Source organism: Oncorhynchus kisutch, linkage group LG7, assembly GCF_002021735.2.
Source record: "Oncorhynchus kisutch isolate 150728-3 linkage group LG7, Okis_V2, whole genome shotgun sequence".
In the NCBI taxonomy this organism is placed as follows: Eukaryota; Metazoa; Chordata; class Actinopteri; order Salmoniformes; family Salmonidae; genus Oncorhynchus; species Oncorhynchus kisutch.
In genome coordinates, this window is record NC_034180.2 from 15066438 (window position 1) to 15210616 (window position 144179).

Consider the following 144179-nt stretch of genomic DNA (forward strand, 5'->3'; position numbering starts at 1 on the left):
TCAATAATACAATAGAAAAAGTCTACAAACAGTGTGTGCAATTGAGGTAGGATAACGGAGGTAAGGCAATAAATAGGCCATAATGGTGAAATAATTACAATATAGCAATTAAACATTGGAGTGATAGATGTGCAGAAGATGAGTGTACAAATAGAGATACTGGAATGCAAAGGAGCAAAATAAAATAAAAATGATAACAGAATGGGGATGAGGTAGTTGGATGGGCTACTTATAGGTGGGCTATGTACAGGTGCAGTGATCTATGAGCTGCTCTGACAGCTGGTGCTTACAGCTAGTGAGGGAGATATGAGTCTCCAGCTTCAGAGATTTTTGTAGTTCAGAGGCAGCCAAAGGAAGAATTGGCTTTGGGGGTGACCAGTGAGATATACCTGCTGGAGCGCGTGCTACGGGTGGGTGCCGATATGGTGACCAGTGAGCTGAGATAAGGTGGGGCTTTACCTAGCAGAGACTTGTAGATGACCTGGAGCCAGTGGGTTTGGCGACGAGTATGAAGCGAGGGCCAGCCAACGAGAGTATACAGGTCGCAGTGGTGGGTGGTATATGGGGCTTTGGTGACAAAACGGATGGCACTGTGATAGACGGCATCCAATTTGTTGAGTAGAGTGATGGAGGCTATTTTGTAAATGACATCGCCGAAGTCAAGGATCGGTAGGATGGTCAGTTTAACGAAGGCATGAGTGAAGGATGTTTTGTTGCGAAATAGGAAGCCGATTCTAGTTTTAATTTTGGATTGGAGATGTTTAATGTGAGTCTGGAAGGAGAGTTAACAGTCTAACCAGACACCTAGGTATTTGTAGTTGTCCACATATTCTAAGCCAGAACCATCCAGAGTAGTGATGCTGGACGGGCAGGCAGGTGCGGGCAGTGATCGGTTGAATAACATGCATTTAGTTTTACTTGCATTTAAGAACAGTTGGAGGCCACGGAAGGAATGTTGTAATGGCATTGAAGCTCATCTGGAGGTGAGTTAACACAGTGTCCAACGAAGGGCCAGAGTCTGCGTAGAGGTGGATCAAAGAATCACCAGCAGCGAGAGGGACATCATTGATGTATACAGAGAAGAGAATCGGCCCGAGAATTGAACCCTGTGGCACCCCCATAGAGACTGCCAGAGGTCCGGGCAACAGGCCTTCCGATTTGACATACTGAACTCTATCGGAGAAGTAGTTGGTGAACCAAGCGAGGCATTCATTTGAGAAACCAAGGCTGTTGAGTCTGCCAATAAGAATGTTGTGATTGACAGAGTCAAAAGCCTTGGCCAGGTCAATGAATATGGCTGCGCAGTAATGTCTCTTATCGATGGTAGTTATGATATCGTTTAGGACCTTGAGCGTGGCTGAGGTGCCGTCTGCAGGATTGTAGCCAGAGTGTCCAGTGCTATTGCCGGTCTGAAGGAATCAGTACATAAGGTTCAATCCTACAGAGGAAACAGCAGCTGGATTTTACAGGAGAGCTATATTTCCAGGTGTACTAGGGGCAATAGACTATTCCCAACCCTAGAGGCGAGAATGGAGAACTATTCTGTAATTGGAGAGCTTACTGCTCAATCAACTTGCAGGCAATCTGGCATCGTAGCTAGATGGCCAGGATCCACCTATGACAGCAGAATCTTTGACAATAGTCGTTTGTGTGCAAGGGGGGCATATAAAGGCCACCTACTAGCTGACACAACACAATCTCACACTCAATCAGTGCAAATATGTACAAGAAGTATTTCAGCAGATTTTGTGATTTTTTTTCTTCTGTGGCTTAAATCAAGTGAAAATACTCATTTGTGTGTGATTTAATTCGTAGGAAAAGACTATGTTTTTGTGCAACTTCATTCATAGCACAACATTTATTAAATGGTGACAAACTTCAGAACAATCTTTTAAAACGTATTAAAGCAATGCATGATGGGCAATGGTGCTCTACACTTCCTTTTTTTCGTGTCCCACATTTATTTATATAAAAAGCAAACGTGAGAAGAACCCAATATTGTTAATCAACCAGGTTGTCACCGAAATAATTTTTATATAATAGGGGCCTTACCTTGTTTTTAAAAATGTATTAATGCCAGTACTGTTTTCTATGCTTGTTTTCACTTATACTTGGGAATACTGGTGCACTTTTTCATGTAGGCAACAGTAGGCCTTCATAACGCATTTCATATTTTGTGTACATTACACCATTTCTTTCATAATGCATTTTATACAAGGCTATGTTGAATTTTATGAGGGCTGCCAGATTGAAGAAAAAATACAGATTTTTTTTGTGGTATTGATGAAGGAATTTGATTGGGGAATGGGGATATGTTTTTATGATGGGAAATTATAATACACACACACACATACACTTACACACATATACACATACACTTTGTTTGTACTCATGTTATAGCCAACTCTTCACTTTTCTTAAAATGCTTTTTAATAAAACATCTGTATGCAGTTGTCATGTTTCAATAATGATTAACATGGCTAAATAGTCGTACATCTCTTTGATTTAGCTTTTGGTATATTTGGTCTATTTTTATACATATTCTGTATTCCACTGAATAAATAAATAATAAACACACTACTGTAAATAAATGGACACTACCTGTTATAAAATAGAAATTGCTCTCCGTAAATAAATGGTGAGTAATGCTCAGTCTGAAGCCATTCGGCTATGGGTTTCACAGCCCTATAATAATGATACCAGTTATATCACCTTAAAAGGGTTTATTTACAACCTATGGGATATAAAATGTTTGGAATAGTGGTATAGGAGATCCTGAAATGAATGAATTACCCTAACCCTAAGCTATGTTCAATGTCAGCAGCAATTTCCAGTGAAAAATGCTCAGTCTGAAAGCCATTCGGCTATGGGTTTCACAGCCATATAACAATGATACAGGTTATATCACCTTACATTTTTTTATTTACAACCTGTGAGGTATAACATTTTGGGCAAGTGGTATAGGAGAGTCTGACATATAACCCCTAACTTTAGTTCAGTCTTCGCCAATGAGATCCAAGAGGGTGCCTAGCTTCGTCCTTCATGAATGGGAAAGGCCTTGATTCTAGGTCATAGAAAATCCTACATTCATCTCATTAGATCAGAAGAGGATGGATCAACAGTGATTCATGTTACTGGTTTGCATCCTAAAAAAAAGGATAGTTGTGTTTTGCTGCATAACACATTATTTGTCCACCCAAGTGATGTGGATCATTGTCAAGTTATTAGATATATAAGCTTCAGTAACAAAATAACATGATGGTTGTAATAACACTCTAAACAGGTAGTTTGTAAATGTGTAGAATGTGTGTTTTGGGTCCACACTGGTAAGTTAACTTATGCAAATTGACAGTCACAGAGGATTTTCTTCTGAATAACTAACTGGTCAGGGCATAGCACTTTCCATTCAGCTTCAGGCAACTTTGATGTAAGGCTTGATCACACCTGTAGTGACCACCTCTATCCGTCACGCCCATTGTTGCTTATCCATTTTTCACTAGATATATCAATCTAATTAAACCCAACACAATGTTGAAAAACAGAATGCAACTAGATCACATAATTAGACGTGAGCTGGACGTGAACACAACTAGATCACATAATTAGACGTGAGCTGGACGTGACTCAGGGACTCTAACCAGGGATCATACGTGGCAAAGTGAGCTCTAACAGCCGTGGTCATGAAAGCCTAGTAGGCCTCTGGGCAGAGGCATTAGGCCTACAATGCTGGCATATGCCTTGTTACAATAGCCTTAGTAAACTCAGCAAAAAAAGAAACGTCCTCTCACTGTCAACTATGTTTATTTTCAGCAAACTTAACATGTGTAAATATTTGTATGAACATAACAAGAATCAACAACTGAGACACAAACTGAACAAGTTCCAGACATGTGACTAACACAAATTGAAAAATCTGTTCCTGAACAAAGAAGTGGTCAAAATCAATAGTAACAGTCAGTATCTGGTGTGGCCACCAGCTGTATTAAGTACTGCAGTGCATCTCCTCCTCGTGGACTTTACCAGATTTGCCAGTTCTTGCTGGGAGATGTTACCCCACTCTTCCACCAAGGCACCTGCAAGTTCCTGGACATTCCTGGGGGGGATTGGCCCTAGCCCTCACCCTTTGATCCAACAGTTCCCAGACGTGCTCAATGGGATTGAGATCCAGGCTCTTTGCTGGACATGGCAGCAATGGCAGAACACTGACATTCCTGTCTTGTAGGAACCCACGCACAGAACGAGCAGCTTGGCTGGTGCCATTGTCATGCTGGAGGGTCATGTCAGGGATGAGCCTGCAGGAAGGGTACCACATGAGGGAGGAGGATGTCTTCCCTGTAACACACAGCATTGAGATTGCCTGCAATGACAAAAAGCTCTGTCCGCTGATGCTGTGCCACACCGTCCCAGACCATGAACGTCAACACCTCCAAATCAAATCCGCTCCAGAGTACAGGTCTTGGTGTAACGCTCATTCCTTCGAAGATAAACGCAAATCTGACCATCACCCCTGGTGAGACAAAACCACGACTCGTCAGTGAAGAGCACTTTTTGCCAGTCCTGTCTATAGTCACAAATTGAGTGTGAAATTTTGTTGTGAGAGAGAATACACCATCCGTTAGAGGTCTCATAGAGTTTTTGTAGTGTGGAAACAAAGATTCCCTTGCACGAATGGAGAAGATGGCCAAGTGTAATATGCTTCCAATGCAAATGGAAATGCTGTGAGAACCTTTGATTAAGAACCATTTTGTGACCTAAGGTGTATATATAATGTAAAATCAGTAACATAAAAAGCAATATTATATTTTGATGACATTCATAATTAGGCTTTCTGTATTCAAATTAGGGCTACATTCATGTTAGTTTTGACGTCCATTATAGTCATTGATGTTTATCAGTTATTTATGCTTACTATTGGTGGTTCGAGTTATCCATCGTAATCATAGGGGATAAGGAGAGGGGCAAACTGCTGAGGAATAATCTTGAATATCTTCTGTGAGAGAGGATCAATTCCCTTAAACGGAGGCATTCTTTTAGGCTTTCAAATTTACTGTTAATTTTTACAGCACGCCTTCATCTGATTGTGTGTCGCACAAAACAGCCCAGGTGTCTTCCTTCTTTTTGACAGTTGTGTTGTCTGTACATGACTTAATTCCTTTTTTTTTTTCCTAAACGAAGAAATGTGAACTTCTTTGACGTGCCATGATCAGGTGGCAAGCGAACAAATAATAAATGGCTAAATAACGTTAAGTAATGACAATAATAAATGATCTTATGCCAACTAGCTTGGTTTATAAACTAACTAGCATGCCCAGCTACAGCAGCTAACGTTAGATAACCAACAAAGTGTCTGTCTAGTACTGGCAAGTAACAGATTTTATTTCAAATTAGCCAACCCATGTGAACCTTTCTTTGCAACAGTGCTACATCGTTATTGTCTTTATCAAGGAACAGCCGCTTTCTTGTCTAATTTGTTAAATAGGCTAGCTACTTTGTTTCAACTCATGAAATACCTCATATATTGGTGTAACATGTCACTAATCATAATTTAAAACCGTTAATCATAGATTTACTGATCCAGATTTAATATTAAGTGATTCAAAACATCTCTAATGAATTATAAACCTAGATTACAAATCCTCAAACAGGCAACGCATCAATACAGGACAAAGATCGAGTCGTACTATACACCGGCTCTGACGCTCGTCGGATGTGGCAGGGCCTGCAAACCATTACAGGCTACAAAGGGATGCACAGCCCGAGAGCTGCCCAGTGACACAAGCCCACCAGACGAGCTAAACTACTTCAATGCTCGCCTCGAGGCAAATAATACTGAAACATGCATGAGAGCACCAGCTGTACCGGAAGACTGTTTAATCATGCAGCCGATGTGAGTAAGACATTTAGACAGGTCAACATTCAAGGCCGCAGGGCAAGACGGATTACCAGGATGTGTACTGCGAGCATGCGCTGACCAACTAGCAATCGTCTTCACTGACATATTCAACCTCTCCCTGAGTCTGTAATACCAACATGTTTTAAGCAGACCACCATTGTGCCTGTGGCCAAGAACACTAAGGTAACCTGCCTAAATGACTACAGACCCGTAGCATGTAGTAGTCATGAAGTGCTTTGAAAGGCTGGTCATGGCTCACATCAACACCATTGTCCCAGAAACCCTAGACCCACTCCAATTTGCATACCGCCCCAACAGAGCCACATATGAAACAATCTCTATTGCACTCCACATTGCCCTTTCCCACCTGGACAAAAGGAACACCTACGTCAGAATGCTATTCATTGACTACAGGTCAGCGTTCAACACCATAGTGCCCTCAAAGCTCATCACTAAGCTAAGGACCCTGCGACTAAACACCTCTGCAACTGGATCCTGGACTTCCTGACGGGCCGCACCCAGGTGGTAAGTGTAGGTAACAACACATCTGCCACGCTGATCCTCAACACGGGGCCCCTCGGGTGCATGCTTAGTCCTTTCCTGTACTCCCTGTTCACCCATGACTGCATGGCCAAGCACGACTCCAACACCATCATTACATTTGCAGATGACAAACAGCTGTAGGTCTGATCACCTACAACAATGAGACTACCTATAAGGAGGAGGTCAAAGACCTGGCAGTGTGGTGCCAGGATAACAAACTCCCTCAATGTGATTTAGACAAAGGAAATGATTGTGGACAACAGGAAAAGGAGGACCGAGCACACCCCCATTCTCATCGATGGGGCTGTAGTGGAGCAGGTTGAGAGCTTCAAGTTCATTGGTGTCCACATCACCAACGAACTATCATGGTCCCTACACACCATGACAGTCTTGAAGAGGGCACGACATGCCTATTCCCCCTCAAGAGACTAAAAAGATTTGGCATGGGTCCTCAGATCCTCAAAAAGTTCTACACCTGCACCATCGAGATCATGGTTGTATCACCGCCTGGTATGGCAACTGCACGGCCTACCGACCGCAAAGCACTTACAGAGGGTAGTGCGTACGGCCCAGTACATCGCTGGGGCCATTCTTCCTGCCATCCAGGACCTTTATACAAGGCAGTGTCAGAGGAAAGCCCTAAAAATTGCAAAGACTCCAGCCTTCAGAACTGTTCTCTCTGCTACCGCACGGCAAGTGGTACCGGAGCGCCAAGTCTAGGTCCAAAAGTCTTCTTAACAGCCTCTACCAATTTTTACGCTGCTGCATTTTTTACTTCAGTTTATTTTTGTAAATACTTTAACACATTTTGTTTACCTGCATTGTTGGTTAATTAAGGGCTTGTAAAGTAAGCATTTCGTTGAATAACGTTGAATTCGGCGCATGTGACAATTTGATTTGTTTGAAAAGGCATGGATTTCTTTGGGGTGCATTACGGCCACACAAAGGGGATACCGCCGGAGAATTTGAGTCATTATCAAGTGATTGTCAAATTGTGAATGAGGGACTTATAAAGTGTGTACAGCCTGCTCAAAAAAACAAAGCAGAGCCTTTCAAGCAACTTTTTTCAAATCATCATTAGTCGCATCATGCAGCCTTACAATTTATAAAAAAAATGTGGTACCTCTCCCAGACCTATTATTTGACCATGCTGGTCATTTATGAACATTTGAACATCTTGGCCATGTCCTGTTATAATCTCCACCCAGCACAGCCAGAAGAGGACTGGCCACCCCTCATAGCCTGGTTCCTCTCTAGGTTTCTTCCTAGGTTTTGGCCTTTCTAGGGAGATTTTCCTAGCCAACGTGCTTGCTTGCTGTTTGGGGTTTTAGGCTGGGTTTCTGTACAGCACTTTGAGATATCAGCTGATGTACGAAGGGCTATATAAATACATTTGATTTGATCTGATAATGTGGCAAGGAGCATTGCAAGAGACCCAGGGGGTACTTTGTGTTTGTAAATTTGTGCAGGATTTCTTCGCACCCCTCGGGCTTACACAAAAATACAATGCTGTTGCGTTTACCGTGAATGCGTTTACCGTGAATGCATTCTTACCGTGAACATTGTCTTTACATTTCATTTACGCTGTATGCTGAGCTTCCGCAACGCAGATTGAATACAGCCCTCTGTAGGTATTGACAATGACAATACATTTAAGCGTTGGACAGGTTTTTCTCATGGCTCAAATTTTAATATGGTCATTTAGGTAGAAAGTAGAAACTTTTAACACGCATGAGGGAATTGAACCTACAACCTTAGTGTGTAGAGAAGGGGATTTGGAATCACGCTCGTGATTCGGTTGCAATCCCTGCCGGAGAGTTGTTGGGAAGGGCCCATAAGTAAGCATTTCACTTGTTGTTTACAAAGCATATAACAAATACAAATTGATTAGAGTTAAAAAACCAAAATGTCTCCCTTTGAGACTTGGTCTTCTTGGACTTGGTTAAAACGTTGGGTTGGAGAGCGGGAGACCCGGGTTCGATTCCCACTAGTTACAGCATTTACGAACCAACTGAGCCACCATCAACACCACCATGATTTCCCTGTCTGCTTTGACACAGCCACGAGACAAGTGTGCTGGGCGGACACAGGTATGAATCCCCTGCCTCCTCTAGGAGCTTGGTGTGTAAAGAACCACACTTAAAGGGGTGTGAAGGCCTATAACTACAACCAGCTTACTCCCCCCAAATCCTCACTTTCATCATAAGGGAAAAATGCTAAACAGTTGCTATGTCTCTGTGATACAAGTCTCTCTCTGTATCCTACCGTTTTTAGGTTTTTCTATTCTCATTATAAAGTTGAGCTATACCTATACTGTAATAATGACTATTTTATGATACTAAAATGGTATGCTATTAAATGTATGGTAAGCTATTCAAAAAATGTGCCACTGTCACTTTTCGGTACCGTAAGAAGTAACAACTTGTTCTGGAGCAGTCAAAGAGGTGGTACGCATAATTTTGCATGCGCACAAACAAACAACTCTTGACTTGTGTTTGACTTTGCACACAAGGTCAGAACAGCATATTGACTGCATGACAACTCATGTTGTATGAAGAACTTTATGTAGATTCAACTTCCAGGTTGTCTTTTTTTGCAGCCGTGCGGCGCATCTCAAATCAAATTTTATTTGTAACACACACAAGGTTAGCAGATGTTAATGCGAGTGTAGCGAAATGCTTGTGCTTCTAGTTCCGACAATGCTGTAATAACCAACGAGTAATCTAACCTAACAATTCAACAACTACCTTATACACACAAATCAAATCAAATGTATTTGTCACATACACATACAAGTGTAAAGGGATAAAGAATATGTACATAAAGATATGACTGAGTGATGGTACAGAACGGCAAAGGCAAGATGCAGTAGATGGTATCGAGTACAGTAGATACATATGAGAAGAGTAATGTAGGGTATGTAAACATTAAGTGGCATTGTTTAAAGTGGCTATAATCGCTATCATCCAGAAGGTGAGGTCAGTACAGGTACATCAAAGCAGGGACCGAGAGACCGAAGCCGTTTTTCAATCTCAAGGCCATCAGACTGTTAAACAGCCACCACTAACATTGAGTGGCTGCTGCCAACATACTGACTCAACTCCAGCCACTTTAATAATGGAAAATTGATGTGGTCAGCTTTTCCGAAAGGAGGGCGGGGGAGGGCCTTATATGTGTCGCAGAAGTTAGAATAACAATGATCCAGGGTTTTACCAGTCCTGGTTGCACAATCGATATGCTGATAGAATTTAGGGAGTCTTGTTTTCAGATTAGCCTTGTTAAAATCCCAAGCTACAATGAATGCAGCCTCAGGATATGTGGTTTTCAGTTTACATTGTCAAATAAAGTTCGTTCAGGGCCATCACATCGATGGCACGTCTGCTTGGCGGGGAATATAATCGAAGAGAATTCTCTTGGTAGATAATGTGGTCGACATTTGGTTGTGAGGAATTCTAAGTCATGTGAACAGAAGGACTTGAGTTCCTGTATGTTGTTATGATCACACCACGTCTCGTTAATCATAAGGCATACCCCCCCCCCCCCCTCTTACCAGAAAGATGCTTGTTTCTGTCGGTGCGATGCGTGAAGAAACCAGCTGGCTGTACCGACTCCGGTAGTGTGTCTCGAGTGAGCCATGTTTCCGTAAAGCAAAGAACGTTAGTCTCTGATGTCTCTCTGAAGTTTGCTATATGAAGTGGTAACAAGACACCTCCTTAGACGTCTGTTCAGCGTGCCTGCTGAAAAAGCCAATCTGGAATGCCGTCAATATTACCCTTAACCTTCACGTGGGAGTGATAGCAATAGCCTCCACTGTCACCAGTGGTTTTGGTGGAAATAAATCAGATGAACTCTCCAACTTGAATTGGACTGTATGGCTTATGTGAGAGAGAAATGATGTATTCACCTTATTTGTTGGCTATGTGACAATTATTTACTTAACGAACAGTAAGATATTTCTGTCCTGCTAATGCTGTGGTTTATGGTCTCCACTCTAGCACCTGCTGTTGAGGACATGGGTTCTACTAGAGATAGCTTGAAGCTGACAATTGATATGTTGGTGATAAAAACCTAAAAGCTAACATTTTATAGATGTGGTGTGCGTGTGTGACTCGAGATAGAGAGCCTGGAAGAGTTAAGAACAATGCCGCATCTTCTCATCTTCCGGGCATCTGGGAAACTAAGTAACAGACCATCCTGTGTAGAAAACCAAGGTGGCTTATGGGAAGGTTAGAAGTGACTGACTACGCAATCTTGGTATCAGCTATATAAAAACTGCATCTTCTATTAAAAGGCTAGACTCTCAGCCTAAAGGTCTCATTATTGTAATAATGAATTGATATTAAATAAAGATTGTTTGAAGAAATGACCAAGATCAAGTCCCTCTCAGTACTGAATTTCCACATGCGGGTCATGTAGGATAAAAGCAGTTAGCCTGAAACGCTATTTTCTTTTGCAGATTTAGCTTGTGTGAAAGCAGGGAGCCTCAATACAGTGCATTCGGAAAGTATTCAGACCCCTTCCCCTTATTCTGAAATTGATTAAAAAAATGCTCAATCTACAGACAATACCTCAATGACAAAGCGAAAACAGGTTTAGAAACATTTGGAAAAAAAACAAACAAACATTAATACCTTATTTACATAAGTATTCAGATCCTTTGCTATGAGACTAGAAATTGAGCTCAGGTGCATCGTGTTTCCATTGATCACCCTTGTGATGTTTCTACAACATGATTGGAGTCCACCTGTGGTAAATTCAATTGATTGGACATGATTTGGAAAGGCACACACCTGTCTATAAAGGTCCCACAGTTGACAGTGCATGTCAGAGCAAAAACCAAGCCATGAGGTCAAAGGAATTGTCTGTAGAAATCCGAGACAGGATTGTGTGGGCGAAGGTTCACATTCCAACAGGACAACGCAGGAGTGGCTTTGGAATAAGTCTCTCTGAATGTCCTTGAGTGGCACAGCCAGAGCACAAACTTGAACCCGATGGAACTTCTCTGGAGAGACCTGAACATAGCTGTGCAGCAACGCTCCCCATCCAACCTGACAGAGCTTGAGAGGATCTGCAGAGAATGGGAGACTCCCCAAATACAGGTGTGCCAAGCTTGTAGCATCATACCCAAGGCTGTAATCACTGCCAAAGGTGCTTCAAAAAAGTACTGAGTAAAAGGTCTGAATACTTATGTAAATGTAATATTCCAGTTTTGTGCAAACATTTCTAAAAAACAGTTTTTGCTTTGTCATTATGGGGTGTTGTGTAGATTTGAGGGGGAAAACATTACTTAATCCATTTTAGAATAAGGTTTGTAACATAATACAATGTGCACTGGGGGGGCCATACTTCATTTTGATGTTACGTATCAGAGCGGACACCTTCAACAAACAAAAGACGCCAAATGACTGAGGCTGTACAAAGAGCCTTAGCATAGAACCTGTTAACTAGCAAGTTCCTCAAGTAGAAGGCAACTGCTGCCAAATCACTGTACTAAAGGCCCAGGTGATGAAATGTGACCGGTCTTCGCCGCGACATCAAAGCCATAGAAACCTAGTGGCCGACTGAGCTCAGTCTTGCATTATATGATTGGACAAAGCCATTGATCACGTGGTACCATTCATTCCTATATGAAGACACAATAGAGCATTGAAACAAAATGCAGTCAGTTAAGATGGTGTCTCATGGAGACATGCGCAGTTTGAACAACTCCAGGAAATTAGGTTGCAGGCTAGCTGTGTTGCCCCATCTCATTGAGTAACTCAAGTTGAAAGCTGACCGGGGTACTCCAGGCTGCCATTAGCAACTAAATTATCCTCTGTGTGCGCATTATTTTGATAATCGATTCAAGGACATACAGCTGGTGTACTAGCTTAAATTATTCGTACCATTATTGCCCTTGATTTTTTGGGGGGATTTTTTTACACTGATTGACCACAAAGATTTTCATTCTCACTCATTTTCAATGAGATGGGGCAGTCATTCTCCCCTGGTATTTACGGATGTCAAAAATAACAAGTTTGGAAAGTAATGTTTGTTCTGTGGCTGATGATAGCCGAGTGTGGTGTAGTTGTCAAGGATGTTCACTGTCCTGTGACTTAATGTAGTTATCTGATGCAGGGAGACTAATGATAGGGGATCGTTTTATGGTGCTATTTCGGGCGAGTCTTGAAGTGCTTTCCTCTGTGAGAACCCTTCTGTCATAGACTTCTACAGAGGCGTCGAATGGACTCTTGCGACAAAGCAAGGATTTCACCAACCACCACAAATACATTTCCAGACGTCAACTGTGACCTCCCTCCCCCGCAAATAAAGTTTTGTAAATTTATTTACCTCTTACCTTTCTATATAAAATAAAACTAGATCTTTGAGCCACAAGTCCAGTTATATCTATCCATGTGTATTGAATGAACACACAGCAATGCAGTATTTGGGTATTCTGTGCACTAATAATTTTGTATTTCACCACATTTGTCAAATATTTGTTCTTCCAGTTTTTTTATCCTTTATATTTCCTAAGATGTAATTCCTGACTTTTTTATCGCTGATTCCATCTCCAAGGGTAATTTCAGCACAGAATCTGATAGCACTTCCAATTTCATATGAACACAAACCAACGTTTCTTCCCCCCCAATGTATTTCATACATTCTCATTCCAACAACACTCATGCGACAAATGCATTTCTTTCTCAAAAACAAAAAATAACTAGTCCACTTCATTCCAACCGTCCCAAATCCAAAAAAAAAAAAATTAAACTCAAAGGCTTAGTCCTAGTTGTTGGACTAAAATAAAATAAGGACAAGGTCTTGGACCAATATCCATGTAATAGTTTGTGTGGTACTTCTTTTTCACAGACTGTTGGGGGTTAAAGGCAGAGGTCAAGGGGTCAGGCAGGCCAGGTCATCTGCCGACCTTGCCCAGGCGGTGGTCTGTCTTCGGGTCTGCAATTACGGCCTGGACGGCTACGATGGCCTCATTGATCCGGGTCTGCAGGTCACGTAGCTCCTCGATGTGGAGTAGACGTAGGATCTGAGCCGCTTCGTTCAGGGTGGCGTCTGCAGAGAAAGGAGGCACACACCGTTAGAGGCCATATTACAGAGGAAGAGATTATGCTCAGTCGGTGATCAGCGGAGGACTTGAAAATGAGCCGGAGCTGAGAGGATCACCAAAACTAAAAAGAGGCATTTCAGTTTCAGTGCATTTTTCTTAAATAAATTATATAGCCTATCAATGTGTAGGCATACTGTGTAATAAAATCAATAATTGTGTACTAAAAACATGAATGTATTTTTGCAGAGCACACAACGATGCCGACAACCATCCATTGAGATCAGTGGACTAAGGGCTGCACCGAAAAAAACTCATGAATACCAACTAGGATGGATCCCAAGGCAAATGTGGCTTCTTCATCAACATCTTTATGTTTTAGTTAATAATAAAACATACTCGTCAGCTTTGATCCATGTCTGTGCCTGAAGGACGCAAAGTTATTTGTTTGTCAGACGAATCATTGGATCAACAGTGCACAACAGTGCAAAAAGAGAACACACATGGTTAATGTTCTGAAAAACATATGGCATGGCTCCCGAGTGGCGCAGCGGTCTCAGTGCAATTGGCATTTACTACAGTCCCTGGTTCGAATCCAGGGTGTATCACAGCCGGCCGTGATAGGGAGTCCCATAGGGCGGCTCACAATTGGCCACGCGTCGTCCGAGTTTGGCTGTCATTGTAAATAAGAGTTTGTTCTTAACTGACTTGCCTAGTTACAGTGCCTATTCATCCCCCTTGGCGTTTTTTCTATTTTGTTGCATTACAACCTGTAATTTAAATGGATTTTTATTTGAATTTCATGTAATGGACATACACAAAATAGTCCAAATTGGTGAAGTGAAATAAAAACTTGTTCCAAAAAATGATAGAAAAAAATGAAAAGTGGTGCATGCATATGTATTCACCCCCCCCCTTTTATGAAGCCCTTAAATAAGCTCTGGTGCAACAAATTACCTTCAGAAGTCACAATTAATTAAAGTCCACCTGTGAGCAATCTAAGTGTCACATGATCTGTCTCATGATCTCAGTATATGTGTATATATATACACACACACACCTGTTCTGAAAAGCCCCAGAGTCTGCAACACCACCAAGCATGCGGCACCACCAAGCAAGCGGCACCATGAAGACCAAGGAACTCTCCAAACAGGTCACGGACAAAGTTGTGGAGAAGTACAGATCAGGGTTGGGTTATAAAAAAATATCAGAAACTTTGAACATCCCACGGAGCACCATTAAATCCATTATTTAAAAAATGGAAAGAATTCGGCACCACAACAAACCTGCCAAGAGAGGGCTGCCCACCAACTCACAGACCAGGCAAGGAGGGCATGAACTCTTTTGGGATAGGGGGCAGCATTTTCACTGTTGGATGAATAGCGTGCCCAGAGTGAACTGCCTCCTACTCTTTCCCAGATGCTAATATATGCATATTATTATTAGCATTGGATAGAAAACTCTGACGTTTCTAAAACTGTTTGAATGATGTCTGAGTATAAAAGAACTCATATGACAGGCGAAAACCTGAGAAAAATCCAACCAGGAAGTGGGACATTGAGGTTTGAAGTTTTTCAAAGCTTGGCCTACCGAATACACAGTGGGATATGGACAAATATGCACTTCCTACAGCTTCCACTAGATGTCAACAGTCTTTAGAAACTTGAATGAGGATTCTACTATAAAGGAGGGGCTCATGAGACCTGTTTGAGTCACTGGTCTGGCATTGTGCCTTGGTCTCATGACGCGCGCTCCCGACAGAGTTAACTCTCGTTCCAGTGCTTTTCTTCAGACATAGGAATTCTCCGGTTGGAACATTGATGTTTTATGTTAAAAACATCCTAACGGTTGATTCCATACATCAGGACTGTAATGGAACTTTGAGTTTTTGTCTGGACGAAGTGCCTGCGCCTCATGAAGATGGATTACTGGGCTGAACACGCTAACAACAAGTGGCCATTTGGACATAAATTATGGACTTTATGGAACAAATCAGTCATTTATTGACGAACTAGGATTCCTGAGAGTGCCTTCTGATGAAGATCAAAGGTAAGTGAATACTTATGGTGTTATTTCTAACTTCTGTTGAGTCAAATGGCGGATATTTCACTGGCTATTTTGGGCTCTGAGCGCCGTTCTCAGATTATGCTTTTTCCGTAAAGTTTTTGAAATCTGACACAGCGGTTGGAGAAGTCTAACTTTAATTCTGTGAATAACAGTTGTATCTTTAATCAATATTATGATGAGTATTTCTGCAAAATCACCAGATGTTTTGGAATCAAAACATAACTGCACGTAACGCGCCAATGTAAAATGAGATTTTTGGATATAAATATGCACATTATCGAACAAAACATACATGCATTGTGTAACATGATGTCCCATCAGTGTCATCTGATGAAGATGAAAAAATCACATTGTAGGATTTTTAATGAATTTATTTGCAAATTATGGTGGAAAATAAGTATTTGGTCAATAACAAAAGTTTCTCAATACTTTGTCTTCACACACTGTTGCTGGTATTTTGGCCCATTCCTCCATGCAGATCTCTAGAGCAGTGATGTTTTGGGGCTGTTGCTGGGCAACACGGACTTTCAACTCCCTCCAAAGATTTTCTATGGGGTTGAGATCTGGAGACTGGCTAGGCCACTCCAGGACCTTGAAATGCTTCTTACGAAGTGGCGGATGGTCTCCTGAGGGATCTCCTCCCAGACCTGGACTAATGCATCTCCTGGACAGTCTGTGGTGCAATGGAGCGAGACATTATGTCCCAGATGTGCTCAATTGGATTCAGGTCTGGGGAACGGGCGGGCCAGTCCATAGCAGCAATGCCTTCCTCTTGCAGGAACTGCTGACACACTCCAGCCACATGAGGTCTAGCATTGTCTTGCATTAGGAGGAACCCAGGGCCAACCGCACCAGCATAAGGTCTCACAAGGGATCTGAGGATCTCCACTCGGTACCTAATGGCAGTCAGGCTACCTCTGGCGAGCACATGGAGGGCTTTGCGGCCCCCCAAAGAAATGCCACCCCACACCATGACTGACCCACCGCCAAACCGGTCATGCTGGAGGATGTTGCAGGCAGCAGAACGTTCTCCACGGCGTCTCCAGACTCTGTCACGTCTGTCACATGTGCTCAGTGTGAACCTGCTTTCATCTGTGAAGAGCACAGGGCGCCAGTGGCGAATTTGCCAATCTTGGTGTTCTCTGGCAAATGCCAAACATCCTGCACAGTGTTGGGCTGTAAGCACAACCCCCACATGTGGATGTCAGGCACTCATACCACCCTCATGGAGTCTGTTTCTGACCGTTTGAGCAGACACATGCACATTTGTGGCCTGCTGGAGGTCATTTTGCAGGGCTCTGGCAGTGCTCCTCCTGCTCCTCCTTGCACAAAGGCAGAGGTAGCGGTCCTGCTGCTGGGTTGTTGCCCTCCTACGGCCTCCTCCACGTCTCCTGATATACTGGCCTGTCTCCTGGTAGCACCTCCATGCTCTGGACACTACGCTGACAGACACAGCAAACCTTCTTGCCACAGCTCGCATTGATGTGCCATCCTGGATGAGCTGCACTACCTGAGCCACTTGTGTGGGTTGTAGACTCCGTCTCATGCTACCACTAGAGTGAAAGCACCGCCAGCATTCAAAAGTGACCAAAACATCAGCCAGGAAGCATAGGAACTGAGAAGTGGTCTGTGGTCAGCACCTGCAGAACCACTCCTTTATTGGGTGTCTTGCTAATTGCCTATAATTTCCACCTGTTGTCTATTCCATTTGCACAACAGTATGTGAAATTTGTCAGTGTTGCTTCCTAAGTGTGATTGACTTGGAGTTACATTGTGTTTAAGTGTTCCCTTTATTTTTTGGAGCAGTGTATTTGTTTCATCTGACCATATGGCATTCTCCCAATCTTCTTCTGGATCATCCAAATGCTCTCTAGCAAACTTCAGACAGACCTGGACATGTACTGGCTTAAGCAGGGGGACACGTCTGGCACTGCATGATTTGAGTCCCTGGCGGCATAGTGTGTTACTGATAGGCTTTGTGTAGGCTTTGTTACTTTGGTCCCAGCTCTCTGCAGGTCATTCACTAGGGCCCCCCGTGTGGTTCTGGGATTTTTGCTCGCCGTTCTTGTGATCATTTTGACCCCACGGGGTGAGATCTTGCGTGGAGCCCCAGATCGAGGGAGATTATCAGTGGTCTTGTATGTATTCCATTTCCTAATAATTGCTCCCACAGTTGATTTCTTCAAACCAAGCTGCTTACCTATTGCAGATTCAGTCTTCACGGCCTGGTGCAGGTCTACAATTTTGTTTCTGGTGTCCTTTGACAGCTCTTTGGTCTTGGCCATAGTGGAGTTTGGAGTGTGACTGTATGAGGTTGTGGACAGGTGTCTTTTATACTGATAACAAGATCAAACAGGTGCCATTAATACAGGTAATGAGTGGAGGACAGAGGAGCCTCTTAAAGAAGAAGTTACAGGTCTGTGAGAGCCAGAAATCTTGCTTGTTTGTAGGTGACCAAATACTTATTTTCCACCATAATTTGCAAATAAATTCATTAAAAATCCTATGTGATTTTCTGGATTTTTTCTCTCATTTTGTCTGTCATATTTGAAGTGTACCTATGATGAAAATTACAGGCCCCTCATCTTTTTAAGTGGGAGAACTTGCACAATTGGTGGCTGATAAAATGCTTTTTTGCCCCACTGTATATCTCTGCTTTTTGTGACTCCCATCTTTGGCTGGAAAAATGGCTGTGTTTTTTTGACTTGGCTGTGTTGTGCTTTCACTGTAAAGCATTTTTTGAAATAGGACACGGTGGGTAGATTAACAAGATGTTTATCTTTCATTTGCTGTATTGGACTTGTGTGTGAAAGTTACATATTTCCCCAAAATATATTTGAATTTCGCACACTGCCTTTTCAGCGGAATGTTGTCGAGGGGTTCCGCTAGCGGAACTTCTGCCCTCGAAAGGTTAATCAGAGAGTTAACAAAGAACCCAAAGATGAGCTGCAAAGCTCCACAGTGGAGATTGGAGTATTTGTCTATAGGACCACTTTAAGCCATACACTCCACAGAGCTGGGCTTTTATGGAAGAGTGGCCAGGAAAAAAGCCATTGCTTAAAACCTCTTAAGCTTAGGGGGGCGCTATTTCATTTTTGGATAAAAAGACGTTCCCGTTTTAAGCGCAATATTTTGTCACAAAAAGATGCTCGACTATGCATGGAATTGATAGCTTTGGAAAGAAGACACACTGACGTTTCCAGAACTGCGAAGATTTTCACCAAGATGTTTCTGCAACCAGGAAATGAACAGGATTTCTGAGGCTCCGATTTGCATCATCTCCTTATATGGCTGTGAATGCGACAGGAATGAGCCTACCCTTTCTATCGTTTCCCCAAGGGGTCTGGAGCATTGTGACGTATTTGCAGGCATATCATTGGAAAATTGACCATAAGAGACTACATTTTCCAAGTGTCCGCACCGTGTCCTGCGTGGAAATTGGTGCGCAAAACTCAGCTGCTGGTATTTTTCCATGGGATTCTGAGAAAAACCATGCTTCCACGAACGGCATATCAATGAAGAGATATGTGAAAAAACACCTTGAGGATTGATTCAAACAACGTTTGCCATGTTTCGGTCGATATTATGGAGTTAATTCGGAAAAAAGTTCGACGTTTTGGTGACTGAATTTTCGGTTAGTTTCGGTAGCCAAATGTGTAGTAACAAAACGGAGCGGTTTGTCCTACACAAAGAATCTTTCAGGAAAAACTGGACATCTGCTATGTAACTGAGAGTCTCCTCATTGAAACATCTGAAGTTCTTCAAAGGTAAATTATTTTATTTGATTCCTTTGCTGTTTTTTGTGAAAATGTTATTTGCTAAATGCTATGCTAAATGCTAAGCTAGCCATCAACACTCTTACACAAATGATTGATTTTCTATGGTTCAAAAGCATATTTTGAAAATCTGAGATGACAGTGTTGTTAAGAAAAGGCTAAGCTTGAGAGCAGGCATATTTATTTCATTTCATTTGCGATTTTTATAAATTGTTAACGTTGCGTTATGGTAATGAGCCTGAGGGTGTAGTCACGCTCCCGGATCCGGTATCGGTAGTTCAGAGAGGTTAAGGGGAAACATTTAAATGTCTTAGAATGGCCTAGTCAAGGCCCAACCTCATTCCAATTGAGAATCTGTGGTATGACCTACAGATTGCTGTACACCAGCGGAACCCATCCAACTTGAAGAAGCTGGAGCAGTTTTGCCTTGAAGAATGGGCAACAATCCCAGTAGCTAGATGTGCCAAACTTATAGAGACATACCAAGAGACTTGCAGCTGTGATTGCTGCAAAAGGTGGATCTACAAAGTATTGACTTTTGGGGGGGGGGGGGGGGGGTTGAAAGTGGTAGGCATGTTGTCTAAATCAAAGGATACAAACCCCCCCCCCAATTTTTTTAAAATTTATTTTAATTCCAGGTTGTAAGACAACAAAACAGGAAAAATGCCAAGGGGGGTGAATACTTTCGCAGCCACTGTAAATAATGGTTCAATAAAATAAATCGCTTTAGCCGACATGTTGCGGTTCATCTAATGAAGGATTGACGCGATCTATAAGCCCAGGACGATAGTAAAACGGGAAATAAGATACACTACAAGGGAACACACAAAAAAACATAGAAAATGATTGCAGGTCGGAGGGCCATCAAGCGGAACAGACCAATGAAGCACGGTTAACAAGAAGTTAAGCTTTATTTTTATGTTATACACTTTGATTTTATGAAAGTTAAATATTTAAAATACTGTAGCTTGATGTTGGCCAGGTGGGACGTCCATAAGAAGTTAATAAGCAGTGCAGATCACCTCCTATTATCCTTCTCAGAGTTAAGAATTGTGTGTTAAATTATTTGTGACATTGTAGCATTTAAAGCATATTGAAGATAGAAGCAATAGGATTTGAAGCAAAAGCTTACCCGCGTGGTGAACTATTTCAGCAACGTTACGTGCTGCTCGACAACAAGCATGGTCTTGATAAATCAATTAGATTTTTAACTGAATATCTGTTTGGTTATTGGTTAGACTACAATGAGGGTGTGGAAATGTTAGGATAATTTTAGTCTTAGTACTGTAACCTACTCCCGACCAATCACGTTGTACAGCACCATTTTCCCTGAATGTTTCATTTTTCTTGGAATGGAAACACCATAATATTAAGCAACATTGCTTAAAATAAATCCCATATACTTGGTTCTTACAAAAAAGGTTTCAAATTCTCTAGTATAGCCAATATTAGACTGTCAAATGCTTCTCAAAGAAGCCCTCTGGTGGTCAAACTAGCACTAACTAGCATTAATGCAACAATGGCTGACACTTAAATAACGTGCCACTGAATTCTGCGGCAGCCCGCAAGGTGTACTGCAACTTTTACAGGAAGAACCACTGTAGTCTCCACAATGACACGTTCCATGCCTTGTTTCCTTTGCGCAGATGTGTCTCCAACAGATCTGGAACAGATCTTGACACAATGTGATGGCCATACCCACCCAAGCAATCCTACAGAGTATTACATCAACAGTACAGTCAAGATAAATGCCATGTCTATCATATCAATAGGACAGAATGTTTGGAAACAATTTAGATTATTATAATTGCCTTGGGCACAAGAACATGGGAGAATTAAGTGTTTAAAATGTAATTTAGTCAAGTCCATTTATGAGGAAATTAAGGATGACAAGGCACATGGTTTAAAAATGAGTTTGTGTGTATTACTTCAAAAACTCGACTGTGAGCACTCACCTCCGGTATCAAAGCCGAGGATGTGCTTGTCCAAGGCCACAGGGAGACCCTTGAGGAGACGAGGCAAAAACAGGAAGAAATACATCACGGCAATTAAAAGAAAATCCGGACACATTAAGTGCCAATATACTGTATGTGCGGCCACTTAAAATACCATAGCCACCTAGACAACTCCAACACCACTCAACACAGGCCTTACCTAATCATACTATGGGGCCGTATGTATTAAGCATCTCAGAGTAGGAGTGCTGATGTAGGATCAGGTCCACGTTCGATCCTATTCATTGTGATTCAAAAAGCTAAATTTATCCTGAATTAGTACTCAGATGCTTGATACATACGGGCCCTGAGCAGTAACGTGCTGAGAGTTCCAATGTATTATCATGTCAGATTGGGATCAAATTACATTTGTTTTCTTTCAAATACACTCTGCGCTTAATTGAGCTTTCCCAGTGCAAAACCTGTCCATCTGGCACACCAGGCAGGCTCAATTCAACGTAAATGAAAAAAAAAATACTGTTTGGACCCAGGTATGAAATATTGCGGGTACTCTTTAGAATCACATTTTGATGAAGCCTAAATGTGTAGGTGGATCTCAGTCAGTCAAAGACTCAATCTTCAAAAGTAAATCACCTCTTTAGACTGGCTGGCCTTGGCTATGGCTTCTGGAGTCAGCCTCTCTTGGATAAGGATCCTTATAGCCTGTTAGACAAGGGAAATGACCACACCATTGTTATCAAATCTGACATCAGCACAGGTTCGTCATTTATACCCTGTTGATAAGAAATTAGTAAAGTGCCGATCTGAACTGGCTCAGATATTTTGGGTGAGTAACCAGGCCCTCGCACTACAGCTAGGCTTGGCTCAGTAGTGTGAAATGGATATTAGTACGTCGGATATGGGTCTCGGTTGCCGCGGGTTCTCACCTTCAGCATGACCAGGTAGTCGTCGTGACGCTGGATCTTCAGCAGGCTAGCCAGGCCTAAGACACCAGCCTTAAAGTCTGGGTTGCTGCCTTGAGGAGCACACACACTTATTGTCAACACAACATGGAGGCTGTTGACTCAGTTACATTCATGAAGTCAGCTGGAGTCACAACTGTCCCCGTTGGTGCGATTCTGTGTATGTGCGTAATATACAGTATATCACAAAAGTGAGTACACCCCTCACAGTTTTGTAAATATTTGAGTATATCTTTTCATGTGACAACACTGAAGAAATGACACTTTCCTACAATGTAAAGTAGTGAGTGTACAGCTTGTATAAGTGTACATTTGCTGTCCCCTCAAAATAACTCAACACACAGCCATTAATGTCTAAACCGCTGGCAACAAAAGTGAGTACACCCCTAAGTAAAAATGTCCAAATTGGGGCCCAAAGTGTCAATATTTTGTATGGCCACCATAATTTTCCAGCACTGCCTTAACCCTCTTGGGCATTTGTGTACATTTGCAAATACTGTGTCCAATCATCATGTGTCAAGAATGCAACAAAGATGCAGAATCATCTGGCCAAGTGCATACAGTTCCCTCAGCGCTCACAACAAGCAACCTCTGACAAAAGTCCCTCTACCTCTATTCGAGGTGAAAATGATGAATCAGACACCTTATCGATAGCAACAGCTCATGGTCCTCCTGGATCAGATTTAGTTTTTTGACTCAATGGAGGGACGAAGTCAGAAATGCTGATGAATGTCTTTCTCGAGCTGAGTATGCAACTGGTTCACCTCTGATGCTCACAGGCAATGTGTATTGGAAGAGATCTGAATGTTTTTCGTCCAGCTTACACCTCTCCAACCAGACATGCTTTATCTACTTATTTGCTGGATGCAGAGTTCAAGTGAAGGTCAAGCAAATCATAGAGAAAGCAGACTGTATTGCAATCATTCTGATGGGTGGTGACGGTCCTCATGAGAGCCAGTTTCCTCATAATTTGAGAGCCAGTTTCCTCATAACCTTAATGTCTTAAAGTAATGATGGACTGTCGTTTCCATTTGCTTATTTGAGATGTTCAAGCCATAATATGGACTTGGTATTTTACAAAATATGGCTATCTTCTGTATACCACCCCTACAACTGTTTGGCTCAAACGCATTAAGGAAAGAAATTCCACAAATATACTTTTAACAAGGCACACCTGTTAATTTAAATGGATTCCAGGTGACAACCCCATGAAGCTGGTTGAGAGAATGCCAAGAGTATGCAAAGCTGTCATCAAGGCAAAGGGTGGCTACTTTCAACACTCAAATATAACATTTTGATTTTAAAAAAAAATGGTTACTACATGATTCCATGTGTTATTTCATAGTTTTGATGTCTTCACTATTATTCTACAATGTAGAAAATAGAACGAGTAGGTGTGTCCAAACTTTTGACTGGTACCACACACACACAACTGTTCAAAGGTTTGAGGTCACTTAGAAATGTCCTTGTTTCTGAAAGAAAAGCTAATTTTTTGTCCATTAAAATAACAACATTGACCAGAAACACAGTGTAGTGTAGACATTGTTAATGTTGTAAATTACTATTGTACAACATAAAAAATGGAATGGAATATTTACATAGGCCAATTATCAGCAACCATCACTCCTGTGTTCCAATGGCACATTGTGTTAGCTAATCCAAGTTTATTATTTTAAAGGGCTAATTGATCATTAGAAAACCCTTTTGCAATTATGTTAGCACAATTGAAAACTGTTCTGATTAAAGAAGCAATACAACTGCATTTACAGACCAGTTGAGTATCTGGAGCATCAGCATTTGTGAGTTCGATTACAGGCTCAAAATGGCCAGAAACAAGTAATTTTCTTCTGAAACTCAGTCTATTCTCGTTCGGAGAAATGAAGGCTATTCCATGCAAGAAATTGCCAAGAAACTGAAGATCTCATACAACGCTGTGTACTACTGCCTTCACAGAACAGCACAAACTGTCTCTAACCAGAATAGAAAGAGTGGGAAGCCCTGATGCACAACAGAGCAAGAGGACAAGTACATTAGAGTGTCTAATAAGTCTGGTGGTCTGGCCCAGATACGGTTGAGCTAACCCACTTTAGTACTACGTTTTTCACTGGTTTCTATAGAATAAAACGATTCTATCACAGAACATCAGGGACAGAGAAAGGAGTAAAGAGGAAGGAGTGGTTATGCTCACTGTCCAGATGGATGAGGGGATCCGAGGGTTTCGCTGCCTCGGTGGCTGTGGCTGGCGGGCAATTCTTGTACTTCTCAACTGGGGAGCCAGTAGGACACACAACATCCAGACAGTGACCACTTAGTCCATGCCCCCCAATAACTACATACTACCACCATCAAACTGTTTTTACAACAAAGACTTGCTTTAGTAGTGTATAAGCACATATATTTAACATTCCTGAACGATGACAATACAGTGTATGGCAAGAGAGGGTGGAACCACAACTAGATTATCCCTTATGGCAGAGCAGCCCAAGATGCCACTGTTAAGACAATGATGCCATCTAGTGGCTAAAGGACGCATGACCACCACCACCCCCACAACAATACTATACAGTACAGCCCTCAAACTCAACTCCGGACCGCGAAGCCAGTTCCACTGCTTAAAAAAAGAAAAAGTCGGGACTGATTTAGACCTGGCACACCAGGTGGGTGCAATTAATTATCAGGTAGAACAGAAAACTAGCAGGCTCCGGATCTCATTGGGTAAGAGTTGAGTTCCCCTGCTACACGGCATCTCCAAGTAAAGGTTGGTTGAAAATATACTGTATTGTCATCTTCAATGGACTACAATAGTTAAACTAGTAATATGCCACAACAAGTAGCCCAAGTACAAACAATGGGCACCGAATCATATGGCCACATTTTTTTGAATAAAGCAAAAGAGAGAAAATACTGTACCATTGTCACCATATTCCAACCGAACGGCTAGACCCAGCAACCAGTCCACTGACTCCTGTCTCTCTTCGACAGTGAATGGGCAATTCACATCTTGAAGATACTGCATAGGAAACAGAGTCAGGCTCATGTTCCGTAGGGAGAAAACTTGCCCCAGTGTGCCCTCCTGAATAGGTGTACCGTGTATACCAGGTGCCTGAGATCATAGCTGTGATACACGCTTCTTCAGCGGTTCACATCCATCGGAATGTTGCTGTTACTAGCTGTTCTGTTTTTCAGAGCACTTGGGGCCAGGGGTTTATTCATCAGCGCACACAGTAGAAAACATTTTGCACTGGAAAAACTAAAACAAGCGCTGACGGGTTGTGTCACAGTAGTCTTTCCTCGTCCCATCCTCCCCTTACCGCTCTCTCAAAAATGGCAGTTGGAACGAGGATTCGAGGACAGAGGGCGCTTTCTGGTCAGGGAACAGGGATGGTAACTTCACAACCCCAATGGAGGTTCTTCAATGAAGAAGAGTGTATCACAGCTATGGAGACCAGTGATGAGGGTGGTAAATCAGCTTACTATGAGCATTTAAGCATTTTTAGGACTACTGACTGATCTTGGGGCACGTTGAACAGGACACGTTTTGGAATGTTCAGATAGATGTAGGCTAACGTAGGACAAACATGCCTCTCCAACATTTAGAAGAACTAATTAAGTCTATTCATGGAATTTCGATCTGCAGCATTCGACAACTGAACTGGCTTGATTGTTTTGCTCATGATGTAAACAAGTTAGGGAAGGGGTTGAGAGAACACATTGATAATTGATATGGTGATAAAGTGGGAAAAGAGCCCCACCATGGTTCAGTAAGGAGAAAATGTTATAACACATGGAGATACTACATAAACTTCTCCAATAAGAAAGGACACAGATACATTGCAAAATGTATTGCTACAGTGCACCCTACTGAACACACTCCATGTCGTGTTACTTTGATGTAATATGAACAACACTTTTTCTGACCCATGGGTTGATTCCAGTATAGTAACTGTAACTAGCCTTGCTGCTCACCTGCTCAAAGGACTTGGGCCATCCCGAGCTGGGGATATTCCTCAGGTTGCCCCGGTCTTCAATTTTGTAGTGTCTGATTTTCTGGTCCTCCAGCCACACAATGAAATTCCTGAACTCTGTCTCATCTGTGCAAAACAGAATATTAGCTAAATCAGTGACACATAGCTAGATTCACTCTGCAAAGCTAACTGACCTGCATAAATGTGCCAGTGGTAGTAGGTTTTCCTTTAATATGAAATTATAGTTTGTATATACAACCGGCTGAAATTCACATACGACTAGTCACAATACAAAGAAACAAGGCATAGATACTGTACCAATTTCCGATGCCACCCCTAACCTAGTTAGGTTCTCGGCCTCCACTGCCTGTTTGGCACTGTTAGTAAGCTCCCAAAAAGCTAGTTAATTAGCTAACGTTACCTGAGCTAATGCACACAAGTACAAAACCTGACCACCTAACACGAATCACGTTAATAATTTTTAATGACATAAACGCAGCCAATATAAACAAAGCCTAAATACATATTACAGGCGTGGCTGTATTGAAATGTTTTAGACAGAGTAAGAGCTTGTTAGTCAAAATGTAACGTTAGATGCTAACTAACATATTTGAGCATGGCCATGGCTAGCTCTGAACATGTACGTCATTCATTAGCAGATAACTCGTTTGTCGTGGTTTTATAGCTACCTTTACAGTCAAACCCAGAGGGGTTATGGTAATCCAAAGCTGTAAGTTTTCTTCGAAACATGTTGACAAGCTGTTCTAGCTAGCTTTATAACTAACCTTAGAGAAACTTTTAGCCCGAAAGCGAGACAACTCTTCTAATGTGGCTAAACCTGCAGACTTCTTCTTCTGTGGGGTTTAACGGCGGTTGGCATCAAGTGTTTATGGTGCATTACCGCCACCAACTGTACAGGGGTCGAACAATAAAGAAAAGGCGGTGGGGTTGCTTAATCCACACAAACTAAAACATATTCCATAGCGCCACGGGCTCCCGGGCATGAGATGGTGGTACTGCTTGTGCCAGTAGCTCAAGTAAATCCTTTGCCGTAAAATGGAAACGCTCTGCTGCATCCTGGCCCAGGTATCCTGGAAGGATATTGACCTCATTCTGTCAGGTGAGGATGCCTGGTTGTTCTTTAACATAGCTTTCAAAGACCTTAGAAAGGCAGGGTAGATATAGGTCTGTAGCAGTTTGGGTCTAGAGTGTCTATCACTTTGAAGAGGGGGATGACCTTTGATCTTTGGGGATCTCAGACGATATGAAGGAGAGGTTGAATAGGCTAGTAATAGTGGTTTCAACAATTCCGGCAGATAATTTTAGAAAGAGAGGGACCAGATTGTCTAGCCCGGCTGATTTTCCAGATTTTGCAGCTCTTTCAGAACATCAGCTATCTGGATTTGGGTGAAGGAGAAATGAGGGAGGCTTGGGCAAGTTGCTGTGGGGGGTGCAGGGCTGGTGACTGGGGTAGGGGTAGCCAGGTGGAAAGCATGGCCAGCCATAGAAAAATGCTTATTGAAATTCTCTATCGTGGATTTATCGGTGGTGACAGTGTTTCCTAGCCTTGGTGCAGTGGGCAGCTGGGAGGAGGTGCTCTTATTCTCCATGGACTTTACAGTGTCCCAAAACCTTTTGGAATTGGTGCCACAGGATGCACATTTCTGCTAGCCTTTGCTTTCCTAACTGCCTGTGTATATTGGCTCCTAACTTCTCTGAAAAGTTGTATATCCCGGGGTCTATTCAATGCTAATGCAGTGCGCCACAGGATGTTTTTGTGCTGGTAGTCAGGTCTGGAGTGAACCAAGGGTTATATCTTTTCCTGGTTCTACATTTTTTGAATGGGGCATGCTTATTTAAAATGGTGAGGAAAGCACTTTTAACAGATCACCGACCATTCCGAAATCCACGGTACCTTTTCCGCTATGCAATCTGGTTTTCAGAGCTGGTCGTGGGTGCACCTCAGCCACGCTCAAGGTCCTAAACGATATCATAACCGCCATCGATAAGAGACAATACTGTGCAGCTGTATTCATCGACCTGGCCAAGGCTTCCGACATTCATACATTATATTGTCCAATAATAGAATCAGTGGTTCAATAGTTGAAATGACCATTATTCCCAGATCCCGGACTGTAGCTTTAAACTTAAGCTGCTGTCCTGTTCAAAATGGAACTTGGTGTCATTCACTGATATTGTTAATGTAGGCCTACTGCAAAATTCACCTGAGCTCTGTAGACTGGTCTTCCCTGGCTGTCTGACACTGCTGGGAGCCCTGTCACCATTTGATCCTGCTAAGACATGATGAGCATAGTGTTGTGTACTGACTGCACTAGAAGGCTGCATTCTTGCGGGATCATTGCTACGTGGTCAGATTTTTTTATGTGGCTGGGAGTGGGCGGTCAGACAGACGACTTTGGGATGACATTTTTGGGGGGGTTCGACAGATTATTTGGAAATGGTCCTCTTTCCGCTTTGTGTGCGTTAGTCAACCTATTGTATTAAAAACTATTTTTTTTGCATCATTCAAAGAGTCACTTCACTGCTTCTACTTCAGTAGCCTACCTCTCCTAGTTGGGCGTGAGAGTTCAAGTGTGACTAGTATGTGTGGTCTCATTGAAATAGAGTTGAAAGAACCGACACTGGAGTAGAGAAGCAGGTATGGAGAGTGAACATTTAATATAGCACAGACATGGAACAGGACAGGAACAGTATCAGAACCGGGTAACAAAACAACAAATTACAATTCATGCTGATGCTGGGAACAGAGCTGGGGAACAGACAGATATAGGGGAGGTAATAGCACAGGTCATTGAGTCCAGGTGAGTCCAATGAATTGCTGATGCGCGCGATGATTGAAGCAGGTGTGCGTAATGATGGTGGCAGGTGTGCTTAGGGCAGGGCAGCCTGGAGAGCGGGGACGAGAGTAGAATGCCTACATGGGCAGAGAATCAAGTGGCAGTTAACTTGAATATGATATTAACTTAAATATGATTACCCTGTTGTTTACTATAGTGTCTGTAAATAAATATTGATAATGGAAAAAAGTGCGCTCAACCAATGTGAGTCGAAGTGCAATCAACAAATGTAATCATTAAAAGAAAAAGGCACAACGTGCACATAGGTTAGGCTACTATGGTGAGAGAGTTTTGCGCCTTTAATTTTCATTAAATATTGATTACCCATTTATTTGTCTCTGCTTGTAAATCCTCCTCCTAAAAGGAAGGCGATAGCCTATAGGCCTATGCAAAACTTAGCAAGTGTTGCTGTCTTCATTCTTGCTGCTTCCAGTTCAGTAGCCATACCCGTGATCAGGTGTGAGTGTGGTCTCAATTAAATAGAGTAGGCTATAGCCTAGGCATGGGCGGAGAAGCCCGGGGCAGTTATTGTTCCAAGGAAATGTACTTCCTAAATAGGCCTGTGATGAGGCTATATCAGCCAAAGCCAAAACTAGTGGTAGAGCAGAAGCTGTCAAACTTCGGTTTCAGGAAAGGTGGTACAAAGAATTCCAGTGGCTCCACTATAGTCCCAGTATCAAAGGAATCATGTGCTTTTCCTGCACAAAAGCTTTTAAAAGCAATAAATCACCTCTTGCAAAAAATGCAGATCCTGCATTTGTGCACTCAGGATTTTGAAACTGGAAAAAGGCACTGGATAAGTTTTCTTCACATGCATGCAGCCATGCACACAAGGTTGCCATTACCACTCGCTGTCAGCAATCAAAGTCCGTGGATACCCAACGTTCTACAGTAAGGGCTATAAAGCAGATTGAAGCAAAGTCTTGATTTAGGAAAGTAGTGGTTTCTGTCCGTCTTCTAGCGTTTCAGGAATCATCTCTCAGGGGCCATGAAGCTACCGAAGGTAATCTGTACCAGCCACTGAAAGTTAGAGCTGAAGATGATCCTGTACTCACTACATGGCTGAAAGGCAGTCATGATTATATAAACTCATAAATCCCAAATTAAATCCGGAGTTTATTGGCCAACAGCATTGTGAGAGACATCACAAAGATAATCCACAATCTGCCACTGCTCCAGTATTCCATAATTATTGATGAGGGGGAACAGAACAAGAGTCATTCAGTATCCGTTATGTGGATCAAAATCTGGTTTCTCTTGAGGACTTTGTAGGTTTTTATTTAGTCTCCCTATCAACTGGAGAGAACATGTCAGAAGTTGCCACAAATGTGCTACTCCACTTGAACTTACCTCTTTCAGGTCTGAGTGCACAAACATAAGATGGTGCGGCAAACATGTCTGGGGAAATCAAAGGAACACAGGCTAGGGTGAGAGCAGTGCAGCCACTGGCTCTGTATGTGCATTGTGGCCCTCTAGTCACTCAGGCTGCCTGCACATCTTCCTCTGTGACATGTGATGCACTGAAGTGGCTCCACAAGCTCGGCTGCCTGTACAACCAGTCAGGCAAATACAAAACAACATTCAAGGAAATAGTGTGGGTCATTCACAAGCCTAAAGCCCCTGTGTCCAACAAGGTAGACTGTTAGGACTCCAGCACTGAGGTCTGTGTTGGGTCGATACAAGTCTGTGCTGCTCAGCCTGGAGGAAATGAGCACATCTGATTAATCCGACACAGCAACAACAGCAAGAGGGTTGCTGGATAGGTTTGAGAAGGGGATCACAGTCCTATGGCTCCTTGCAGCCTTTGAGGTAATGGAAGAGTTGGAATGCCTCAATCGCACCTTACAAAAACAAACAGAAAAGTTGATGGGATGCTTGCTGCAGTGGACTGTGTTAAGACTACAATGAAGGCAAAGAGATCAGAGGTGTAATTTCAACAGATCTACAGCAGAGTGACAGAGTTGATTGCCAATATAAAAATCCAGTTTATTCAGATGCCCCACATCTGTAATCCACCAAAGAGCTTCACTGGCAATGCTGCTTCATACTCACCCACATCCCCAGAAGATTTCTACAGGGCTAAGTTATTCAATGTGGTCGACATAGTTGATGTGCAGCCATTGGAGAGGTTCAAACAGGGTGGCCTGGAAACTCTGGCTAAGCTGGAGGAAGTTCTTCTCTCTGGGGAGATGGATGCTGCAGTGGTGGACCAGTATCCAGAGTTGAACAGGAGATCACTTGAGGTGCAGCTGGCCATATTCAAGATGCAATACCAGTACAAAACAAGTACAGAAGCTGCATCTGTTCTCAGGAATCAGCTGCATGAAGTCTGCAGTGTATTTGACCAGGCAGAAGCCCTCATACTAATGGTTGACCCTGCATCCTCTTCAGTAGTCTAAGGCTGAAGACCTGGCTCAGAAGTGCATTGGTGCAAAGCAGTTTGAACCATGTGGCAGTCTGTCACATTCATTGGGACATACTGGATGAACTAGATGTGGAGAAAGTCTGCCAGCTGTTTGTCTTTGCAAATGACCACTGGAAACATGTGTTTTGAGCTTTTGATTAGATTGAAAAGATAGAAGTAAGAACAGACAGGGTGAATACCTAACCCTGAGTTTTATTCTTCAGTGGGACAATACACACATTTCAATGCCAAAGACACCAGAATGGCTTTCCAAGAGATGTCGAGTGTTCCTAAGGGGTCCAGTCCTAAAACAAGGTTTGAATAATCCTGCCAAGTAATGGTTCCCGACCAAATTTACTGAGCTTGAGCAATTCTGACAAAAACGAAATATGTTTGCCTAAGAGTTGCACAGAATGATTTACAGCTATAATTGCAGCCAAAGGTTCTGCCAACACTTTTTAAAATGTTTTTATTTAACCAGGCAAGTCAGTGGCCTACACTGGCCATTGCAAATTATCAGGAAACACCTGATGGGGGTGGAGACAAGCACAAAGACAGGTGAAACAGATCAGGGTGTGACAAGGGAGTCATCTGTTGATGATTGTCTGACAAAATGTGCACAAATGGTCCGTCTCTTGACGGACAAACCCATCTGAAAGTAGTTGACTTGAGTTGTGCTTTTGAAGAAACAGAAACAGACAATGATGTATGTGTTCACGTGTCTTAATGTGGCCATAGCCTAAGGATATTTTCTTCTTTGTTATCACTAGTATTACACTTATATTATCTGTGTATAGTCCAGCTATATGATTAAGGGAATGTTTGGAATGAATGTAAGCCCAAATATCTGACTTTGATTAAATGATTATATCTTGAAAATATAGTATGACTTATTGAGACGAATGCTGCCTCTCAGTCAACAACATTCTCCTTCATATAGTATCTATTGACTGTGTATTGGATATAGATAACATGTCCTGAGAAAATTACCCAGTATGCAATGGAAATAAACCACTGGAGTCATAGCCTTAACTTAAGCATGCACAGTATATTTGACTGACTGTTGTGTGTATATTTTTTTTATTTTTTTATTTTTTATTTTACCTTTATTTAACCAGGTAGGCAAGTTGAGAACAAGTTCTCATTTACAATTGCGACCTGGCCAAGATAAAGCAAAGCAGTTCGACAGATAAAACGACACAGAGTTACACATGGAGTAAAAACAAACATACAGTCAATAATGAAGTATAAACAAGTCTATATACAATGTGAGCAAATGAGGTGAGAAGGGAGGTAAAGGCAAAAAAGGCCATGATGGCAAAGTAAATACAATATAGCAAGTAAAATACTGGAATGGTAGTTTTGCAATGGAAGAATGTGCAAAGTAGAAAAAAAATAAAAAAAAATAATGGGGTGCAAAGGAGCAAAATAAATAAATAAATAAAAATTAAATACAGTTGGGAAAGAGGTAGTTGTTTGGGCTAAATTATAGGTGTGCTATGTACAGGTGCAGTAATCTGTGAGCTGCTCTGACAGTTGGTGCTTAAAGCTAGTGAGGGAGATAAGTGTTTCCAGTTTCAGAGATTTTTGTAGTTCGTTCCAGTCATTGGCAGCAGAGAACTGGAAGGAGAGGCGGCCAAAGAAAGAATTGGTTTTGGGGGTGACTAGAGAGATATACCTGCTGGAGCGTGTGCTACAGGTGGGAGATGCTATGGTGACCAGCGAGCTGAGATAAGGGGGGACTTTACCTAGCAGGGTCTTGTAGATTACATGGAGCCAGTGGGTTTGGCGACGAGTATGAAGCGAGGGCCAGCCAACGAGAGCGTACAGGTCGCAATGGTGGGTAGTATATGGGGCTTTGGTGATAAAACGGATTGCACTGTGATAGACTGCATCCAATTTGTTGAGTAGGGTATTGGAGGCTATTTTGTAAATGACATCGCCAAAGTCGAGGATTGGTAGGATGGTCAGTTTTACAAGGGTATGTTTGGCAGCATGAGTGAAGGATGCTTTGTTGCGAAATAGGAAGCCAATTCTAGATTTAACTTTGGATTGGAGATGTTTGATATGGGTCTGGAAGGAGAGTTTACAGTCTAACCAGACACCTAAGTATTTGTAGTTGTCCACGTATTCTAAGTCAGAGCCGTCCAGAGTAGTGATGTTGGACAGGCGGGTAGGTGCAGGTAGCGATCGGTTGAAGAGCATGCATTTAGTTTTACTTGTATTTAAGAGCAATTGGAGGCCACGGAAGGAGAGTTGTATGGCATTGAAGCTTGCCTGGAGGGTTGTTAACACAGTGTCCAAAGAAGGGCCGGAAATATACAGAATGGTGTCGTCTGCGTAGAGGTGGATCAGGGACTCACCAGCAGCAAGAGCGACCTCATTGATGTATACAGAGAAGAGAGTCGGTCCAAGAATTGAACCCTGTGGCACCCCCATAGAGACTGCCAGAGGTCCGGACAGCAGACCCTCCGATTTGACACACTGAACTCTATCAGAGAAGTAGTTGGTGAACCAGGCGAGGCAATCATTTGAGAAACCAAGGCTGTCGAGTCTGCCGATGAGGATATATGATATATGATATATGATTTCCTTGAGCTGCTGTACACCCTCTCTTCTCTCTTCCCCTAGTCTACTGATGTGCTTCCATGACTTCAACAGATTTGTTGATGATACACCCAGTAACATTGTTAATAAGTGTGAGTGTGTGTAAAGATGAAATTTAAACAGGATATCTGTCAGCATCCCACCCAGCCACACACAGATTCCAGCCCCCCCCCCCCCTTCAAAACAGGGTCACACAACCTTTGCCCTGTGCCCCTTAAAATGTCCTTTTGGAACGTACAGTATGAGTAAAGGTGATCCGTGACGAAAATAATTGCTTTCGGATCTTGTGTTGCTTTCAGGCCTTTATGTTCACTTTGCCTTACTACTGAGCTAGTAGGAAATTAACTATGTGAAAAAGTTGTTCTTTGTTGTCCCTCTGGCAGCCAGGCAGTCAGTATCCCTTTTGGATAAAGCTTGCTAGGAGAACTAAAGGGATTAATCACAAAGGGCATCACTTACAAGAGTATCACACTGCCGTCTGCCACCAGATCCTGTGTTTTCCAGACTGTCATGCCCTGATCTGTTTAATCTGTTCTTGTGCTCGTCTCCAGGAGTCCCCCTCCAGGTGTCGCCCATCTTCCCAATTTTTCCCCTGTGTATTTACACCTGTGTTCTCTGTCTGTTTGTTGCCAGTTCGTCTTGTTTGTTCAAGCTTACCCGCGTTTTTCCGGTCAGCTCCTATCGTTTCCCAGCCTCTCTTTGCTAGTCCTCCCAGTTTTGACCTTTGCCTGTCTTGACCCTGTACCCGCCTGCTTGACCTCTCTGCCTGACCCGGAGCCTGCCTGCCATCCTGTACCTTTGCTCCACCTCTGGATTACTGAACCCTGCCTGTCCCTGACCCTGAGTCCACCTGCAATCCTGTACCTTTGCCGTACCCTGGATTTTCGACCCCTAACTACCTTGACCTGTCTTTGCCTGCCCCTGTTGCTACAATAAACAGTGTTACTTCGACCGCCTGCATCTGGGTCTTACCTTGATTCCTGATATAGACCAGCAGCTCAGGCCCTTCCAGGTTCTCTCAATCCAACCGGAGGAGACAATCCGGCATCGGAACGGCAGGTTTTGGATGTCAAAACCTGAGCTCATTACACAGATAAAGGACAGCGGAAATCTAATGAAGAAGAAGAAAGAAAAAGGGGGGGAAACATGGATAAATTTGTATTCCCTGGAGTCAGTGAGAGGAAATGCAGTAGGTGTTCCTCCTTCCATCTCTTTGTCTAGACATCCAGACCTTGACGAAGTCCCATCCCAGCTCGACGCAGGAGAAATTAAAGGGTACTTTGTTCATCATAAATTAGACATCTGTGTCTGTTGATGGACAGCTTTGAGATGTTATTCTTTCCATTAATTCATAGGGAGATCTCCAATGACTCTCTCTTTTTGGCTTGCAGACTGGAAAATGGCAAGGCTCTACACTTTTTCTTTCTCAGCCTTTACAGCACGGGCCAAGAGAGACGCAAAATGCCATGTTTATTAATGTGCAGGAATAAAAATGTATCAAACATTTTGACTTAAGTTCCAAATGGCCTAATAAGTCAAATGGAAAATTCTTCCAGATACTGAAATACTTGATTCCGTAAGATATACTGTATTTAATAAATCACAGCAATCACACAAGAGCAAAGAACCAAGAGGTCTGCTAAAACTAGACAGATGACATCGCAAAACATGACATCGTCACCTTTCTCACTCCTTTCCCACTAGATTAGAGTCATAACCCTCTGAGCAGCGAGTAAATCCGAAACTCCTATGGAGAGGGCAGGGCTGTGTAAAATGTAATATCTTTATTTGAACCACGTGTCGCAAAATCACAAATTCAAGGTAACAGGTTGGACTGTAGGGAGGAGTTGTAAAAAAGAAGATCTTAAATACCTAGCATTGCTTTCATTGGCATGTGGTATAACCAGTTATTCATGACTTACTTCATAGATTGAGTAAACCGATTCCTTTAGCAATAACAGGCACGGAGGTCAGATGGGAGCAAGCACTTTGTGACATCGGCTGATGTAAAAAGGGCTTTATAAATACATTTGATTGATTGATTGAAGTGGATAAATACTCAAAGGCACAGGGGAGCAATATTGCAACTTCTCAACTAAATACAGCGTCTTCCAATAGTGATAATTTTTTAAATAAAACTCCATGTATTTGATTGTAATGGTGTACATCTCTGCGAAACATGTTGGTATCCATTTGATCCAGTTTTGGGTTCAAATAATATTTCAAATACTATTTCACATACATTTCAAAGTAAGTATTCAGATATGTTTTATTTGAAAAGACAAGTAGTTGAATATTGGAAGGTATTTGGAAATACACTTGGAAAGTATTGACATGTATTTGAAAATTATCAAATACACTGGCTGTGTCTGAATACCCATACTAGTGTACTACATACTTAAACTGCATACTATTTAGCACGTACCGTTTAGTAAAAAGTATGCCACGGCCGCAACGCACTGGCTGAGAAGGTGGGGCGGGGCCAAATGAGGGCGGATTTTTTTCAATAGACGTATCGCATTTCAAGCCTGATAATAGCTTATTTCCAATTTTATTAATTTCTCTAAACTCTGAATAAAATAGGAATGGAGTTATAGGCCTACTCAGGCTATCACATTCAACCTATATCGTAGCCCATATCGCCCATCTTTCCAATTTAAAAAAGACTGAAGACTGGTTCCATTTCAACATATTTAGTAGTGAAACCAAAGTGCTGTAACATATATAAATTAAATCAAATAGCCTAGTGCACACACCAAAACTCTTCAGATGTTCAAATGAAAAGACTATTGCACAGAAAAATGTGGACAGTCGGGTGCATCGCAAATTCTGAACCGCTGGACAGCAACATATTAAACTAAAACACTGATCATTGGGAATGAGATAAGAATGACTGCAAAGACTTGACCCATAAATTAAATAATAAAATCGGTAAACTAGTCTACAAAACTAAAACAATCCATATGTTGAAATCAAAAGGCCAGATTAACATGACATCAATAACGCAGCCACATCCAGAGTCCCCGGTTCCCACACATTCAGAAATAAGAAACCCTTAAGAAATAAGAAACCCTTTTGAATATGAAAACAGAAATCTACAAAAAATATATAATTTGAACACCACCGCAGAAACTTCGCTATTCTGTATCTGCCCAATTAAGAAGTCTAGTTTTGTTATTTGGCTACTTGAAGGGAACGAGAGCCTATCATTCGCAACCCACCTCTTCTAATGCATTGTGGAAAAGTGTGCATCCAATTCTACTAGATGAAGAGACAAAATTAGTATAACATCCTGGCATTTAAACAATACTTGATTTTCGAAATGTCGCATAATATTAAACCATTTCTTTTCACATACTCAAACGGCCTACAATTTAGGACTCAGGAATGGATATTCGGACACAGTCAGTGACTCAAATATACTCCGATGCATTTAACCCAGGTATTTGAAAATAGTATTTGAAAGTACTTTCAAATTAGTAGGCAATTTTTTGGAAAATACCTTCAAATACTTGCAAAAGAAGTAGTTGATTCAGGCCACATTATTAGAAAATACTCAAATACACAGATTTTTTATTTTATTTGAATCCAGGTCTGATTTGATCATCTGTAAGCTGAATTTCCAAGTAAAGAACACATAAACATATGCTCCAATAGCCTACCAACCTAATGCACTGGTTAATAACGTCCTGATGCTGTTCTGATATCGTTGCCTGCTACATTGTATCTGGTATGGGTAAGGTTGAAGTGAAATGTGCTGTCATTTGTTGTCATTTGTTGAAAAAAACTTGCCCAAAATTCCAAGGTATTCCAAAAAATCCTGGTTAGAAGATTCCTGGAATCAGGAGAGAACAAGAAGGACATCTGGTATCCTCCAACCAGGATTTCTGGAAAACCTGGGAATTTGGGGAAATGTTGCAGATTTTTGCAACCCTACTGACGTAATAAAGGGGCTATAGCCCATTTGGTCCTACTGTACTGTGATGTAAGGCAGCGTTTCCCTCTGGTTGAGGTAAATTCCTACTTGGTTGTGGCTTAAGGCTGGGAGCTTTGAGTTAGGAACATTCATTCATCTGGAAGTATCACAGACATTTACGGACGGCGCAGAAAACGCTTTGGAACCCGTCAGTATAAGGTACTGAAGCTTTAAAATAATATCCACACAGGCAAACTTTGGATTCACTGGGCCAAAGGCATTACAGGGTATAAAGACCAGAACACACATACAAGGAGATAGAAAAGGGCACGGTAATATCAAAACAATCACAAAATGTGTGAATTCATCTCATAGAAAACAGTAGAACAATAGAAAACAGCTAGAGAAAATCAAGAAATTGATTTCTCATTCCTGGTTTTTAAGGTTAACTACTTAAGGTTAACCTCAGACCTTGACTGTGGGTCTTGCTCCATGGCAGGGAAACACTTTGCAGCAAAGGGGTACGTGGGATGTCAAGGAGACCTTATGGCCGGTATTGGTGAATGAACTACTGTACTCCGAGCCCCATGCCTGGAGTGAGTAATAAGGAGACGGAGACTCCAATAACCGTATACAAATCCTGCAGTAGTACAAATTCGTTGTGAAAACACTTCTCCAAATGCTGGGCAAGCTAAACATCACTCAGTCTGCTGCTGCACAGTCTACAGTATATCCTATGTTTTTTCAAGCAGTTCATCAGGTCTCACAACACCAGAGGGCCAGGAATGACACGCGGAGGAAAAAACACAACACTTTTCTGTCATTGTCGTCATCTCCTAGTTCTCTTTCATTCCCATGTTTCACGAGTCGATATAAAGTCATTCTAACCTCATTCTCTGGACTGATCATTTTGCTTTCAAAAGCAGTTGTCAAATAAAACTGAGACTAAATGGCTCCGGAGCGTACAAACCCCAACCCCTCTCTTCTTTCTCACTTTCCTCCCTCCCTTCCTCTCCCTCTCTCGTGTTCCAGCTTGAGAGCCTAGGGGATGCTGTCCCGTTGGCTCACATCTGTTCGTACAGCAGCATTCCATTGAAAATGGTGAGAGGCTCTACGGAGTGGGCCAGCTTGCCCATGACGAGGTCAATGCAGACCGTGTCTCCAACCTGGAGGGGAAGGATGATGTTGAACACGGCCAGGGAGCCGGGGTTGATCTTGGCCTCAGCCACTGGCTTGTTCTCCAGGCCCTCTGGCTGGTATCCCCCGGAGTCTACCCGGGCCATTCCGTAGTTGGACTTGGACAGCACCGCCTCGATCTTCTCGTTCTTGTGGCCCGTCAGGATGGCGCTGAAGAAGTAGCGTCCATCAATGGGCGCTGTGAAGATGCCTGGGGAACACAGAAACAGAGAGGAAAGAGTTAGCTTAGCATACTCCACTGATGTTGAAGGCAATAACAGTTGCCTGTTCAGGCTTATAACTTGGTTTGAAAGTTAGCACATTCTACATGAACTAAAACAATGGTGTAACTAACTAGCTAATTACTGTACATTGTGAGTAGAAGGTTAATGTTTACGGTCAGTGCCGTTTCAGAATAGGGAGGACGATTTTTCTTATTTCTATTACAGCATATTTGATGACTGTCATTCATATTTCAATGTAACTTTGATAGGTTTAGGCTACTACGTGATACTCGAATTTGCCCTATATCCATCATGAGGTTACTACAACCTAGCCTACAAATGAATGTTTATAAAGTAGGTGCACAGGTCGAGAGACAAATTGAAATAATCAAGGTGAAAGACAGTGACACATTTAATACCACCTTGCACACACGTGCCGGCATCCAGCTGATCTGGGGTGTAATCATTAGTCCAAACAGTTGCAAAACGGGAAGTTTTTGCAACTAATACGAGAGTTTCTGCTGGACAAATTCAGGTATATCCCTCCCCATTCCGTTTGCTTCCATTTAAGACTTTTTGCAACAGAATCGGTGGAATGAATACACCCCTGATCACCTGCACACACAGTTCACTTTCATAGCAGCCACATACAGCATAATCACTTTGCTTGTTGTATAATACCTTCTCGCATCTACCCGCTCTCCTCCTCTCACCTTTGCATTTTGCTTGTTGACCTCAGTGTGCAACACAACAACTGTCTGTGACCAGGTGCAAAAACCTCTCCAAGCCAAACCTTCATACCATAACTGCTACAGAGCCTACATCGTTGTCAGCAAACTAGAACTAACACGTTAGTGAACGCACAATCCAATCCATGTGTACATTCATGCAGTACAGTGTGCAGCAAGAAGTTTAGCAGTTACACCGGCGATCCCAGGTGGCAATACATTTAGAAAACCTAAAGCTGACTTTGACTTTGAAGAGTTGCAGTATTGGATAGCCTTAGCTAGCTAGCTAGTATACAGTGGGGAGAACAAGTATTTGATACACTGCCGATTTTACAGGTTTTCCTACTTACAAAGCATATGGAGGTCGGGGGTACTTTTCTGCAAAGGGGACAGGACGACTGCACCGTATTGAGGGGAGGATGGATGGGGCCATGTATCGCGAGATCTTGGCCAACAACATCATTCCCTCAGTAAGAGCATTGAAGATGGGTCGTGGCTGGGTCTTCCAGCATGACAACGACCCGAAACACACAGCCAGGGCAAGTAAGGAGTGGCTCCGTAAAAAGCATCTCAAGGAGTGGCCTAGCCAGTCTCCAGACCTGAACCCAATAGAAAATCTGAAAGTCTGTATTGCCCAGCGACAGCCCCGAAATCTGAAGGATCTGGAGGTCTGTATGGAGGAGTGGGCCAAAATCCGTGCTGCAGTGTGTGCAAACCTGGTCAAGAACTACAGGAAACGTATGATCTCTGTAATTGCAAACAAACGTTTCTGTACCAAATATTAAGTTCTGCTTTTCTGATTAATCAAATACTTATGTCATGCAATAAAATGCTAATTAATTACTAAAAAAACCATACAATGTGATTTTCTGGATTTTTATTTTACATTACGTCTCTCATAGTTGAAGTGTACCTATGATAAAAATTACAGACCTCTACATGCTTTGTAAGTGGGAAAACCTGCAAAATCGGCAGTGTATCAAATACTTGTTCTCCCCGCTGTACATAGCATTCCCCTCTGTTTGAGTCAGTTTGTTGAGTAGACTAAATTAGCTGTATTAGCTAAGTAAGTGAAAGGTAAGCCAAGAGGAAGAAAAAAATACAACGATCTGCTGCTTTTCCTTAACTTTTGAAGAAATTAATTTGTTCAAAACTGTTCAACTATTCTCTTTCTCTCTCTTTGAGAGAAACCACCGAAGCGCGGCTCGACACCATTAGAGCGAGACCAGCTGCGCTTGGCCCGCGACTGGAAAATGCTAGCTGACATTGGCCGACAACTTGTGTTTCCTCCGGAGATCGCAACCACCACCCTAAGACCTGACATGGTGCTCTGGTCCCGTTCGCTCAAGAAGGTCTTCATCATTGAGCTCACAGTACCCTGGGAGGACTCAGTAGATGAGGCTTATGAGCGAAAGCATCTGCGCTATGCCGATCTAGCTGACGAAGCACGGCATCATGGCTGGAACACAGAAGTCCGACCAGTGGAGGTGGGCTGCAGAGGTTTTGTGGCAACATCTACAACCAGACTGCTTAGAGACCTTGGAATTAAGGGCCAGAGCCAGCGTTCGGCAATCAAAGCTGTATCGGAGGCGGCAGAAGGCAGCAGTCAGTGGCTCTGGATGAAGAGGAAAGACCCCAGCTGGGCCCCGAAGTGAGAGGGCCAGGAGGTATGCAGTCAACAATGCTTGACTCAGGGAGGAGGACGCCCCTGCCATGCATAGTCCCATGGGATGTTGGCTATCATCAACAAGGCAACTCCTATGACTAATTGGGAATGGGACGCAAGCGTAGGATTGATCACCCTGTCGCTGGCCGCCTTTGGGGAGGGTGTATAGTGTGAAAGGCCGAAACAGGAACCAAAGGTACACTTACTGACGATGCGCTCCCCAAATTTCACCAGGCTCACTGTTCATTAACTCTTGGAAGTGCTTGCACAAAGGATAGTAACATCTCATCCTGTGTTCTTGGAATCTGAATTTGAGTCAACTACTCACAACACTGCAGTGCTAGCTAGATATAGCTTATGCTTTCAGTACTAGATTAATTATTTGATCCTTTAATTGGATGGATAACATGTCAGTTTATGCTGCAAAAGCTCTGATAGGTTGGAGGATGTCCTCTGGAAGTTGTCATAATTACTGTGTAAGTCTATGAAATTGGGTGAAAACCATGAGCCTCCTAGGTTTTGTATTGAAGTCAATGTTCCCAGAGGAGGACAGAAAACAGCTGTCCTCCGTCTACACCATGGTGCTTGCCTAGAGGGCTACTGTAGACCATTGTAAAACAGTGTTTAAATCAGTTATTTGGTGACGTGAATATATTTAGTATAGTTTTATCTAAAAATAATAACTTTTTTTAATGTTTCACTATTTTAATGTTTAACCTTCCTCCTCTGAGGAATCTCCACTGCTTCACATGCAGATTGAACTCACAGTATACATTGGCATCAGTAGTACGCACTGATCATGTTTGTGTATACTTATTCAACCTCAAAAAACAACAATGCCTTTCTATTAAAAAGCAAGTAAAAATACACCTTTCTCTCGACAACATTCCGCTGAAAAAGTAGCGCGTGAAATTATTTTATTTTTTTCTGAAATATGTAACTTTCACACATTAAACAAGTCCAATAGAGCAAATGAAAGATAAACATCTTGTTAATCTACCCATCGTGTCCGATTTCAAAAATGCTTTACAGCTAAAGCACAACATATGATTATGTTAGGTCATAGCCAAGTCGAAAAAACACACATCCATTTTTCCAGCCAAAGATAGGAGTCACAAAAAGCTGAAATATAGATACAATTAATCACTAACCTTTGATGATCTTCATCGGATGACACTCATAGGACATCATGTTACACAATGCATGTATGTTTTGTTCGATAATGTGCATATTTATATCCAAAAATCTCAGTTTACATTGGTGCCTTATGTGCAGTAATGTTTTGATTCCAAAACATCCAGTGATTTTGCAGAAATACTCATAATAAACATTGATATAAGATACAAGTGTTATTCACAGAATTAAAGTTAGACTTCTCCTTAATGTGTGTCAGATTTCCCAAAAAACTTTACAGAAAAAGCATAATCTGAGAACGGCGCTCAGAACCCAAAACAGCCAGAGGAATATCCACCATTTTGGAATCAACAAAGTTAGAAACAACACCATAAATATTCACTTACCTTTGATGATCTTCATCAGAAGGCATTCCCAGGAATCCCAGTTCGACAATAAATTACTAAAGTTCCATAATTTCTGTCCAAATAGCCACTTATTGTTAGTGTGTTCAGCCCAGTAATCCATCTTCATGAGGCGCAGGCACTTCATCCAGACAAAAACTCGACATTTTCCATTACAGTCCTTTAGAAACATGTCAAACGATGTACGGAATCAATCTTTAGGATGTTTTTAACATAAACATCAATAATGTTCCAACCGGAGAATTCCTTTGTCTTCAGAAATGCACTGGAACGAGAGGTAACTCTGTTGGGAGCGCGCGTCATGAGCCCAAGGCACTATGCCAGACCACTGATTCAGAGGTCTCATGAGCCCCTCCTTTATAGTAAAATCCTCATTTAAGTTTCTAAACACGGTTGACATCTAGTGGAAGCCGTAGGAAGTGCAACTTTATCCATATCTCAATGTGTATTCGGTAGGCCAAGCTTTGAAAAACTACAAACCTCAGATGTCCCACTTCCTGGTTGGATTTTTCTCAGGTTTTCGCCTGCCATTTGAGTTCTGTTATATTCACAGACATCATTCAAAAAGTGAAAATGCTGCCCCCTATCCCAAAAAAGGTTAAGGAACAGCGGGGATTGTGAAGTAACACAAACATAGGCACAGACACAAGCATACAAACACATGATAACATACACACTATACAAACATGTAGACATGGATTTTGCATTGTACAGTGCCTTGCGAAAGTATTCGGCCCCCTTGAACTTTGCGACCTTTTGCCACATTTCAGGCTTCAAACATAAAGATATATAACTGTATTTTTTTGTGAAGAATCAACAACAAGTGGGACACAATCATGAAGTGGAACGACATTTATTGGATATTTCAAACATTTTTAACAAATCAAAAACTGAAAGATTGGGCGTGCAAAATTATTCAGCCCCTTTACTTTCAGTGCAGCAAACTCTCTTCAGAAGTCCAGTGAGGATCTCTGAATGATCCAATGTTGACCTAAATGACTAATGATGATAAATACAATGATAAATACAATCCACCTGCAACAATGCAAAACGTTATGTTTGGTGTAAAAGCAACACACCATCCCCACTGTCAAACATGGTGGTGGCAGCATCATGGTTTGGGCCTGCTTTTCTTCAGCAGGGACGGGGAAGATGGTTAAAATTGATGGAAAGATGGATGGAGCCAAATACAGGACCATTCTGGAAGAAAACCTGATGGAGTCTGCAAAAGACCTGAGACTGGGACAGAGATTTGTCTTCCAACAAGACAATGATCCAAAACATAAAGCAAAATCTACAATGGAATGGTTCAAAAATCAACATATCCAGGTGTTAGAATGGCCAAGTCAAAGTCCAGACCTGAATCCAATCGAGAATCTGTGGAAAGAACTGAAAACTGCTGTTCACAAATGCTCTCCATCCAACCTCACTGAGCTCGAGCTGTTTTGCAAGGAGGAATGGGAAAAAATTTCAGTCTCTCGATGTGCAAAACTGATAGAGACATACCCCAAGCGACTTACAGCTGTAATCGCAGCAAAAGGTGGCGCTACAAAGTATTAACTTAAGGGAGCTGAATAATTTTGCACGCCCAATTTTTCAGTTTTTGATTTGTTAAAAAAGTTTGAAATATCCAATAAATGTCGTTCCACTTCATGATTGTGTCCCACTTGTTGTTGATTCTTCACAAAAAAATACAGTTTTATATCTTTATGTTTGAAGACTGAAATGTGGCAAAAGGTCGCAAAGTTCAAGGGGGCCGAATACTTTCGCAAGGCACTGTAGATATGTGGTAGTGTAGTATGGGCCTGAGGGCACACACTTAGTGTGTTGTGTATTCTGTAATGAATGTTATGTAAAGTTTTACTGCCTTCATTTTGCCGGACCCCAGGAAGAGTAACCTTGGCAGCAGCTAATGGGGATAAAAAATAAATACAAATACAAATTCAGTACCTGTCCGCGGGTCATAGAACTCTCCCTCGTTGACAAAGATCTTGTCGAAGATGATGGTGCCAGCGTTAAGCACGGGGTAGGTGAGAGCTGCTGAGAAGGAGAGCTTGGGCACGTTGGCATCAGCACCTGGCATACCTGCGGGCAAAATCACATCAAGTCTCAGAAAAAAACCCAGCAGGAACACTTTTCATTGTTCTGACATGAGGAAATCTATTTTCACAGTTCATTACAGACATAATGGCAAGGTAAATAAAGTGTAGGGAACATAGTGAGAAAGATGTTTTCCTGTAATAGGCTAATCTTCTGTAGATCAGACGCAGCTATACTGCCTTTGTGATGGGAATGCTACAGAATGCTACATTTTAGTAAATACTTTAACACTTTTTTTTTCTTAAAACTGCATAAACATTTCACTGTAAAATACCTGTTGTATTTGGCGCATGTGACAAATAACATTTTATTTTGATGTAATGGGGTGAAACACACATCACTGTTGAGGGCATTGGCACATTGTAACAGTAGGACTCAAATGCAATGATAAAACAAACATGAACATACCTTGTTCACCTTTGAGACCTGGAATGAAGAAGACAGGAAGAGATGAGTTCAGTAGTTGGACCAATTCAAACTGTTCAACCATGTTTGTTTTTAAGTATTCATTACTATTTTTATTATTTTTTCTTTCTGTAACGTGTGTTGTGACTTTGCACTTGAAACAAATTGTGATTTGATGTCAAACATCAACATATAGCAAAACAACACTTCCTGAAGCATTAACACGTATTATAAAGGGTTTATATGGTTCCTGTTACCTGGTTGTCCTCTGGGCCCGTTCTCTCCCTGCCTGCCCACAGGTCCGTCCCTACCTTGAGACCCCTTGGGGCCGGGCAAGCCTGGGAACCCTCTTTCCCCAGAGGGACCTGGAGGACCAGGCAGGCCTGGGGTGGTGGGAGGCAATGACAACAAAATTAATACATGTAACTTTCTTAATTTACATATATTTAACTGAAATAATCAGTGTTGACCCAAAGACTGCCTGTTATTGGACACAGGACATAGAACCAATTCCAGACTGTGTTAACAATACAGTGGAGGAGTTTTCTCATTCAAATATATAATTGAATTCCACCCACATAAACAGAGGACTCATCTTTGTATCTGTGCCATTCAGTGTTCATTTTGGCAACAATAACTATGATGAAAAATACTTGTTAGAGGTAGCCTAAATAGTCATTATTTTATAGAAAAAAATGTGACTAAAATTGCTGTGACTAAAACTAGACTAGAGTTTAAGTCCACTTATAGTTTTAGTTATTAACAAAATATTAAATGACAAAAATGTGATTAAACCAAAATTCACACTGGTGGCATTTTAAAATAGTCAAGTGTCTTCTTTTGTGTTTTAAAAAAAGCATAAAGTTTATATTGGTGATTTACTGCCACATGCAGTGCTGGATCCTGAACCAAATATTGTGTGTCATTCATTTATTTTGACTACTAAATGGCAGTGATATTTTTGTGTTGTTGCTTAAAGCCATTTTACAAACCATAGGCAACACAATTTGAAGAAGAAGAATACATCGCTCCCGATCAATAGGAATCCCCACCCAGTTTACTACTTCAAATGGTGGAAGCCCTTAACCCCATACACCAGAAGAAATTGACCTTTATGGATAGGGCCAAATTGAAATGTTTCCAACAGAATAATTATAAAAAGCATATGCATGACCAAGGTAGCAATTAAAGAGAACACTTTAGAGACTATGGGGAAATGAGATTGATTCCAAAAATTACACTGTTGTTTGTATGTGAATTTTACATTTACTATACTTTTCACAGCATTTGTCAATAACAAAATCTGAAAATACTCTGGATACACTTAGTAACATAATAAGAATATTAATTGACATTTTGGAGTAGGTGCAATATAAGAAAAAAAATATTACAAGGGTTTGAAAGAGAGGTCTAACTGGTGTCTCCAAGTGGCCACACATAGCGGAATCTAATCAGACCTACATACTTAGGTTCAGTATTCATCCTCTGTAAAACTTCAAACAGGTCCTCCTCTGATGAAGAGTAAGAGAGGTCGGACCAATTTGCAGCAAAGTATGTGTCCATTTTAATATGAAAAAACTGAACACTACAAAATACAAAATAACAACGTGAAACAAACAAAAGAGTCCTGTGTTGCACAAACACTGAAAATATCCACCCACAAAACACAATAGAACACAGGCTACCTAAATATGGTTCTCAATCAGGGACAACGATTGACAGCTGCCTCTGATTGAGAACCATACCAGGCCAAACACAGAAATAGAAAATCATAGAAAAACTAACATAGACAACCCAGCCAACTCACGCCCTGACCATACCAAAGACAAAACCAAAGACAAAACAAAGGAACTAAGGTCAGAACGTGACAGGTAGTTCCATTCTACGCAGCCAAAAGCTTTTTCTGCATCTAATGAAGCCTCCACTACAGGTTCTTGGTCATTATTTTTGGATTCGGGGTAAACGTCTTGTTAACAAACTATAGTTTTGGCAAGTCGGTTAGGACATATACTTCGTGCATGACACAAGTCATTTTTCCAACAATTGTTTACATACAGATTATTTCACTTATAATTCACTGTATCACAATTCCAGTGGGTCAGAAGTTTACATACACTTAGTTGACTGTGCCTTCAAACAGCTTGGAAAATTTCTGAAAATCATGTCATGGCTTTATCAGCTTCTGATAGGCTAATTGACATAATTTGAGTCAATTGGAGGTGTACCTGTGGATGTCTTTCAAGGTCTACTCTGGACCCTGATCTCTCTTTTGAAGAACATATCAAGACCATTTCAAGGACAGCTTTTTTCCATCTACGTAACATTGCAAAAATCTGAAACTTTCTGTCCAAAAATGATGCAGAAAAAATTAATCCATGCTTTTGTCACTTCTAGGTTAGACTACTGCAATGCTCTACTTTCCGGCTACCCGGATAAAGCACTAAATAAACTTCAGTTGGTGCTAAATACGGCTGCTAGAATCCTGACTAGAACCAAAATATGTGATCATATTACGCCAGTGCTATCCTCTCTACACTGGCTTCCTGTCAAAGCAAGGGCTGATTTCAAGGTTTTACTGCTAACCTACAAAGCATACATGGGCTTGCTCCTACCTATCTCTCGGATTTGGTCCTGCCGTACATACCTACACGTATGTCACAAGACGCAGGCCTCCTAATTGTCCCTAGAATTTCTAAGCAAACAGCTGGAGGCAGGGCTTTCTCCTATAGAGCTCCATTTTTGTGGAACGGTCTGCCTACCCATGTCAGAGACGCAAACTCGGTCTCAACCTTTAAGTCTTCACTGAAGACTCATCTCTTCAGTGGGTCATATGATTGAGTGTAGTCTGGCCCAGGAGTGGGAAGGTGAACGGAAAGGCTCTGGAGCAACGAACCGCCCTTGCTGTCTCTGCCTGGCCGGTTCCCCTCTTTCCACTGGGATTCTCTGCCTCTAACCCTATTACAGGGGCTGAGTCACTGGCTTACTGGGGCTCTCTCATGCCGTCCCTGGAAGGGGTGCGTCACCTGAGTGGGTTGATTCACTGATGTGGTCATCCTGTCTGGGTTGGCGCCCTCCCTTGGGTTGTGCCATGGCGGAGATCTTTGTGGGCTATACTCAGCCTTGTCTCAGGATGGTAAGTTGGTGGTTGAAGATATCCCTCTAGTGGTGTGGGGGCTGTGCTTTGGAAAAGTGGGTGGGGTTATATCCTTCCTGTCTGGGGGTGTCCTCGGATGGGGCCACAGTGTCTCCTGACCCCTCCTGTCTCAGCCTCCAGTATTTATGCTGCAGTAGTTTATGTGTCGGGGGGCTAGGGTCAGTTTGTTATATCTGGAGTACTTCTCCTGTCCTATTCGGTGTCCTGTGTGAATCTAAGTGTGCGTTCTCTAATTCTCTCCTTCTCTCTTTCTTTCTCTCTCTCGGAGGACCTGAGCCCTAGGACCATGCCCCAGGACTACCTGACATGATGACTCCTTGCTGTCCCCAGTCCACCTGGCCGTGCTGCTGCTCCAGTTTCAACTGTTCTGCCTTATTATTATTCGACCATGCTGGTCATTTATGAACATTTGAACATGGTAAAGTAAAAGTATACAGAAAAAAATGTAACTTCCTGGATTAGTGTGGCTATAGCTAGAGTCACAGCCTAAACTTAGCGAGCTGGCTAAATAGCACAGCCAACATTAGCTTTGATCCAATGTTACCTCACCAGTCATTATCAAGCTAGCCATCTAGCCAGCCAGATGTGCCAGCCAGTCGATCCTATAAGTCATTTTGCTGTATCCTCATGTCCTAACAGGTCACTATCAACTAGATCTATATCTACTACAAGTTCAAAGACAGTAAATCATGATGTAGTAGGAGTGAACAAGTCAGGGAGTTCTTTCCTCGTGTATGTTTCAGCCATCTTCACAGAGTCAAATATGCGCTCACCATTCTTGGTTTCGATCCACAAAGTCGCCGGGTAGCGCAGGCTGCATGCCAAGCCAGCCTGCTGCAGGAGCCTCATCTGTGGGGAGAAAGCCCTCCTCCTCTGATGTAGTATGGGAGAAATATCCCGGAAAAACGATAGGGGTAGGTTCAGAATTTTGGGAATCCATTTCTGTAGAAAGGAGATGGCGTCTCTTCCCTCCACAACCCCCAGGGAACCTGGAAATCTCAAATTCAAGCGCTTTTGGACATTTTCGTGAATATCAAATTTCTCCTCGAGTTTAGAATCTTCCAATTTCTTGTACTTTGGCTCCATATCCTCGCGGACGTCCAGGATGGCAGCCTAGTGGTCAGAATGGTATTTTTCTAACTTTGTCACTCGGCCCTTTGTGACTTTCTGGTCTTCATGGAGTTTCTCGACCAGCATATCAATTTTGATGAGGTGTTCAGAAAGCGTCTCTTGGATTTTTGTTATACCTTTGTCAATCTCCATTCTGAATCATGCTGGTGATTCTTCCGAGCTAGCATCCGCCGAGGCCCAAGAAGGGCTGTCAGAGGAGGGCACTATTACATGCCTCGTCTGAGTCTCTGCAAGATTGGCATTTTTTGTTTTGGTGATAAGAGATGTTTTACTTCCAACTCACTTGTTAGAGCTTTGCCATTGCCGGAAGTCTATAAGGTGCTGTTTTGAGCTCTCCTACCTTTGCCATTGATTAACTGAAGCAACATACTCATAGTTTTTTGTTTGCGTCCCCACCGTCACAGAATTTTTGTTGTTTAAGCAATCCAAAAACATTCCCATTATAAATCCCAATCTGGGTCAAGTGGGCATAATTTGAACACTTGTTCTATAAAATATGATCTTACAAACATTGTAATTTTGGCACGCATAGAATGGAGTCATAAGTGCATTCAAGTGCGGGTTCCACGGCTAATTATCTTCACAATCTGACAAAAATTGTGGTCAGGACAACCCAGGGTATAATGTATGTCATCTTTGTAACAGTAGCTCAAACATAGCGATCATAGATGTTGACACTGTAAATTACATGACTTTTAAAATATAGAAATATGAAGTGCCCATTTGGACTCACGGGTGTGTGGTTTGCTTGTATGACATCAAAGCGGTACTTATAATAATTCTCAACGTCTCATCTTTCAGAAAACATCAACTTGATTTACAGCATTTCCCCTCACTCAGAGAACCTGAGCTCTGACGTCATGTATAGTAATGTTAGTGTAAATTTAGGTGATTATCAATGATACAAATCTGCCATTTTCAACCCTTATACGGGATTACAGGGGGTGTGAGTGGATAGGGCTACTGGCAATGTCCATGCTAAAATTAATTATATCCATCTAAAGTCCTCTATATATTTCTATGTTCCCACCAGACACAGAATAATTAAATTATTTTAACACTAAGACCTAAGACTTATGCGACCCGAGAAGCTTCAAGGAGAGTTATGAAAGACTGCATAACACTAACAGACATACACATACTAATAGCAGGCCACCATTGAATAACATGTGTGAGACTCACATATTACAAACATTTGTTTAAATGACTGGATTATTAATGTTTTTGTAATCATCTTTGTTGGCGTTTGATAGGTCTCTGTGTGTATTGTAGCTAGCATCGATTTGTATGTTGACACTTTGTTGCAAATGTGTCAATTTAAACTTTACAGACCATTGTTCATTGTGTTCGTATATCCACTGGTTGTGCTGTGTCTCATATACTTGTCTAGTATAGACAGGACAAGGTTAGCCTGGCGTTTTTAAGACACATTATGGTTTTTGTACAGTTCTACCAAAAGCAATGTACCATTCAAACCTCTAACCAACTGCACCAACTGCACACAAAGCAAAACATGTGTGAGTGAGGATAGGTTTCATTAACATATCACTATATTGAATCAGTATGAACTCAACAAATTCTCAAACATTGTCAATGTAAATCATGTCTAAATGAACATGCTCTGTATGTCCAAACCATGCACTGTTTAGTTTCTGAAGTTATCTACATTGGATCAAGGGAAAGGCAACCCCAGTCCTGCTAATACACCTGGCTCCAATAATTAAATTATCATGGTCTTCAGTTTAGATTGCAATTAGTTTATTCAGGTGTGTTAGCTATAGGGCTGGGGGGAAAGTGTGTCACCAATCAGGCACCTGAGGACTGGAGTTGCTCATCCCTGATCTAGATCATAACTTTTGAAACAGCTGGGAGAAAGGGAAGGAATATAGTGTCAAGTCAACACACTCACCGGTCAGGTCCTGTTCCGAGAGGTTCTGGAACTCCTTGAGGATATTGCTGATGGACGAATTGAGGTTCTTGATTTTCCCGTGGATCCCGTCCAGCTGAATGGTCTGGATGTTCTTGATGACCCCTCCGTGGGAGATGACCGTGGCGTTCAGGCCGTTCACACAGTTCCACAGGCCCGACACATGCTTGTTCAGCCCCTCCTTGATCTTCTGGAGCGAGTCCGAGATGCCGTCCAGCCGTCCACACACACCCTCCATCTTGGACAGCCTCTTCTCCAGGCCGTCACCAGAGCGCTTGCAGTCACCCATCTCCACCACCAGGGTGTTCTCGAAACGGCGCACATCACGATCCACCCCGTCGAGGTGGTTGCGACTCTCCTCAATGTGCTCGGTCACGTCCTGCTGGATCTTGTCCAGCTCCGAGATGATCTTGTTCTTTGTGTTGCCCAGGTCAGTGATGATGCTGCCGTGTTTCTGCACTGTGTGCTCCAGGCCCCTCAGTGTGTCATTAATGGAGCTGAAGGTCAGGATGACCTCGGACAGCTCACCCTGCAGGGACTTGAGGTGGCCGTTGTTAGATGTTCCTCCAATCACACTGTGGCCATCCAGAGGCTTCTGGGCGTCATCCAGGCCTCCTCCAGTGCTGCCACCTGTTGTTGGGGTCACAAGGCGGATCTTACACTGGCCACTACACTTGTCCACCTCCTCCTGGAGTTTTCCCACCTCCTCCTGCAGGGTGGAGCACACCTGCGAACAGGAGCTCTGGTCTGAGTCCACCCGTGTCCGGATGGCGTTGATGTCCTTCTCCCAGCGGCTCAGAGTGTGCTGCGTGTGGTTCTTCAGCTTCTTCAACTCGTCTTCCACTCTTCCGCAGATGTCGCAGTCGTCCACGCAACGACCCAGTGTCTCGATCTCTGTGACAATGCGGTTGAAGTGCTCGCCATTGTCTCCGGTCAGGGCTTTGATTTTACGGATGTCGTGGCTGAGGTCCACCACCTTGTCCATTAGCGAGTCGCCTGAGACGGACAGGTCCTTGATACGTGTGTCGAAGCGGCGGATCTCGTCCTCATTAGCCACCACCCTCCACGTGATAGACTTCACAGAGTCTCCGTTGTAATCATTTCCTCTGTCTCCTCCAGCTCCACCCCATCGATCTCCGGTTCCCCCTGTTCCTCCTCTTCCGCCATCTCCAACTCCTCCAGTTCCGGTTTCCTCTGCTCCCCCTGCTCCTCCCCATCCTTCTCCAGTTCCTTTATTTCCTCCTCTATCTCCTTTTCCTCCTCCCCCTCCTCTTCCTCCAGCTTCTCCCCATCCTCCTCCATCTCCTCTCCCTCTTGTTCCCCATGTTCCTCCACTTCCTCCTCTTCCTCCTCCATCTCCTCTTCCACCTTCTACCACTCCTCCAGCTCCTCCTCCTAATCCTCCACAGCCACAGTCAGTCAGACTCTTGTCTAGGAGTGCCGTAGAGTTCTCCAGGCGGGTCAGCTTCTTGTCGTGGTCCGACACTCTGTCCTTTAAGGTGCCCACGTCCAGCTCTATGTCTTCGATGCGGTAGCCCTGGGCATCGAAGCGGTCCAGGAACATGGTCCGGAGGTCACCGAGCTCACGGTGGAAGTAGTCCTTCAAGTCGTTCTCTATTAAGGTGCAGCTCTCTTCTGTGTGCTGCACTGTGCTGTTCAACCGCCTTTCCAGGTCGTTCAGACGGCTATCCAGCCTGTCCTCTATAACCTTGGGTAAGCCGCTGCCAGCATTGGGTCCAAAGCCACCACCGGGTCCAAAGCCACCTCCTCCGAAAACTCCACCGCCATGACTACCACCACTTCCCAACTCCTTATCCAGGCGGTTCTGGATGACATTGTAGTTCTCCGACACAGAGCTGATCTTTCTCTCTGCATCTGTGACCCTGTTCTTGAGGTCGGTGACAGTGTTGCAGCAGCCCTGGGAGCGTGTGACCTCCCGGCGTAGGCCGTCCAGGCTCTGGCGGTAGTGTCCGTCCACTGCGTTCAGCTGCTTTTCCATTACCTGGATCCTCTCCCTGATCTCCTGCTGCTGCATTCGCAGGTCCTCCACCCCAGACTGGCAGGAGGAGCAGGACAGAGACACCCTCCTCTCCAGCTCTCTCAGGATCTCCTCTTTCAGTGTGCTGAGCGTCCCACCACTAAACCCACCGGTGCCTCCAGAGGAGCCGCCAGTGCCGCCCCCGAGATCATTCCCACTGCCAGCATTCCCATTGACCAGGTGGTTATTGATGCTGACCAGGGTCTTGTCATGGGCCTGGGTCCGGTTGTCCAGCTGGTCCAGTTTGGTCTGGATGCTGTGGATGGTCTCTTTCATCTCGGGCTGGGCTGAGTCCGCAGGGGTCTTGGTGCCGTCACCGGTGAAACCTGGTTTGTGCATCTCCTCCTGGAAGCGTTCATTCATGCCCCTCAGGGTGGACTGCAGGTCATGGAGGTCCTTGGTCAGGCTCTGGATCTTGTCCTCCAGCTGCCGCATCTTGTCGCCGTCTCCTCGCCCTGGAACACAAACACATTATATTACAGTATATAATCTACTGTATATAGTTATAGATTCATCATGTATACCATTTGAGGAGTGACATGGGGACATAGAGGAGGACAGAAGTAGGAAGAAGAAGAAGAAGAAGAGGGAGACATAGAGGAGGAGCAGAACAAACAGACATCCACCCACCGTCTCCCCCATTCTGTCCCCCGTGACCTGTGCCGGTTCCAGTCTGTCCCGGTCGGGAGGGTTTCGGCCGGGGTCTGGCTGTAGCAATCTGGGTCCCAGAACCTCCGCTCGGCCCCTCGCTACATTCGTCCCCAGTGTAACCATGGCAACACTTCCACTCCATGTCCGTCACCATCTTGTAGGCCACCTTGTACCGCGGCTTCATATATGTTCGATACCTGTTGAGAATCAGCGACAACAACGACAACAATGGTGAAGTGGTTCGCAATGAGGTTGTCTCACCTATCTAAATTGAATGCACGAATTTGGGTCACAGTAGACAGGAGTGTCTGCTAAACGCTTATGTAACTGATGCTATGCAATCATAATTGGTCGCATGTGGTAATTTTCAACTTATTGTCCATCTGCCTTTTGCCCATAACACCACTAGTCGTTGGCAGAACATAACATTACACATTAACTGAAGAGCCTTGGACATTGTTTTATTTTACTACTTCACTCATTTTGTTTGTACAATATCCGTAATTTCCCTTACAAGTTGAGTAAGGGAAAATACCATTGAGTTTCAATGGGCCTGTCTGCAATTCTGAACTCTTGAAACTGCTCTCAGTCAAAGGCCTCAGTTTGGAGAATGTTTATGTGTCAATCCAAACTCAGTCATTACAGGCCACAAAGCCAGAGGCCAGGCATTTTCTGCCTAATTATGTTTTCTATTTAATTTGGGGTTTTCATTTCGTTCCCGGGCTTGGAGGCATGAACACAAAGCTTAAACAGCAGACGCTGGTTTCTGCCCTGACAGGCACTTTGAGGTAACTCTAAACCCCGGTATTCACAGGATACCAACGTTGATTAAATCATTTACAGGAAAACTATTCAGACCTTAACATGTTTGTAATTATTCCACCAGCTCCTTCCACACTGTGTCAGAAATGCCTGTCACTCTGAAAGCCTTAAGCATGGTAGGTATGCGCAGCATTCTCCTTTTACCCAATTATGTAATCTGGAAAAAGTAACAAGAATTTCAGGATTGGGGAAACAGATTGCACTGCATTTGACAGCACACATTTGTGATAACTGCCCAAACATACTTAATTACTGTATGAACAAACTAATACCCACGTCAAGTGGCCCAATATTTACATGAACCTAATTCAAATACAAGCTGACCACCACCCTTAGTTTTCGTTGGTCAGATAACCGTAGTTCATAGGAGAACCCTCCCCTCTCTGATGGATGAGAATACTCCACTGTATGCAAATTCCTGAATTAACTCCTCAGGCTGTAGTATGTTGCAATGGAGAGTAGAAGCCAAACTCCAAAATGAGATCCTAAAGCATTGTCAAACAATTAGAAAAGATAAACAAACACACATGCACACACACGCTCCACACACATGTGCTCGACACACACACACACACTGATTTCTAAATTTTGCTTGGACCATGTTCAGAAGAAACTGCTTTTTATTTTCCTCTTTAAATTGAGAAGGAAATAAATGTTTCACAATTAATCCCCCTGTGCGTGAAAAGGCATATATTGTTTCCTTTCCTGTATATGTGCTGTATGGTTCAGGCTCATACACAGTCATCTGTTACCCAGCTGTGAGGGAGCGTCAGAGAGAGAGACAGAGGCTCTGGCAGTAGTAGGTCTTCAATCAACAGGACTCAGCTTGTACAGCCACGGCATTGTCCATCACACAAATGTCAATTACAGTATGACAGCTCTTATCCTACCACTGCCATGCCTAGAATAATTCAAGAGAATGATAGAGAAAGACAGGAGAGAAGGGAGATGAAGAGAAAAAGAGAGAGAGGGATGCTGTATAGTATGGGCTTCAGATTAGTCAAAGAGTTCCTGATTTCCCAGAAATATTGGTTAAGTTTTGCGAGTCGTCAGGTCTGTCTTTCCAATCTGTTCATTCCATAAGCAGCGTTTGTGAGTGTGTGTGTTGGCAGACATTAGGGGCATTAGGTCCAAAAGGTCCTTCTTACACAATTCCCCTCAGCCTTGGCATTCTTTCATCACAATATCCTCTGTCTGTCTACAGTAGATGGGCAAAGACTGATTCATGCAGTGGGTGTCTGGGTATACATGTTTAAATTAAATGTGTACGAGTAAGTATACGGCACCAGGTGGTAGTGCGTGTGTTTGTGTGTTAGGAGCATACTCACGTCACCATGCGAGAGCACTGTGCGCCCCAGGAGCAGGGGTGGTAGTCAGGCTTGACGTAGGTCTCCACTCCATCCTCCACCACACAGGTCACCGTCTTTGTCACCACATATGCACACCAGTTTCTACAGGGCGAGAGAAGGAGAAGGTTAGTTTGAGATTGATTAATGTACAGACTGTACACACATAGGCTTAGAGATCAGAGACTGCATACAAATCAAGGGAATACACTAAGTAAGTATTCAAAGCTGAGATGAGAAATTAGTGAAAGAGAGGGAGTGTACAGTTTAATCATGTATAAGTTAGGTACCGGTAAGTGATTCATTGCTGGGAATACTCCAGTATCTCCAGTATGAGTAACTATCATGGTCTTGTCATGCGTAGGAACAAAAATATATGGTGAGGCAAATACAGTAGTGCACATTTGACTACGATCTCAAGTATTGGTTCCTCTAACAACAAATCAGGACTCCAACAGAGAGCTTGCCTCTTCTGTCTTAACTAACATGCAGTAGGGGCTTAGTAGAATTACAGCTATGTGCAGTAAAAATTGCACTAGATTTGACCAGTTTCCATAGGAAATAGAGTGCCATTTGGGACTCAACCAGAGGGAGACAGCACTGAGCTGACTGCAGAGGGAGTGGCAGTAAGATTTAGGGCAGCTGGTCTGTCACTTTTTTCATAGCAGCCCCAGGGCCACTGTTGATTTAGGGCTGGTCTTTTCTGCAGCCGCTATGGCCTGGTAAAAGACTAGGTTCTGCAGAGAAAGGAGCTGTGTAGCCAGTGTGTAGTCACTGTGCTGTAGTTGGGGTCCCCTGCAGAGCAAACCATCTCTCTCTGTGGTTACACTGTCAGCAGCTGGACTCTGGACGCTCAGTCACATGAATCTGGCAGAGTTTAACATAGATAGAACACCGCATGGGATGTAAACACTGGGATAGAACAGTAGACTTGCAGGCATTAAAAAGTTGTGCTCTGCTATTGGTTGTACATCATGATGCTTTATCATATCCTAGTGCTAGTTGGTTACAAAAACCTGTACCACTGTACTGTAGAAGAATGGTACAGAGCACCGAGACCGACCACTGGCAGAGAACAGTAGGAATAAACTAGGAACTGTTCCGAACAAAACACAAATGCTCAGGCATTCAATGATGGTACTGGGCCACTTCTAACCATTCCATTTCTTAATGTGGAACAGATAGACCAAACAGCAGGTTGGCATTTATTGTAATGAGTCTTTTCCTGGAGGCAGAACTGAGCAATTTCCCCTTAGATAGTCTAGCTGCAAAGTCAAAATGAGCTATATTGTTAACATTTATGAAATAAATGGTCTTAATCTTTTTGGTCTTAATCTAAGGTTAGGGTTAGGCATTAGGGTTAGCATTGTGGTTAAGGTTAGGGTTAAGTTTAAGTTTAAAATCAGATTTTATGACTTCGTGGCTGTGCCAGCTAGTGACTGCTCTGCAGAGCTGCCTCCAGAACTAGATTCATGACAAAAAAATGCTAACCTGCGACCAGTGTGACACTAGAACACCAAACCAAATTCAGACCATTAACTCCCTCCTGGAAAAACAGGTTTGGTTTTAGTCTGCCAGGCAAGATCAACAAACAGACCACACTGTGGGGGAGAGGAGAGGAAAGGGGGAGGAGATGATCAGCTGTCTGACTGTCACTGGCCTGACACAGTGATCCTCCATCAGATTATTGGCTGTGGTCTGTCTGCCACTGAGGCTTTACATTCTGGATTAATCATCATTGCATCACTTTTCAAATGCTTGGATTTAAGACACATGGGAAAGACACAGTATCATGCAATACATTTCTTAGCATATCAAACTAACCAGGCCAGGCATTTGTATTACTCATATTCTCAAGCTTGAGCTTACTACTTCTAGTGCCAGTGAGAAGCCCTGTTTCTCCCCACATCTGACATCTGTCCTGTGTTTGAGCAGATAAGCCAGTGTGCAGCTTTATAGGGACAAACACAGAGGGTTCTAACTAGCCTAACCATCCGGCATGGCTCTTGATTGAGATTTCTTCGAGCAGCAACATTCCTCCATGATGCGCTTTTGGCACTGGGACAAAGGCTTTGGTGTGTCTATGTTGCAACCCTCATTTGGAAATGATAACACATGGCAATAATGTAATCTCTTCCCAAAACCGTCCCTTCCTCTCTTTCTCTTTTTCTCCCCTGCTTCTCTTTCTCAGTACGGCATGCTCTCACTCCCCAGATAGCAAAAAATATCCTCCCACTTGCTGTTTGCTGCCTTCCTTACACCCAAGGCTATAAATTCCTACCGCCAGGGGGCGAATGGACTTTGCAGTTCAAGATGTGATTTCCATCTCTGGCGGGTAGCCCCTACTTAGAGGACTGCTAGAAACCCTTGGCAGGCCACTTTTGCGTCTCTAGCATTTTGCCTCCACTCAGAGGACAGCTATCAGGCCAAGGTGAGCCATCTAGCCATCTAATTTGAAAGACAATAGCAAGGAATTTTTCTCGTCTCAAATTGGGCCTGACACCTTCCAGCTAACCACAGCCAGCCAGAGGCTGCAAGCTGTTTTTGTTGTTTCTATAAATACCTTACATTTGTTGTGATTTGAATTTTATTAGATTTGCCAATTTAAAAACACAATACAGCCACAGATGTGGGCATAATGCATTTACAATAATTGAGGATGAAACACAAAAGTGATACACCTAATAATTGACAGTTTAATTAGATACATTATTATGATAAGTGTACAATATTACGTATTGGATCCTTCAAAAATACAACTTTTACATTACCTTGCAGTTTACCTATAAAATGGGTTGATAGTGAAGTAGACTGTATTCATATCACAAAATATATAAATAAGCTCTCCGCAAGCTCTCCGCAATGAATTTCAATAGAAAAATAGACAAGATCCTGCAACCATAGAGAGGTAAATACCTGTCTATTTATGGGAAAATTGCCCTGATTAACTCCTTAGTCATATCTCAGTTTACTCACTTACTTATGGCGCTGCCTACTCCTGATGATTCATTTTTCAAATGATATGAGAATATTTTTTTTTCGCTCTATCTGGGATGCTAAACCAGACAAAATAAAGCGTGCCTATCTATATAATGAATATGAACTGGTTGGGTTGAGATAATTAAATATAAAAGCACTAAACCGCTCTCTAAAAGGTTCACTTATTCAAAAGTTTTACTTGGACCCTAAATGGTTCTCAAGGAGATTAATAAGAAAAGATCATCCATTGTTTAAAAATGGCCTCTATCTTTCTTTTTCAAACAAGCATTGCAGAGCTGACTACAATTTAAATTTCATCCCCCTGAAAAGATAGAACAAATATTACAACTCAAATGTGCTGGTTGATAAAATACCTGTATTTATGGAAAATATGTTTGATAAGGGTATTTTGTTCTTAAATGATATTGTAAGTTGGAATGGTTGAGTTATGTCCTTCATAGAGTTATCAGAATTGTACGGAAAGGTCTGATCAATCCAAGAGTATAACCAACTGATTACAACATTACCCCAAAAATGGAGGAGGCGGGTATCAGCGGGAAGAGGTAGGGAACTGGTCTGTCTGCCCAATATAAAGGATCAAAACTGGAGAGGAATGAAAATATCATAAATAGGAAAGCATACCAGTTTCATTTGAGGACCAGGACTTTGACAACTGTGCCATATAGATTGCAAACTAGTTGGGAAGAGATTTTTGATGTACTGATTCCATGGTACAGGGTGTATGAGTTGATATATAAAACAAAGCAAGATTCAAGACTTCGTGCTTTTAAGCTAAAAGTATTATATAGAATTCTTGCCACCAACAAAATTTTGAATATTTGGGGCATAAAATCATCGAAGCTCTGCAGATTTTATTGTGAGGATACAGAATCAATAGACCATTTTTTTTGGTATTGCCCTCAGGTAGCCTGTTTCGGGTCTCAGGTTCAGGAATGGCTGAAAATGCATAGCATTGATCTAAAATTGACCCAAGAAATGGTACTGTTAGGAGATCTGGAGAGACTGGGTCAGTCAATTACTAATACTCTTAGTAAAAGTATTCATCTTCAAATCGCAATCTGTGGATTCTATTCGATTAGATGTACGTTAAACATCACAGCATAGTTGAAAGATATGTGTTGCGTAGAAATCCAAAGTGGGTGGCCAGCAGAGATAGATGGGATGGGCTGAGGGAAGCTGAGGGTTGGGATGTGGAATTGGAGACAAGTGGGAGTGGAGTTGCTGTGTGAGTGATAGAATGATGGTCAAAGATAGTCCCCTCAAAGATAGTCCCCAAAAAAGTCCAAATATAACATAAGAAAAAGTACATTTGAATGACACTAAGTGGCAGTGTTTTTACAACTAATACCGGTTTGCCTGAGGCTGATGCCGTGCAGGTGTTTGTACACATGCATATACACACACTCTCATTCAAATAAACACATAAAAGAACACACACATGTAATAGTGCCAGACATGCACACAAACATATACAAATGGCATTGCTGTTATGATTTTAGTTGTCCTTGATGTGCTTTGTTTTACATTTATTATAATTATTTAATTTTTTTGCATTGTTGTTTGCTGTTTTCTTCCGTCTTTTCCTTTTTTCTCTTTAGTTCTCTCGGTTGTTGGTGCATTGGGGGATTCTTGGGGGTGGGGAATGGAATTGATTGTATTTTATTTTTCTTCCACAGTCCCCCCCGACTGTGGGAGGGGTCTCGAATGGTTGAGGGACAGCTATTGGGGAACTGTGGGAGAATCTTGGAGGGTTCGTGTTCACGTTTTTTGGCCTGGTGGTAGATCGGTCAACATGCCCTTGAGCAGGGCAATGACCCTGGATGCTTCTGTGTGTCGCCTTGAATGGGAGTCTGTTGGAGGACTGGTATGATGTAGTTATTGAGCGGCTTCACTGCAAGTATATTGTATGTTTTGAATATTCAATAAATAAGAAAGGAAAAAAAAGAACACCTGCTCTTTCCATTACATAGACTGACCATGTGAATACAGGTAAAAGCTATGATCCATTATTGATGTCACATGTTAAATTAACTTCAATCGGTGAAGATGAAGGGGAGGGGAAAGAAGGATTTTTAAGCCTTGCGACAATTGAGACATAGGTTGTGTATGTGTCATTCAGAGGGTGAATGGGCAAGACAAAATACTGAAGTGCCTTTGAACGGCGTATGGTGGTAGGTGCCAGGCGCACCAGTTTGTGTCAAGAACGGTAACGCTGCTGGGTTTATCACGCTCAACAGTTTCACGTATTCACGCCAGCATTCCTGTAGAACACGTTCGACACCTTGTAGAGTCTGTGCCCCGGCGAATTGAGACTGTTCTGAGGGCAAAAGTGGGTGCAACTCAATATTAGGAAGGTGTTCCTAATGTTGGATATACTCAGTGTAGATAGATGGAGCACCAATAGAAAGAGTGAGACACTACAACGGGACAACGGTGCCAAGTTTGGGCCCAATCATGAAGGTAGCTAAGAACATAGCTGTTACCAACTTGAATGTAAATACTTCTGTTGCCAGAAGATACCGACCCTACCGTTAAAATGTTTACACTGAGCTGCACTGGGGTCGGAACGCAACCATGGTTACATTAAGACACTGTGGCGCCGACAAGAGATATGGGTCGGAAAACGTACACACTACCGTTCAAAAATTTGGGGTCACTTAGAAATGTCATTGTTTTTTAAAGAAAAGCAACTTTTTTGTCAATTAAAATAACATAACATTGATCAGAAATACAGTTTAGAAATTGTTAATGTTGTAAATGACTATTGTAGCTGGGAGTGACTGATTTTTTAATTGGAATATCTACATAGGAGTACAGAGGCCAATTATCAGCGACCATCACTCCTGTGTTCCAATGTCATGTTGTATTAGCTAATCCAAGTTAATAATTTTAAAAGGCTAATTGATCATTAGAAAACCCTTTTGCAATTATGTTAGCACAGCTGAAAACAGTTGTTCTGATTAAAGAAGCAATACAATTTATTTTTAGACTAGTTGAATATCTGGAGCATCAGCATTTGTGGGTTCGATTTCAGGCCCAAAATGGCCAGAAACAAAGAACTTTCTTCTGAACCTCGTCAGTCTATTCTTGTTCAGAGAAATGAAGACTATTCCATGTGAGAATTTTCCAAGAAACTGAAGATCTCGTACAATGCTGTGTACTACTCCCTTCACAAAACAACGCAAACTGGCTCTAACCAGAATTGAAAGAGGAGTGGGAGGCCCCAGTGCACAACTGAGCAAGAGGACAAGTACATTAGAGTGTCTAGTTTGAGAAACAGATGCCTCACGAGTCCTCAACTGTCAGCTTCATTAAATACTATCCGCAAAACACCAGTCTCAACGTCAACAGTGAAGAGACAACTCCAGGATGCTGGCCTTCTAGGCAGATTTCCTCTGTCCACTGTCTGTGTTCTTTTGCCCATCTTAATCTTTTATTTTTATTGGCCAGTCTGAAATATGGCTTTTTCTTTGCAACTCTGCCTGGAGGAGTCGCCTCTTCACTGTTGACGTTGAGACTGGTGTTTTGCGGATAGTATTTATGTAGAAATACAGTACTTTCATTATAATTCCATGCTTCTAGTGCACTGTAGCTATTCCATACTATATGACTATACACTATAAGTATTTAAAGATACACTAAAACAAAAATATAAACGCAACATGTAAAGTGTTGGTCCCATGTTTCATAATTTGAAATAAAATATGCCAGAAATTGTCCGTAAGCATAAAAAGCATATTTCTCTCAAAATTTGTTACATCCCTGTAAGTGAGCATTTCTCTTTTTCCAAGATAATCCATCTATCCATCCATCCACCTGACAGGTGTGGCATAGTAAAGAAGCTGAATAAACAACTTGACCATTACACAGGTGCACCTTGTGCTGGTGACAATAAAAGGCCACTCTAAAATGTGTAGTTTTGTCACAACACAATGCCACAGATGTCTCAAGTTTTGAGGGAGCATGCAATTGGCATGTTGACTGCAGGAATGTCCACCAAGGATGTTGCCAGAGAATGTAAATGTTAATTTCTCTACCATAAGCCAATGTCAATGTCATTTTAGAGAATTTGTCAGTATGTCCAACTAGCACAGACCATGTGTATGGTGTCATGTGGTCGAGCGTTTTGCTGATGTCAACGTTGTGAACAGAGTGCTCCAAGCTACGGACAAAAAACACAATTGCATTTTATCAATAGCAATTTGAGATACCGTGACGAGATTCTGAGGCCCATTGTCGTGTCATTTATACGCCGCCATCACCTCATGTCATGCCCCATGTCGCAAGGATCTGTACACAATTCCTGGAAGCTGAAAATGTCCCATTTCTTCCATGGCCTGCATACTCATCAGACATGTCACCTATTGAGCATATTTGAGATGCTCTGGAGCGAAGTGTACGCCATTGAAGAGGAGTGGGACAACATTCCACAGGTCACAATCAAAAGCCTGATCAACTCTATGTGAAGGAGATGAAGCAAATGGTCGTCACTCCAGATAATCAGGCAGGCAATTTCAACGCTGTGCGTTACAGGGAAGACATCCTCCTCCCTCATGTGGTACCCTTCCTGCAGGCTCGTTCTGTGCGTGATTTCCTGCAAGACAGGAATGTCAGTGTTCTGCCATGGCCAGCGAAGAGCCCGGATCTCAATCTCATTGAGCACGTCTGGGACCTGTTGGGTGAGGGCTAGGGACCCAGAAATGTCCGGGAACTTGCAGGTGCCTTGGTGGAAGAGTGGGGTAACATCTCACAGAAAGAATGCACTGCAGTACTTAATGCAGCTGGTGGCTACACCAGATACTGACTGTTATTTTGATTCTCCCCCCTTTTTTCAGGGACACATTATTCCATTGCTGTTAGTCACATGTCTGTGGAACGTGTTCAGTTTATGTCTCAGTTGTTGAATCTTGTTATGTTCATACAAATATTTACACATGTTAAGTTTGCTGAAAATAAACGCAGTTGACAGTGAGAGGACGTTTCTTTTTTTGCTGAGTTTATCTATAAATATATAAAAAAGAAATGGCAAAAGGGAGTAGGCACACCACTGGCTTGTCGATGAAAAAGCGTCTTGAAACCAACTGGCATTTGTAGTGTCGTCGGTTGGGAGAAGGGCGATTGGGCTGTGTGAGGAAAATGGCATGTGAACGGCAGGAGCACGGCTGCTACTTGACAAAGTGGCCTATTGCGGGTTCCCTGTGAATGAGGAAATGGGCAAAAAAGCTGTCACATAGCGCTCAACCTCTCTGGAGGGAGACCGGCCTCTCCTTGTGCTCATTGCTAACTGGGTCAGACCACTAAATTGCATGCTGTTTGGCAGTGTGCTGACTCAGTATCACAACAACCACATGAAAAAATACTACAATTTCTGTAAGGGATAATCATAAGGGCTATGCGGAGAGTACCTAACCTTCCACGGAGTTGCATCATTTTCCAGAGAACGCATAGAGCCCTGAGTTGATTATCCTTTTTATACCATGGCTATAACTTAATAGTTTTGTTGCAAGAAATGTGTTCATTTGCAGGTAGAAATGTGTTCAACATTCATTGAAGTAGCTAGCAAGTTTACTAGTTTACTTGCCTTGGTAACCACTTGCGTGTTTAGCTGACCAAACCAAAGTAGTCCTAGCTTGCTTTAATGAAAATCGATTTCAACAATGCCAATAATGTTTTCATATTGACATTTAAGAATGAACTGTAGCCATTGAATTCTACCATGCTGATTTACCATGCATTATAGGGAAGTAATTCATGCTCTAGAATGCCCTTAAAGCCAATCAGAATTAAGAATTCTAAAATGACATGGTATAATTATGCAATTAGGCCGAGGTGGTGTGGCATATGGACAATATACCACAGTTAATGGCTGTTCTTTATGCACGATGCAAAGCAGCCATATACCACAAACCCCAGAGGTGTCCTATTGCTATTATAAACTGGTTACCAACGTAATTAGAGCAATAAATATTTTGTCATACACGTGGTATACGGTCTGATATACCACAGCTGTCAGCCAATCAGCATTCACTGCTCGATTCACCCAGTTTATACTATCAAATCAAATCAAATCAAATCAAATTGATTTGTCACATACACATGGTTAGCAGATGTTAATGCGAGTGTAGCGAAATGCTTGTGCTTCTAGTTCCGACAATGCAGTAATAATGAACAAGTAATCTAACTAACAATTCCAAAAAAAAACTACTGTCTTATACGCAGTGTAAGGGGATAAAGAATATGTACATAAGGATATATGAATGAGTGATGGTACAGAGCAGCATAGGCAAGATACAGTAGATGATATCGAGTACAGTATATACATATGAGATGAGTATGTAAACCAAGTGGCATAGTTAAAGTGGCTAGTGATACATGTATTACATAAGGATGCAGTCGATGATATAGAGTACAGTATCTACGTATGCATATGAGATGAATAATGTAGGGTAAGTAACATTATATAAGGTAGCATTGTTTAAAGTGGCTAGTGATATATTTACATCATTTCCCATCAATTCCCATGATTAAAGTGGCTGGAGTAGAGTCAGTGGCATTGACAGTGTGTTGGCAGTAGCCACTCAATGTTAGTGGTGGCTGTTTAACAGTCTGATGGCCTTGAGATAGAAGCTGTTTTTCAGTCTCTCGGTCCCAGCTTTGATGCACCTGTACTGACCTCGCCTTCTGGATGACAGCGGGGTGAACAGGCAGTGGCTCGGGTGGTTGATGTCCTTGATGATCTTTATGGCCTTCCTGTAGCATCGGGTGGTGTAGGTGTCCTGGAGGGCAGGTAGTTTGCCCCCGGTGATGCGTTGTGCAGACCTCACTACCCTCTGGAGAGCCTTACGGTTGAGGGCGGTGCAGTTGCCATACCAGGCGGTGATACAGCCCGCCAGGATGCTCTCGATTGTGCATCTGTAGAAGTTTGTGAGTGCTTTTGGTGACAAGCCGAATTTCTTCAGCCTCCTGAGGTTGAAGAGGCGCTGAGTATATGTAGCAGACATGAGTCGGTCATGGTTATGTGGTGAAGTAACCCTGCCTGCGAACTTCAAAACCAGTGTTTGCCCTCAAACAAAAAGTGAACATTCGAAATGTCTAAGATGTTGTTAGCTCCCATAGGAAACATGTTACATATACCAAACACTAGGAACACCTTCCTAATATTGAGTTGCACCCCCACTTTCGCCCAGAACTGCCTTAACTCGTCAGGGCATAGACTCAACAGGTATCATCAAATAGAATCAGCCACAGGCCGATTTTTTGGGGAGCGGATGGCAGAACATAATTACAAATAATTTGTAGATGACAAATTGACCTCAATAAGCCCAAACAGATACAGTATGTTTGACTAAAACATAATAATATTAAACCTTACATTTGTATACGATCAAATTTCTCTCTATTATGGGTGGGAATACTTGGAACCATTTCTTAAACAAAATCACTTGTAGCTGATTTCCTGGTGTTTTTAGTCTTTTATGTCCTTTAAAAAAAATTATTAAACATGTTTTTGCTCTGAAGAATTGGGGGCCAAATTAAACCAGCCAAATTCGAGCCGCGGGACACCAGTTGGATAACCCTGTTCTATAAGGTGTCAAATTGTAGTTCGTAACATATCATGCTGTCATGCCCTGACCACAGAAAGCTGTTTATTCTCTATGTTGGTTGGGGCGTGATAGTGTCTAGGGTGAGTCATTTAGGTGAATTGTATTTCTATGGTGGCCTGATATGGTTCTGATTGGGGATCATATTTAGGTAGCCATTTTCCCCATTTTCCCCATTGTGTTTGTGGGATCTTGTCTACAGATAGTTGCCTGTGTGCACACCAGTAGCGACATGTTTCAGTTGTGCTATATTGTTTTTGTTTGGTGAGTTTCGATTTATTAAAATATATGGAACTCTACGTGCGCTGCACCTTGGTCTAATCATTACGACGAGTGTGACACATACGAAATAGATGGATATCCATAAATTAATACATACCGTACCAAATGTAACATATCTTATTAATTTCAGTGTCGCGGATTTTCCTTTATTATGTTACGTCAACCCCTGAGTCTAGGTTGATCAACTAACTACAGTAGTGTAAAGTACTGAAGTAAAAATACTTTAATGTACTACTTAAGTAGTTTTTTTGTGGTACCTGTACTTTATTATTTATATTATAAAAGTCCTTGTTAGATTTTGAATGCTTAGCAGGACAGGAAAATGGTCCAATTCGTGCACCATTGCCTAAATTATGTCTGAGTGTTGGAGTGTCCCCCTGGCTATCGATAATAAAATAAAAAACTGAAATGTGCCATCTGGTTTGCTTAATATAAGGAATTAGAAATTATTTACATTTTTTACTTTTGATAATTAAGTGTACTTTAAACCAAATACTGTTAGACTTTTACTCAAGTAGTATTTTACTTGGTGACTTTCACTTTTACTTAAGTCATTTTCTATTTAGGTATCTTTACTTTTACTCAAGCATGACAATTTTTTTTTTTTACACCACTGACTAACTACTAATCTTCTAGTCTAAGCCTAAAGGTTGGTTTTCGGGCCAGGCTTAGAGCTGTGTGGTCTGCTACAGTATGTGTGGTCTGCATTCGCAGCCAGACATGTTATATGGTCCAGGTCTGTTTTCAAACCTCCCACATTTCCTATCTTTATGACCCAGAATCACTTCCACAGAGGCACTGTGCCCCTGTGCCCCCGCTTACAGCCTCAAGGCCAGGGCGGTGTCCTTACATCAGCAACGACCTTTGACCTATTTCCTCTGTCCCACAGCTGCAGACCATGCAAGGGAGTCCCATGACAAAGCCATGTCACGTTCCTACAACGCACACACACACAAACACAGCAAACTTAGATGGTCCAAGAGTACACCCCAATTAACTGAGAGGATGTTTCTCATTAATCATAAAGGGTTTGGCTACATGTTTACTGTTTTGGCACCCTCAAAACAGTCTCTCTCTGTCCAATACATGACACAAGAGGTCTCCATCCGCTTCCACCATGACCACTCCCAGTAACTGCCTGCATCCCCCTCCCTTGGCATTCTACCATACATAATGCCAAGAGATGGGAGAAAACCCATGTTGCTGTCGCCCTAAGATGATGATGATAATGATGATGTGAGGGGCCTCCACCCCAATCAGTTAATCCAGCAGACATTGTAAACAGGCACCTCACCCAGACCCTATTGGTTTACGTCACCAACATTCACCACCATGCAGTCTCAGCCTCCCAGGGGACCAGGACCTCATCAATCTAAGTGCAGTCTGAACATATAGTATAACCACACGGCCCACCCTCCTGGGCCCAATGGGGAGTAGTGTGTTTGTTTGTATGTGTGTGCGTTTGGTTTTACTATCTTTGTAGGGTATAGAAGTACTCATAGTAAAACAAGGAAGATTTTGACAAATGGGGACATTTTGCCAGTTCCCACAATAAAAAAATGCTATTTTAGGCTTAGGGGTTAGGTTTAGGGTTAGTGTGTGTGTGTGTTAGGTTTTACTATCCTTGTAGGGAACAGAAGTACTCATAGTAAAACAAGGAACATTTTGACAAGTGGGGACATTTTGCCAGTTCCCAAAAGAAAAAAAGCTATTTTAGGCATAGGTTTTGTCACGTTCTGACCTTTATTTCCTTTGTTTTGTCATTATTTAGTATGGTGAGGGCATGAGTTGGGGTGGGCAGTCTATGTTTGTTTTTCTATGATTTGGGTATTTCTATGTTTCAGGCTAGTATGGTTCTCAATCAGAGGCAGGTGTCATTAGTTGTCTCTGATTGAGAATCATACTTAGGTAGCCTGGGTTTCACTGTGTGTTTGTGGGTGATTGTTCCTGTCTCTGTGTTTTGCACCAGAGAGGGCTGTTTTGGGTTTGTGATTTATTAAAACATGAATCAAAATAACCACGCTGCGCTTTGGTCCGCCTCTCCGTCAATGGAAGAAATCCCTTACAGGTTTAGGGTTACAATTACAATTAAGGTTAGGGATACATTTAGGTAAACTCACACATTACGGAGATGTAAGGTACAGAGCATAGCGCAGTGTTGCAATGTCGTTTTTTGTCACAAAAGGGGTGGCTCCTTGTAATACACCCTGGCATTTGACAGTTTTTTTGTACTTGGAAATGCAAAGTTTTTATTTTTTACTCTGCAACTCCGTTAAGAACAAATTCTTATTTTCAATGATGGCCTAGGAACAGTGGGTTAACTGCCTGTTCAGGGACAGAATGACAGATTTGTACCTTGTCAGCTCAGGGATTTGAACATGCAACCTTTCGGTTACTAGTCCAAAGCTCTAACCACTAGGCTACCCTTCCGCCCCTATTTTAACATTACTTGGGAAGACTCATTCCTCCCGACCCCTCCTGTCTCAGCCTCTAGTATTTATGATGCAATAGTTTGTGTCGGGGGGCTAGGGTCAGTCTGTCATATCTGGAGTATTTCTCCTGTCTTATTCGGTGTCTAAGTATGCTCTCTCTAATTCTCTCTCTCTTTTTCTCTATCTTTCTTTCTTTCTTTCTCTCTCCCAGAGGACCTGAGCCCCAGGACCATGCCCCATGTCCACCTGGTTGTGCTGCTGCCCCAGTTTCAACTGTTCTGCCTGCGGCTATGGAACCCTGACCTGTACACTGGACATGCTACCTGTCCCAGACCTGCTGTTTTCAACTCTCTAGAGACAGCATGAGTGGTAGAGATACTCTGAATGATCGGCTATGAAAAGCCAACTGACATTTACTCCTGAGGTGCTGACCTGTTGCACCCACTACAACCACTGTGATTATTATTTGACCCTGCTGATCATCTATGAACATTTTAACATCTTGGCCATGATCTATTATAATCTCCACCCGGCACAGACAGAATAGGACTGGCCACCCCTCAGAGTCTGGTTCCTCTCTAGGTTTCATCTTAGGTTCCGGTTTCTATACCTGCATTGCTTGCTGTTTGGGGTTTCTGGGTTTCTGTACAGCACTTTGTGACATCAGCTGATGTAAGAAGGGCTTTATAAATACATTTGATTGATTGATTGACTTGAGGGGCAGTATTGGGTGAGTTTTGCAACGGATGTCCCACCCCTGTGTCTACATCACATATTTTCCGATATCACTTCTGGTATAAACACGGAAGAGATAGACGTGCTGCTACTTCGCTGCTATTGCAATTCTACCTGCTATTCTACTTGCAAGCGTCCTTTTTTGTGCTTTTGTGAGTGATTGTTTGTATGTATACGGTCTGTTACTGTGGGCTAGTTTATTGTGTTGTATATATTTTGAATTCTTGAGTAAAGTACGTTCATTACTCATATCTGCTGTCCTGCGCCTGACACTTCCACACCAGCTACACACAGGCCGCTTACAGTTAGACAGACACCAATATGTGAGAGACAGTATGTAGTCGTGTAAGGATAGGCATTTCCAAAAATGTTACTGTTCGAGTACTCGCATGTAAAAAAAACACAAGGCCAAGCCCTGAAAAAAAATATGTGTGCATTTATCTATATGCCAACAGTGCGCAACAATGCCTATTTATCATAACCATTACAGATAACAAATTCTAATTATTTCTATAGACCTAACGGAAGCTTGTGTGGCCGTACGGGAGCTTGTATTGTATATTTTCTTGTCTTGTTGTTTGTAGAAATGTATAGGACCAGTGGATTTGTTCTTTATTTACCATGTAGATCTAAACTCTTCTCTTCTCTCTATTCAAATATGCAAGAGGAATTACTGGTTTAAATTTTTTATAGGAAAGTAGCTCCAGGAGACTTAAATAGCTCAATTAGTTATTTATTTACAGTGTAAATGTAATCTATATTATACATTACAGCTACCATATGCAAATATGCAGGATGCAACACTTGTGTATCAACAGGCAGGCAATAAGTTCTTTATTTACAGTGAATATCTAATATTTACTCTGTTACAGTTAATATGCAACTACACACAATATAATACTTTTTATGTTTCTTTCTAGAATGTGAGAACATGTTAGAGAGTCCACATGAATCCTAGAGAGTTTAATCTTAGAGAGTTAAACTGAGAACTATTTTCTGTTTCTCCTCTGCATTCTTTTGTGACTCATTTCAGGAAACTAGGTGTATGTCACGTGTCACTACTTCACAGGAGAGCCATTTCAACGTAAACTTTTTTAGTTATCATAATGCATTTTGGGGAGGAAATCGCTCTGTAACATGTGAACTTTCATGTGCCTTCATAATAAACGTAACTTAATAAAATTGTTTAAATTACAAGCCTAGTTGGTTTAGCCAAAGAAAAAGTCAGGAACCTTCCTGCTAGCCATGATTGGCTGAGATAATGGTTGGGCTGGAAATGCAAAGAGATGAGTTTGGATTGGTCTGCCATGTAGCGCGCTTCTGTCTATAACATGAGCTGGTCAGTATGTGTCAGTATGTGTAGCTAATCCTTTCTAAGGAGGCTTTTTTGAAAGATATCCTGTAGTAGAACTGCAAAGGTGTTGCTCTCCATAAAATTGGCTCTTTTAGGGCCAAATCTCTGTCAGGTCACCGTTCACCCCCTTCTCTTTTTCCACCACATCTTTCACTAGAGCTGTCCAGAAAAACATCATCAGGCAGCCATGATGGTGTATGTTTGGAAAAGGCCCTTCAGAACTTCCTGACAGAGAGCGAGCGACAAGAGAGAGAGAGAGAGAGAGAGAGAGAGAGAGAGAGAGAGATAATGTAAAAAGAGTGAGTGTTTGTGTGAAAGGAGGAGACATAGTCAAAGAGAGAGGAACAAATAGAGGTGGACAAACAACAAACAGCTTCTCATGTTAGAATGTCATAGGCTGGCAGAGTGGCTGTTGGGAGACAAGTTAATCCAAGAGAGAGTGTGCCAGGGAAAAGGTTACACACACAGTTTAAACCTCCCAAAGGATGGATAGCTGCCATAGAACAAGCTACTTCTCAGAGAGTCAAAAATAACCCCAGAATAACAGAAGCATTAAATGTGGGCTCCTGAGTGGCGCAGCGGTCTAAGGCACTGCATCTTAGTGCTAGAGGCATCACTGTAGACCCTGGTTTGATTCCAGGCTGTATCACAACCGTCTGTGGGAATCCCATTGGGCGGCGCACAATTGGTCCAGTGTCATCCGGGTTAGGGTTTGGACAGGGTAGGCCGTCATTGTAAATAATAATTTGTTCTTAACTGACTTGCCTTGTTAAAGTGTGGGGGTGGAACGTACAAGTGAAAGATTATGGAGTGTGTGACACTATATTAATCAATACATCAAATGCAATCAGCACCTGCAGCATAGACATGCAGAAAGTGAATAGGCACAGCCTGTTCTGTGTGGAATGGCACAACACATGCACAAACACACCACACCCATTAACTCTCACATATGCCTATACACCCACACAGCAACCCACCCTGACACAACGCACAGTCATGCCATTGTCCACAAATACACACAACTTTAGACCCCACCACACACACATCCCATTCTTCCCTCTCCTGCCAGTCACCCTGCTTCAATGCAGCTGATGTGGAGACACAGTTTTACCTCTGTCTCCCCAGACACTGACAACACTGAACACTCATCATTCCCCATTATCAATCTGACAATATATCCCTGGCATGCAGCTCACTGGCCTACAATTACCTCCCAATTACCCCCCATTAACCACAGTGGGCTCATATAAAACACTGCAAATGACTGTCAATAGTACAGTACATGTCATTATTCATACAAGGAGCTGTACATTACAGGGATCTCAAAGCAGCACCGGATTCGCTGCTTTTTCCCTCATCCAATTGCTCAATCAGCATGTCTCTCCGTGACCTCTGACACCATCCACTTCATTGCACGTCCCAAAAGTGTCATGGTTTTGTGGTTTTCCAACGTCTCCAATTTCTCTCAGTTTATAATATATCAGCTTGGTACAGTATCTACTTATGAAATGAACTGAATATAATAGAACTGAATAATTGTGTGTGTGTGTGTGTGTGTGTGTGTGTGTGTGTGTGTGTGTGTGTGTGTGTGTGTGTCAATGTATACATCCTTCCACATGCTTGTGATGTTTGTACTGTGTGAGTGTGCGCACACATGTGTATGTTCACACATACCCTGGAAGTATGTCAGTGTGGTTGTGTGTTCAATCAAACAGCCCTAAAGTTGACCATGCAGGAAACTGCTATGTTCTATGATCACGTTCTCTACACACAGAGAACAGCCAACAGCATGTCCATATTAACTAATGCACATGGTCAAATGGTTCTAGGGAACCTATACTGGAGAAGTTTAGGAACCCAGCCAGAACTCATCCAACAACAATTACATGGTCATAAACACTCTCTGAAGAATGCATTGTTAGGTACAGAAATGTGTGACATATCTAGATTTAGTTTTAATAACAGAGCAGCTGCAACCTTTGGCATTGATGTTGCTGCTATAGCTTCTTGATCTAGAATACACAGAAAGGCATTGTATTCCACATTAATGTTGGGAACTGGGCTACTAAACTCCTGCAGGAGATGGGATAGTACTGACAAACATTACATTACACTTGGAATATTGAGAAATGCTGAACCAAGGTGTCAAATACCTTTCCATAACTTTTGCTAACACAGTTATTCTCCCAATCAATTCTAAAATGTGCTTTCGTAGCAACAATTCATAATGCTTTCGTAGCAGCAATAGTCCTTGTGTTTTACTTGTTACAAACTTTGCAAGTCCCTCCCTCCCTCCTTATCAGTAGAAAGCTATGGTGTTTCTCTCTGTGTTTGGGAGTTTGATTAATGCTGAGAGTAACCTGACGTCATAGACCACCAGAGGCAGTGTGCCATTAGCATGAGTACAGACCAGTGTGCGCACACTCACACTCTGCCTTTCTACCATGGGAAAGCGTTTGGACTAGAGGTCGACCGATTATGATTTTTCAACGGTCGATACCGATACCGATTATTGGAGGACCCAAAAAGCCGATACCGATTAATCGGGCAATTTTTTATATATATATATTTTTGTAATAATGACAATTACAACAATACTGAATGAACACTTATTTTAACTTAAGATAATACATCAATAAAATCAATTTAGCCTCAAATAAATAATGAAACATGTTCAATTTGGTTTAAATAATGCAAAAACAAAGTGTTGGAGAAGAAAGTAATATGTGCCATGTATGTGCCATGTAAAAATGTGTGCCATGTAAAAATGTATGCCATGTAAAAAAGCTAACGTTTAAGTTCCTTGCTCAGAACATGAGAACATATGAAAGTTGGTGGTTCCTTTTAACATGAGACTTCAATATTCCAAGGTAAGAGGTTTTAGGTTGTAGTTAATATAGTATTCATAGGACTATTTCTCTCTATACCATTTATATTTCATATACCTTTGACTATTGGATGTTCTTATAGGCACTATAGTATTGCCAGTGTAACAGTATAGCTTCCGTCCCTCTCCTCGCTCCTATCTGGGCTCATACCAGGAACACATCGACAACAGCCACACTCGAAGCAACGCGGCCCTTGCAGCGCAAGGGGAATAACTACTCCAAATCTAAAAGCGAGTGACGTTTGAAACGGTATTAGCGCACACCCAGCTAACTAGCTAGACATTTCACATTGGTTACACCAGCCATTAGGCTAATAGGCTTTGAAGTCATAAACAGCCCTGTGCTTGCGAAGAGCTGCTGGCAAAACGCATGAAAGTGCTGTTTGAATGAATGATTACGGGCCAGACTGCTCGATCAAATCAGACTTAATTATAACATAATAACACAGAATTACGAGCCTTTGGGCATTAATATGGTCGAATCCGGAAAGATCATTTCGAAAACAAAACGTTTATTATTTCAGTGAAATACGGGACCGTTCGATATGGCATCCCTAAGTCTAAATATTCTTGTTACATTGCACAACCTTCAATGTTATGTCATAATTACATACAATTCTGGCAAATTAGTTCGCAATGAGCCAGGCAGCCCAAACTGTTGCATATACCCTGACTCTGCGTGCAATGAACGCAAGAGAAATGACACAACTTCACCTGGTTAATATTGCCTGCTAAACTGGATTAGTAGTTATAACTAGTGATTGTGATTGATTGTTTTTTATAAGATAAGTTTAATGCTAGTGAGCAATTTACCTTGGCTTCCACTGCATTCGCGTAACAGGCAGGCTCCTCGTGGAGTTCAATGGTTAGAGCGTTGGACTAGTTATCTGCAAGATTGGATCCCCTGCTGAGGGATCCCCCCTGAGCTGATCCCCCGTTCTGCCCCTGAACAAGGCAGTTAACCCATCGTTCCTAGGCCGTCATTGAAAATAAGAATGACTTGCCTCTTAACTGACTTGCCTAGTTAAATAAAGGTATTAAAAATATATATATAAAAAAAAATATCTGAAATCGGCGCCCAAAAATACCGATTTCCGATTGTTGATTGATTTCCAATTGTTATGAAAACCTTTAGTTTGGACCCTCATTTACAAACGTTCGCTGTGCTGTTGACATCACGGTGCTGAGGCTGCCAAGGGGAGCTTGTGTTTCGAGAAAATGTCTCTTGGGCTTCTGGATGATGTCAGTGAGCAAAAATCCCTCACACATGCTTACACACACATAAAAACACACACACACATCTGACCATCCATACTCCCACTCTTTTAATCACTTTTCCATACCCTTTTCCCTCCTCCTTTTTATGCTCCTCACCAGTCACCTTTCCCTCGCCTTGAACCCAACCCACCGCTCGACCAAGCAGGTCGTTGCCGCAGAGCTTGACCTCTCTGTGATGTAAGAAACAGGAAGTGTTCCCCCACATGTAGCTACTAATGAAATGGCAATGCTTCAGAGGAGCCGCTAATCTCAATGGCTTATTTCTGCTTTCTTCAGTACAGATGCAACAGTGAAACACACGGTAATAATCACAGCGTTACATATGGAATGAGAATAACTCTGTAATTACAAGAGCTGATTTGAAGATGATCCTCATGGATAGTCCTCTGGAGCCACTGGCCTACAGCTGTACTTACAGCAAACAGACCAAAGCACGCACGCACGCACGCACGCAAGCACGCAAACACACACACACACACACACACACACACACACACACACACACACACACACACACACACACACACACACACACACACACACACACACACACACACACTGGACAGTGTGTGTAATGAAAAGTACAGTAAAGTCTGCTTTACACAGAAGACCTATACTTAGCGCTTCTAGGTAGAGGCATGCACAATAGAGATATTGGTGGAATAGGAAGGTGCACAGGTAATCTTACTTCCAATTGAAGTTGTGAAATGTCTGGCCAACTTGTCTATGACACACATGCACATGCAGGCATGTACGTTCACGTACACACACACACACACACACACACACACACACACACACACACACACACACACACACACACACACACACACACACACACACACACACACACACACACACACACACACACACACACACACACATTACAGCTGGCTCGTTCACAGTTCCTTCTTCAGGAGTGGTGCTTTGAGGAGAAGGGAGGAGAAGGGTAGAATTAAGTCAGGGAGGGAGGGGAGACCACAAACTAGCCGTACTGTGCCATTACCTCCTCCCTGATTACACTGCAGTTAGCCAGCCAGACCATCTTTCAATTTGTTCCGGTAACCCTGACACATTCGCCCTATTCTCCACAAAGTGCATTAAATATAGTGCACTAAAGGGGGAATTTGGTATTATTGACACACTGCCAGAGCCTTAGATATAGTCATACAGTTTGCTTCCTTAAAAGTTGTGCACTACACACTGGAGAATAGGGTATCATCTGAGCCTTAGATAGTTTGCTGAAATCCCTGTTTAATGTCCTATGTCACTGTGAGAAAACCCTAATGCAAGATAAAAAAACTCCATTGTCACCATCACATGATTTTCATGAAAGCATTGCGATTGTGTATAGCATAGTCTTCTTTGCATGAAAGCCCAATCTATTATAGTTTATGAGTGTATAGTCTTTACGTGAAATCCCAGCCGGTGTATTATGAATGCATAGAGATATACTGGAGGGCAATAAAAGACGGAAAGACAGAGAAGACGGTCCTTTCTTAATTTTAGTGCTTAAATTTGTGATGAAGTCTCAGGACTCTCTGGTTCCACAACAACAACCATCACCTGGATAACACAACTGTTAGTATTGAAGACAAAGATCCATAACATAATGAACCCTTCACCACGTGGCTTTGTCCCTTTTGGACAAGTGCTATCAAAAATATATACAATGGCTTGCGAAAGTATTCACCCCCCATTTTTCCTATTTTGTTGCCTTACAACTTGGAATTAAAATCGATTTGGGGGGTTTGTATCATTTAATTTACACAACATGCCTACCACTTTAAAGATGCAAAATATGTTTTACTGTGAGGCAAACAAGAAATAAGACAAAAAAACTGAAAACTTGAGCGTGCATAACTATTCACCCCCCCCAAAGTCAATACCTGCTATTGCAGCAATTACAGCTGCAAGTCTCTTAGGACATGTCTCTATAAGCTTGGTCATTGTCAATGTCATTGTCCTGCTGGACGATGAACCTCGGTCCCAGTCTCAATTCTCTGGAAGACTGAAACAAGAAGAAGGGCGGGGTGTATTCCTTGCGAGTCATGGTGTGATCATAGCAACATACAGGAACTCAAGTCCTTTTGTTCACCTGACCTAGAATTCCGTACAAACAAATGCTGACCGCATTATCTACAAAGAGAATTCTCTTCGATTATAATCACAGCCCCCAAGCAGACACGGCGAAGGCCCTGAAATAACTTAATTGGACAAGCTAATCTGAAAACAAGGCTCCCCAAATTTTATCAGCATATCAAATGCGCGACCTGGGCTAGCAGCATTCTGGATCATTGCTACTCTAACTTTTGCGACGCATATCAAATCAAATCATCAAATCAAATTTTATTGGTCACATACACATGGTTAGCAGATGTTAAGGACAACAACCACCCGAGCCACTGCCTGTTCACCCCACTATCTACCAGAAGGCGAGGTCAGTACAGGTGCATCAAAGCTGGGACCGAGAAAACAGCTTCTATCTCAAGGCCATCAGACTGTTAAACAGCCATCACTAACATTGAGTGGCGGCTGCCAACATACTGACTCAAATCTCTAGCCACTTTAATAATTAAAAATTGGATGTAATAAATGTATCACTAGTCACTTTAATCAATGCCACTTTATATAATGTTTACATACCCTACATTACTCATCACATATGTATATACTGTACTCAATACCATCGACTGCCTCTTGCCTATGCCGCACGGCCATCGTTCATCCATATATTTATATGAACATATTTTTATTCATTCCTTTACACTTGTGTGTATAAGGTAGTTGTTGTGAAATTGTTAGATTACGTGTTAGATATAACTGCAAGGTCGGAACTAGAAGTTCAAGCATTTCGCTACATACGCATTAACATCTGCTAACCACGTGTATGTGACCAATAAAATTTGATTTGATTTGCTTAGTGGTGTTGCAGACTCTGGGGTCTTTCAGAACAGGTGTATTTCTACTGAGATCATTTGACAGATCATGTGACACTTAGATTGCACACAGGTGGACTTTATTTAACTAATTATGTGACTTCTGAAGGTAATTGGTGAAACCAGATCTTATTTAGGGACTTCATAGCAATGGGGGTGAATACATATGCACGCACCACTTTTCCGTTTTCATTCAAGTTCTTTTTTTCATTTCACTTCACCAATTTGGACTATTTTGTATATGTCCATTACATGAACTAAAAATCCATTCAAATTACAGGTTGTAATGCAACAAAATAGGAAAAATGCCAAAGGGGATGAATAATTTTGCAAGGCAATGTATATAGAAAAGTGCTAAATAAATAGAGAGCCAAGCGGGACACACAGAGGGATCTGAACCCTCAGGACATGGATAAATACCATTACCAGCCGGCCACAGGTCTCCATTCTCCTATCAGCACAACAATACTTGGATACGCTGGGATGTGTTCATCCAAATTGATTTCACATGCTGATCTGTAGATAAGACTCCATGTTGTTGTCATCCTTATCAGTTATCCCCAAACCCATGTCAGGGCTAGAGAGAGAGAGAGAGAAAGAGAGAGAGAGAGATGCATGGGAAAGCAGATCCAATGGTGAGAGAGGGAACAGGGATGGAAAAATATAGATAAAGAGACAGACAGACAGATAGAGGGAGAAAAGGGCAGGGGGGGTCAGTGGGCCTGTCACATTCTTCATCTGTGGGATCTGTGTCCTTTCAAACCAGGACCTCCGTCAGGAGAAGAGATCGGCAGAGGACAAACACTACATATGAAGGAGAGGAGGTGAAAGGGGGAGGAAGAAAGAAGGGAAGAAGGTGAATGAAAAACAGGACCAAAGTGTCTTACTTGCACTTGGAACACAAATCCTCCGATCTTTGGTCACATCCAACCCACAGACTCTTGAGCCCAAACCAGGGCTTCACATACCGAGTCAGGTCATACTAGCGAGACAATTCCTACTGGGTCATGGGTTTGTGGCTAGAAACATGTGTTTTTATTTGAAGAGCTAAAAGAAAATAGGATACAATTTTAGGTGGGTCACCGCCCAGAGAAGTTTATAGGAAGCCCTGTTTTTCCTGTGGTTTATATAATATTTTACAACAGCTAATGAATCTAACACTATAAAAATTGGAACGTTTTTGATCAGTGTTATGCCGTGATAGTTGCTGATTGGAAATACAGTCTACACAGGACCTTCTAATCAGCAAGTTCGCATGGGCGGGAGTTTTGGCTTTCCATGGTGACATCAACGTGTGGTACATTTGTTAATAGAGATATTTTCTAAAGCAAGAGACTGTCAAACCTCTGCCAATACCAGATCATTTTCAGTTTTACCCTATCTACATAAGGGACGCGTGTGGCATTTCCCGTATGGTTGATGAGGATTACATATTGTAAATGTACGGTCCCTTACTAGAAGTCCGTGGGTGTTATTAAAATAGGCCGATGGCATCAGTTAATTCCCCAGGGCCCGGTCTTCCGGGAAGTCATCAAATAAAGTCTCTCTGACATCTGGTTTCCGCATTATATAATGTTACATTTTGGGATATTTTTCTGCTGTATCAGAAAATTTCACCAGATGGTGACTGGCTCCTTATTGCAAATGGACAAAACGTCACCAACTGGACATGGCCATTTCTCGTAAACAGAAAAGACTTCGAAGATGGAACTTGGTGAGCACAGGTTTGACCAAATGTACTTTTAGCCCAGAAACAAGATGGCATTGAGGCCTCAACGCTCTTTGAGTTAATGCCCATTTCGTGGGATTAAAGGTCGAAAACGGTAATACAGCGCTAATTTGACTGCTTCATGTCAAAGTACATAAACCTAAGGTGTAAGGAAAAATAGAACCAGCCATTTATTTATCGTAATTTACGAGAAATCGTACAACATCCATTTGATGATGGTTAAACAAATGTTTTTTTTATAGATCCAGTTGCAGCGTGTTAAGGCAAATCCATTAAGGCGGGTTTCAGAGCTCTACGTGATTTATGTGATTTTCTGTTCTCTCACACACTATTAATGTGGAGTGACACAGTGTGGGGCTTACAGAAACACAGAGCCTGCAATAGTTACCTGCGTTTAAGCCATCAAATAACCGTCAGAGCTCTGAAACTTTATAAACCTGTTCTAGAGCTTAAGTCAGTAATGCATGGTGAGGTATGTGGCTCTAGAAGGTTCTCAGGCCGAGAAACAGCCTCGTCCACTTGCAATAACTTCAAATAATTTTTTATGTCTCAAAAATGACAACATTTAGAAAAGTCCCAGAATCACAAGCCTAGGTGCATTGAAACCACCTCGGCCCATAGAGACTGACCCTACATGTTTCTGGCAGATAGCTTGTCCAGGGAACCCATAGCAACCCCTGAAATAAGTGAATTTTCATCACAAATTAAGGTCGCTGCTCGGGCTCTGAATGACCTATTGATCTGAAACGAGGGATTCTGGGTCGCCTCAGCTAGGCCTACACATAATATCAGAATATCATCTCAAATGTAACTGTTTTTTTTCAAGTTTTGTGAGATATTACCCCACTCTTCCACCAAGGCACCTGCAAATTCCCAAATGTTTCTGGGGAGAATGGCCCTAGCCCTCACCCTCCGATCCAACAGGTCCCAGACGTGCTCAATGGGATTGAGATCCGGTCTCTTTCCTTGCCATGGCAGAACACTGACATTCCTGTCCTGCAGAAAATCAAGCACAGAACGAGCAATATGGCCGGTGGCATTGTCATGCTGGAGGTTCATGTCAGGATGAACTTGCAGGAAGGGTAGCACATGAGGGAGGAGGATGTCTTCCCGGTAACGCACAACATTGAGATTGCCTGTAATGACAAGAAGCTCAGTCCGGTGATGCTGTGACACACCGCCCCAGACCATGACGGACCCTCCACTTTCAAATCAATCCCGCTCCAGAGTACAGGCCTCGGTGTATGGTCATTCCTTCGATGATAAACGCAAGTCTGACCATTACTCCTGGTGAGACAAAACTGCGACTCATCAGTGAAGAGCACTTTTTGCCATTCCTGTCTGGTCCAGCGCTGGTGAGTTTGTGCCCATAGGCGACGTTGTTGCCGTTGATGTCTGGTGAGGACCTGCCTTACAACAGGCCTACAAGCCCTCAGTCCAGCCTCTCTCAGCCTATTGCGGACAGTCTGAGCACTGATAGAGGGATTGTGCGTTCCTGGTGTAACTCGGGCAGTTGTTGTTGCCATCCTGCACGTGTCCTGCAGGTGTAATGTTCGGATGTACCGATCCTGTGTAGGTGTTGTTACATGTGTTCTGCCACAATCAGTTGTCCGTCCTGTCTCCCTGCAGCGCTGTCTTAGGCGTCTCACCGTACGGACATTGCATTTTATTGCCCTGGACACATCTGCAGTCCGCATGCCTCCTTGCAGCATGCCTAAGGCACATTCACGCAAATGAGCAGGAACCCTGGGCATCTTTGTTTTCTTTTGGTGTTTTTCAGAAGTCAGTAGAAAGGCCTCTTTAGTGTCCCAAGTTTTCATAACTGTAACCTTAATTGCCTACCGTCTGTAAGCTGTTAGTGTCTTAATGACCGTTCCACAGGGGCAGGTTCAATAATTGTTTATGGTTCATTGAACAAGCATGGCCAGTGTTTAAACCCTTTACAATGAAGATCTGTGAAGTCATTTGGATTTATACAAATTATCTTTGAAATACAGGGTACTGAAATAAGGACGTTACTTTTTTTGCTGAGTTTCTATCCATAAGGACTTCCTATTGTGAAATGGACATGCTGAATGAACATCAATGAGAAATTCTTGCTTCCTATGACCAAACATGACAAATATACCTTCTAGGTTGATTCAGGGCTTAACATATATCATTTGGTCAGTATATATGCCATTTGGATATTTCCTATGCCATTTGGACATAGTTCACTGACTTTTGGGTTCAGAAGCTAACTTCCTATGATCATATATGGCAAGTTGACATAACATTCTGATTTGGTACATTCAGTACTTACATATGCCATTTGGACATTTCTTATGCCATTTGGACATATTTAAATGGCGTTTGGGTTCAGATGCCGGAAGTCGGAAGTTTACATACACCTTAGCCAATTACATTTAAACTCAGTTTTTCACAATTCTTGACATTTAATCCTGGTAAAAATCCCCCGTTTTAGGTCAGTTAGGATCAAAACTTTATAGTAAGAATGTGAAATGTCAGAATAATAGTAGGGGGAATGATTTATTTCAGCTTTTATTTATTTCATCACATTCCCAGGGGGTCAGAAGTTTACATACACTCAATTAGTATTCAATTAGTATTGACCTAAGTTGTTTAACTTAGGTCAAACGTTTCGGGAAGCATTCCTCAAGCATCTCACAATAAGTTGGGTGAATTTTGGCCCATTCCTCCTGACAGAGCTGGTGTAACTGAGTCAGGCTGGTAGGCCTCGTTGCTTGCACAGGCCTTTTCAGTTCTGCAAAACATTTTTTTTTATAGGATTGAGGTCAGGGCTTTGTGATGGCCACTCCAATACCAATACCTTGACTTTGTTGTCCTTAAGCCATTTTGTCACAACTTTGGAAGTATGCTTGGGGTCATTGTCCATTTGGAACACCCATTTACGACCAAGCTTTAACTTCCTGACTGATGTCTTGAGATGTTGCTTCAATATATCCACATAATTTTCTTTCCTCATGATGCCATCTATTTTGTGAAGTGCACCAGTCCCTCCTGCAGCAAAGCACCCCCACAACATGATGCTGCCACCCCGTGCTTCATGGTTGGGATGGTGTTTTTCAGCTTGCAAGCCTCCCCCTTTTTCCTTCATACATAACAATGGTTATTAGGGCCAAACAGTTCTATTTTTGTTTCATCAGACCAGAGGACATTTCTCCAAAAAGTACGATATTTGTCCTCATGTGCAGTTGCAAACCGTCTGGCTTTTTTATGGCGGTTTTGGAACAGGGGCTTCTTCCTTGCTGAGCGGCCTTTCAGGTTATGTCGACTCATTTGACTGTGAATTTAGATACTTTTGTACCTGTTTTCCTCAGCATCTTCACAAGGTCCTTTGCTGTTGTTCTTGGATTGATTTGCAATTTTCACACCAAAGTACATTTATCTCTAGGAGACAGAATGCGTCTCCATCCTGAGTGGTATGACGGCTCCGTGGTCCCATGGTGTTTATACTTGCGCACTATTGTTTGTACAGATGAACGTGGTACCTTCAGGCATTTGGAAATTGCTCCCAAGGATGAACCAGACTTGTGGAGGTCTACAATTATTTTTCTGAGATCTTGGCTGATCTCTTTTGATTTTCCCATAATGTCAAGCAAAGAGGCACTGAGTTTGAAGGTAGGCCTTGAAATACATCCACAGGTACACCTCCAATTGACTCAAATGATGTCAATCAGCCTAACAGAAGCTTCTAAAGCCATGACATAATTTCCTGGAATTGTCCAAGCTGTTTAAAGGCCCAGTCAACTTAGTGTATGTAAACTTCTGACCCACTGGAATTGTGATACAGTGAATTATAAGTGAAATAATCCGTCTGTTAGCAATTGTTGGAAAAATTACGTGTGTCATACACAAAGTAGATGTCCTAACCGACTTGCCAAAACTAAAGTTGTTAACAAGATATTTGTGGAGTGGTTGAAAAACAAGTTTTAATGACTCCAACCTAAGTGTATGTAAACCTCCGACTTCAATTGTACATGGACAAAACATTGGCCTTATGGACAAACTCAATAAAATAAGACAAATGTATGTCCATATGGTTACTTCATATGTATAATTGACAACAACAACAAATAACAATAAGAAAAACTGTCCAAAAAGCACTTTTTATGAGGTTTTAAAATGTGATCCTTGGGACCTGACTTTGTGACCATTTCCCATATGAAAATCTACGGTGGAGCGCACTCACCCCCTATGGGATTTTTGGTTAATGACACTTGGCATTTGCAATGTTCCGGTTGCAATATGGTTTTGATGAACTTCCGGCCATTTGAGTGGTATTTGTGATTGTGTACATGGTTCACCCAATGCCAATAAGTTGCCATTAATTTTTGTCCATTTCATCGGGGTCTTCCATTACCCACTGACACCATACCCAGGCAGTCCTAGCAAAATTCTTGCTTGAGAAATTGTTTTCTAAAAAGCCATTTTTGCCCATTTTATGGCTGCACTAACACACAAACACTCTCTCTGTAAATCTGTGTACAGGCCCATATTGCATGTAAACTGAGCCTTGAGGAATACACAATGATTTAAACACACAGTCAACACAGTAACTGTTACCACAAACAGAGCCAAGCCCTACACACTGCAGATCTTTCACAATGTAAAAGAGGACATACCAACCTTCATTATCTGTCCTTTATCAAAATGCCTATAGAATGTGCTGTGTATAAGTCTGTGCAGATTCCCTATTCATCCACACCCAAAATGTAAGTGGGACTTTGGGGAAAATATAGAGGCTGTATTTTAATCTAATTCGTCAATTACTGTTTAGAGTGCTAAAGTTTCCCTGAGTGTATTTAAAGCATAGATAAAGAAGGTACGTCTCCTCGACTACCAACTCATCTAAAGCCTCCATTAATTTAATCCTCAAGTGGTTCACACACAGATCACTGTGTGTGTGTGTATGTGTGTGAGTGTGCATGTGCGTGTGTATTGCAATGACACTACCACATCGAGGCCCTGTACCCTGGGTATTCCAACCACAACACTAATACCCACTGAAAAGCACCATTGACAACTGCACATTACTAACCTAGAAACGAGAGCCCTTCTCTGGAGGAAGGGTGCTTAACACAAGGCCCTGTCTCCTAGACCCAGACTGAAAGCTTTGCTGCATTGTGAGGGGTCTCCTAGGCTGCCTCACAGTCACAACAAACAGACAGACAAGGGGGAGACAGGAGGCAGAGGGAAAATAGGGGGAGAGGCAGGGGGAACGCGGGTGGAGAATGGCCAGGACATGCTGTGTGTCACCAATAGAACCAGACAGAGTGGAAAGAGGAGTCTTCTTCTCAGACAACTGAGAATAGAGCGATAAAGAGGAGAGGGTTACTCTAAGTACACAATAATGAATTAACTGAGCGAAAAGAGAGGTATTGAATGTCATAAAGTGATACAGCTGTGAAGAGAGAGAGAGAAGGCGGGTTAAAAAGCCTTAGAATTCCAGGAAAAGGGGAATGGGTCACGAGTATCACATTACTCATAATCTGATTGTGCACTGTGAACACAATAGTATTATTATTCTTTTTACTTTTTTGTAACTAACCTTTATTTAACTAGGCAAGTCAGTTAAGAACAAATATTTATTTACAATGACGGCCTACCAAAAGGCCTCATGCGGAGACGGGGGCTGGGATTAAAAATAAAAAATAAAAATATACATTTTGAACAAGACACATATCACGACAAGAGAGACAACACTACATAAAGCGAGACCTAAGACAACAACATAGCAAGGCAGCAACAAATGACAACACAGCATGGTAGCAACACAACATGACAACAACATGGTAGCAACACAACATGGTAGCAGTATAAAACATGGTACATACATTACTTGGGCACAGACAACAGCACAAAGGGAAAGAAGGTAGAGAAAACAATACATCACGCAAAGCAGCCACAAGTGTCAGTAAGAGTGTCCATGATTGAGTCTTTGAATGAAGAGATTGAGATAAAACTGTCCAGTTTGAGTGTTTGTTGCAGCTCGTTCCAGTCACTAGCTGCAGCGAACTGAAAAGAGGAGCGACCCAGAGATGTGTGTGTTTTTTGGGGACCTTTAACAGAATGTGACTGGCAGAATGGGTGTTGTATGTGGAGGATGAGGGCTGCAGTAGATATCTCAGATGGGGGGAGTGAGTCCTAAGAGGATTTTATAAATAATCATCAACCAGTGGGTCTTGCAACAGGTATATAGAAATTACCAGTTTACAGAGGATTATAGAGTGCAGTGATGTGTTCTATAAGGAGCATTGGTGGCAAATCTGATGGCCGAATGGTAAAGAACATCTATCCGCTTGAGAGCACCCTTACCTGCCGATCTATAAATTATGTCTCCGTAATCTAACATGGGTAGGATGGGGAATCAGGGTTAGTTTGGCAGCTGGGGTGAAAGAGGAGAGATTACGAAAGAGGAAACCAAGTCTAGATTTAACCTTAGCCTGAAGCTGTGATATGTGCTAAGAGAAGGACAGTGTACTGTCTAGCCATACTCCCAAGTACTTGTATTAGGTGACTACCTCAAGCTCTAAACCCTCAGAGGTAGTAATTACACCTGTGGGGAGAGGGGGATTCTTCTTACCAAACCACATTACCTTTGTTTTGGGGGTGTTCAGAACAAGGTTAATGGTAGAAAAAGCTTGTTGGACACTAAGAAAGCTTTGTGTAGAGCATTTAACACAAAATCTGGGGAGTGGCCAGCTGAGTATAAGACTGTATCATCTGCATATAAATGGATGACTGAGCTTCCTACTGCCTAAGCTATGCTGTTGATGTAAATTGAGAAGAGCGTGGGGCCTAGGATAGAGCCTTGGGGTACTCCCTTGGTAACAGGCAGTGGCTGAGACAGCAGATTTTCTGACTTTATACACTGTACTCTTTGAGAGTGGTAGTTAGCAAACCAGGCCAAAGACACCTCAGAGACACCAATACTCCTTAGCCGTTCCACAAGAATGGAATGGTCTACCGTATCAAAAGCTTTGGCCAAGTCAATAGAAATAGCAGCACAACATTGCTTAGAATGAAGGGCAATGGTGACATCATTGAGGATCTTTAAGGTTGCAGTGACACATCCATAACCTGAGCGGAAACCAGATTGCATACCAGTGAGAATACTATAGACATCAAGAAAGCCAGTCAGTTGATTATTGACAAGTTTTTCCAACACTTTTGATAAACAGGGCAAAATAGAAATAGGCCTATTACAGTTGGGATCAGCTTGATCTTCCCCTTTAAATAAAGGGTAAACCATGGCTGTCTTCCAGGCAATGGGAACCTCCCCAGAAAGGAGAGACAGGTTAAAAATGTTGGAGATAGGCTTGGCGATGATAAGGTCAGCAAACATAAAGAAGAAAGGGTCTAAACCATCTGACCCAGATAGTATCTTGGGGTCAAGTTTCAGGAGCTCCTGTAGCACCTTGGACTCAGTGACTGCCTGCATGGAGAAACTTTGTAGCGGGGCAAGGGAAAAAGAGGGAGAAGCATCAGGGATAGTCGCATTAATCAATAATTGATTGTTTAAACAAACATAGATAGAAACCAATCGAGACAGGTCTCATCATCTTATCATCCAGTGGAACTCACAACAGATAGAAGGAGACTGACTGACTGGGGTGTGAATGGAAGGCTTTGACAGAGGAGCTTCAACATGAGGAGGCTCAATGATTGACCAAAATCTGTGTGTGTGTGTGTGTGTGTGTGTGTGTGTGTGTGTGTGTGTGTGTGTGTGTGTGTGTGTGTGTGTGTGTGTGTGTGTGTGTGTGTGTGTGTGTGTGTGTGTGTGTGTGTGTGTGTGTGTGTGTGTGTGTGTGTGAATGAGTCCCTGGGTGCATGCGTGCGTACTGTAAGTGTGTAGCTTTATATCCCCGTCACCAACACACTGTCGATGAAGTCAAGGATCTGACTGAACAAAACAGCAGTGTCCCACGAATACCTATCACTACTGCTGGCACCACTTTAGAGTAGAACTGCAGCCAGCGTTTAGACTGGCACCAAGATAACAGCCACTGACACATTCAAGAGAGACTGGGAGGGGAGAGAGAGAGAGAGAGAGAGAGAGAGAGAGAGAGAGAGAGAGAGAGAGATTGATAGACAGAGGAACTGAAAGAGATAGCGATTTTGGTTGCAATTTCAAAAACAATCTGTCCCAATGATGCGGGGATAAATAGCCCATGTAAGGAGTGTGTCAGAGTTCCCTGGGTGGTCGAAACAGCTTGTTCTCCACAGTGGAATGTGAAGACCTTGTCCTGCCTTATCCCCGTGTGAGATGAGAGGCAGCAGCATGTTTTATATTACCATAATTGTGGATGTAGAATATGCCTGGGTGCCTCAAGGGTGTAATAATGTGAGAACCAGCAAAGGGGGGGGGGGGGCATAGGTAGGAGAGGGGGGAGAGAGAGAGCAAAAAAGGAGATGGGGGAAATGGAAAGTGAAACATGGGGGTTAAGGGAGGGATGAGAGAAAGAGAGAGAAGAAAGCGGGTTAAAGAGAAAGAGACGTAGGATAAAAAGGGGAAGACAAGGTCATCAAATTATATCACTAAACGACCTAACTAGCTGAGAATAACTAATTATATGTACTAAAATACCCTAAAAGACAGGTAATATACTACAGGCCTATAAAGAGGATAAAACACACTAGACAGCAGGTAGCCTAGTGGTTAGAGCGTTGGGCCAGTAACCAGAAGGTTGCTGGATTGAATCCCTGAGCTGACAAGGTTAAGAAATCTGTCGTTGTGCTCCTGAGCAAGGCAGTTAACCTACTGTTCCCCGGGTGCTGTAAATGTCGATTAAGGCAGCCCCCCGCACCATTCTGATTCAGAGAGTTTGGGTTAAATGCAGAAGACACATTTGGGGGACTAGGTATCCCCCATTCCCAAAACCTAACACTTATGGACTGTAATAAACATTGGTCTAAAGGTAGCTCCCACCCCTGCCATCAGGGCCTGAATACACACTAAGAGGTGATACAATACACACTAAACTAACACAATGCCACACAAACAATATTGACAACTATACACACTGACAAAGACAGGGATCTCCCTCGCACAGACTCATGCAAAAACACACACACACACAGGGAAAATAAACTGTCCACCAACCACATCATCTGAATGAGCATGACCAGAATTCCAGAATTACATAGGGTATGACACATTCCAAAGAAAACTTGGAGAACCTGAGACAGAGAGGCAATTAAAGTGGAACTGACAGCTTTTTAACTACTTTGCAGATATGAAACAGACACTTATAATATCAGTCAAAAATATAAAATTCCCAGTTTATGCTTCAAAACAAACTTCATAAGAGGTTTTAAGAAGAGGTTATATTTCACTCAAAATTCCATGATGTACAATAAGGCATTGTTGGCAGAATAGATATCACTTGAGAGGCAGTTCAATGCATGATTAATATAATTCACCAACACATTTCTTGGTAGTCCAAACAATATTGCTATCAGGTTGTAAATCACAGCTGGCTTGGGACATAGTTTGCTGCCTCCACCTATTCGGGAAGCACTGTTTCAGTTTCAATATTTTGAACAGAAACGGACGAATGTAACTAAGGAATGTCAATACAATCAAACTAGCAAGGGCAATGATCACAAGTCAGTCATTACATGGTTAATAGGCTGGCGCACAAGTTTCAAACACAAGACCCGCGGGCTGAATAGGACACACAAGCAAGTCTAAATGACCCAACAGTAGAACTTTATGAAATTACAGAGTGATGTACTCAGCGAATTCATCTTCAATTACGCTGCTTTCGTGTGTCCCGTTTACAGTGTTTGTGTACAGACACATGCCACAGTCTTAGCTAGCCTACTGCTGCTGTCTGGCTTCGGTTTTAAAGCTTGACAATGAATAACCAAAAAACAAAACACCATGCAAAAGAGAAACGTGTAGGCCTATTACAGCAGTAGCCTAGGTAGGCTATTCAACTACATTACATTTTGAGTGCACCATACAACAAGACGGCATTCAACTGCACCGGTGATCCAAGCAGTGCAAAAAAACAAAGAAAACATGTTTAAAAGTTTAAATGTTACAACAACCTATAGCTACGTTTTTGTTATTTGGAGTTATTAAATCAGGGTCGCAGCATATTATGCACATCTGCAAGCATAGCAGAAAAAGCTGGACATATTATTGATCTATTTTGTTTTAATATGTTAAATGCTATATACAGCATCATAAGTGGACATTAAAAAGTGCCATATTTTTTCTAATAAAACAATGGACAGTTAGGGTCACAGTTACCGTTTTTTGTCAAATCAAATAGGCTATGTCTGGCCTGCGATTTCGTTGTGTTTTTTTTTTATATTGGCCCGTGCGCTGATTGAGTTTAACATCCCTGAGCTAGCATATCTTTTTGTGACCCACCAACTGGATTCGGTCCTATGTAGCAAAATTTGAAATGGTGTTTTTTAGATAAATGTAAAGACTCCGAGCTAGAAATTGGTATATCATACAATGTAGCTGAGGAACAATGAGAAAGTAATTATGCTTTGAATTTATAACCCCACTCTTAAGCCTTAGTCCCACCCATCTCTTTAAGGATTCACAGTGTAGTAAACAACCAAAGATTTCAAGACTAAAAGTGGTGAAAGTTTCGGCAAAAATACACTTGATTGTAGCAAAAATACACTTGATCTAGGTTTATATCCTAATCTAACTTTGGTGCAGGTCATGTTGTTCTTCACTTTACCGTCTCTGGTAAACACACTATATCAAATCAAATTGTATTTTAAGTTTATTTGTCATATGCACAGGATACAGAAAGTGTAAATGTTACAGTGAAATGGTTACTTGCATAGTGGAGTCTTTTGTTTAGACAATCAATTAGCAATTAGACAATTAGCTATCAAAAACATGAACCATAATCCCAACTCTACTGCCACGTTCAAAACAACTGGGCCTCTTTCTAGAGCTCCTACACAGATCATACACATAACATTAGCTAGCTAGCCGGTCAGCTAACTTTAGCTAGCTAGCTAGCTAACAGTACGCTTTAGCTCGCAATGAAAATTAATTTGACAAAATTAGAAATGTATAATATCTGAAAACGTAGCTGTATACATGGATGAGGGCATCTCTCTCTATCATGGATGCCATGGTTTCCCTTAGTTTGAAGATCCAGAGACATACGTTTTATACAACAGCCTTCTTTCTGTGTTCTCTTTTTGGATTCTCTCCCCATTTGGCGCATTTGGCGATCACCTCCCTGCTGCTCTCTGCTTCCACTGGGCATTCCATTTCAAAACTCTGTCAACTTCTTCTGTGACAATGACACTGTTTTTCACCCCACCATTTTCAACAGAAAACTCTAAAATGTCTGGTTCAATTGAAATGTTTTTACTTAAATCAGAGATTTCCTCATTGTCTGATTCATTTTCAGAGTCAGAGAGAGTCAGCATCACAATGTTTTCCCACTGAGGTTTGTCAATAGTGCTATTAACTTCAGGGCAGCAATGTTAAGAGCAGTATTAAAACTTTTCAGTTCTTCATGATATCTTTCAAAAAAAGCTGCGGTAGACAGAATTATCCTCACATACTAACAAATCATGTAATAGACAGAAGTACGCTACATGGCAGACCAACCCGAATTAATCTCTCGTCATGTCCAGTTCATCCATTATCTCAGCTAATCACGGCTAGCGGGAAGGTTCCTGTATTTTTCAGTAGCTTAACAAACTAGACTCGTTATTTAACAATTTTACTTGTATTTACAGATGACATACAAGTTTGTTACTAAGGTTTACATGTTCCAGAAGGCATTACTGCCCCAAAAAAACATATTTTGATTAAAAATGAATAAAAAGGTCATATGAAGTAGCGACGTGCAACATATGACTAGTTTGTGTAACTAGCTTTTTATTTAGCAACCTAAAAACACAAACATAACATTAGCTAGCTAGCTGCTGGGAGGATGTCCTATCATTGGAGGAGTGGGTGAGTGACTGACTTTTTCCACAGTCATTTAGATTTTGTTGGCTACGGCTAGAAATGCTGCAGGTGTCATTTGGTTAGCTAGCTAGAAATGTGAATCACTTTGCTAGCTAGCTTCACTGAACTTCAACGACTGTTGTCCACAGATAACATATCTCTTAGTTGTCAATCAAATGCATTTGGCATCGATCAAATGGGCGGGCAGGCAAGCAAGTTCCCATTCAGTTGTCAAAACGTGGGTAGGGACAAGCATGCATTGGCAGGCAAGCTGCAGCAGGACGAGCAGGCTACTATTCCCCAATGTTTATCAGTGCAATTTTGACGGCCAACTAGCTGAAAAGGTTTGAGAGGGTTTGTCTGATGTTTCCTCGTTAGATTTTAGCTCATCTCACTCTGGCTAGCATTAGTTGTTGATCTTGTTGTTGTTTATGTGGATAGGCAACTGAGGGAGAAAAGCATACCTTTTCATGGTTGTTTGGATCAATAGGATTGTGAAGTTTCCAAATTTAAGAGAACTCCCATGACATTTACATATTTGCAGAATTCCATTGAGTGTATTTTAGTGGCTTTTGGCGAATGCCTTCTAATGATCTAAAGTTGCGCTGTTGCTACTGCCTGTAAACACACAGTCCAGTTCAAAGTGAATAATGGCAGGGCCCGTGTGGCAAATGGCTTATTTAGGCCTACTGTACCTCTGATTGGCTAAGGTGCACCGGTCTGCATAGACTCCGGTTCTGGACAGGACAGATGTTTTTGTTAGATTTGTATTTATGGCAATGACTATTAATTGTCCAAACACACGGCCGCTTTCCCACTATATATTGCTATAGAATTTTCACAAATTGTAACGAGTGCGCTGAGAGACGGGAAGCAGGTTCAGGGAGTGAGTGTTTTAATAAATAAAAGAAACAATGAATACAAAACACAAACATCTCACCGACATTAAAACTGAGTCAATAACACCTGAGGAAAGAACCAAGTGAAGTGAAAGGTATAGGGAGGATAATCAAGGAGATGATGGAGTTCATAAGGCACTGGTGCGCTTGACGATGGTGACAGGTGTGCAGGATAATCAGCAGCCTGATGATCTAGAGGCCGGAGAGGGAGTATACGTGACATAAATGTCTTATAAATGACTCACTAGCACACACACCAACCTGAAATGGCACCATTTTGCTTCTCTCCATAGCTCAGACACTTTCAATATTTAAATAACAAATCATTTGATTTTTCCATTGTTTTAATAATGGTGGATTGATTCATTTCCACGCTTTTAGTATCCATTTTTTCAAGATGAGTGATTAGAAGAAAATCGGCCAAGCCATCGGGTATAAGAATTTGTTCTTAACTGACTTGCTTGGTTAAATAAAGGTCAAATAAAAATAAAAAATATATATCACTACCACGTCATATGCCATGTCTTGACATATGCAGACAGACAGATTAAACGTAGATTTACATTGTAATGCCTGAATGTAGCCAGGTGAATGACAAATCAGTTATTAACTCATATAAGAACACACAACCTAAACACAGACACCATTTTTATGTCTAGTGTGTCCCACTATAACTCTTGGCCTGAGATCAAATAACTCAAATAACTGTCTAAACCGTTGAATTGGTAATATCTTGCCTTTTCACACTGATTCCCATTGCCAGTTTTCAATATGGCTGGCAATATGTTGTTAAATCAGGGGTGACCAACTCTAGCCCTCATGAGCCAGAGTCCTGCTGGTGACCCTTTCTCCAGAGAATGTCATTGATCAACTAGAAACTCCACACATGTTGTCCGGGTATGAGGTAATCAGTCTCAAATTTGAAAGAAAGATGAAAAACCAGCAGACACTGCAACCTTCAAGGTGTTGTACACCCCAGCTCCAAAGACGATAGGATTAGGCGAGGGTTAGCTGATCCTACATTTGTGTCAACAAAGAACTTCTACCTGCCCTCCAAGTACTGTGTCCAGGTGGACGTCATAATTTTAACAGGACACCTGTGTTTTGACCATTGTCCCTTGACCTCTGACCTCTGGTCACCTCCTCTGGTGACCCTTCATAAATCTGTGGACCAGTCAAGCCCTTGGGCCACTGTGTCTGGCCATTATTAACCATTAGAAACCTGTCAGCAGCATGGTGTAGGGGCTGGACTGGTGTCATCCATACCTGTGTCTCTTCAAAGGATTTTTAATCAATTATTCTTTTCCTTCTTCAAAGTAAGTAATTTGCCTACATTTTTAAGTACGGTGATTCATATTTTGGAAAAACACTCATGGCACATCAGCTCGTGGAAAATGTAAAGTGTACATTTACAGTTCATAGTTTGTAAAGTGGACAGAAAATCATACACCCTGGGAAAGTTCCAAGACTTACACCTTATTATCAGCAAGTGTTGCCTGTCCACACAGTTGAGATGAGAGCTGACATGAATGAGAGCTCAAATATTTGGCAGAGCAGAACATGAGAGTTTAGCAGAGGGCCCTGCGAGGTTCGTCTTTCATTATCCCTCAGCATAAAATCCCTGTTTCATCTGACTGCTGCATTCTTTGATAAATTTGATTATGGTTTGTGGCTTTCCTTTAAAATGTATATTTGATGCATGCATCACGAGTCGAACCCCATTGACCATTCAGTCATTCAGAAGACAAGAAAATGAAATAATGGCAATAGGAACAATAAAAAGAGTAACTCACAAACTACAGAAATCCTTTAAGTGGACCACAGAAAATATGAAATACTTAGGATGTTTAATAAGTGACAACAAACAACAAATATATAAAGATAACTGTATTCCATTACTCAACAATATATATAAAATATATATCGGTAATACCAATTACCCACGAAGACATTCTTTAAAAAAGTATACTTGGTCAAAACAGACTTCATATGGGAAAAAAAAATCATAGAATAAAAAGGGATGTTTTCTATCTCCCTAAGTGTCACGCCTTGGTCATGGTGTTTTGTGTTTTCATTATATATTTTGGTCAGACCAGGGTGTGACATGGGTTATGTGTTGTGTTTCGTATTGGGGTTTTGTAGGATTTGGGATTGCTATGATTAGGGGTGTGTCTAGTTAGGCTTGGGCTGCCTGAGGCGGTTCTCGATCAGAGTCAGGTGTTTCTTGTTGTCTCTGATGGGGAACCGTATTTAGGTAGCCTGAGTTTCGCTTTGTATTTCGTGGGTGATTGTTCCTGTCTCTGTGTAGTTTCACCAGATAGGCTGTAATTAGGTTTCACGTTCCGTTTGTTGTTTTTTGTATTTATTAGTTAGTTCATGTATCGTTCCGTCATTTGTTTTCATTAAAGATCATGATTAACCACCACGCTGCATTTCGGTCCTCTCCTTCAACAAACGAAGAACTCCGTTACAGAATCACCCACCACACACGGACCGAGCAGCGTGGTAACAGGCAGCGACAGCAGGAGCAGCGAAAGGAGGACGTTATGGACAGCAATGGCATGGAGTATACGACGTGGGAAGAAATCGACAGGTGGGCGGCAGACCCAGAGAGAATGCCTGAGCCCGCATGGGATTCGCTAGAGCAGTGCGAAGAAGGCTATAGGCGAATGGAGTTGAAGAAAAGAAAGACACGGTGGCGCAGAGCGAAGCCCGAAAAGCAGCCCCAAAAATGTATTGGGGGGGGGGGGCTTAGAGGGAGAGTGGCTGAGTCAGGAGATAGACCTGAGCCAACTCTCCCTGTTTATCGTGAGGAGCCAAGGAGGAGACCAGAACCAGAGCCGGTGTTGGAGGTGAGCGAAACAGAGACTGTGAAGGAGTTAATTGGGAAATTGGAGGAGAGAGAAATGAGGGAGTTGCTGTGTTGGTGCTTTTTGCATGGAATTCGCCCGACGGAACGTTTTGGGGATTTGATGGCACCTGGGTTAGCGCTCCATACTCGTCCTGAGGTGCGTGTTAGTCGGCTGGTGAAGTTGGTGCCAGCCTCACGCACCAGGCCTCCTGTACACATCCCTAGCCTTGCACGTCCTGTGCCAACACTGCTCTCAAGATCTCCAGTACACCTTCACGGTCTAGCCCATCCTGTGCCACCTCCACACTCCAGTCCTCCGGTAGCAGCTCCCCGCACCAGGCTTCCTGTGCGTGTCCTCGGTCCAGTAACACCAGTACCAGCACCAGGCACCAGGCCTTCAGTGCGCCTCGCCTGTTCAGCGCAGCCAACGCTTTTCTCCTCTCCTGCGCTGCTGGAGTCTCCCGCCTGTTCAGCACAGCTAGCGCTTTTCTCCTCTCCTGCGCTGCCGGAGTCTCCCGCCTGTTCAGCGCAGCTAGCGCTTTTCTCCTCTCCTGCGCTGCCGGAGTCTCCCGCCTGTTTAGCGCAGACAGAGCTGACAGCCTGCATGGAGCAGCCAGAGCTATCAGTCTGCATGGAGCAGCCAGAGATGTCAGTCTACATGATGCAGCCAGAACTGCCAGTCTGCATGAAGCAGCCAGAGATGTCAGTCTGCATGGAGCAGCCAGAGCTGTCAGTCTACATGGAGCAGCCAGAGCTGCCAGTCTGCATGAAGCAGCCAGAGCTGTCAGTCTACATGAAGCAGCCAGAGATGTCAGTCTGCAAGGAGCTGTCAGTCTGCAAGGAGCTGTCAGTCTGCAAGGAGCTGCCAGTTTACAAGGAGCTGCCAGTCTGCATGGAAAAGCCAGAGCTGCCAGTCTGCATGAAGCAGCCAGTCTACATGGAGCAGCCAGAGCTGTCAGTCTGCATAGAGCAGCCAGAGCTGCCAGTCTGTAAGGAGCTGCCAGTCTGCATGGAGCTGCCAGTCTGCAAGTAGCAGCCAGAGCTGTCAGTCTACATGAAGCAGCCAGAGCTGTCAGTCGGCAAGGAGCTGTCAGTCTGCAAAGAGCTGCCAGTCTGCAAGGATCTGTCAGTCTGCAAGGAGCCGCCAGTCTGCCCAGCGCCGCCAGTGCCGCCAGTCTGCCCAGCGCCGCCGGTGCCGCCAGTCTGCCCAGCATCGCCAGTCTGCCCAGCGCCGCCAGTCTGCCCAGCGTCGCCAGTCTGCCCAGCGTCGCCAGTCTGCCCAGCGCCGCCAGTCTGCCCAGCGCCGCCAGTCTGTCAGGATCAGTTAGATCCACCAGTCAGCCAGGATCCACCAGTCTGCCAGGATCCGCCAGAAGTGCCAGTCAGCCAGGATCCGCCAGTAGTGCCAGTAGGCCAGGCTCTGCCAGTCGGCCAGGATCTGCCAGTCGGCCAGGATCTGCCAGTCAGCCAGGATCCACCAGTCAGCCAGGATCCACCAGTCTTCCAGGATCCGCCAGAAGTGCCAGTCAGCCAGGATCCACCAGTCAGCCAGGATCCACCAGTCTTCCAGGATCCGCCAGAAGTGCCAGTCAGCCAGGATCTTCCAAATCTGCCAGTCAGCCAGACTCTTCCAGATCAGCCTGTCAACCAGTCTCTTCCAGATCTGCCAGTCAACCAGTCTCTTCCAGATCTGCTAGTCAACCAGAATCTTCCAGATCTGCTAGTCAACCAGAATCTTCCAGATCTGCTAGTCAACCAGAATCTTCCAGATCTGCTGGTCAACCTGAATCTTCCAGATCCGCCAGCCAGCCAGGATCTACCGGAGCCTACTACCTACCTGAGCTTCATCTCAGTACTGGGCTTCCTCTCAGTACTGGGCTTCCTCTCAGTACTGGGCTTCATCTCAGTACTGGGCTTCCTCTCAGTACTGGGCTTCCTCTCAGTACTGGGCTTCCTCTCAGTACTGGGCTTCCTCTCAGTACTGGGCTTCCTCTCAGTACTGGGCTTCCTCTCAGTCCCGAGTTTCCCCTCAGTCCCGAGCTGCCCCTCAGTCCCGAGCTGCCTCAGTCCCGAGCTGCCCCTCAGTCACGAGCTGCTCCTCAGTTCTGTGGGGTTCTGGGTGAGGACTATTAGGCCATGTTCGGCGGCGAGGGTGGATTATCCCAGGACGCGAAGGGGAGGAACTATGACATTTATGGAGTGGGGTCCACGTCCTGAGCCGGAGCCGCCACCATGGACAGACGCCCACCCGGACCCTCCCTATGGTTTTGAGGTGCGTCCGGGAGTCCGCACCTTGGGGGGGGGGGGGGTTCTGTCACGCCTTGGTCATGGTGTTTTGTGTTTTCATTATATATTTTGGTCAGGCCAGGGTGTGACATGGGTTATGTGTTGTGTTTCGTATTGGGGTTTTGTAGGATTTGGGATTGCTATGATTAGGGGTGTGTCTAGTTAGGCTTGGGCTGCCTGAGGCGGTTCTCGATCAGAGTCAGGTGTTTCTTGTTGTCTCTGATGGGGAACCGTATTTAGGTAGCCTGAGTTTCGCTTTGTATTTCGTGGGTGATTGTTCCTGTCTCTGTGTAGTTTCACCAGATAGGGTGTAATTAGGTTTCACGTTCCGTTTGTTGTTTTTTGTATTTATTAGTTAGTTCATGTATCGTTCCGTCATTTGTTTTCATTAAAGATCATGATTAACCACCACGCTGCATTTCGGTCCTCTCCTTCAACAAACGAAGAACGCCGTTACACTAAGTCTGTGGGTGATTTTAACCTACCAGACTTGGAATTGTATCAACTCGCTAACCAAGAATTTTACTTACGACATATAGTTACAGTGCCTTGCGAAAGTATTCGGCCCCCTTGAACTTTGCGACCTTTTGCCACATTTCAGGCTTCAAACATAAAGATATAAAACTGTATTTTTTTGTGAAGAATCAACAACAAGTGGGACACAATCAAGAAGTGGAACGACATTTATTGGATATTTCAAACTTTTTTAACAAATCAAAAACTGAAAAATTGGGCGTGCATAATTATTCAGCCCCTTTACTTTCAGTGCAGCAAACTCTCTCCAGAAGTTCAGTGAGGATCTCTGAATGATCCAATGTTGACCTAAATGACTAATGATGATAAATACAATCCACCTGTGTGTAATCAAGTCTCCGTATAAATGCACCTGCACTATGATAGTCTCAGAGGTCCGTTAAAAGCGCAGAGAGCATCATGAAGAACAAGGAACACACCAGGCAGGTCCGAGATACTGTTGTGAAGAAGTTTAAAGCCGGATTTGGATACAAAAAGATTTCCCAAGCTTTAAACATCCCAAGGAGCACTGTGCAAGCGATAATATTGAAATGGAAGGAGTATCAGACCACTGCAAATCTACCAAGACCTGGCCGTCCCTCTAAACTTTCAGCTCATACAAGGAGAAGACTGATCAGAGATGCAGCCAAGAGGCCCATGATCACTCTGGATGAACTGCAGAGATCTACAGCTGAGGTGGGAGACTCTGTCCATAGGACAACAATCAGTCGTATATTGCACAAATCTGGCCTTTATGGAAGAGTGGCAAGAAGAAAGACATTTCTTAAAGATATCCATAAAAAGTGTCGTTTCCAGCTGTGCTCTGGACACCATATGTGAACTGATTGCCCCTCATCTATCTTCAGAGCTTGTGCTGCTAGGCAACCTAAACTAGAACATGCTTAACACCCCAGCCATCCTACAATCTAAGCTTGATGCCCTCAATCTCACACAAATTACCAATTAACATACCAATGCCGTAAACATAGGCACCCTCATAGATATAATCCTAAACCAACTTGCCCTCTAAATACACCTCTGCTGTTTTCAACCAAGATCTCAGCGATCACTGCCTCATTGCCTGCATCCGTAATGGGTCAGCGGTCAAACGACCTCCACTCATCACTGTCAAACGCTCCCTGAAACACTTCAGCGAGCAGGACTTTCTAATCGACCTGGCCGGGGTATCCTGGAAGGATACTGACCTCATCCCGTCAGTAGATGCCTGGTTATTGTTTTTTAAATGCCTTCCCTCACCATCCTAAATAAGCATGCCCCATTTAAGAAATGTTGAACAAGGAACAGATATAGCCCTTGGTTCTGTCCAGACCTGACTGCCCTTAACCAACACAAGAACATCCAATAGCATCAAACAGCCCCCGTGATATGCAACTTTTCAGGGAAGCTAGAAACCAGTATACAGAGGCAGTTAGAAAAGCCAAGGTTAGCTTTTTTCAAGCAGAAATTTGCTTCCTGAAACACAAACTCAAAAAGGTTCTGGGACACTGTAAAGTCCATGGAGAATAAGAACACCTCCTCCCAGCTGCCCACTGCACTGAGGATAGGAAACACCAATAATTCCATCATAATTGATCATTTCAATAAGCATTTTTCTACGGCTGGCCATGCTTTCCACCTGGCTACCCCTACCCCGGTCAACAGCACTGCACCCTCCACAGCAACTCACCCAAGCCTTCCCCATTTCTCCTTCTCCCAAATCCAGTCAGCTGATGTTCTGAAAGAGCTGCAAAATCTGGTCCCCTACAAATCAGCCGGGCTAAACAATCTAGACCCTTTCTTTCTAAAATGATCTGCCAGAATTGTTGCAACCCCTATTACTAGCCTGTTCGACCTCTCTTTCATGTCGTCTGAGATTCACAAAGATTGGAAAGCAGCTGCGGTCATCCCCCTCTTCAAAGGGGAGACACTCTTGATCCAAACTGCTACAGACCAATATCTATCCTATTCTGCCTTTCTAAGGTCTTCGAAAACCAAGTCAACAAACAGATTACCGACCATTTCGAATCCAACCATACCTTCGCCGCTATGCAATCTGGTTTCAGAGCTGGTCATGGCTGCACCTCAGCCACGCTCAAGGTCCTAAACGATATCTTTAACCACCATCGATAAGAAACAATACTGTGCAGCCGTATTCATTAACCTGGCTAAGGCTTTCGACTCTGTCAATCACCACATGCTCATCAGCAGACTCGATAGCCTTGGTTTTTCAAATGATTGCCTCGCCTGGTTCACCAACTACTTCTCTGATAGAGTTCAGTGTGTCAAATCGGAGGGCCTGTTGACCGGGCCTCTGTCAGTCACTATGGGGGTGCCACAGGGTTAAATTCTTGGACCGACTCTCTTCTCTGTATACATCAACGATGTCGCTCTTGCTGCTGGTGAGCCTCTGATCCACCTCTACGCAGACGACACCATTCTGTATACTTCTGGCCCTTCTTTGGACATTGTGTTAACAACCCTCCAGACGAGCTTCAATGCCATACAAATCTCCTTCTGTGGCTTCCAATTGCTCTTAAATACAAGTAAAACTAAATGCATGCTCTTCAACCGATCGCTGCCTGCACCTGCCCGCACGTCCAACATCACTACTCTGGACGGTTCTGACTTAGAAGATGTGGACAACTACAAATACCTAGGTGTCTGGTTAGACGGTAAACTCTCCTTCCAGACTCACATCAAACATCTCCAATCCAAAGTTAAATCTAGAATTGGCTTCCTATTTTGCAACAAAGCATCCTTCACTCATGCTGCCAAACATACCCTTGTAAAACTGACCATCCTACCGATCCTCGACTCTGGCGATGTCATTTACAAAATAGCCTCCAATACCCTACTCAATAAATTGGATGCAGTCTATCACAGTGCCATCCATTTAGTTACCAAAGCCCAATATACTACCCACCACTGCGACCTGTACGCTCTCGTTGGCTGGCCCTCGCTTCATACTCACCGCCAAACCCACTGGCTCCAGGTCATCTACAAGACCCTGCTAGGTAATGTCCCCCCTTATCTCAGCTCGTTGGTCACCATAGCAGCACCCACCTGTAGCATGCGCTCCAGCAGGTACAGTGGGGCAAAAAAGTATTTGCAAATAAATTCATTAAAAATCCTACAATGTGATTTTCAGGATTTTCTTTCTCCAAATTTTGTCTATCATAGTTGAAGTGTACCTATGATGAAAATTACAGGCCTCTCTCATCTTTTTAAGTGGGTGAACTTGCATAATTGGTGGCTGACTAAATACTTTTTTGCCCCACTGTATATCTCTCTAGTCACCCCCAAAACCAATTCTTCCTTTGGCCGCCTCTCCTTCCAGTTCTCTGCTGCCAATGACTGGAACGAACTACAAAAATCTCTGAAACTGGAAGCACTTATCTCCCTCACTAGCTTTAAGCACCAGCTGTCAGAGCAGCTCACAGATCAATTTCACCTGTACATAGCCCATCTATAATTTAGCCCAAACAACTACCTCTCCCCCTACTGTATTTGTTTATTTATTTTGCTCCTTTGCACCCCATTATTTCTATCTCTACCTGAACACATTCTTCCACTGCAAATCTACCGTTCCAGTGTTTTACTTGCTATATTGTATTTACTTCGCCACCATGGCATTTCTTTGCCTTTACCTCCCTTATCTCACCTCATTTGCTCACATTGTATATAGACTTATTTTTCTGCTGTATTATTGACTGTATGTTTGTTTTACTCCATGTGTAACTCTCTGTTGTTGTACGTGTCGAACTGCTTTGCTTTATCTTGGACAGGTTGCAATTGTATACGAGAACATGTTCTCAACTTGCCTACCTGGTTAAATAAAGGTGAAATAAAATACATTAAAAAAATTCCCTCTGAACCGGGGTCAGAGTCACTTTACTATCTCTCTCTCTCTCACACACACACACACACACACACACACGGGTTGATTCATAACTCGTAGTCCCCGTGGTTACATGTGCGGGATGGGTCAGGTTTAGCTTCAGAAAATATTGTGTGGATGAATGGAGGTTTTGTGGCATGTAGGTTGAATAAAGTAAAAACAATGCATACAAAAATTCCGTAAATGTAGAATTATTGTGCAATTCATATTTATAGGCTACAAGTTTTTTTAAACGTTTTTTTTATCTGGCATTAGTGTGGAAGCTTTTTCACAAAAGCATGCGCAAGGTGTCAATTTAGGGAATTGTTTGACTATTTATTTATTGCAAAATTAGGCTACTCTTCAATAGGCCTAAATGTTCAATAAATAAATGAAGAAATGTTGAAGTAAAAGTAGTTGTTCAATAAATGTCAATAATATAGGGAACTGTGCAGCACATTTTCTATTTTTGCGCGTCGGGTGCAGGCCTCAGATTTTCCCTTTATCACATATAGTCAGTTGTAGATGGGTTATTAGAAATTGTGCACCAGCACAAACACACACACTACACATCCAATGGTTTTTGAGAAAGAGGCGAGGAGAGAGGACGTGGAGAATCAAGGAAATGCAATTGAGATTCCCCTGTATGTGTCCTGGATCCTCGCTGACATGGTCGTCTACAGTATATCTGGCCTGCGAACCCAGCTCCTGGGACAGTGTTGTGTCACTGTTGACGATGTGTAACCCATACAGTACATCACACGTCACGCTTGGGAGAAACTCCCTTCTCCTCCTTACTCCTCACCACAAGCAACACTGCACTGCCAATAACCCAGACATGTCTGTAGGTTGGTGTGTGTGTGTGTGTGTGTGTGTGTGTGTGTGTGTGTGTGTGTGTGTGTGTGTGTGTGTGTGTGTGTGTGTGTGTGTGTGTGTGTTTGTGTGGTACAGTGAAAGAGAGAAAACATAACAAAGCAAGTGTATCTCTGTCCATGTGTGACTGTGAGTACTGCTCTGATGAGGGCCGAAAATCTGGGGTTATTAGACACTGTGGCTCCTCCATAGAGCTCCTTTCAGATATGCTCAGTGAGTGGGGAAAGAGACAGTTTTCATGGAACATTTGGATGAGAAGGACTGCTCATCTGTGTTACATTTACTCTCACTCTCAGCCACACACAGAGAGAGAGAGAGAGAGAGAGAGAGAGAGAGAGAGAGAGAGAGAGAGAGAGAGAGAGAGAGAGCGAGAGGGAGAGGGAGAGACTACTCTAGCTGACAATCTTTGATGTTTAGAGTTTAGACTACATGGGAGAAAAAGAAAAAAGCACTTTGGTCTTAAAACATCTAATAGTTCAGTTTCTTATAGAGAATAATGGCTGTGGGTCATTTAAACACTATCTTTTCTTTACTACTAAATTCCTTTATCATGTTACACCTGCACTGCAAATGAGACACACATTTCAAGGCAACTCCTTTCACAGAATTGGGATCTGTCGCTGACGCATCAGCATCAGCTCCTTCCAGATGTGTGGTACCATTTGAGTGAGAGTGAGTGCGATGAGAGTGAGTATTTGGTACCCTTTGAAATGAGAGAGAGAGAGAGAGAGAGAGAGAGAGAGAGAGAGAGAGAGAGAGAGAGAGAGAGAGAGAGAGAGAGAGAGAGAGAGAGAGAGAGAGAGAGAGAGAGAGTGTGTGTGTGTGTGTGTGTGTGTGTGTGTGTGTGTGTGTGTGTGTGTGTGTGTGTGTGTGTGTGTGTGTGTGTGTGTGTGTGTGTGTGTGTGTGTGTGTGTGTGTGTGTTACCTGTGTCTGCTCGCTGCCCGTGCGCCGTTCTGTGGCTGCGCCTGGGTCTGTCCCGAATAGAGATTATACCGCTGCGGGTACGAAGCACACCGAACCTCCCCGGACCATGTGAAGACCCACAGCACAAGAAACAGAACTGGTCCCGCCATGCCTTTGCAAGAAACAACAAAAAAGTGATGCGGCAGAATCCTCCCGTTTGTCAATGAACTTTTATTCCACACGAATAGTGTGGAAGTAAATTCCTATCAGCCGTGACGCACTCTTCCTCTCCAGAATCGGATAAGTCCATACTATCGACCCATAGTTAGGCTACAGCGGGATGTGAGACGGTATCTCAAACCGTCACTTCAACATCTATATTATTAGTCCCCTGATTGATAGCACGTATGTTCCCTTCAAATATGTCCAAAAGCAGCTGCTATTCCCTTAATTATTCTTGTAAATGCGATAAGACACTTCCAGGCGCATCCAGGAGCCTGCCGTTATTTTCCAGACGTTGAAATGGGTTACAGTTTTGCCAAGAAAAAGTTTTAATTTCAGTCAGTTAGTAAGAAGTTATTGCGACGCAAAACTGCGAGGAAGGTGGCTTGCGTTTCAAGCCGAGCAGAATCTGAATGACTGTTCTCCCCCTACCTAAGTCTCCTCTCTCTCTCTCTTCCTTTTTACCTCCCTTCCTTCGTGCGCTTTCTGACCCCTCCCACCTGTAGGCTTCCTATCAAACACATACGCACAGATCTAGGACCAGCTTAAATTCCCCAAATGAAGGTCAGGCGAAACTCAAAACTTACCTTCGATCAGTGTCTAGGAAAAACTCTCGAATGACAACATATACTGTATTTACACACCCACTTGCTGCTTTTGGAAAATTGCTCACGCAATTGACGCTTATCTGGCCGAAGCATCGCTATTAGGAAAATCCCCTCTATCTGATCCGGGGAAAACGGAAGAGTGTGCTTGCAAAAGAACGGAGGAGTATTTAGATAAGCATGTTTATGAAAATAATCTGACAGTGGAGAGACTGAGAAGATGGATACAAGTGGCCTATACTTTCCCATTGCAATCCTACTTTTTGGACTGAATTTAACTCCTCATCCGAGGACACGCGTGAATTTGATGAGGTTACAATGAAGCTGCTTCTCTCAAACTCTGTAACCAAGTAGCATCACACAAGTAGTGGCACAAACCCAGTAGGCCTACATCATCATAGATTAAGCAATATTTGAGTGACATCCAAAGGAATTGACAGATAGCCAGGGGCACACTCGAAGACTCAGACATCATTTACAAACAAAGCATTTGTGTTTAGTGAGTCCGCCAGATCAGAGGCAGTAGGGATGACCAGGGATGTTCTCTTGATAAGGGTGTGAATTGGACCATTTTCCTGTCAAAATGTGACAAGTACTTTTAGCAATTCCATTTACTTTTGATACTTAAGTACTTAAAAATATTTTCTTGAGGAATGTAGTGAAGTCAAATTTAAAGTTGTTAAAAAATATAAATAGTGAAGTACAGATACCCCAAAAAACTACTTAAGTATTACTTTAAAGTGTTTTTACTTACACCACTGCTTAAGTACTTTACACCACTTTACACCACTGCTGGTTATATCTCTATTAAATTAATAATAGCATATATTCTCTAAATCCATTCATTCATACATCCGTCATTCATTCATACATCTGTTCATATTATCTACTCATTAGTTTAATCTAAATCATTACATTCATTCATGTTTGGGGGTTAATTTGATGACTTCTTGAGGGAATGGGGTGATAAGTGATTTGTTCTTTCCTCTGTACTCTTATCTCTGCAGATGTGCTTGTCTTCCCCAGGATGTGTCCTCCTCTCCTCTCCATCCAGACCTCCCTAACTTCCTGCCTCTGGGCTCAGCTGTTGGGGGATGGGACATCTCCTAGGCTTGAAGTCCAGTTAACTCTACTGTCTCTTTAGTTTAATATACACCCCAGGGCAGCGAGATGAGAGAGATAGAGGCAGACCTTGGGTGAAAGAAGATGGGGTATGCAGGGCATGCTCAAAGGTAAGGATTTCATATTTTCTTAATCGTTCAATTCAATCCAAACCTCCTCCTCTGTTCCACCATTCTGACAGGAGTTGTTAGGCTATCACGCGGAGGGGTGCGTGAATGTTTCTGCACATGTGTCTGTTTGTGTTTTAGGGGATTTCGTCACCTCAGACATAGGTTGAGCGGTCACAGGTGAGAGAGGGGTGGTGTTTCATTGGGAATTTCGGTAATGTCATACTGCTCTGCAGCAGCAATCAGAGACTGGGGAGGGATAAATTAATGAAATCACTTACACTGATCTTAAACTCCTGCCAGCCCAGTCACTCATCAAGGATTATTGGTCCTCTGATAAAGGCATTTACTATTTATTATAAAGGGTCTAGTTTCTCTGTGTGTGTGTGTGTGTATGCATACCTGCATGCGTGCGTGCATGTGTGAACTGTACATTGTGCTGGACTTCATACAACCCCATTTGATCATATGATTCAATAGAAGAGGATTGACAGCCTGTTTAAGCGCCTCTCTGGGTGGAGGCGGAGGCTGTCACTTGTCGCTATTGAGGCCCACACACACCCCTATCGCCTGGGGTTCATAGAGTCCCTGGAGAGACTTCCACCCTCCAACACTCCAACCCCCTGCTGGGTCAATGGACATGCTTCCCACCACATCAGAGGCCTCTAATGAATGAAAGGATTTGGTTTATATAGTGCTTTCTACCTACTGAGGTACTCAAAGCGCTTTACATAGTAAATAGAGCTCTATGGTGTTTAGCCTGACTGTGGACAGTGTAGTGACAGCTCTAAAGCACCACAGGAGTTCAGTTCACTTAACTTCAGAGGAAGGAAGCTGATGTTTAGGGGTGAAAGATAGGTTTTGTCAACGCAGGACCATGGCCTATTGGTCCTGCGTTGACAAAAGATTGCAAAAAATAGACAGTCAAAAGTAATTTAGAATTGGATCTGTTTAACTCTTTCTATTTCTATGGTCAACTGACCAGCCTATTTAGTTGTGTGATGTTGTGTTTGTGGCAGGGATGAAGTTCCCGGCTGTAGTTATGCTGACGTTAGCATAAAGTAAGGTTCTGAGAATAGTCACGTGGTGTGGTTTTATTGGGAAAAAGCTTTAAATCAAAAGCTTTTGATTTAACTCATAAACATCTAATAGCTGTGTGTACTTAACTACAAACAAATGCTGTTGTTTTTTGAAAGCTGAATCTGTGGGGGGCATTGTTATTGTGTTTAAAGAGAAAAAAATACCTTCAAAGACAACATGCCACGTCAATTTAGAGCTAATATTAATGGTGAACTCTACCTTGCGATCAGTGTTATGTGGTACAGGTTATAATAGGAATAGAACACACTGGATAGGTCACAAGCGCTGTACTGTATTCTTAACCTTGCATTATATTTGAGTTATTCTTATAGTACCTAACGCGGTAGCACTTAAATAAATTACAACTAGTTTCCATCTTTATTATCATGTTATTACCCATTTTTTCTTGCTGTAAAGTGTTAAGCTTAAATTCAAACATATAGTCACATTTAGAGGTATCTTTATTGATAGAAGTTACATAGGTAAAAACCTGATTAAAAAGTTGTAACATTGGTTGAGTTGATACCAAGTTACAAATGTTAACACACACTACACACTGAGCCTTGTGCACTAAGCACCAGAGGTGCGAGATCAGCCCTGTGTGGTGGACACGATGGTAGTCACTCAGCTGTTTGTTGCCTTTGTAATCTCACCAGCACCATATTGGAAAATGCCCCGTTCCACCTTCTCCTTTCCCTTAAGTGCACCAGCTGTGAGGGGACACCAGACACACATGGAGCTCAATCGCTGCCCAACTTTATATGTCTCAGAAGAACAGCTGTGATTACGGTACAATTAAAGATGCACTCTAACTTTTGTAGAATTTCAGCCAATAGTTCTGAATGTGGCACTCACAAGCCAAAGTGGTCCTTGTTTTTTGTGTACCACGTCATCAAATTGTGTAACACATCGTTCATTTCGTATGATATGTTACGTCCTGTAAAAAGTGTTATTATTATTATGTATTTTATGTGTATATATACAGTACTGTTTTTTCTTTATTTTTACGATTTTCTACATTGTGGAATAATAGAGAAGAAATATCACATATGGAATCATGTAGCAACCAAGAAAGTGTTAAACAAATCCAAATATATGTTATATTTGAGATTCTTCAAAGTATCCACCCTTTGCCTTGATGGCAGCTTTTCACACTCTTGGCATTCTCTCAACCAGCTTCATGAGGTAGTCACCTGGAATTTATTTCAATTAACAGGTGTGCCTTGTTAAAAGTTAATTTGTGGAATTTATTTACTTCTTAATGCGTTTGAGCCAGTCAGTTGTGTTGTGAAAAGGTAGGGTTGGTATACAGAAGATAGTCCTGTGGTAAAAGACCAAATCCATATTATGGCAAGAACAGCTCAAATAAGCAAAGAGAAACGACAGTCCATAATTACTTTAAGACATGAAGGTCAGTCAATCCGGAAGATTTCACGAACTTTGAACGTTTCTTCAAGTGCAGTCGCAAAAACCATCAAGCACTACGATGAAACTGAGGACTGCCAGGACAGGAATACCCAGAGTTACCTATGCTGCAGAGGTTATGTTCATTAGTGATACCAGCCTCAGAAATTGGCAATTAAATGCACCTCACAGAGTTTAAGTAACAGACACATTTCAACATCAACTGTTCAGAGGAGATGGTGTGAATCAGGCCTTCGTGGTCAAATTGCTGCAAAGAAACTACTACAAAACGACACCAATAAAAAAAAGAGACATGCTTGGGCCAAGAAACACGAGCAATGGACATCAGACCTGTGGAAATCTGTCCTTTGGTCTGATGAGTCCAAATTAGAGATTTTTGGTTTCAAAAATGTGTCTTTACGAGATACAGAGTAGGTGAACAAGATGATCTCCGCATGTGTGGTTCCCACCGTGAAGCATGGAGGAGGAGGTGTGATGGTGTGTGGGTTCCTGATGACTCTGTTGGTGATTTATTTAGAAGATTTTCAAGACACACTTAACCAGCAGGGTTGACAGAATGCAAAGCTGTCATCAAGGAAAAGGTTGTTTACTTTGCAGAATCTAAAATATATTTTGATATGTTTTACACTTTTTTGGTTACTACATAATTCCATGTGTTATTTCATAGTTTTGACCATGTAGAAAATAGTACAAATAAAGAAAAACCCTTGAATGAGTAGGTGTGTCCAAACCTTTGACTGGTACTGTATATATATATATATATTTTTTTTTTCTTCTATTTGTATGATATATTACGAATCCAATTCGTAGTATATGTTACGAATTTGTTGTGCTTAAGATCCTGGAGTGCATCTTTAAGGGGGTCCCACTCAGATCCACACTAGGCACTGACCACCGCCACCACCACCCCCTGGCTCCTCTCTCTCTCTTCCCCAGAGAGGAGGCTCTTTCATGGGCTACTGACCTCTGGGTTTCCCTGCTCAGAGATGCACCTGAGTGCCTGTGGTGGGAGGGGAGAGAGAAAGAGAAAGAGAGCGAGGAGAGAAGGAGAAAGAAAGAAGAGGGAGGCAGGAAGGGAGAAAGAGAGAGCGAGCGAGAGAAAAGAGGGAGATGGAGAGAAACAGAGAGAAAGAGAAAGGGGGAGGCAGGCAGCGAGAAACTAGAGAGAGGGAGGGACGGATGGGTATACCCACATCAGAACAATCCTTCTTCCATTCAGCCGCTACATCATCATTTTGGAGCCATGCTTCACACCAGAATCACAAATCACACATGACCACAACCAGCGGTAATTGGTGTGTATGACGTCCATGTATGACTTTATAAATACATTTGATTTATTTATTTATTGATGGTGGTGGTTTGATTATTTTCAAAATGTTCATCATCACCACCACCACCACCCCCACCAGGTAGTTAAAGCTGCTGTGTCAAGGCTACAGCTGGGTGGATGTGATGAGTTCCCTTCTGAAATACCCTTCTCAGACTGACCAATCAGATCTCTGACAACAGGGCCAGTTTCCTGTGTAAGCACCTGTTTTTTTGTTGTAACCCACAGTTCCATGACACTGTTAAAGCCAGCCAGCCTGCCTGCTGTAGACAGATAGTTTGAATGCAGAGGGTTAATTCTGATTCACGGATTAGAAGGACACTAAAACCTCCCCAAACCTTTCCACACCTGATTGTTATACACCTGATGGTATCACTATGGACCCACCAGCTGTTCAAGAGGCACAAACAACTAACTCACAAATCTCACAGTGATACTAGAGAAGCATTTCTATGGAAACAACCAGGCAGATACACTATATATACAAAAGGATGTGGATACCCCTTCATATTAGTGGATTCGGCTATTTCAGCTACACCCGTTGCTGACAGGTGTATAAAATCGATCACACAGCCATCAAATCCCCATAGACAAACATTGGCAGTAGAATGGATGTACTGATGAGCTCAGTCACTTTTAACATGACACCTTCATAGGATGCCACATTTCCAACAAGTCAGTCCGTAAAATTTCTGCCCCGCTAGAGCTTCCCCGGTCAACTGTAAGTGCTGTTATTGTAAAGTGGAAAGGTCTAGGAGCAGCAACGGATCAGCCATGAAGTGGTAGGCCGCACAAGCTCACAGAATGGGACCGCCGAGTGCTGAAGCGCATAGCTCATAAAAATCACCTGTCCTCAGTTGCAACAATCACTACTGAGTTTCAAACTGCCTCTGGAAGCGACATCAGCACAATAACTATTCGTCGGGAGCCTAAGATCACTATGCACAATGCCAAGTGTCAGATGAAGTGTTGTAAGCACTGTAGTCTGGAGCACTGGAAACACGTTCTCTGGCAGTCCGACGGACAAATCTGGGTTTAGCAGATGCCAGGAGAACGCAACTTGCCTGAATGCATAGTGCCAACTGTAAAGTTTGGTGGAGGAGGAATACTGGTCTGGGGCTTTTTTTCATGGTTTGGGCTAGACCCCTTAGCTCCAGTGGAGGGAAATCTTAACGCTACAGCATATAATGACATTCTAGACCAGGTATTCTCAAACGGGGGTACCACAATGCTGTCGGGGGTACGCCAAATAAAAATGAGATTCAAATCAAATATAAATATATATATAAATATATATATAATTTGTTTTCCTTCACATTTTCAAACAGTATTTTTCAACGGGGCTATAGATTTGGGTGAGGTTTTTTTCTTGCATGAGTAGCCTCGTTTCACAGCCCAAAATAAAATTAAACCATCTTGTGTAGAGCGAAATAACAACACAATGTCAAATACAGATGATGTGTTTATATGTAAGATGGTTAATTAAATAAAGAGCCAATGTATTGATAATTATTATATTATTATTTGTGCCCTGGTCCTATAAGAGCTCTTTGTCACTTCCCACGAGCTGGGTTGTGACAAAAACTCACTCATTCTTATGTTTAATAAATGTATCGTATAGTGTGTGTGTGGCAGGATTACAATGATGGCAAAAAACAACATTTGAGAATGCGCTGACCCTGGTGCTAACTGGAGGTTGAATGTTTGAAGGGGTACAGGACTATAAAAAGTTTGGGAACCACTGTTCTAGACGATTCTCTGCTTCCAACTTTGTGGCAACAATTTGGGGAAAGACGTTTCTTGTTTCAGAATGACAATGCCCCTGTACACAAAAATAGGTATTGATCTCAACCCCATCGCACACCTTTGGGATGAATTAGAACTCTGACTGCAAAACAGGCCTAATCGCCCAACATCAGTGCCCGACCCCTCAAAATGCTCTTGTGGCTGATTGAAAGCAAGTCCCCGCAGTAATGTTCCAACTACAAGTGGAAAGCCTTTCCAGAAGAGTGGAGTCTTTTATAGCAGCAAAGGGGGGACCAACTCCACATTAATACCCATGATTTTGTAATGAGAAGTTTGATGAGCAGGTGTCCACATTCTTTTAGTCATGTCGTGTAAATCCCACATGATTTCAATTAAAAGCTAAGAGTGAAGGAATCCGAAATGTCTGATTTACAAAACAGGCTCGTTAATTCCCAAAATAAAAATATAAATGCGTCTCTAACAGAGATGTGGGACAGACACAGAAGTTGACCTTTCCCTGGCAGCTGCAGTCAATCAAACCTGACCTGAGCTTGGACCTGGAACATTGTCCCTGGCCTCTTCCCTCAGAGCTGATAATAGCAAGTAGCTGGACATTGTCTGTGTGTGTGTTTGTGTGTCAGGTAACACTCACACACACACACACACACACACACACACACACACACACACACACACACACACACACACACACACACACACACACACACACACACACACACACACACACACACACACACACACACACACACATCAAATAAAATCAAAATGATTTATAAAGCCCTTCTTACATCAGTTGATATCTCAAAGTGCTGTACAGAAACCCAGCCTAAAACCCCAAACAGCAAGCAATGCAGAAGCACGGCGTGTAGAAGCACACATACACAGGGGCTAGGCTGTGGTAATTTTAGGGCACATGAGGCTTCTCTCCTGTGCAGAATAATTTCCCCCTCCCTCTGTTTTTGTTGTTGTTGAATCATTATTAGTGGAAGCTGAAGCTGAGACCACCCACACGTTGTAATTACAAATAACCAGTGTTTCACAACCCAGCTATTAAACTCTGGCTACACAGTTAACAGTATGTCACTTCCATCCATCTCAAATCCACTAGGTTGGGTCCCAGGTAATATACAGTACAGAGTCGGATATACAATGTAGCTAATCAGAATCTACAGTCTGCAAAACATAAACACAGTACTCTGATGATAACATTTTGATGATACCTCAAGATAAAGGGTTGTATTGTTCTTTATGACTAATGCCAAACCATAAGAAATGGAAACATTTGTATGGAGTGTATAAAGTTAGATGTTTTATTTGTTTAATTTTACTCTCCTGTAACTTGTGTAATGTTTATTGTGACTTCCTCACTGTAGTTAAACCCTGTCATCTGCAGTGGTGTAGTGGAGGGTAAATGTGAGTAAACACAATTTACCCACTTTTTTTTGTTGCTGCACAGTCTTCTCATCTTTTGTGGACAAATGCATTAAGTATTGGAAGCATTACTTTTTTCACCACAACCAGCGAGCAGAGTTTACCTACCTATTTATTTGGCCACTACATCACTAGTCATCTGGCTTGGGGGCTTAAAGGGGGAGGGGGGGGCAAGCACCCTATAACGCCCCATAGAGGACCGCACCTGACTTCACGACCCCAACTAGTCTGAGGTCAGAGGTCAATGGTCCAGAGAGAGAGTGTTCAGATGTTACAGGTTAACAGTGGAGCTACATTGGGTCCTCTCAGAGCCGTTACTGACCACTGATGTAGTTCTCTCTTTATGACCGTCGACCGCACTGATAACCAACATGGTCCAGTGGCCATGAATCATGGATTAACCGGTTGAACTTGCCCTTTTAAGACTACTGCCTGCAGCACACACTAAGAATATATATATAGGCCAGGATACAAACAAACCGCAAAAGCGCTAACATTGCACTGCACTTGAGGTTTAAAGGTATTGTGAATGCGATTTGCTCCAACGTCAGGAAAATTGCCTTTGTCTGAATCCCGGTTTGTTTGAATCCCAGCCAGAGTCTCATTTCATTACCCTGGACTTGAATTCCAATATTTTTCTTAGGCCCCTTTGTCCTTTCAGGTGATGCTGAGTGGACTTTCTCCTCAGTCATTGTAACCCTTTTCTGTTCGCTAATCCTACAAATTGCAACCAGAACCGTCGCAGGAATGCAGCTTTCTCTGTGTGTGTGTATTTGTGTGTGTGCGTCTTTGACAGAGGGAGAGAAACAGGAGAGGCTTTAATTACAGAGCCAGATTATGTGATGGGTTTTCCTGCAGCAGCCATGGAGCACCCAGCCCTTTGACTGCCCAAACACTTCCACCCACCGTCCAACCCCATGTTATGACGACACCTCCAATTATCCTCTACTGTAGGTGTAAATATCAGATTCAAAAGAAAGAGAGAGGAAGTGAGGGAGGGAGGAGAAGGAGAGAAAGAGAGCAGGAATGTGTGTCCTACTGATAACCTGCAGATGTGTGCAGCGATGGAAAGAATCTGTGAAACCACAGTGTGGAAAAGTAGCCACTGGGCAAGAACTGGTTGAATCAACGTTGTTTCCATGTAATTTCAACCCCCAAAAATCAATGTGATGACGTTAAATCAATGTGGAAAACGAATTGGATTTGTAAAAAACTAATCAGCGTAAATGCATTCCAATTACATTTTCCCCCCATATTGAATTCACATTAGTTGACAACTCAACCAAATATAAATCAAAACTTGACGTTGAACTGAAGTCTGTGCCCCGTGAGTAGGATCACTTATTGAGCCGACTCCTGTGTTTCGCAAACACCCTGTCTCGTGTTCTGTGGTGTTGGCTGTTTGGCTGGTGGCAGGGTCGGGGGGGAGGGGTGTAGGTGTGGGGATATGGGTTGGGTTTCTTCTCTATGTTTTTGTAATTTTGTCAGGCACTGTGTTCTGTTGTTATCCTCTGCTTGGGTAACACATTGATACACAAATTCAAGTTTCTATTGCGGAACAAGGCTCGACTCTAGGGATTGATTTCTCGCAGATGGAAGAAGAAGTAGAAGTGACTATGGTAGAACACATATGAAACACATATATAACACATCCCTGAACAAAATATTCTCCATTGAGCTTGTGTTCGAGAAACAACTCTAAATAAAATGTCTTCTTTCTTTTGTTTTTCTTTATTTTTCTGGCCAAAAATGTGATGAAGAGTAATGAGGTCACTATTTACATTCCGACGCCTAAAATAAATACACTTAATCAAAGTAGAATGACAAACCTGGGAAGGATACCGAAAAAATGCACAACAGGGCAGTATTAATCACCCTTTATGGGAACAAAGTTTTACAAAGTTGATTCTAATTATAGTGCAACCAAATGTTTTCACAAGGTCGTTCAAAACATGTCGAGTCTCACTAGAATGACTTTGGAGTATGCCGGGATTATTTGGTTGACATGGAAAAATGTAATTGGTTATCTTTGCCATAAAGTTTTTAACTCGTTAAAAGCCATTTAAGAGTGAACTGAAATTGCTTCATGAGTTTCTTGGCATGTGTTAGTGAGCTATTTATAGAGCTATTTATAGTCCTATATGCTGTAGCCCCCTCACCTGTCCTCAGCCACCTGCCCTGAGGAAATGACACAATGCACCACCCCTACAGACAATGGCCCTCACTCAACACATTCCACACAGAGCTATGTGTAACTCTTTCAAGCACTGCTGGCATGTCATGCCATTGCTGAACAAACTGATTGATGCCATCAGAATTAGGACTGCTAACTCCGTCTGTTCTGTGGAATTCAGGAATGGAACACTGTCTGAGAATACAACTGTTGGAAAATAGCTCATTTCTCATTCGGAAAACAACTCATTAAAAGGGTTAAGGAATTCCAAAGAGGCGAATTCCATGGAGCCAATGACTGATTTAGCCATAGATTTTTTTACAAGGGGCACAGCTCTGCATTACTCTCCCTAAGGGCTTTAGCTGGCTCTAGGGCAGTCAGGTGTAGCAGCCATGGACTCGAGTGGAGATGTCCTTTAATGTTTAAGGGGTTTACATTAACCAGGTTTCGATCCAACCATTTAATGCAAATTAATTACCTGACGCGTGAAAAAAGTAATGACTGGGCTGATAGAAACAGGATATGCAGGTACAATTTTATAAAATGTATCATTTTGGATATTTTTGTGTCTGTAAAATTAATTATGCAGAAATTCAAATCAAATCAAATCAAATTTGACATGCCTTTATGCAGAATTATTGATATAATAACCAGCATATCGAAGTAAACTTGTAGTCACACAATGATATGCTGTGTGGTCCTCCCACTACGATTTGGCAAACGATATACTGCCTTCTCGGGAACAGGCCCAGATCCCTGTGATTTGCGTGAAGAGGAGGCGGAGGAAAAGGGGCCAGAGGGCGGGCTGCCTTCTGAGAATTTGTAGGCGATAGAATAAACCCCCCACTTCCTTCCATTCTGCTAGCAAACGTGCAATCTTTAGAGGATAAAATCGCTGACCTACGTTCAAGATTAAACTACCAAAGGGACTACTATAGTTCAGCCACGGAGCCATGGCTGAACGATGACCCTCTCAACATACAGCTGGCTGGTAATACGCTGTACCGGCAGGATAGAACAGCGGCATCTGGTAAGACAAAGGGTGGCGGACTATGTATTTTTGTAAATAACAGCTAGTGCACGATATCTAAGGAAGTCTCAAGCTCTTGTTCGTCTGAGGCAGAGTATCTCATGATAAGCTGTTGATCACACTACCTACCTAGAGAGTTTCCATCTGTATTTTTCGTAGCTGTTTACATACTACCACAGTCAGAGGCTGGCACTATAAGACAGCATTGAATGAGTTGTATTCCGCCATAAGCAAACAAGAAAACTCTCACCCAGAGGCGGCGCTCCTAATAGCCGGAGACTTTAACGCAGGGAAACTTAAATCCGTTTTTCCACATTTCTGTCAGCATGTGAAATGTGCAACCAGAGGGAAAAAAACTCTGGACCACCTTTACTCCACAAACAGAGATGCATACAAAGCTCTCTCTCACTGTAAATTTGGCAAATCTGACCATAATTATTTCTTCCTGCTTACAAGCAAAAATTACAAGCAAAAATTAAAGCAGCAAGCAACAATGACTAGATGAATAAAAAAGTGGTCAGATGAAGCAGATGCTAAGCTACATGACTGTTTTGCTAGCACAGACTGAAATGACATCAGTCATTGGCTTCATCAATAAGTGCATTGATGATGTCGTTGTCCCCACAGTGACCATACGTACGTCCCTTCCCAACCAGAAGTCATGGATTACAGGCAACATCTGCACTGAGCTAAAGGCCAGAGTTGACGCTTTCAAGGAGCAGGACTCTAACCTGGACCAGGACTCTAACCTGGAAGCTTATAAGAAATCCCTCTATGCCCCTGACGAACCATCAAACAGGCAAAGTGTAAATACAGGACTAAGCGTCAATACAGGACTAAGATCGAATCGTACTACGCCGGATCTGATGTTCGTTGGATGTTGCAGAGCTTGCAAACCATTACAGACTACAAAAGGAAGCACAGCCGAGAGCTGCCCAGTGACACGAGCCTACCAGATAAGCTAAACTACTTATATGCTCGCTTTGAGGCAAATAACACTGAAACATGCGTGAGAGCACCAGCTGTTCTGGAAGACTGAGTGATCATGCTCTCTGCAGCCGATGTGAGTAAGACCTTTAAACAGGTCAACATTCACAAGGCCGCAGGGCCAGATGGATTACCAGGATGTGTACTGCGAGCATGTGCTGACCAACAGGCAAGAGTCTTCACTGACATTTTCAACCTCTCCCCATTTTCAACCTTTCCCTGTCTGAGTCTGTAATACCAACATGTTTTAAGCAGACCACCATAGTGCCTGTGCCCAAGAACACTAAGGTTACCTCCATAAATGACTACCAACCCGCAGCACTCACGTCTGTAGCCATGAAGTGCTTTGAAAGGCTGGTCATGGGTCACCATTATTCCAGAAACCCTAGACCCACTCCAATTTGCATTCCGCCCCAACAGATCCACATATGATGCAATCTCTATTGCACTCCACGCTACCCTTTCCCACCTGGACAAAAGGAACACCTATTTGAGAATGCTATTCATTGACTACAGCTCAGCGTTCAACACCATAGTGCCCTCAAAGCTCATCAATAAACTAAGGACCCTGGGACTAAACATCTCCTTCTGCAACTGGATCCTGGACTTCCTGACAGGCCTGACAGTGACGAGACAGCCTATAGGGAGGAGGTCAGAGACCTGGCCCTGTGGTGCCAGGACAACAACCTCTCCCTCAACGTGATCAAGACAAAGGAGATGATTGTGGACAGCATGAAAAAGAGGACCGAGCAGGCCCCCATTCTCATCGACGGGGCTGCAGTGGAGCAGGTTGAGAGCTTCAAGTTCCTTGGTGTCCACATCACCAACAAACTAACATGGTCCAAGCACACCAAGACAGTTTTGAAGAGGACACAACAAAACCTATTCCCCACAGGAGACTGAAAAGATTTGGCATGGGTCCACAGATCCTCGAAAGGTTCTACAGCTGCACCATCAAGAGCATGTTACCACACGGCAAGCGGTACCGGAGCGCCAAGTCTCGGTCCAAGAGGCTTCTAAACAGCTTCTACCCCCAAGCCATAAGACTCCTTGAACACTTAATCAATTGGTTACCCAGACCATTTGCATTGACCCCCCCCCTTTTTACACTGCTGCTCCTCTCTGTTGTTATCATTTATGCATAGTACTTTAATATCTCTACCTACATGTACATATTACCTCAACTAACTGGTGCCTCCGCACATTGTCTCTATAACGGTACACCCCTGTATATTGTCTCGCTATTGTTATTTTACTGCTGCTCTTTAATTACTTGTTACTTTTATTTCTTATTCTTATCCGTCTTTCTTTTAACTACATTGTTGGTTAGGGGCTCGTAAGTAAGCATTTCACTGTAAGGTCTATCTATACCTATTGTATTTGGCGCATGAGACAATTAATTTTTATTTTATTTTATTTGATGTCATGGAACTCATGTCAGCTGCAGTGAATTGTGGTGGAAGGAGGATTGTTCAAATGGAATGAGTGGAAGGGTATCAAACATGTTTGATACCGCTCAGTGTCCATTCATTCCATTCCAGCCATTACAATGAGCCCATCCTCCAATGTAAAGGACACCAGCTTCCATTAATGAGTGGTCTTCAGCATCTAGACTGTGATTGGTCACTCACTTCCTAGGTCATAGTAATCTGTGAGCCTGGACAACTTGAGGCCTGCTGCCACTTATCTGCTTGTTCCCCATGTTAAATGTCAGGCGTCTCAGTTCAGGACATCTCTGTTTTGATGTGCGTCTATGGCAATGTTCTCTAAAAGAGGAAGACATTCATCACTCGGATAATGCTGACACACTGAATATGAGTGTCCAGTAACAGTCTAACCCCTTGAGTCTGACTGTTGGCTGACTCTCATAGGAGACAGGTCACTTTCACCACAGATCACTCACCAGGCCTCCCCTCAAATGTCCCTGACCACTACTTACCCTCATGTAGAGTGCATCCTCACGCACACACACAGTCCACCCAACCAATCTGTCAGGCTGTGTCCTCAGCATTGCTGCCTGAAAAGGACTTTAGCAAGATGAGACAGCGACCCACACCCCTCCAGTCATTTAGCCACCCCTAAATATAGCTCTGGCCGTGTGTTTGAGTTTATTTATTTTTATTTTTATTTTTACAGGGACAGTGCACATTAATCAACATTTCAGTAAAAGTGCCGGTTTTAGCCAGCCAGCTAATTTTCAACCGCAGTCCCTGGGCAGGTTATTAAAAACAATTACAATATAGACAATAGCAACATAGAACAAGCAAGACATAGCAACATAGGACAAGCAAGACATAGCATACAGACAGAGCAACATAAAACAAAAAGCAGCAAGACATGTTGTTTCCACACCTCACAAGCTACAGACAACAGACAACATGGAGAGCGGCAACACACAGCTAGGGACAATGTTCACAAATCTGATTGACCTTTAGGCATGTCTTCAAGCATTTTGTGAAAGTGTGATATGTGGTGCAGTTATGTGTGTCTGATGGCAGTGTATTCCAGACATGGGAAGCTCTCACAGAGAATGCAGATTTACTAAAGGTGCTTTTCCTTAGGGGAACTATACAGTCACCTCTCATGGCAGACCTTGTGGATCTGCTGCCATATGTCTGGGTTTTCTGTTTAACAAAAATATTGAGTGGAGGGGGAGCCAGGCCATTGAGGATCTTGAATACAAGACATGTGTCGGAAAAGAGGGTGAGGGTGAGATACGGTAGTGACTGGGTAATTGTAACCTGAATGTCACCTCATTGACCCTCCGGAGAACTTTGAATGGCCCCACAAACCGGGGACTCAGTTTCTTGCAGGGCAGGCGGAGTGGACGTTTCCTGTTAAAGAGCCAGACGTGATCCCGAGGATGGAACAAAGGGGTCTTACTGCGATGACGGTCTGCCTGCTCCTTCTGATGATGGCCGGTGCGCAGGAGTCTCACCCGGATGTGAGGCTAACAGTGACCCCGAGCTTCTCCAAGAAGGCCTTCCATACTCGGGATGTGATTTGGGGGCCACAGTCTGAGACAATGTCCTCCTGAAGGCCATAATGCCAGAAGACCTGCTAGAAGAGTGCCTCAGTGACCTGGAGAGCAGTGCGAAGATCAGGAAAAAGGATTAATCAACATGACTTGGAGAATCTATCCATCAGAAGGGGCAAGTAACAAAGTCAATGGAAAGATGGGACTAATGTCGCTGAGGCACGGGAAGCGGCAGGAGCTTCCCTGCTGGAGAATTCCCAGGGAGAATTGGTTTGAGCACACGGAACAGGAATTGACATATTGCGTAACATCCTCCACCAAGGTGGGCCACTAGTATTTCTCAGTGATGGAATGGATGGTGCAAGAAATACCTGGATGACCAGCGACGGCAGCTGTGTGTGCCCAGGTCAGCAGCCGATCCCTTATCCCTGTGGGAACGTAGATGTGCACGGGAGGACAATTCCAGGGTGCGGGTTCCCTCTCTAGAGCCTGGCGGATGTCCACATCTACGTCCTAAACTACTGGACCCACGACTCGGGAGGATGGGAATATCAAAACAAATCAAATCAAATTTTATTTGTCACATACACATGGTTAGCAGATGTTAGTGCGTAATGCTTGTGCTTCTAGTTCCGACAATATAGGTGCCAACTGGACAGGAGCCTCTCCCGAATCATAGATACGGGACAGGGCATCGGCCTTGATGTTCTTAGAACCTGGTCGATAGGTCAGTGTGAAGTCAATCCTGGTGAAGAGGGCCCACCTGGCTTGCAGGATGACGAACGGTTCCTTGGCACCCTCCAACCAGTGTCTCCACTCCTCTAATGCTAACTTCACTGCCAAGAGCTCTCGATTGCCGACGTCGTAATTCCTCTCTGCAAGATTGTTGGAGAAGAATGCAAAAGGATACAATTTTAGTGGGTTCTCCTGTCTGTGGCAAAACTGCCCCTACACCCACCACGATGCACCCGCCACAAAAGGTAGTGTGGGTCTGGGTGTTTTAGCAAGGGGGTGGAGGTGAAACGCCCCTTGAGGAGATGAAAGGCCTTGTCGGCTGCTTGAGACTAAACCAACCTACAAGGCTCACCCTTGAGGAGGGAGGTGAGAGGGGCGGCGACAGTGAGGAAGTTCCTGATGAAGCGGTGGTAAAAGTTGCAAACCCCAAGAACTGTTGTAACCCCTTGATGGTGGTTGGGACCTTACCGCATCTACCTTCTTTTCCTCCATCCTCACTCCCTGCGGGCTGATTTGGTAGCCCAAGAAGGAGACAGCCCTCTGGTGGAATTGTCACTTCTCCGCCTTGATGAACAGGTAGTTAGCCAAGAGGCGTTCCAGGACTGCTCGAAAGTGAGTGATATGATCCTCTAGGTTGGTCGAGAAGATCAGGATGTTATCGATGTACACAATCACCTGACGTCCGAGCACCTCATTGACGAATGCCTGGAACACTGACTGACCATTGGCTAAGCCAAAGGGCATAACCAAGTACTCGTAGTGACCAGACATCGTGCTGAACGCCGTCTCCACTCGTCCCCCTCCTGGATGCGAGTGAGATTGTAGGCACTCGGCAGGTCGAGTTTAGTGAAGAACCGGGCCCCGCAGAGCTGCTCGATGGCTGATGGCACCAGCGGGAAAGGGTCGGTGAGTCTCATCCTTGACCATGAGATGGTAGGGTTATGGCACTGAAACCAAGGTAGGCCGAGGATGATCTTGTGAACTGGTGATGTTTTCCTGGTGATTGGGCTCCACGGTGAGGGTGAGTAGTTGGTTGATGTGTGTGATGGTTCCACATCCTAGAGGCTGACAGTCAAGACCTTGAACCGGAAAAGGAGAGGAGAGCGGGTAGGTAGGTAGTAATATTGAGAGAGGAGGCAAGGTTCTGATCCATAAAGTTCCATGCGGCACCGGAATCCACTAAAGCTGTAGACACAGGTCATGGGGGACAGTCAGCCAGAGTGATGGGCACTAAAACGAATCTAACAGGGAGAGCAGTAGATGGAATACTCACTCCTGGTTCAGTGGCTGTAACATCACGTGACCATCCCTCTGCTCTAGTGGATCCCGGATTCTGAAGTAACGGACACTGCTGGCGCTTGTGCCCTCCCTGGCCACAGTACGGACTGGCATTGTTGCGCTACGAGAAGGTGTGTAACCCCTACCTCCATGGGTTCAGGCACTGATTCCGAACACTTGCCGAAGGAGGGAGAGAAGCGATGTAGATGCCGAAGCTCCCAGAGGAGGTTACCCAGATGGATGGCCATCGCAATGAGTGCGTCCAGGGTGAGGTTGTCATCTCGGCAGGTCAGTTCATCTGGACCTCCTCAGGGCAGACCTCTTCTAAATAACATGCTGAGCGCTGGCTCATTCCATCCACTGGAAGCTGCTACTGTCTGGAAAGTAAGCGCATATTCAGCAGCCGTCTGATTCCCCTGCTGGAGCTGCAGCAGACTCTCCCCTCCCTCTCTGATCAAAAAATACATTTAAACAGAGCCATGGACCCCTCATAAGACTCAAGCTCCTCCTCTCCTCTAGACCAGACAGCCGTAGCCCATTCCAATACCTGCCCAGTCAGAGAAATAACCGTGGCAATCTTAGACCTCTTGGTGGTGGGAGCTCCCATCTGATGTGCGAAATAAAGGGAGCACTATCATATTTCGCCGGGAAGGATAGATGGGCATCGCTGACCTGAGCGGGTTGCTGAATGGGCTGGTGTGCTGACTCGTTGGCTCTAGAATATCCTCCTCTGTTGAGACATTGTAGACTGCGGAGAACATCTTCCACGGCCGTGGAAAGTCTGTTGACATCTAGTGGAAGGCATAGGAACTGCAATTTGAGTTCTAAGTCAATGGATACTGTAATGGCATTGAATGGAAAAACAAAAACAAATCCTACTTCCTGAATGGATTTTTCTAAATCAGTTATTTTATACTCACAGACGCTATTTTAACAGCTTTGGAAACATAAGAGTGGTTTCTATCCAAATCTACCAATTATATGCATATCCTATCTTCTGGGCCTGAGTAAGAAGGCAGTTTAATTTGGGCACGCCTTTCATCCAAAATTCCAAATGCTGCCCCATACACTAGAGAAGTTCATGTGAGTGTAGCGAAATGCTTGTGCTTCGAGTTCTGACCATGTAGTAATATGTAACAAGTAATCTAACCTAACAATTTCACAACAACTGTCTTATACACACAAGTGTAAAAGAATGCATAAGTATATGTACATACAGAATATATGGATCAGTGATGGCCGAACGGCATAGGCAAGATGCAGTAGATGGTATAGAGTATAGTATATACATATGAGATGAGTAATGTAGGGTATGTAAACATTATATAAAGTGGCATTGTTGAAGTGGCTACTGATACATATATTACATCAAGATGGCAAGATGCAGTAGATGTTATAGAGTACAGTATATATATACGAGATGAGTAATGTAGGGTATGTAAACATTATATAAAGTGGCATCTTATGGATCAAATCCCTTTAGCGGGATTGACTTGACAACATCCGGTGAAATGGCAGAGCGCCAAATTCAAATTAACTAGAAATATTAAACTTTCATGAAATCACACAAGCAATACACCAAATTAAAGCTACACAATTTCGAAAGCAAACCATGCTCTTATCTGAGGACCGCACCCAATCAAACAAAGACAGACAATCATAATTCAACCCGTCAGGCGCGACACGAAACTCAGAAATAAAGATATAATTCATGCCTTACCTTTGACGAGCTTCTTCTGTTGGCACTCCAATCTGTCCCATAAACATCACAAATGGTCCTTTTCTTCGATTAATTCCGTCGTTACATCCCCAAAATGTATATTTATTTGGCGCGTTTGATTCAGAAATACACCGGTTCCAACTCGCCCAACATGACTACAAAGTATCTAATAAGTTACCTGTAAACATTTCAAACAACGTTCCTAATCCAACCTCAGGTATCCTAAAACGTAAATAATTGCTCAAATTTAAGACTGGATAAACTGTTTCCAATACCGGACGAAAACAACGTGAAGCGCGTTCCAGTTCAAGTGCACCAAACAGTAGAGTCCACCTGGATTGACACTTACAAAGAACAGCCCTACTTCTTCATGTCTCAAAAGAAAAACATTGAACAATTTCTAAAGACTGTTGACATCTAGTGGAAGCCATAGGAACTGCAACCAGGTTCCTATTAAATAGGGCTTCCCATAGAAACCTATTGGGAAATACTATGACCTCATTTATTCCCCCCTGGATGGTTTGTTCTTGCCAAATCAGTTCTGTTATACTCACAGACATTATTTTAACAGTATTAGAAACTTTAGAGTGTTTTCTATCCATGCATATCCTAGCTTCTGGGCCTGAGTAACAGGCAGTTTACTTTGGGCACGCTTTTCATCAGGACGTGAAAATACTGCCCCCTATCTCTAAGAAGATTTATCCAGCGCTGTTATTTGACTGTTTGTGGCCTGCCTGTTAGCTTGCACGATTCTTGCCATTCTCCTTCGACCTCTCTCATCAACGAGCTGTTTTCGCCCCAAAGAACTGCCCGCTGACTGGATGTTTTTTGTTTGTCACACCATTCTCGGTAAACCCTAGACATTGTCATGCGTGAAAAGCCCAGGAGGGCAGCCGTTTCTGAGATACTGGATCCGGCGTGCTTGGCTCTGACGATCATACAACTCAAAGTTGCTTAGGTCACTAGTTTTGCCCATTCTAACTTTCAATCGAACAGAAAGTCTGTAGTCACTTCCGTAGTGAGTCTGAGTTGTCGAACACTCAATGAGTAACCACATAAGAGTGTGTGTGTGTGTGTGGGTGCGTGTTTGCATGCTTGTTTGTGTTGGTGCGCACATTCGTGTGCACTTGCGTTTGCGTGACTTATACTTCATGGCTGACAGATCAAAATGACGGCTTTAATAAAGGCTTCCTATATGTGTGTGTGGCTGAAACGGACCGCCTTTACAGCTGATATTTGGGCAGAGATGTGGTTTTATATGACTCTCTCTCTCTACGAGCTCCAATGCAAGATCTCAGACAGCTATACAAATGTATGATCTTAATTTGAGCTAGTTTGCTACAGCAAGAAAACAATCCTGCAGCAACAGGAAATGTGAATTATTATGTGGATTATAATTAATGGACATTTTTCTAGGGGTTGATACATTTTTCGTAAGGGATAATCAAATCTGAAATGTCAAATTGGAAATCACAAACTTCAGAAGCCTTTTAAAATACACTAGGAAAGTTCTCCTACAACAGGATGATCCAATTAAGATCCTACATCTGTAGCAGCAACAACCAATCCCAGGTCTATCTCTCTCCCCCCCTTTCTCGCTCTCTACTCTATACAAAAAAAATGGCTATGGCTTCTATCTTCCAGCACCAGAGCTAATTGTGTCCATTCCTATTTCCAACATGCACATTTCTGTTTGTTAAAGCATTATACTGGGCCATCTCCCACGTGGCTTATTTTTAAAATGCTCCTTACCACACAGTGTAGTAGGTGGTCTGCGGCATTGCATACCTTAGCAGGTCTGTGAGGACACCAGTGGGGAGCAGCCGGGTGCTGAGGTGGTAGAAGCCAAGAATGTGATGAGTGATCACATAGAATAACAGATAGTTGACATGTGGAACAATACACCACTGTTAATTATCCTCCAACCAAGAGTATTCAATGACAAAGTCTTAGTAGTCACAAGAAATTAGTGGTGGGAGCAAATATTTGTAGTATTTGATGTCAGACATCTTGCTGTAAGAACACAGATGCATTGTATGAACACACACTGTACAGACCCATATACACACTGCACAAACACATGTATGCAAGCACATACACTTCCTCTATCACTCTGGCACACACACAAATACAGCGAAAGTTGAAACAGATATTGATGCACACACACAAACATCAACTGCAGCATGTCTCCACTCAACACTTAAGCAAATGTACACAAAGGCAAGCACTGACACACTTTGTTTGCAATAAAAATAAATGTATTTTTGGGGTGTGCTTACATGCGCCAGAGTGATAGAGAGTGTGTGTGTGTGCTTGCATATATATGTTTGTATGTGTATGTGTGTCACGCCCTGACCATAGAGAGCCCTTAGTTCTCTATGGTGTAGTAGGTCAGGGGGTGACTAGGGGGTGATCTAGTATAGATATTTCTATGTGGGTGCTAATATGGTTCCCAATTAGAGGCAGCTGTTTATCGTTGCCTCTGATTGGGGATCATATTTAGGCAGGTTGTTTTCCCACCTGCATTTGTGGGATATTATTTTGTGTTTTGTGCATGTGCACCACGTGGTCACGTTTCGTTGTTAGTTTATTTGATTTATTGTTTTGTTTTGCTAAGTTTCACTTTATAATAAATATTTGGAACCCAACATCCGCTGCGCCTTGGTCCGTCTCTCCTCACGATCGTGACAATGTGGGTCGTTCTATAAATAAAGGGCCCAATCAAATCAAATTTTGTTTGTCACATGCGCCATACAACAGGTGACCTTACAGTGAAATGCTTACAATGTGTGACATCATGGTCAAAATTGTAAAATGGTTTGATATACATTTAAATATGACTGTACTACAGGATCCAATGTGTAGTTACAGGAATACAAGTCTAGGTAGGCACAATGAGACCATAACTCCATCTAGCAACAACATAACATCTACATGTCATTCAAAATGTCACAAGAAACATGGACACCATATGTTTTTTGTCATGCCTAGTTGCCAGGTCTTTTTGTGCTTTAGTCAACTGCTTCATCATTTATAGCCATGCTAAACATTCCTGAAGAATTAAAATAATAAACAACAGCATTTCTATGTTTTAATAGTTGACATAATATAATACAATAATAACATACAATGGATTCTGTCAACAAAATTGACAATAATAATAACCAATAATGAAATCATTATACTCAGTAAACTGTTCAAGCATTGGGCTTGAATGTGTGAGTCTGTGCCTGAAAACTAGCCATCAAATTCTTGTTTATTCTGTACTTGTTTCCTCTGGTCCTTGCCTTTCCTTGAAATAGCATTGTAGCTTCAGGGTAGGAACTATCACTCCTCTCCTCCATTGTGCTTTAAGAGGGAGGTGAGGAATAGGAAAAACAAGGGGAGAATCTCAATTGCATGTCCTTGATTCCTCATGTATTCTCTCCCTCTTCTCAAACCCCATTAGATAAGAAGGTGAGAGGGGAAGGACTTCTGACCTCATCCAATGGGTTTTGAGAAGGAGGCGAAGAAAGAGAATGCAACGAATCAAGGAAATGTAATTGAGATTCTCCCAAGGACAGAGGAAGCAAGTATTTGACAGCTATTAAAGCCCCATGTAGTCTTTGTATTAAAAAAAATCACTGTATGTTTAATAATTCCCTGTCTGTGTTTATTTAATGAAAATAACTCAAAAATAAATGTATGTAATTTATTTCCCTGAGCCTCCTTGGCCCTTGAAATGCTCTTATCATGTGGGCATTAGGAAACATGTTTTAAGATATTTACATACACAACCTTGATTGGCTACAGGATGGTCTAGATCCCACCATTTACCCAGATGAACAGTCATTGGTCTATCCACCCCACCTGAACAGGCTGAAATTGCACGCATTGTTAAAAAAAAGAAAGAAAAAAAGTACATTATCATAATTTTCAATATTTCAGAGTATTATTTTGACCTCTTAGTAGGGCCGGGACGATACCAGTATCGTGATACTTGTCAGTATCATGGAAAGGACAAAAAACAAAACACTAAGCAGATTTAACTTATTTTGAAAAACAGCCCTAACGTTGGAAACAAACATTATTATGTTGTCTTCCAGAGTCTCATGTATTTATTTTCCAAGCTATAGCACACAATATTTTACATACAGCAGGTTTTTAAAGTGGAACTGACACGGTTTTAGCAATATGAAATCTGTTCATATACCCCCAGGAAGAACATGACACTATTTAAAAAAAATGACAAGCAAGCACTTAGATATGGTCATTTTCGTATAGTAAGGCATTTGTGAAAATTCTATAAAAATACAGAGTGGGAAAGTGGCTGTGCGTTTGGACAATTAATAGACACTGCAGTAAATAAAACCTAATAAAAACACATGTCTTGTCTAGGACTGGAGTCTGCGCAGACTGGTGTGCCATAGCAAATCAGAGCTACAGTAGGCCTATATGCAAATAAACCATTTGCCACACCGGCCTGCCATCATTCATTTTGAACTGGACTGTGTGTTTAGAGGCAGTAGCAACAGCACGACTTTAGATCATTAGAACACATTCGCCAAAAGACACAAAACACACCTAAATGGATTTCTGCAAACATGTAAAAACCACAGGAGTCCTCTTACATTTGGGAACTTCAAAGTCCTATTGGTTAAACAACCATGAAAAGGTAGGCTCTCTCCCTCAGTTGCATATGCACATCGAAAAGATCAACAACTAATACAAGCCAGAGCGAGATGAGCTTAAATCTAACGAAAAACATTAGATAAACTCTGACTGCACTGATAAAACGATTGGGAATAGTAGCCTGCTCTTCCTTCTGCAGCTTGCCTGCCAATGCATGCTTATACCAACCCAAGTTTTGACAACTGAATGGGAACTGCCCGCCCATTTGTTCGATGGCAAATACATTTGATTGCCAACTAAGATATATCCTAACTGTGGATAACAGTCGTCCAAGTTCAGCATATCTAGCTAGCTAGCAACCCAGACTGGCCATTGTTTTATAAGAAAAAAATATTGTGAACTTACGTACATAGGATGCTGTAACATATTAAAATAAAAGAGATAAATAATATATGTCCAGTATTTGCTGCTAAGCTTGCAGATGTGCATAATATGCTGTGACCCTAATCACAAATAATTGAATAACTCTAAGTAACAAAAACATATCTATAGGCTGTTGTAACATTGGCATTTAAAACATGTTTTGAATTTCTTTGCACTGCATGGATTACCGGTGCGGTTGAATGTATGGGTGTATGGGGCTGCTGCTCAAATGTTGCTGTAATAGGCCTACATGTTTCTCTATTGCATGGTGTTTTATTTTTTGGTTATTCATTGTCAAGCTTTATAAACCGAAGCCAGACTGCAACATTTTAGTAGCCTAGCTAGGACTGAGGGATGTGTCTGTACACTTTGTAAACGGGACACACAAAAGCAACGCAATTGAAGTTGAACACATCAGGCTGTAATTTCAGAAAGTAGGTGACTCAACTTATTTATACTTCCTAGTGTGTCCTATTTGGCCCGCGGGCCTTGTGTTTGACATATGTGCATTAGCCTATTAGCCACATTATGACTGACTTGTGATCATTGCCCTTGCTAGTTTGATTGTATTGACATTCCCAGTCTTAGTTACAGTCATCCGTCCTTGTTCAAAATATTGAGTCATTTGATATTGAAACAGTGCATCCCAAATGGGTGGAGGCAGTAAACAATGTAGGCCTGTGATTTACAACCGGATAGCAATATATTTTGGACTGCTACGAATAATTTTTGAATCATTCTATTTTGCCAATAATGCCTTTGGGTCAAATATAACCTTTTTTTCAAAACTGTTAAATTGAGTTGGTTTTGCAGCATAAACTGGGAATTTGACATTTTTGACTGATATTATGATTGTCTGTTTGTTTCATATCTGCAAAGTAGTTAAAAAACGCTGTAAGTTCCAGTCATGTAGAATTATGTAGAATTGCATGAAATGCGTTTAAAAAAATTAGCATGCTTTCCGGTATCTCAGAGCTTCCCAGGTCACCCCCCAATCGCGCTCACTTCTTGTTCCGGTTTACAAATTAAGCACAGGCTAATAACTAGCAATATATGTTGTTGTTTTGGCTGTATGGCATCATTGAATAAGATTACTAACGGTTAGTTCGGTAGCTAGGATATACAGTGCATTTGAAAAGTATGCAGCCTCCTTGACTTTTTCCACATTTTGTTACGTTACAGCCTTATTCTAAAATGGATTGAATAGTTTTTTCCCCGTCAATCTCCACACAATACCCCATAATGACAAAGCAAAACAGGTTTTTAGATATCTTCGCACATTTATTACAAATTAGAAACTGAAAGATCACATTTGCAGAAGTATTAAGACCCTTTACTAAGTACTTCGTTGAAGCACCTTTGTCAGCGATTACAGCATTGAGTCTTCTTGGGTATGACGCTATAAGCTTGGCACACCTGTATTTGGGGAGTATCTCCCATTCTTATCTACAGATCCTGTCAAGTTCTGTTAGGTTGGATGGGGAGCGTCACTGCACAGCTATTCTCAGGTCTCTCCGGAGAAGTTTGATCGGGTTCAAGTCCGGCCTCTGGCTGGGCCACTCAAGGACATTCAGAGAATTGTCCCGAAGCCACTCCTGCATTGTCTTGGCAGTGTGTTTAGGGTCGTTGTCCTGTTACAAGAGGAACATTTGCCCCAGTCTGAGGTCCTGAGTGCTCTGGAGCAGATATTCGTCAAGGATCTCTCTGTACTTTGCTCCGTTCATCTTTCTCTCGATCCTGACTAGTGTCCCATTCCCTGCCGCTGAAAAATGGCGCCAGGTTTTCTCCAGACGTGACACTTGGCATTCAGTTCAATATTGGTTTCATCAGACCAGAAAAAATTGTTTCTCATGGTCGGAGAGTTTTTAGATGCTTTTTGGCAACCTCCAAGTGGGCTGTCATGTGCCTTTTACTGAGGATTGGCTCCAGTCTGGCCACTCTACCATAAATGCCTCATTGGTGAAGTGCTGCAGAGATGGTTGACCTTCTGGAAGGTTCTCCCATCTCCACAGAGGAACTCTGGAGCTCTGTCAGAGTGATCATCTCCCTGACCAAGGCACTTTTCTCCCGATTGCTCAGTTTAGCCTGGCGGCAAGCTCTAGGAAGAGTGTTGGTGGTTCCAAGTTCTTACATTTAAGAATAATGGAGGCCAATGTGTTCTTGGGGACCTTCAATACTGCAGACATTTTTTGGTACCCTTCCCCAGATCTGTGCCTCAACACAATCCTGTCGCAGAGCTCTTCAGACAATTCCTTCAACCTCACGGCTTGGTTTTTCATGTTCAATCAATTGAATTTATCACAGGTGGACTCCAATCAACTTGTAGAAACATCTCAAGGATGATAATTGGAAACAGGATGTGCCTGAGCTCAATTTCGAGTCTCATAGCAAAGGGTCTGAATACTTATATAAATAAGAAATTGCTGTTTTAAATGTTTAATACATTTGCAAAACATTCTAAAACCCTGTTTTCGCTTTGTCATTATGGGGTATTGTGTGTAGATTGAGGAAAATGAAATAATTGTATCCATTTTAGAATAAGGCTGTAACGTAACAAAATATGGAAAAGGTCTAAAATACTTTATCTTGGCCAGGTCGCAGTTGCAAATGAGAACTTGTTCTCAATTAGCCTACCTGGTTAAATATAGGTTAAATAAAAAATATAAATAAATAAATAAAAATGCACTGGATCAGTCAGCTAACCGTTTACAGTAACAGTAGTTCATTAATAAGTTAATACACACTAAATCTTATGCATCAATTGAGAAATCTTACTTTATCTTGGCACTATAGCATGGTATAGACAGCTATTCATCAATTAATTAATAAATATTAGATTAATAGATTCATAAAATGGAGTTAGAAGGTTGAACTTCTACTTTGAAAGGACAAGATGTGTTGGCTGCGCACTTAAACAAATGACAGTCATTCCACATTTAGGCCCACCCATTTGGGAGCCAGGCCCACCCACTGGGGAGTCAGGCCCAGCTAATCAGAACATGTTTTTCCCCTCAAAATGGTTTTATTACAGATAAAAATACTCCTCAGTTTCATCAGCTGTCTGGGTGGCTGGTCCCAGGTAAAGAAGCCGAATGTGGCGGTCCTGGGCTGGTGTGGTTACTCGTGGTCTGCGGTTATGAGGCTAGTTGGATGTGCTACCACATTCTCTAAAATGACATTGGAGGCTGCTTATGCTAGAGAAATGAACATTAAATTCTCTGGCAACAGCTCTGGTTGACGTTCCTGCAGTCAGCATTGGCTTTGGTTGCAGCCACAAATTGCACGCTCCCTAAAAACTAGACATATGTGGCATTGTGTTGTGTGACTAAACTGCACATTTTAGAGTGGCCTTTTATTGTCACCAGCCCAAGGTGCACTTTGTTTATTTGTATTTATTAAGGATTCCCATTGCAGCAGCTACTCTTCCTGGGGTCCAGCAACATCAAGGCAGTTACATACAACTTGCTCAATTTCCACATGATTTATTAGAATATTTAATCGAGGTTTAGGGTTTTGTGAATGATTTGTCCCAAATACAATGCTTTTAGTTTTGGAAATATTTAGGACTAACTTATACCTTGCCGCCCATTCTGAAACTAACTGCAGCTCTATGTTAATCGTTGCAGTGATTTTACGAGCTGTACTAGCTGACGTGTATAGTGTTGCGTCATCCTCATACATAGACACACTGGCTTGACTCAAGGCCAGTGGCATGTCATTAGTAATGATTGAAAAAAGTAAGGGGCCTAGACAGCTGCCCTGGGGAATTCATGATTCTACCTAGATTATGTTGGAGAGGCTTCCATTAAAGAACACCCTCTGTGTTCTGTTATCCACAATATAGCAGGGGTGTAAAGCCATAACACATATGTTTTTCCAACAGCAGACTATGATCAATCTTGAGTAGCGGAATGCTTTTTGCTTCCCTCCAGGCCTGAGGGCCCACACTTTCTCGTAGGCTTAGATTGAAGATATGGCAAATAGGAGTGGCAATATCAACCACTATTATCCTCAGTCATTATTCATCCAAGTTGTCAGACCCCAGTGGCTTGTCATTGTTTTTTTTATTTTTATAATATATTTATAATATATATATATATTTTTTTACAATTCAACAATCAGCAAAATATGACACAAATAATTCCCTGTTATTCCTTCCACCTACACAAAAACCCATGCTTACATGGGAGCACCTCGTGCAAAACCCTTCCCTCCCCAACACATAGTTTAGTACTCATCCCCCTCCCTCCCCTCTACCAGTATTAGCGTCAATGATAAACAAAAAATACCAGAATGACCTTCACATTCAATGCTAGAAAACAAATTATTCAACGCAAAAACAAATAATAATAACAATAATAATAATACATTAATGAAGAAAGTAACAATGAGGCAGCTAAGGTGACAACTCTGAAACTGCTGAAAGTCACTCCAGACATCAGTAAATTCAAAGGGTTAATTACGTAAATTGTACATAATTTTTTTCAGATGAATATAGGAAGTTAGTTCTTTTAGACACATCTGCTTGCTTGGCGGAGTGTCACTCTTCCATATTATAGCTGTGCATTTTTTGGCTAAATGACTGCCAATGTAATGATGGTTTTGCTACCAATATTAACTGGTAGAACAGAGTCATCTCCAAGAAGAATAAGGGAAGGATCTAGTTGTACCGTCATATTAGTGACCTGTGATAAAATTTGAATAATGTCTTTCCAATAATTTATTCGTTCAGGGCAGGACAAAAACATATGCATACGTGTGCCCACTCCAGTTTTACACCTTGGGCAACATTTTTAATATTTAGCATTGATTCTTATACAGTCTCTCTGGTGACAAGTAGACCTTATGTAAAATTTTGAATTGCATCAACTTGTTAAATGGAAGACGCTGAGCATCTAAAAAGAGCTTTCCCCATTTGTCATTCCCAAAAATGAGAACAAGGTCCTCATGCCACTTCATGCAAACCTTCAGAGGTACATCAGAGGTTAGAAACCTTCAGAGGTTAGAAATGAAACCTTTTACCCCTTTCCTCTCCAGCCACAGTTTATCAATTATAGGTTTACTCATGAGCTGAATCCTACCTCACTGCTGAGTGGCAATATAGTGCCTAACCTGTAGGTACTTGAAGAAATTAGTTTGAGGTAACTGAAAATGAGATGCCAGTTGTTGAAAGGATAGTATTCACCTTCTCTATACAGATTACCAAATGTTTTAATTCCTTTGTTGAACCAAGAAAATGTAATAGCATATCTCAGGGCTTTGGGTTGTTGAAAGGATAGTTTTTATGGAAATGTGTTTGTTCATATATAGATCTATGCCCTTCTGTCTTCAATCCATATATTTTAAGTGCTTTTAATGAAATGGTTGTTTATGAGACCTAGCAAAGCTTTAGGTGGTGACTCATCTATAAGGTATAGATGCCAATGTAGCAGGGGTCAGACACTCTTCCTCTATATGTCTCCAAGAGGGTGAACTTGTTGTTGTATTTTGCCATACCCACACAGCCTTTAACTGATATTCCCAGTAATACAACTGGAAGTCAAGTAGAGTAAGTCCTCCTTCTGAGTATGGTTTGCAGTTGTGAGTTTCACTCTGAGGGGTTTCCCTTTCCACAGAAATTAAGAAACATTCCTATTAAGTTGTTTGAAAAAAAAACTTTGGGAATAGGAAAAGGCAAGGTTTGAAAAAGGTACAAGAATTTTGGTAATATATTCATCTTTACACAATTGACCCGCCCAATAAGAGAAATTGGTAAATCCCGCCATCTATCCAGTTCTTCCCCAACCTTTTTGTGAAGTGGAGTATAGTTCAGTTGATGTGTCTTAACATTTTCAGAAGGAATTTGCAATCCAAGATATGTAATTTCTCCAAGAAAATGGCTGGTCTAAGATTGGCATCTGCATAGCTGCCCTGTTAAAGGCATAATTATACTCTTCGATTTATTTTATGTCCTGAAAAGGTCCCATATTCTTTCAGGATGTCAACTAATGCTTGGAGTGACATTTACGGTTTAGTGCGGTAAAGCAAAATGTCATCAGTATATAGCGTCATCAGATGTTCACACCCACCTTTACAAATACCATGGATGGATGGATGAAATCTAAAATCTTCTGCCAGTGGGTCTATAGATCCCCAAAAGAGGAGAGGACTAGCGGGACAACCCTGTCTTGTGCCATGTGATAGGGAGAACTTGGAGGAAACATTTCCATTAGTCAGGATCTGAGCTACCGGACATTTGTACAGTAATCTAATCAGAACTACATACTTAGGTGTAATATTCATCCTCTGTAAAACTTCAAACAGGTGGTTCCATTCTATGCGGTGTAAAGCTGCATCTAATGAAGCCTCCACTACAGGTTCTTGGTCATTCTCTACATAATGCATAGTATTAAATCCTCTTCTGATACTTTCAGGAGATGAGCGGTTTCTTACGAAGCCTGCTAAGTCCATATCAACCAAGTCAGGAAGAGCCTTATCTAGTCTAAGAGCTATGAGTTTTGCAAGAATCTTATATGAAGTGCTCAATAAAGATATTGGTCTATATGACCCACAAAGCAGAGGATCTTTCCCAGGTTTTAACAAAACTGTGATCAGTGCCTGTTCAAGTGTGTCTGGGAGCTTTTCTGTCTCTATGGCATAATTACATTGCAAAGAGGCTCAATTAGTTTGGGTAAAAAGGATTGATAGAATTCAATAAGGAAGCCATCTCTCTGGTGATTTTCCCTCAGCAGTGTTGAAAATGGATTCCCTAATTTCCTCGGATGTAATCTCTTTCTCCAAGTGCTCTCCATCCTCATCAGTTAAAGTTTGTAAATTGAGTTTGTTCAAAAACTCATGCATTGTGACAGGGGCATCCCCTTCAGACTTTTGTACTTTACAATGTTTCATAAAACTCCCTAAAGACTAGATTCATTTCCTCAGGACTGTGAACAACTGTGTTATTGGGTAGCTTAATAGAGCTAATATCTCTACTAGCTTCCTCTCGCCTTATCTGCCAAGCAAGCAACTGTCCTGCTTTATCTTCATGTTCATAGTAGTTTTGCTTTGTTCTCCAAAGAGCGTTTTATGCTTTGTGGGTCGTCAGGGTGTTATATTCCAATCGGTTTGAGTCAAATTTTTGTTGAGTTGAGTCGTCAAATGTTCATTTTCTCTAATTTCTTTATCCAACAAATCTACTTGAGCCTTATACATCTTACAAGCACCTGAACTAAATGATATTATTTGCCCCTGCAGATATGCATGGAGAGCTGTGCATAAAATTAAGGGGGAGGCAGAGTTGTGATTGGTGCTAAAAAAAATATGTCATTATGAGTGTTCAGAAATATTACAAATGTGGGATTATTTAGTAAATTTGTGCCAGACCTCCACCTTCTTGAGGGTGGTTGTGTTTTACTGACTGGTACTGAAGCCAGCAGGGCAGAATGATCTGATATACATTTTGGGAAATACTTACACCTAGTAGGTAACTTCCCTTGGCTACAGGAATAAGAAGTATGTCAATTCCAGAGTAACTGTTATGAACAGGGGAGTAAAATTAGTATTCTTTAACCTTTTGGTTGTGAAATCTCCATAAATCTACAAGTCAAACATTTTTCATTTTCGCTTTTAACATTTTAGATGCCTGTGTGAGGTTGATACTAATAGTGACTGGGCATTTAGTACCCCAAATGTTAAGTGTCATAAAGCTATAGTTATTAGGTGCAGACATCTTTAAAGAAAAGAAGAAATAGGGAAGAAGATAGAAACAAAATTGCGTTGAGTGTATACAAAAGTATAAAATAGGAAACATCTCCTGAGCTAATACCCTGACCCTACCAAAAACCCACCCAACCCCATCCCCAATCCAGGGAGTTAAAGAACTCATACTCTTAGACACTATTCTTTAAGCTAGATGTACAGTTGAAGTCGGAAATTTACATACACAGAGGTTGGAGTCATTAAAACTCATTTTTCAACCACTCCACAAATGTCTTGTTAACAAACTAAAGTTTTTACAAGTCGGTTAGGACAGCTACTTTGTGCATGACACAAGTAATTTCTCCAACAATTGTTTACAGACAGATTATTTCACTTATAATTCACTGTATCACAATTCCAGTGGGTCAGAAGATTACATACACTTAGTTGACTGTGCCTTTGAACAGCTTGGAAAATTCCAGAAAACCTCAGCAAGTGGCCTTTCAGGCACTATTCCAAAACCGCCATAAAAAAGCCAGACTACGGTTTGCAACTGCACATTGGGACACATTGGGTAATTTTTGGAGAAATGTCCTCTGTTTTAATGAAACAAAAATATAACTGTTTGGCCATAATGACCATCGTTATTTTTTTTGGAAAAGGGGGAGGCTTGCAAGCCGAAGAACACCATCCCAACCGTGAAGCACGGGGGTGGCAGCATCATGTTGTGGGGGTGCTTTGCTGCAAGAGGGACTGGTGCACTTCACAAAATAGATGGCATCATATGGAAAAAAAAGTTGTGTGGCTATATTGAAGCAACATCTCAAGACATCCATCAGGAAGTTAAAGCTTGGTCACAAATTGGTCTTCCAAATGGACAACTCAGTTACACCAGGAGGAATGGGCCAAAATTCACCCAACTTATTGTGGGAAGCTTATGGAAGTTTACCTGAAATGTTTGAGCCAAGTTAAACTATTTAAAGGCAATGCTACCAAATACTAATTGAGTGTATATACACTTCTGAACCACTGGGAATGTGATGAAAGAATTAAAAGCTGAAATAAATAATCTTCTTTGTCACGCCCTGACCGTAGAGATCTTTTTATTATCTATGTTTTGTTGGTCAGGGTGTGACTCAGGTTGGATACTCTATGTTCTTTGTTTCTATGTTTTGACCGGGTACGGTTCTCAATCAGGGACAGCTGTCTATTGTTGTCTCTGATTGGGAATCAAACTTAGGCTGCCTTTTTTCATTTTGTATTTGTGGGTAATTGTCTAAGTTAGGCATTAAAGACTAAGTAAGCTTCACGGTCGTTTCCTTGTTCTTTGTTTTGCTGGTGACATTTATCAAATAAAGATATGTGTACTCACCATGCTGCACCTTGGTCCGGTAATTTCCACCCTGACGACGTTCGTGACAGAACTACCCACCACAAGCGAACAAAGCAGCGTGGCCAGGAGGGGCAGACAGAGTGGAGGACATCATGGACCTGGGAGGAGGTGATGTCAGGACACAAGAGCATGCCGTGGAAGCAGGCAGAGGCAGCGAGGAAGGCGGAAGCAGAGAGAAAAGGGGACCAGCATTACACAGGGTCACGGCTGGCAAGGAAGACCGGGAAGCCACTCCCCCAAAATGTTTTGGGGGGGCACAAGGGGAGGTTGGCGGAGCTAACTCCCCGTGCTCACTGTAGGGAGGCACACTGGCCAGGCACCGTGTTATGCTGTGAAGCGCACAGTGTCTCCAGTACGCGTTCACAGCCCGGTGAGCTCTGAGCCAGCTCTCCGCATGTGTTGTGCTAGAGTGGGCATCCAGCCAGGATGGATTGTGCCAGCACAGCGCTCCTGGTCTCCGGTGCGCCTCTTCGGCCCAGGGTATCCTGCGCCGGCTCTGCGCACTGTGTCTCCGGTGCGCTGCAACAGCCCAGGGCGACCTGTGCCTGCGCTCCGCACGTGCCGGGCTAAAGTGGGCAGTCAGCCACGAGGAGCGGTGCAAGTTCTAAGCACCAGATCTCCAGTGCTCCCCCACAGCCCAGTTCGACCTCTGCCTGCGCTCTGGAGGTGCCGGGCTAAAGTGGGCATTCAGCCTGGAAGAGCGGTGCCAAGGATAAGCACCAGATCCCCAGTGCTCCCCCACAGCCCGGTTCATCCTGTGCCTGCTCCACGGACCAGGCCTCCAGTAGGTCTCCCCAGCCTGGTGAGCCTGCAGCGACGGTCTCCAGTCCGGAGCCTGCAGCGACGGTCTCCAGTCCGGAGCCTGCAGGGATGGTCTCCTGTCCGGAGCCTCCAGCGAAGGTCTCCAGTCCGGAGCCTCCAGAGTCGGTCCCCAGTACGGAGCCGTCAGGGAGGGTCCGAGTCAGAGGTGGAGCGGGTCCGCCACTGAAGTAGATGCCCACCCTCCCCTATAGTGTCAGGTTTGCGACTGGAGTCCGCACCTTTGGGGGGGGGGGGGGGGGGTACTGTCACGCCCTGACTTTAGAGATCTTTTTATTCTCTTTGTTTGGTTGGTCAGGGTGTGACTCGGGTGGGCAACTCTATGTTCTTTGCTTCTATGTTTTGGCCGGGTATGGTTCTCAATCAGGGACGGTTGTCTATCATTGTCTCTGATTGGGAATCATACTTAGGCAGCCTTTTTGTCCTTTTGTATTGTGGGTAGTTGTCTTTTCACGCCCAATTTTTCAGTTTTTGATTTGTTAAAAAAGTTTGAAATATCCAATAAATGTCGTTCCACTTCATGATTGTGTCCCACTTGCTGTTGATTCTTCACAAAAAAATACAGTTTTATATCTTTATGTTTGAAGCCTGAAATGTGGCAAAAGGTCGCAAAGTTCAAGGGGGCCGAATACTTTCGCAAGGCACTGTAACTTTGTCACTCGTCCGGTTGTGACTTTCTGCTCTTCATGGAGTTTTCGACACATTCTGAGGTTTCAGAAAGTGTCTCTTGGATTTTTACTATACCCTTGTCCATCTCCATTCAGAGCCATGCTGGTGCTTCTTCCGAGACTTAAACAAAATAATTAGCATAGCCGGCGCTACACAAAACGCAGAAATAAAATATAAAACATGCATTACCTTTGACGAGCTTCTTTGTTGGCACTCCAATATGTCCCATAAACATCACAATTGGTTATTTTTTTCAATTAATTCCGTCCATGTATACCCAAAATGTCCATTTATAAAGCCCGTCTGATCCAGAAAAAAACAGCTTTCCAAAACGCAACGTCATTACAAAAAGTTAAAAAAGTTGCCTATAAACTTTGCCAAAATACTTCAAACTACTTTTGTAATCCAACTTTAGGTATTTGTAAACGTTAATATTCGATCAAATTGATGACGGGGCGATCTGTATTCAATAGCAGCAAGTCAACAAATCATGGACGATTTTCTCTCTTTCATAACTATCCACAGTGAAACCTCTGACAGGAAATGCCTATTCTTCATTTCACCAAAGATGAACTTGAACCCAATTCCCAAGACTGGCGACATCGTGTGGAAGCTGTAGGAACTGTAAACTGGGCGCTATCTAATTTCCCTTGAAATAGACAATACAGGGAACTGGCGGAGGGATATATATTTTTTTTTTCTGAACAGTTTTTCCTTGGGGTTTTGCCTGCTACACAAGTTCTGTTATAGTCACAGACATGATGTAACCAGTTTTATAAACTTCAGAGTGTTTTCTATCCACACATACTAATCATATGCATATACTATATTCCTGGCATGAGTAGCAGGACGTTGAAATTTTGCACGTTTTTATCAAAAAGTTGAAAAAATGCACCCTAACCTCTAAGAGGTTTAATGCAACCACTTTGTCAGATTTTAAAAAAGCTTTACGGAAAAAACATAATCTGAGAACAGCGCTCAGAGCCCAAACCAGCCAGAGAAATATCCGCCATGTTGGGTTGTCAACATTAGTCATAAATAGCATTATAAACATTCACTTACCTTTGATGATCTTCATCAGAATGCACTCCCAGGAATCGGAGTTCCACAATAAATGCTTGTTTTGTTCGATAATGTCCATCATTTATGTCCATTTATGTCCAAATAACTTCTTTTGTTAGGGTGTTTGGTAAACAAATCCAAAAGCGCTCTCTGGTCCAGATGGAGGAAAAGTTCAAAAAGTTATATTACAGGTCGATGAAACTTGTCAAACTAAGTACAGAATCAATCTTTAGGATGTTTTTATCATAAATGTTCAATAATGTTCCAACCAGAGAATTCCATTGTCTGTAGAAATAGAATGAGAGATACCTTTCTTGTGAAAGCGCGTGACTGAGAACGAGGCTACAGGCAGACCCCTTAGTCAAACAGCTCTCATCCGGCCCCCCTTCACAGGAGCAGCCTGAAACAACATTCTAAAGACGGTTGACTTCTAGTGGAAGCCTTAGGAAGTGCAAAATAACCCATATCCTACTGTGTATTCAATAGGTATGAGTTCAAACACTACAAACCTCAGATTTCCCACATCCTGTTTGGATTTTTCTCAGGTTTTTGCCTGCCATATGAGTTCCGTTATACTCACAGACATCATTCAAACAGTTTTAGAAACTTCAGAGGGTTTTCTATCCAATACTAATGATAATATGCATATATTAGCATCTGGGAAAGAGTAGGAGGCAGTTCACTCTGGGCATGCTATTCATCCAAAAGTGAAAATGCTGCCCCCTATCCCAAACAAGGCTTATTAGTAACTGGAATAAGCTATTTAAAAAAAAAAGTCAAGTGTAGCATTTGGTTGCTCCTCATTATACACACCACAGACAAACAAATATTATTTATATCAACAGCATAGGAATCACTACAAAACTTCATCCCCTTAAACAACATATTAGGCCTTTGGCATATTGGTTTCCCTAGATATGGCTACAATATTGTGATCACTACATCCGATGGATTTGAATACTGCTTTAAAGCAAATTTCTGCAGCATTAGTAAATATGTTATCAGTGCATGTTGATGATTTCATTCCTTTGCTGTTTGTTATTACACTGGTAGGTTGACTGATAACCTGAACCAGTCTGAAGCTTTTTCTTGAGTGGGCAGCTTGATGAAAGCAATTCAATATTTAAATCACCCAGAACGTATACCTCTCTTTTGATATCATATACATTATCAAACATTTCACACATGTTATCCAGATACTGACTGTTAGCAGTTTGTGGTCTATAGCAGCTTCCCACAAGAATGGGCTTTACGTGAGGCAGATGAACCTGTAGCCATATTACTTCAAACGTATTTAACATGAGATCCTCTCTAAGATTTATAGGAATGTGGTTCTGAATATAAACGGGAACACCTCCACTTTGGCATTTCTGTGTTCTCTGTAGATTTTATAATCATGTATTGCTACCACTGTTTCATCAAAGGTATAATCAAATAAAATCAAAATAAAATAAAATAAAATATTATTTGTCACATACACATGGTTAGCAGATGTTAATGCGAGTGTTGAGTGATGGTACAGAGCGGCATAGGCAAGATGCAGTAGATGGTATCGAGTACAGTATATACATATGAGATGAGTATGTAAACAAAGTGGCATAGTTTAAAGTGGCTAGTGATAAATGTATTACATAAAGATGCAGTAGATGATATAGAGTACAGTATATACGTATACATATGAGAGAAATAATGTAGGCTAGGTAAACATTATATTAAGTAGCATTGTTTAAAGTGGCTAGTGATATATTTTACATCAATTCCCATCAATTCCCATTATTAAAGTGGCTGGAGTTGAGTCAGTGTGTTGGCAGCAGCCACTCAATGTTAGTGGTGGCTGTTTAACAGTCTGATGGCCTGGAGATAGAAGCTGTTTTTCAGTCTCTCGGTCCCAGCTTTGATGCACCTGTACTGACCTCGCCTTCTGGATGATACCGGGGTGAACAGGCAGTGGCTCGGGTGGTTGTTGTCCTTGATGATCTTTATGGCCTTCCTGTGACATGGGGTGGAGAAGGTGTCCTAGACGGCAGGTAGTTTGCCCCCGGTGATGCATTGTGCAGACCTCACTACCCTCTGGAGAGACTTACGGTTGTGGAGGGAGCAGTTGCCGTACCAGGCGGGGATACAGCCCGACAGGATGCTCTCGATTGTGCATCTGTAGAAGTTTGTGAGTGCTTTTGGTGACAAGCCGAATTTCTTCAGCCTCCTGAGGTTGAAGAGGCGCTGCT

At 42.6% G+C, this 144179-nt stretch overlaps 2 protein-coding genes across 5 annotated transcripts; both read right to left on the bottom strand.

Annotated features, from left to right (window-relative positions):
* Positions 1–12743: 12743 nt before the first annotated feature.
* LOC109882864 (RNA transcription, translation and transport factor protein) lies at positions 12744–27077 on the bottom strand. 4 transcript variants are annotated; one of them, XM_020474958.2, is made up of 8 exons: positions 26896–27075; positions 26208–26332; positions 25152–25251; positions 24430–24507; positions 22206–22294; positions 21913–21981; positions 21280–21328; positions 12744–13489 (listed from the first exon to the last, which is right to left on the bottom strand). In XM_020474958.2, exons 1-8 carry the CDS (start codon positions 26954–26956, stop codon positions 13335–13337), a joined length of 726 nt encoding a protein of 241 aa, XP_020330547.1. In that variant the 5' UTR covers positions 26957–27075; the 3' UTR covers positions 12744–13334. The 4 variants fall into 4 exon arrangements, with proteins under 4 accessions (XP_020330547.1, XP_020330546.1, XP_020330545.1 ...); XM_020474957.2 differs by having other exon boundaries at positions 24430–24516; XM_020474956.2 differs by lacking the exon at positions 12744–13489 and adding an exon at positions 20217–21036 and having other exon boundaries at positions 26896–27077.
* A 9248-nt stretch (positions 27078–36325) lies between these two features.
* LOC109882860 (EMILIN-1) lies at positions 36326–106076 on the bottom strand. The gene is made up of 8 exons (XM_031828523.1): positions 105333–106076; positions 56880–57002; positions 54709–54926; positions 52023–54533; positions 46086–46211; positions 45832–45849; positions 45274–45408; positions 36326–39378 (listed from the first exon to the last, which is right to left on the bottom strand). The coding sequence occupies exons 1-8, from the start codon at positions 105479–105481 to the stop codon at positions 39056–39058; spliced, it is 3603 nt and encodes a 1200-aa protein (XP_031684383.1). The 5' UTR covers positions 105482–106076; the 3' UTR covers positions 36326–39055.
* Positions 106077–144179: the final 38103 nt, after the last annotated feature.

Excerpts from the sequence above, each read along its gene's own strand:
- LOC109882860 (XM_031828523.1), bottom strand. The coding sequence starts at position 105,481 with ATGGCGGGACCAGTTCTGTTTCTTGTGCTGTGGGTCTTCACATGGTCC. Across the intron at positions 54,534-54,708 it reads GGGACAGAATGGGGGAGACG|GGCGAGGAGACGGCGACAAG; the intron begins GTGGGTGGATGT and ends TTTGTGTTCCAG. Across the intron at positions 46,212-52,022 it reads CTCGGAACAGGACCTGACCG|GCCTGCCTGGTCCTCCAGGT; the intron begins GTGAGTGTGTTG and ends CCACCACCCCAG.
- LOC109882864 (XM_020474954.2), bottom strand. The coding sequence starts at position 26,956 with ATGTTTCGAAGAAAACTTACAGCTTTGGATTACCATAACCCCTCTGGG. Across the intron at positions 22,295-24,429 it reads TCCCCTCATCCATCTGGACA|GCAGCAACCCAGACTTTAAG; the intron begins GTGAGCATAACC and ends GTGCTCCTCAAG. Across the intron at positions 21,329-21,912 it reads AGGCCAGCCAGTCTAAAGAG|GGTCTCCCTGTGGCCTTGGA; the intron begins GTGATTTACTTT and ends CGTCTCCTCAAG.